The sequence below is a fragment of the Setaria viridis genome, chromosome 1 (genome assembly GCF_005286985.2).
Source record: "Setaria viridis chromosome 1, Setaria_viridis_v4.0, whole genome shotgun sequence".
Classification (NCBI taxonomy): Eukaryota; Viridiplantae; Streptophyta; class Magnoliopsida; order Poales; family Poaceae; genus Setaria; species Setaria viridis.
The window spans coordinates 2,535,825-2,678,718 of record NC_048263.2 but is presented as its reverse complement, the minus strand read 5'-3'; the positions used below and the strand labels follow the sequence as shown (position 1 = coordinate 2,678,718).

The following is a 142,894-nucleotide window of genomic DNA, read 5'->3' as shown; positions in this document are numbered from 1 at the left end:
TTACAAATCGGCCGGAGATCGTGTCAATGCAGTCCTGCCAACCCGTACGAACTCGTGAAAAGAAAAGGTTTTTGGCGAAGTCGCCGACTTGAAAGTAAAGTGCGAGGAATAAGTAGATTTGTTGTATTGATTGATGTGTGTCTTACAAATCCTCAAGAGGTGGCTATTTATAGCCTGTTACAACTGATTTCCTAACCGACTAGGATCTATCTCTAATTTTGAATAACAATAAAGATTTACAAACACAACTCGTATCGGAGTTGGTTATCATATCTCACGGGCCAACTTTCGTTTTTAGCTACTCTTTTCTCTGGCCCACTCTAGGCCCATACTGGCCAAGCTGCCCCAGCTCCCAATCGGCCAATCCTTGCTGACTCCTTTTGCCAATCAGCCGAAACACTGTAGCTCTAGTCGGTCGAATCCCAACTGTAGCTTTTAGCTCGCCGTATCGGCCAATCTTCTCCTTCCTTAACGCCGATTAAAAATACGTGTCAAAATCCGATGTCAACACGTGTCATGGCTTAGATGCCGGAGGTGCTATAGTGGTGCAACGATTGTAATCCTTCATGGTTATTAAACTAGGATCCTTTCCTTCCTTTGCAATTGTTCTTGGATATCGAGAAGAGCTGAGGAAATGAAGCTATTGTTCTTATATAAGTTTGTTTTAGTTGTAGAGTGGGTACAGTTCTTGTAGTGGCATCTCGCTGCTACTATCCCATGAAGTACTTTGAGATTTGTAGTTGAATTCGGTTTTGGAAAAGTGTGAAGGAAGTTTGATCATTCAGCCATTTTTCCAAAAAGTCAAGATTTGAGTTTTGAAGACAATCTCCCTAGAGCTTGGTTCATGTAGTGATTGGTGTGTTTTGGAGATGTTTTGCACTCATGCTTTATTATAGTGTAGTTTTGATCTCTTTGTGGTGGTTGGTCTTTTGCGATCAAGGTTATGAGTGGTGAATTATCTTATAGAAGATGTTACCAAAGTTTGGCAATAATGTGTTCAAGGCCTACCAAACTAGTTACAAGTGGAGGTTCTGTGTGACCAAGAATTACATTAGAAACTATAGAATCGAGTTCTTCACCTTTTTCAATAGTACTTGGCATAGCATTTTCAACTCGTGCCCAGCCATGGATATATTAGTATAATAAGGATGTTCCTCTTAAGTGGATGATCACGAGTCAAATTTTCACACTCTAAAGTTGAATGTGATTAGTGCCTATATTTTTATTTTTCCTCGTAGTGGTAAGTGCTTTTGTTGCGTATGTAGATACTTCCCGTTTGGTCTTTATTGTGAGCTCATCCAAGTTGGAAAAAGCAATGGCTTATGCATTATGATATTTGAAGAAATAGGAAAGAAATTTATCCTACCCAAGAGCTAGAGTCTGTTGTACTTGATTTTGGCATTGGAGATTTAGAGGCATTATCTATATGGCAAATCGTGTGACATCTTTGTGGATCATCGAACCAAAGTGTATTCTCATTCAGAATTAGTTAACTTGGGATAGAGAAAATGGCTTGAGTTGATTAAGGATTATGATTTGACTATTCAGTATCACCCTGGCAAGGTGAATGTTGTTGCAGATGCGTTTAGCAAGAGAACTGGTGTTCCTAAGATTTGTATGCCTTTGATTGGTGAATCGGACAACATTGATATTTCTCTGTGCTATGTTGGTGTTGCCGTGAGGAGACTCAGTTGTTGATTCAGTCGCCGTTGCATGAGCGGGTACGTGTGACACAATTGCAAGATCGCCTGCTTCATGCTGTTCGTAAGCATATTGAGCTAGGGAAACCCTACAAGTTTAGTATAGAGGAGGATGGTACTCTTTATTTCAGAGGTCATCTTTGTGTGCCATAGAAAGTTGTAGTAAACATGGAGATTTTGAGAGAAGCTCATCGTACTCCATATACGCTACATCCAGGTGAGACTAATATGTACCGAGACTTAAGCAGAGTTTCTGTTGGATCTGGATGAAGGTTGATATTGCTAATTATGTGGCTTCGTGTGGCATTTGTCAGAAGGTGAACGCTGAGCATCAGAGGCCTTCTAGATTACTTAAACCATTGGAGATTCCTATGTGGAAATGGGAGAATATTACCATGGATTTTTTGGTTGGTTTACCTCATTCCCTAAGAGGTAAAGATGTTATTTGAGTGGTAATTGATAGACTGACGAAGGTTGCCCATTTTATTCCCATGAAGACTACTAACTCTGCTTCAGATTTGGTTCCATTATATATCAAGGAAGTGGTGAGGTTGCATGGTGTGCTAAGTCCATTGTTCTTGATTGTGATTCCAAATTTGTATGTAATTTTTGACGAGTTTGTATAGTGCTTTGGGTACTGGATTGGATCTTAGCACTGCTTTTCACCCTCAGATAGACGATGAATCGGAGCGTACCATTCAGACCTTAGAGGACTCGTTGCATTCTTGTGTGCTCTCTTGGAAGGGAAGTTGAGAGGATCACTTGCCGTTGGCAGAGTTTTCTTGTAATAAAGTTATCAAGCTAGCATCAAGATGGCTCCATATGAAGCGTTGTATGACCGCAAGTGTATTTCCCCACTCTGTTGGGACATCGTTGGTGAGAGATCTTTTGTTGGCCTGGACTGGGTACAACAGACTCATGATAAGGTACGTGAGATTTGTTAGAACTTGTTGGCTCCTTAGAGTCGACAGAAGAGCTATGCAGATATCAGACGGAACGATATGGAGTTTGCGGTTGGTGACGGGTTCTTCTCAATGTGTCACCAATGAAAGGCATTGTTCGATTTTGCAGTTGCCAGAGTCGATGAGTGGTGTGCATCCTATTGTGTTTCATGTATCTCTGTTGAGGAAGTATTTGAAAGATCAAGAGCAGAAGATGGAGGCCGAGCTAGTGATTATTGAGTAGGATTTGACTATTGAGTGTCATCAGATTCCTCTCAGCGTGTCATGCGGAATAGGACTATCAAGTATGTGAAGGTCCTATGGACTAATCAATCAGAGCGGGAGGGCACATGAGAATTGGAGGATCCCATGCGATAGAAATATCCGGAGCTATTCAAGTCTAGTAAGTAATGATTTATGTACATGTGGTTCCGGTTCATGTTCATGCGTTAGCAATGGTGAATTCAGGGATGAATTCTTTTAAGGAGGGAAGAATGTAACTCCTAGAATGCGCAAAGGATAAAATACGCTTTGTGTGTCGAATACATAAAATTGATGGCTAAAAGTTGACTTTTAGATCCGTCACTCGGATGGATGAATGGATACCATGGTTGCATAGAGCTCATCGAATCCATTCCATTTGATCACTCATATGTCTTGTCTGGAGTTCCGGTCATGAAGTTATGGATGGTTCAAGATTTCACCATGGCTACTACAGTACGACATAGCTCCAGTACCCTTGCAGCTATGTTGCCAAGTCCTTTTTCTTTCCTTCGTGTTTTTCCCCCGCACCGCCACTCCCTTTTGCCGTGATCCAAAGTCGAGAGGGAGAACAAGAGAAGAGAGAAGGGAAGGGAAATCAGGGTACGTCGCCGTCCATCATCCCTGTTCCTCTCCAAAACTTGGTTGGGCTTCCTTTGCTCTCTCCGTTTCCCCCCAATTGGTTGATATTCCTCTCTGTTCATGGTAGTGCCGCCATGTAGGTTGCAACTTAGGTGCAATCGACGGGGCTGCCGTGATGTTTGTCGTTAGGAAGAGGAAAACGACCGGGAGTAATCGTCCGGATCGCCGCCGTCGCCATTGCCCTTGCTGTTTCCAAGGGGAGACCCTAGGTGACGCATGTCCCTGCTGTAACACATGTTTCCCTAAGGTTTCAAATGTTCTAGCATGTGCGTTAGCGGTACTCGACGCCGTTAAGGGCTAGGGAAATGTTTTGCCCTCATCGCTGTTTTCAGCACATAGTCAATCTGCGCAGTTTCCAGTAACGTCTGTTTTGTGTTAACTAAATGGCTTCAAAAAATATAAAATCTATATATGAGTCATAGAAGATCTGCAGAGCTTTCCATAGCCATAAAGAACACCACAATCGGAGTTAACAGCTGATATATATTGATGTTTGATTCTGTCAGTTTTTCAGACATGTAATTCTGGGCAGAATCTATTCACCTAAACTTTAGGCAACACAAACGATAGAATTGGATATTTGAATGAATAAAGAGTTGTAGGAAATTTTATTAGATTTACAGATTGGTTAAGTTCATCTTCATATGAGTTTTGGAGCTCCAGATATACCTATTTTACTAGGACTCTCCTGCAGTTGCTGTTAGATTTTTCAGTTTGAGGTTCATCTTAAGATTAGCCTATGTTTATGAGTTTTCCTCTATTTAGGGATCGGTAGAAAGTTGTAAGTTATGATTTTATCTTTTAGATGGCACAAGATGGGAATTTTTAGCTGATAGGATTAAAAGGTAAAAAAAGACAAGCAACAGCACTGCTGTCATGTCTAGTTTTGCGTGTGTTTTTTTGAGAACGTCGGATTCGGGCGTATGAATGCTTTGAATTATGTTTGCTTATGCTTGTGTGTTTGTGTTGGTGCTGAGTTATGTTCATTAATAGGTGGTGCACCTTCGGATCGTGCTTAACTCACGTTCTTGATCTTCGGTGAAGGCAAGTAAATGTAGCAATGTGGTCTACATGCTTTAACTTTGTTGTTTGAATTACCTCCATTTGATTTCAGTACCTCATACTAGCAAGATAAACTGAAATGGATTTATATATTGTTCCACTTGAGGCTTTACTTTTGAAGATATGAATTTGAAGTATATGAAGTTCATGCATTGCAATCTTGCATTTGCATTCGCATGTTGTTTATGCATATGAAAAAACCGTAGTCAGATTGATGTGGTATGTACCGGTACAGCAACGCACGTTAAGATATAGCAATGTGGTTGCAGCCCTCACCTCCTTCCTTGGGGATTTTTTGGTAGAGTGGAGTCCTGCATTGCATTGCACCATTTGCATATTTATTATGAAGTATTATTGTGAAATATTTATTTATCTTACTACTCGAAGTTATTTGGTGCTTCCTTTATAATAATGATTATGCAGTTTGCTTGCTGAGGTTTTCCATAGACCTCATACGCTATTTTCCCCTCCGTAGGTTCTTGAGTTTGGAGGGTGCTTGGTTGGATGGGAGTAGCAGCACGTGTGCACACACCTCTTCATATATATATTTTGGACACATGTGTTGTAATAAAATTATTTGGCGGTGAAGTTTTCGCTTAGCTTATAATCTCTTTTTATCTAGTTCGTTAGATGTTTATCTAGATGATTTAAGTTGCTTCCGCGTGCCATGTTCTTTTATCTTTGTTGTTATCTCTTATGTGTGTGCCTGTAATAACTGTAGTGTAGCGTGGTAACACTCCAGAATTTGCTGCTGTTCTGGACTGTTACAAGCATGTTCCAACAATATATAAATTGGTGTAACATATGGAAGAAACCCAGAAGGCCGCAGGGTAAATAACGGCGTCAAAGTAAATAGAAGCAAATGGAATACATCAATATTACATTATTATGGTTAACAAATATGATATGCATGCATACAACTTCAGTATAGAAACCATACACGTGATAACACGAACACACACTTGAACATTTTATTTTGCAGCTATATATAAGCTATGACACCCGACAACAATAACCCTGCCCTCAAGCATACGGCAATGATGACATGCATGCATGCGTGGGAGATGAGGGAAGAACACAATACATCATTATTGCAACATGATGGTCGCCTGAGAACTCAGGCATGGCATTACGGTCAACTTAGCCGTCCGTCTTCTTCTCGGCGCCATGGTCCTTAGGAGGGCACTGGCAGTCGTTCTTTAGGACACAATCGACGAAACAGGTCTTAACATCCACCTCATCCTGCAGGATGCACATGCCAGCACAGGCACAGTTCTTAGAGCAGATGCAGGTGTTGTCGCCTGGAACTTCGTATGTCTTGTCCACGCACACCTCTTGTGCCGGCGTAGCAGAGGCTATCCCGACGAACAGGATGGCCATCATAATACCAATGGCAACCATCTTGGTCTTAGCAGCAGAAGCCATTTCGATGCTATGCTATTACTGTGAATGGAATATGTGCTTGTCAAGCTGCGAGCTGCTTATGTTCGTGCAGGTACAAGCATGCTGTATTTATAGGGAGCGAATGCCCCATTCTTTCTCTTCTCTTCGGTCTCTAAGAAAGAAAAGGCCAAAAAACAGCTCATCATTTTTCTAGGCCTAGAAAAAATACAAAATGAGCGACATGCACAATTTTTTTTTAAGATAAACTGTGGGGGAGTTCCCCGGCCCACAGAGCCACAAGCACATTCCTTGTGCCTTTGCTTGTTGTGCAGTGCATGCATGCACAGTGTGAACTTAGGATGACTGAGGATGCTTAATGTTACAGGTATGAACCTTTGAAGAATAGAACTGCTAGTTTGAGTCAAGAGATGGATTTACAAAGTGAAGAGATCAGTAAAGGAACTTTCATTTATGCGTTTTACTGAGGATGGGGTGTAGCAGCAATTGCTTGCCAACAAAGACTTACGCGTCAAAGCACTATCTCAAGCGGAGTACTGAAAAAAAAAACCTTCTCTGGTCTAATGATGGCCAGGTGTCATCTGCCAATGCTTTAGTTCATTCAAATTAAAATCGGAGAAGATGGCTCGGAGATTAGGTTTCAAGAATAATGTAAATGGCTGCGTGAATCATCTCTCTAGAGCAAATAATCAAGCCTGACCATTATATTGTATGAATTAACCATGATATCATAGGTGAGGCTGCGAGTTGGATCCCTTCAAATTCTTCATTTTGAAGGGATCTAATAGGGGCTAAATAAGCTGCATAAGGCAATTTGCTCTGAAACATTGCTATATTGATCAACTGAACCGTATCGCTAGCCGAATTCAAAGAAAATTTCCATAGTTAATGGGTTTTTAATTATTTTGATGTTGTAACCAGAGTATCCGATCCATTTCGCCCGGCTTGTTAAAGATCCTACACACATATTATATGTATTCATATATGCTGGTCATTGTTTTTGAGCCCTTGTGCGGCTGCTAGGTTACCCAGATGACCCATCGGTAACATCGGGCTTTGAACTAGCATGGATTGGCTGCATAGATGAGTTGTTCTAACCGTAGTGTAGAACATTAGTACATATTTACATGTATGTTGGATGCCGGAAAAAAAAGAACAGGAATTCATGGTGTTCTTTGGCTAGTTAAATCTTATTTAATTGACCCAGCTTCTATGTTTTCGTATAATGTCTTATAATGAGTTCTTCTTCCTATCATAGTGAGATATTCAAAACCTTAATGCATAATATAGTCTTTCTGATAATATGCTGTACAAGGTTTTGCTTAGGGGTCCCTTTAGCTTATGCAGGCTCCACAACAGGCACTTTGTCTTGCTGTCATTAAGCATCCGTCATCCATGCATGCAAGGAATATTGTTTTGCTATAAGAAAAAGGAAATGGCGTGATACATGCATGACGGCTGGAGGGACCAGCAACCAGCAAGGTCCATCCCAGATGGTGAGGTCTTTCAAAGATGAGACAAAGTCGTGATTCACGGCACTTGTTGTCAGGCTCGCGCGAAAGATAGAAAAGAACAACCACAATCTTGCTGTCTTCGTCGTGCATCAACAGTGAGCAGCAATAAGGTCGATCTGCTTGCGAGGGCTTTCAATGACGAGACAAAGTCGCGATTCACGATCCTTAGTGTCTTTGTGCGTCTATGCAAGCTTGACAAGAATACGCAAATGCTCAGAGACAGACATCACGAGCACTGGTAGAAAACTAAGCATTAGTCCCGGTTGGAAGGGTGCAAATCTCTCGAAAAACCATCCGGGATAAAGCAATTTAGACAAAAGGAGGGTGTCTTTTATCCCAGGTCCCTCAACCGGGACTAAACCAATCGGTTGAAAATTCCAGGGGGGGGGTCCCAGGGAGGCCTCCCCACACGTGCGCGGTTCGTGGGATTCGAACCCACGACCTCAAGCCTCGCGCGTAGCTTCCTTGCCATCCCACCCACACACCACATCTGACTATATAGGGGATCCAATCCTTTTATACTAATTCATGGGGACCCTTTTATCCCGGTTTGTAATACCAACCGGGATAAAAGGCCCCCTTTTATCCCGGTTGATGTTTCCAACCTGGATAAAAGGGTCCGAGGGCTTTATTTCTTTTTCAGCCACCCGTGAGGGATCCTTTTATCTCGGTTGGAGTTTCCAACTGGGATAAAAGACCCCATTTTATCCCGGTTGGTGTCGTGAGTTTTAGTTCCAGGTGGTAACATCAACCGAGATTAAAAGGGTGACCTTTAGTCCCGGTTATTCTTACCACCCGGGACAAAAGGGTCCCCCACGGGTAGCTGATTTTTTCACCCGGGACTAAAAGGTTCCTCATGGGTGGCTGATTTTTGAACCGGGACAAAAGGTGACTTTTAGTTCCGGTTGCAAATACCAACCGGGAGTAAAGCTCCGCGCACCCCCTTTTGTACCGGGTCTACTTTAAACCGGATTAAAAGGAGGCGTATCGAAAGCCAGGTCTCTGCTAGTGGACTCTACCCGTCTCATGCGTGCATGAATGATTTGCTCTACCCGTCTCATGCAAGATCATTTTTAGACAGAGTGACAGACAAGTATTAGGATGTTACTCGACATGTCAGGGCTTGTATGTACTCTTAACCAAAGGGAGGTTCCTTGCCACAGCGCAGGCAGCAGCTTGGAGCAACACCAGCCACCAGTACACTATCGACATGGCACACCTCACTCCTCAATAATACAAAACACACACACACGCACGCACATGCCTCACGGCTCCCTTTATAAATAAGAAAACAATATATGCACACAACAACGACAACAATTCAAAGCCATTGGTGGCTGTCCTAGTCTCATCCTCCTCAATGCCGTCCGCTGATGGTCCAGGTATCTTCGTGTTGCTGCTGGCCACCGTGTTCATGGGAGCCGCAGCTGGCCATGGCGGCAAGGACGGGTGCATCCAACGGGTTGACGAGGTGTCGTCGGCGCCGGGCTCGTGCCTCTGCTACGATCGGTGCTCCCACGGAGGCGGGCTCACGACCGCAGAGTCCCTGACCTGCTTCGTCAACTGCGTGCTCAGGTCGGGCTGCGTCTGCCCTGGCGACGACGACCGCGAAGCTCTCGGCCTCCCGGCGCTCCTGGACGGGACTGTCAGGGTGTCCGTGACGAGGCCTAGGGTCTCGAGGAGTCGCATCGAGAAGAACGAAGAAGACGAGGTGCTGGTGGTGGAGGTCACCTTCGAGGACGACACGCCTCCTCCGTTTAGCATCCACGTGAATGCGCCCGTGGGAGGGGAGCGCGACGAGTTCGCCGCCGGAGCTTTCGTCGGTTACGGCCCGGCGCCTACCATGGAGGAGAAGCGCACCGGCAGGACGGTGGTCAGGAACCCGATAGGTGACGTGCTGGAGATGATCGGAGCAGAAGGCGACAAGACGATCGACGTGTCGTTCTGGCCTGTTGATGTTGATGGTACTTGGTACAAGAAACATAGGATTTTTATCACCGCTGTCAGAATTGAATACGAGCGTAAGAATAAATACTTGTTACAAGGAACATAGGCTTTTTATAAGCCGCAGGTAATGCTAGATCTTCACTCTTTGTGTGACCCAACAATAACTCCGGCGTGATAAAGTATTGTATGATGACTTAAATCTTACTTTGAGTAAGTAGATGGGGAAGGACGATGCTACTATTCGGACTTTTAGTTGTAAATAATAGCACTTGATCTTTGAGTTCTACTAGGAATAAACAGGGGTGAAGGCATAGGGATCAATCAAGCCAAGAGAAAATAAATGAACCAATACAATGTCTCATCCTAGACATCTACGAGGCAACTAGCTAGGAACATTGAAGTGGATTACGATAGATATATCTATAGCATTAGATTCTATATATAAGGCAACAGAATCAAAAGGTCCTAGAGAATCGAGTAGTATTGTGAGAGAGTGAAAGTCAGTTATATTCTTTCGGAGATATGCTTAAAAGAATTTGTGATCAGCTTTACTAAAATCTTATTATCACATCATGATTGCCTCTACATCGTCGTTTACGGTTTCCTAAGAGGTTTATTTATATTGCTCTTGATGCGGTAAAAACTTGTGTCATGCTCCTAACATTGTTTCTAGGTTTGATTGAGAACTGTTGTGCCTGATTAGGGTAACACCTGTTGTATTCATGCCTGCCAACGTTATTATATTCTAATGTGTTTAATTATTTGAGTTAAATACACACCGAGGGCATAAACTTATCCAGTTGTGCTGCTTAGTCTAAGAACGCATCTGAGCTCGAGTTTTCATAGCCGCGTTCTCAGCATCACCAACCGTGTGCAGCTGCTCGAGTGCCGCCTTGACGCTGCCGGCTTCGAGAGTTGGCACTTCGGGTCGGCGGCAGATGGCTGAACAGGGAAGCGAGCAAGCAGGCATTACAAGGTGGTAGAGGATGTCCCGGACATCATGTGACCACCGGCGCCACTGCGCCAGCCCATCTCCGCGGCGAGCTCCCCACGCCACCTGCGCTCCTCCAACTGCGCTACACGCCCTCAATTCGCCATTCCACTCGCCCACCTGTCACAAGGAGTCGTACGCTGCCCCAGACCCTCTCCGCAACCTACAGCTTGGGAGGGTCCAAGCCAGGCCTTCCTTTTGGCTCCTCGCGTCCTACTTCGTCTCCAAGTCTCCTGTGGTGCTTTGAAGTTCTATTTTCACTTGCATGTGGGCTTGGCACGTCGGTTGCTTCGGGATGAGATTGATCTTCAATGACTTTCCAAATCTCCGGTTGATCTTCTTTGATTCCTCTTTGATCCCGAAGTGATCCTTGCATATCTTCACAAACTTAGCCCTTAAGTCATCTTGGAGGATTGCTTGCCAAAGATGGGCGTCGAAAGCCTCCAGAAGACCCTAGGCCGATCGGCCTGGGCTCCTTTGGACCGATCAGTCTAGGCCCTTCCTAGGCCCGTTGGCCTCCATCTTCGTTTGGTTCAATGCTCGTTTAGTGCTTTATCCAAAAATATACTTTTAGGTCCAATTCCCTAAAAAATGGAACATCCTCCAAAATATGTTACATATGTGAAAATGACCGGTTTATTAGATGTAATTAATATTTTAGGTATTAAATTCATGTCATTATGGAAGATAAACAGGGGTAAATGTGTGTTAGTAGTGAGCGTCAACAATCCCCCATGCTTAAACCTTGCTCGTTCTCGAGTAAGTCTTCAATAGAAATTAGCATTGCCTTTTAGTGTTCAATCCTAGTCTTGATCACACACATGAAAACATAATGCTCACATAGAATTTTTCAATTAATATTCAAGTTACAACCAGCCATCTCTAATATGGAGGATAAATATCATTTAAGCACATCCCACAATATTTTTATTCTTTTTCTCTCAATTTTAAACAAACCTCAGAAGATTTTCAATAGAACTTTTTCAAAAAGAAGCTAAATGAAGATCAACAATTTAAACTTCAGTGCAATTGCTCATGTTCTCTCAGCTCATCAAGTCTCTCAAACCTATGCTAGAACTTCTCGAACCTGTCATCACTCAAAAAATATATGTAAGGCTTTATCTGAATCTTTGGGAAGGTTAGTCCTAGAAAAAAATATTATAATTAGGATATTATCAAAACAGGAAAGATTTCTGATAGATCTTACTGAGACTTGTCAAAAAGGTCATGCAAAATAATTGCTTATGGAGAGGGAGAGACTGAACACACACATTTATATAGTGGACATGGGCAAGGGCAAAGAGTAATCGCGAGGCACAAATGAAGTCCTCGTAATCGGATTGCACATGGTTGGAATAATGAGTATGGAATAATCCTTAATATTCAAAGCACTTGGGATCTATATGAAGCTCAAAGAATTGAGAAGTATTTTATTTCTTCTTTTTTCCTTTTTCTCATTTTTTCTTTCTTTTTCCTTTTTCTTTCTTTCTTTCTTTATTTTTCCACAATATATTTTTTTTCTTTTTCTCCTCAGAACTCTTTGCAACCTATTACTTACTCAGTAGTAGTCAGAGATAATGCGATGATTCCCCATGCTTAGACGATGCTCATCCTTGAGCATGAAAAGAAAGAAATATAAACTGCTGATGTAAGTACCAAAATTGTTGATCTTCTTGAAAAATTTATTTCATTCCTCTCAAGGGGCTTCCACGACAAATTTTAGGGGCAACAGAGATGAGAGCACCCCAGGACGATCGGCCAGGGGTGGCCAGGCCGATCGGCCTGGCCCCTTCTGGCCTCTGTTTCCTCCACTTTTTATTCCACGCACTGGTGGTTGCCTCCAGGTCTTGATTTTCATGAAAAGGCACTGAATAATCTTCCAAATCTTCGATGAAATATTTTCCATACTCAAATTGGGTTGTGGTCAAGGAGGTAGTCACAAAAATGATATATTTGTATTAAGGTTTGGATGCCTAGTGAAGTTTCTGAAATTTCTAGTGTAGAAACTCAAATGCATCAATAGAAAGACTACCAATAAGAAATTACACAAAGAGGAATGACTAGCTTCTAAGTCTCATACCACTGAAGTAGATCCTGAATCAATTCACCCAAAAATAAATTTTGCAATCTATGGCTCATAAATATTTGGCTTTGGATGGGTAGAGCAATGGCAAAACGTATTATTGACAAAGATCAGCATGAGTTGTAACAAAAATAAAAGAGCCTTCGATTCATTTAAAAGAGAGAGCAATAAACAAATATATGAATCCAAATTATCATAACCTCTACAAAAAGATAAGCTGGTATTTATGTCAATTTCAGTTCGTGTTAGAGAGAGCATTAGTTCAATGGTGTAATAACCAAGTACAAAAATTAAACAAAGCAGCAACGATCATCATCTTTCAACATGACAAGAACTTAAACCATCACAATTAATCACATATCATTATGTTCAGATGATGCATATTTTATGTAAGCATGGCATGGTGAAACACACAAACACAAAATAAAGAGAAAATAAAACAGAAAAGTAAAATAGAAAATACTACGCACACCCAACACACATGCTGAAATAAATAAAGAAAAGAAAAGAAAACTCAAACCAGACGTGTTTTTATTCGTCCGCTTCAGTCTCTAATCCAAGTCAACTTGCGGTGGGTCATAATGTGGCTCTCCTCATGGCGCGTCTCCTTGCTATTGGTACTCATGATACCCCAACTCGTAGTGCTCTTGCACTCCACCTTGGTACTGATCAGGAGGCACAATCCCTAGTATGCCAAACTGATAGGCGATGGTTATGTTGTTGTCCTCAATTATATCAGTGGCTTGCCTCACAGTACTTGCATCTTCTAAAGTTCTTTGTATATACGCGCCAATGACGTGCTCACTTCTCTGTGGTTGTGGCAAGTGGCCATACTGAGCAGACAATGGAGCATGTGGTGGGGGTCCCTGAAAGGAGGTGGTATATAACCGTGAAAAGCATACGGTGCCGGTGGAGGTGGATGCGCCGATTGCTGAAATTCCGGTCGTACTGGATACACCGGCTGTTGGACAAGTGGTGCATATGGGCCTTGTGCCCATGCTTCTGCTGGCACCTCCAGCCACTATTCCTACTGCCATCCTTCATGGAATCCCTCGTAACTTGGCGCATTCTGAAACTCCGTCTGCCAGTAGCTTGAGCTAGGTGGCACTAGTATTTCTAGAGCTGCCTGTGATGATGAGCCTTCTTCTATTCTCTATCCTCTCTTGTCTTTCTTTGTAGGAAATAAAATTCCCTCTTCTCGCCAGTTAGTCCTGCCTACATGGTAAATCCCCAGTCTTCTATCAGGCGACTTGAAATAAGTGACTCCAACTGTACATCCTTTCTTCCCGTCACCACCAATTAAGTGTGCATTTTTAATTGTCCTAGCGTTAATGCTTCCCCCTTTAATAAACAACTCAGGGACCCTTTCAATATCTGGTTTCAAAAAGGATGCAATCATGGTCCGGTAGAAACCTAACCCAACAGTTCTAATCCTTGTCGTGGCTTCAGCAAGCCATCTGTTTATCATCACCAAGGAGGAGTCAGTCGCTTTCTTTCCCACTACTGCACAATAAAGCCAGTTCATCTTGGAGTCAGTAATTTTAGTCTCCTTCAGTCTTCCCAAGATGCGGTGGCTAATCTAGAAATGAAATACTTGCAGTATGGGATTGCAAATATTTTTCCATTGCCTGTTTTCTTCCTTTGCAATTTTCTTCCAGAATTCCATTAAGTCTTCTTCTTCCACTTCTCCATATATTGGGGCTTTTGGATTGAAACCCAGTAGTGTTGTGTTTGCTCCATACATAATAATCTTTACTTCATCCTTTACTCTAAAGGATAGGCATGAAATTTCTTTATTTGTCTCCTCATTCAATTGCGTGACCTTTTTCATGGTCGTGAACATTTCCACGGCCACATCTTTGTGTGCACTGATGGGGCCATTAAGAGCAAATTGTATCCACCCAATATTTCCCAGGAGCTTGTAAATATCATTATCAAATCCAATATCCTGACGAAAGTCATCGTCAAAATCATGGTTGACGTCAATTCTCCCTTCAATATTCTTCAGCCGCTCTTCCTCTTCCTTGCTTCTTATCATGAAACAGTATGCCGACTTCTTTTCGGTGAAGCCCCCACGAGAGCGAGTTGCTCTCCTTGAAGTTTTTGACGCGGCTTCGGGAATTCAACGCGGTTCATCCAACCGCATGGAGGAGCTTCGTGCGGTCACCCCACAAAGCAGCGTACGATTGTTGAGTGGTGGTGCCGCGTCGACGTCCATGCCTCGCGGTGACTCGGAGACCAAGTGCCGCCCCGAAGCACTCGATGTAGATGATGCATTGGCCGACAAGTGTGACTTCTTCAACCTCTCGAAAAGCCTTCCAATACTCCTCATTTCTGCAAACTTCAAGGAAAACACTCCACCAACGTTTCTTGCTGACGAGAAAATGCACAAGAGCAAGAACTAGCAAGAGGTGCTTACTGAAATTTTTTTGTTTGTAGGAATTTTTGTGTATGAGTGGAATTTCAAAATTTTCAGAGGCTATGCAGAGGTGTTCTTGGAGTGTTGGATGAAAAATATGATGCACAAGGAGGTCAAAGAGTTACGTGGCAAAGGGCACTAAGGGGATGGGGGCACTTAAAAAGACCCCAGGCTGATCGGCCTAGCGTGTTCTCACCTCCCCTGGTCTCCATCTTCCTTCATGTGGCCACTTGATCATCATTGACTCAAAAATTCAGCAATCATGTGAAGGGAAGCTCCAAATCAATCTCCCCCACTCCTTTGTGCTGGCACTTTGTTGAAAATCATGCACCTATGTGTCATAGTCTTGTTATTTTCTCAATTTTACTCAATGCCTTGTCCTTTGAGCTGCAACAAACAAGTATGGTAGGTCACTCTTTGTTTCTTTATGCATGTGTAGTAGGTGGGAGTGCCTCCATGATTGTTGTCGTGATCACAAAATCAATCATTAGTGTAAATGAAGCTCATAAACCCTCCAAATCATGTTTAGATGCTTAATCCTCCTCTAATTTTGAAAATTAAAAATTAACTCAGAGCTAGCAGTGAGTTCAAATATATTTTAGAGGAGTTTTGAAGCATCAAAAATATTTTTAAGATGAAAGAATTTCCAACTACATTAATTTTGGTTGCATCGGTATCATTCATTCTCATGAATTGAGATGAATCAATTTCGATTTCAATCGTGGGGTAATGGGTTTAGGCTCTAATTTTAGCCAAAAGTGAGATGTGAATTTTGAATGAAATAAATAAATATGGCTCAAAAAAATTTAAACTCTAAGAAAACTGAAGAGTTTTTCAAGTTTAAGCAAACCAAAATCCTATGGTCACGCGAGTCCTAGCATGCGTCAAAAATTTACAAAGTAAGAACAATGTGGCTCTACTCGTGTGTTTATCATAAATACAAGTCAGCCTAAACGCCATGGTCAAGATGAAAAGTCTGATAGGATAGGGATATATGGTTCTGGTTTTCCAAAAAAAATGAAATAAAAATTGGGATGGCTCATGTCATTTGTTTATGAAATAGAGAGGAATAGAAAATAATTGAGCAAATAAAACTCCAAATATTGTCTTGATTGAAGGTTCCACTTATTAAATATTTACTACATATGATGTAGCAAAAATTGTGACTCACTTACTTGACTCTTCAAATGATTCTAGGGTTGTCCTCCCAGTAGCTTATTCTTGACTGGATGATCGGGTTGCCTCCTACAAAGCGCTTCGTTTATAGTCTCTAGCTAGACTCTTCAATTATTTACTTTGGACCAGCACTCGGTGTTGGCGCTGCAATCTTCAACACTCACTTCTTCATCATCTTTGGCTTTGATGCTGGCGTTCTTCCTTCTTCTTGGTGATAGCAACTTTTTCTGCTGGCTTCTTTTCTTCTACCTTCTTGTTGTTCTCCTCCTGCTTAACACGACGATGTGGTGGTATATACTTGCTAGAAATCATGTTGCATACCTCAAAGCGTGGGTGAAACTTGAACGTGCTCATAGTGCCATTGATGTCAAACTTGATCTCGTCCTTCCCAACATCTATGTTTGCTCTTGCGGTCTTCAGAAATGGCCTTCCCAGGATGAGTTGGGATTTAGCTCCTTCTCCCATCTCGAGTATCATGAAGTCAATAGGGACAACGTGATTCCCGATCTTCATAGGTACATCTTCAGCAATGCCTTTAGGATAGCGAACGGTATTGTTCTCCAACTCTAGGCACATAGCAGTTGGTTCCGGCTCCGGCAGGCGTAGCTTCTCCAACACAGCTTTAGGCATGACGCTCACACTTGCGCCAAGATCACATAATGCCCTTTCGAACATCAGTGCTCCAATTGAACATGGGATGGTTGGACATCAGGATCTCTTTTCTTCTCGGGAGCTTGATTAGCGATTGCAGCACTACACTCTCTTGTCATCTTGATATGATCTATAGTGAACCGCGGAATCTCTCGCTTGTTCGTCAGGATATCCTTGAAGTAGTGAGCGTAGGTTGGAACTTATAGAGCATCCAACAATGGCATATTGATATTCAACCTGCACACAACTTCAACAAACTTTTCAAACTGTTTGTCAGTTTTACCTAGACAATGGCATGGTTTCTTTGGCAGAATCTTTGTATCATCTTGATCGACCATCTCAAACTCTGGCTCTTCTATTTCAATCTCTAGAGCTAGGGTAGGTGTCTTCTCCTTTGAAGTCATCTCTACTTTTGCAGCTAGTTTAGTCTTCCTAGCTCCCGCCGAACATTTTGGATCTTCTGTTTCCTTGCCTGAGTAAGTTTGAATAGCTTTAGCTGACTCCGGATTCAACGGTTGTCCTGGCAACTTCCCTTGAGTGCTTGTAAAATGCCTAGCTAACTGTGTAACTTCAGTCTCCAGCAACTTCATCATGTTCATCACTTGGTGGTTCGAATTTCTGACCTCTGTCATCTTGCTATCAATATTTTCCAGAATCTTGCCCATAGCCTTTAACTTAGTGACAGTGTCTTTGTTAATCTTACCTTGCGCCTTCATGAACTCCTTTAGCTGAATGCATAGAGGCACTATGTTCTAAATAGATGAGCTTGCATTGGATTGAGGTCTATTCTGTCCATACCGATTGTTGGATGGTGGAAACCACTCTCCCTTCTTCATGTAGTCTAGCAACTTCGCTTCCTCTAGACAGTTCTTCCTGACATGACCGTTGTCTCCACACTCTTCACATGGTGATCTTGCTTCTGCTGCCTTCATGTCTATAGCATGAGCTTCCTTTATCTCCATCTTCTCTAGTCTCCTCATCAGTGAGTAGATCTTTTCTTTGAGTAATTGATCACGCTCCACCTGAAACACTCCTTGTGTATTTCCCATTGGTTGAGCTGGGAATAGGCACCCAGATGATGCCCATGCATCGTTGTCTGGAACCTTCTTGAATAACTTGAAAGCTTGAGTTGGGGTGAGGTTTATAATTCATCCTCCAGCCGATGCGTCGATAATTGCCCTTGATGCTTGTGTCAGCCCTTGATAGAACTTTTGGACTAGGTCCTCCTTCGGGTACTTATGGTGTGGAACTGCACGAACGTAGTCATTGAAATACTCATGAGCTTCAGCAATTGTCCTAGAAGCATATTGAGCAAAAGTAGCTATCCTGCTTCTGAGATTCTGAGTCTTGGCTGACGAATAATGTTCAGTTAAGAAAGCCTTCATCAACTCATCCCAATTCTGAATTGTTGCCACCGGTAGAGAGTAAAACCATTGAAGTGCTCTTACAAGAAGAGAGTAAGGGAACAACCTTGCCCTTAGTTGATTCCGAGTAACTCCATCCCCATCAAAGGTATTGCATAGCTAAGTAAACACTTGTAGATGAAGATTAGCATCTTCCTTGCCAATGAAAGGTGAACTCTGCAAGATCCTCAATCTTGAAGTATCAATCCCAAACGGTCGGCTGACACCGCCCAATTCATGGATATAGCTAAGTCATTGATGTTCGGGATGTAAAGTTTCCCGTAGTAGGCTCTCGCTCCGGTTCTTGATCTCCCATTGCAGGTGCTTGTGGTACTTCTGGAGCTACTTTTGCTCCTCCTGGACTTGCTGGTGGTGTCAACTTTGGAGTAGATGATGATGATGATGATGATGTTTCCAACACTTCCAATTCTTCCTTAACAACTGAAGCTTCGATCTCCAGCTTTTTTGCTTGTGCTAAACATCTTCCTTGCTTGTAAAATTTTTTTGGATCATCCACAAATTTTTTTGGTTTGTTGGAGAGGTAGCCATCCATCTCCTGTTAGCATTAGTGAAAGAAAACACATATCTACAAAAACTAGATCTGAAATTTTTATTGAGATTGCACAAAAACAAAACAAAATTAAAAAGAAAAGATTGAAAAATCATGAACAAAAATTTACATCTTCAGATGCATAGTTAAACTAGAACTTGACTATTAGTTCCGTGGTAACAGCACTAGAAAATCTTATTGATGGCTATTAGCACACCAAGTTGTGAACCGCAAGCGTACGATATCAGTTGTAGCTCTTCCCTCAGAGTATTCCCCCAAGATTTATCAATCCGTGGAACTTATAGCACAATATCTATTTAAACTAGCATTGTTAGTATTTACTTGGTGTTTATGAGAGATTCAGATCCAATCTACTAAGCATGTACAGACAGATTACTGATAGAGCAAAGGTAACCAATCTAGAGCAACCTAGACTATGCATATGTTGTAATTCTAAGCATGGGTAGCAAAGCAACATAGATATGATCTTAGTAAAAAGCATCTTTAAATATACACCTTCGGTCCGGATCCCGAAACCCCCCACCTTACATAAGTAAGATCATATCAATTGCACGGCCCTCGGCTCTCCAGAGAGGTGTTCCTCAAGCTCCTTCTACTTCTCTGCTGCTTTAAGTCGAATACGTCGTCTTGGATATGGGGCTCAATGGATTTTTGGGGTATTTATAGTCCAGAGAGCGCGTGGCCAAAATTGGAAGGCGAGGGGGCAAAGAAAACTCGTAGGCCGATCGGCCCGGGCCTTCCTTTTGGCCCCTTGCGTCCTGCTTTGTCTCCAAGTCTCTTCTCGTGCTTTAAAGTCCTATTTGCACTTGCATGTGGCCCTAGCACGTCGGTTGTTTCGGGATGAGATTGATCTTCAATGACTTTCCAAATCTTCACTTGATCTTCCAAGATTCCTCTTTGATTTCAAAGTGATCCTTACCATATCTTCACAAACTTAGCCCTTAAGTCATCTCGGAGGATTGCTTGCCAAAGATGGGCGTCGGAAGCATCTAGAAGACCCTAGGCCGATCAGCCTGAGCTCCTCTAGGCTGATCAGCCTAGGCCATTCCTGAGCCTGTTGGCCTCCGTTTTCATCTGGTTCGATGTGCTTTATCCAAAAATATACTTTTATGTCCAATTACCTACAAAAATAGGACATCCTCCAAAGTATGTTGCATATGTGAAAATAACCGGTTTATTAGGTGTAATTCATGTCATTATTGAAGATAAATAGGGGTAAAAGTGTGTCAATAGTGGGTGTCAATGCTGCCCACGCGACAGCCTCGGCTAGGAGCGACCCTGGGTCAGGCACGGCAGCCACCGGCTGAGGCTCAGCTACGGCACGGCATGAGGGCCGGCATGAGCTGCACGCCATGAGGCTCGACCGGCCACGTGGTGGCGGATCTGGCCGGAGAGGTGCTGACAGATAAGGGAAGGGGTGAGTAGTGGTTGGTTAGGGTTTTAGTTGAACCCTCCTACTTTTTATACTTGCAAAATTCACTCCGGGCCGTCCATCATGATGAACGGTTGAGATCAACCCGAATTAGGGTTTCTCGGGTGGCAAAACTTGCTGGGCCACGATCGGGCCAAACGGCCATTAGATGGGCCTTGCTAGCTGCTGAGCATCACCCGCGCCAGCTGCTGGGCTTTGCCCGCGGCGCCTCCTTAAGCTTTTAGCTACAAATTTTATGGGCCTCCTTAAGTTTTGTTTTGCCTCCATTATTTATTTTATGTCTATTACATGAGTTATTTAATGCAATTCAGATGTTCTGAGTAAAAGAACCAACATGAAATTTATTTAGAATTATATGATGTTATTTTGGGCACCCAATTAAATTTTTGACCAATGTTGTGAGTAATTGCTTGTCCAGAAATGCTTTATTTATGTTTTAAGTTACTTTTGCTTCTGCCCAATGGTGATGCAAAATTAATTCGTGTTATTTTATTGATGTTCATTTATTTTGCTCCTGCCCAACGGTGTTGCAAAGTTATTTATTCTTGTTTGTAATCGAGCTAAAGCAGATTAAATTCATTGTTTATTATTTGTCATCATTACTAATTTAGATTTTGAATTTATTAAGACTTGACTCCCTCCAGCATCATAAGCTATGTCAATGGCATAGAGAAGCTTGGAGGAAACAACTTCACTAATTGGAAGAATCATATTGGCTTGGTCTTATGCATTATGGATTATGACCACTCCATGAGAGAGGACCTTCCTGTCACTCCAACTGCTCAAGGGGCTATGATGCTACCCTTGCTGAGCGCACTGCTACCTATGAGAGAGAAAAGGAGCGGTGGGAGCGTTCTGACAGGGTGGCCCACATGGTAATGGAATAGACCATAAACATGGCTATAAGGGGAGCACTTGATAAGAATCCCAAAAATACCAAAGACTTTATGGAAAAGGTTGAGGATTATTTCAAAGGCTCCTCTAAGACCAATGCTAGTACTCTTCTATCGAGGCTTATGAACACTAAATATGATGGGCAAGGCAATGTAAGGGAGCACATCATGAGCCTTGTTGACCTGAGGGATAAGCTCAAGGACTTGAAGTGCCCCCTAAATGATGAGAACCTGCTTCACCACATTATGCTCTCACTCCCTTCAGTATTTGATCCTTTCAAGATCAACTACAATGGTAGCAATGGGAAGTGGGACATCCCCATATTGATTGCTAAGTGTAGCTAGGAGGAAGAAAGGCTGAGATCTAAGAAGGGTGACTTTGCCAACCTCATGAGGCATTAGGGACATAAGGGCAAAAAATAAGAGGGTCATCCGTTCCAGGAAAATGAAGAAAGATAAGAAGCCTTATCAACCTCCAAAGATAGATGGGTCTTCTTCCTCTAAGGGTCCTAGATGCTATCACTGCAAGCAGACTCGACACATAAGCAAGGACTATGAGGAGTTTAAGAAATGGATCGCAAATAAAGGTAATGATGACTTTATTTCTATAGTCAATGAGTCCCTTTATGCTTATTTTCCATTAAGTACGATTCTGGTGCCACCATTCATGTTACTAATTCATCCTCACAGGGATTGAATGGCGCGTGGACTATAAGAAGGGGAGACCACAGTCTTAGAGTTGCAAATGGAGTTGAAGCTGAAGTCGAGGCCGTTGGGAGTCTCAAATTAGAACTTAGTAGTGGCTTCATGCTTCATTTAAATATGTTTTTTATGTACCATCGCTTAAGAGAAACTTGATTTCTATTTCGTCGTTGGATCACGATAGTTATTCATGCAACTTTGGGAACAACAAGTGTGTAATAAATTTTGATAATGAGATTATTGGTCATGCACCTTTGCGTGACAACTTTACTTGTTGCCTCTAAATAATAATTTCTCTGTGATGAATGTAAGTGATGTCAACCATAAGAGAAAGAGAAGTAATGAGACTTCGTTGAAATTGCGGCACTTCCGCCTAGGCCACATTTCGAAGGGAAGGATGGAGCGTCTCATTAGGGAAGAGATACTTCCAAATTTAGACTTCTCTGACTTAGATCAATGCGTTGATTGTATTAAGGGAAAATTTACAAAACAAATTAAAAAGGATGTAGCTAAACGCAGTTCAGGAATATTAGAAATAATTCACACTGACATCTATGGTCCATTTAATGTAAGATCAATGGATGGCTATAATTATTTCATTACCTTCACTGATGATTTCTCTCGCTATGGATACGTCTACCCCATACGTCAAAAAACTGAGGCCCTTGATAAGTTTAAAATCTTTAAAGCTGAAGTAAAAATGAGCATGATGTAAAGATCAAAGTGGTAAGATCAGATAGGGGAAGAGAGTGTTATGGGAAACACTCTACATATGGACAAATCCCCAGACCGTTTGTCAAATTTCTCCAAGATAATGGCATAGCGTCTCAGTATTCAACTCTTGGTGAGCCTCAGCAAAATGGTGTATCTGAGAGAAGAAATCACTCCCTCATGAACATGGTGCATTGTATGCTATGTAATTCTATGCTACCAGTGAGTTTGGGGATGAAAGCCTTGAATACTGCTGCACATATCAATAATCGTGTTCCTATTAAGTCAGTCCCTAAGATTCCTTATGAACTTTGGAATGGTAGGAAGCCCAATATGAATTATTTGCATGTATGGGGCTGTGCAACTAAAGCAAAAATATTTAATCCACAACTTGGGAAATTAGATTCTAAGACCGAAAGCTGCTATTTTATTGGATATTTGGAAAAATCAAAGGGGTATCGCTTTTATTGTCCTAAACGTACCACTAATTAAGTTTGTAGAGACAACGTATGTTGTCTTCTTAGAGGGAAATGGATGCACTGAGGTTAGAAAAATTGATCTTGAGGAAATACGGACTCATAACTCGTTACCCATGAGTCAGGATTATTATGTTTCTATACCTCATATTACAGTTACATCTCAGGTGGTGGAACCTCTAGAAGAAAATGTGGAAGTAATACCTACCATAAGTGAACATGAAGATGCACCTATAACTAATGAGCATCAAAATGAAGATGTGGTAGATACTACTAACGAATTGCAACGGTAGGCCACTGATGAGCCCAAGGTGGTTCAACAAGAACTTGCTCAAATAGATGAACCACAGCATCTGAGAAGGTCAACACGTGCGAGGAAATATATCTTTTCTGATGAGTATGTGTATATAAGTGAAGAGGGACATGATATGGGAAAGGTGGATGACCCGAGCTCATTTAAGAAAGCTATGAGAAGTGAGCACTCGCACAAGTGGTGCGAGGTCATGGAAGAAGAACTAAAGTCCATGAGCACAAACAAAGTGTGGGGTTTAGTAGAAATTCCTGAAGAAGCTAAGACAATAGGCTGTAAATGGATCTACAAAACTAAATATGACTCTAAAGAGAAGATCAAAAGGTTCAAAGCAAGGCTTGTAGAAAAGGGCTTCACACAAGTAGAAGGGATTGATTATATTGAAACATTCTCGCCTGTCTCAAAGAAAGATTCATTTAGAATCGTTATGGATTTAGTAGCTCACTATGATCTTGAGCTACATCAGATGGATCTTAAAACTGCGTTCCTTAACGATGACTTGCACAAGAATGTGTACATGATGCAACCGGAAGGTTTTGTTGTGGAAGGCAAGGAACAAATGGGATGCAAACTAAGGAAATTCATTTATGGGTTGAAACAAGTGTCGAGACAATGGTACCTTAAGTTTAATGAAGTAATTAAGAAAACTAGCTTCATTGAAAATAAGAAGGACAATTGCGTATATGTTAAGATCAAGGGGAGATCTATAATCATCCTAGTACTTTATGTGGATGACATCCTGTTAGCAAGTAGTGATAAGAATTTTCTACATGAAACAAAGGGATTTCTCTCATTGAATTTTGATATGAAGGACCTTGGTGATGCCGCTTATGTTATAGGCATTGAGATTCACCGAGACAGGTCCAAAGGTGTATTAGAACTCTCTCAAAGAACTTATATCGAGAAGGTCCTTAAAAGATACAACATGCACCAAGTGTGTACATGCCCTGACTTGGCTTTATTACCGAGATGCTTGGCAGATATCAATTTGATCTAGGAATGGGCCACTGGAAAGGAGTTAAGAAAGCCTTGCGTTACATGCAAGGCACTAAGAATTACATGTTTACGTATAAGAGAACTGAGAAATTAGAAGTAATTGGCTAGTCAGATGCTGATTTTACGGGTTGTGTTGACACTAGAAGATCCACATCAGGTTATGTCTTCACATTTGCAAATGGGGCTATATCATGGAAAAGCTCCAAACAAACACTTATAGCTGCATCAACAATACAAGCTGAGTTCGTGGCATGTTATGAAGCCGTGGGGCATGTTGTGTGGCTTAAGAGTTTCATCCCAGGACTAAGAGTGGTAGACAACATGAGTAGACCACTAAAATTATACTGCGATAATAAGTCAGTAGTTTTCTATTCGAATAACAACAAGTCAAGTGATGTTGCCAAGCACATTAACATTAAGTTTCTTATTGTGAAAGATAGAATTCAGGTTCACACTATTGAGTTAGAGCATATAAGTACTAAGAAGATGCTTGCGGATCCATTAACAAAAGGCTTACCTCCCATTATATTTAGCAAACATGTTGCCGGCATGGGATTATTGGATAGCATGTGATCTTGGAATTGAGGGTCATAAGACAACCATTTCCCATTACGGTAGGTGGTTTTATACATTGTGGACAACTATGTTGTAGTGAGATTTTAATCACCATTGCTACACATTGTCTTCCTGGATAATTCTGCTTTAAGAATGGCATGAGTTATAGGCCTTTAGATAAAGGGGAGAATGTTGGAAAAATTAGGAGTGGTCAAAAGGCAAGAATAAAAAGGAACAGGAAAAAGGATAAGCTCGTGACCCCGTCATCCCTACGCCCACCTCCGCGCCTTGATCGGAGGCGCAACCAACTCGCGGTTATGGCCCCAGATTGCCCAACACCAGATAAAAGGGGAGGCTCATGTGCACACACGCAAAACACCCCACGCCCCCTACACCGCTATAACGATCCCGGTGGTGCTGGAGCCATCTGAAGGCCGACGCCATCTCAACCTTGCCGTCCCTAGACAAACGAGGTGGAGGCCAGAAGGACGACGGGATAAACGAGTTGCATAGAAGAGAAGAGAAGAGAAGATATATGGAGTCTAAGAACCATCGTAGCTTTTAGTTATATATATCCAGTTGGAATTTAGAGACAGGATTTTATCCTTCATGGAAAAAGACGGGTCGTAAAAGATGCTTCATCCTCCTCTCCGTTTCTCGTACAAGTCATGGGCTTCATATGATGTGGACTTGTATGGTGGTCGATCAACTCGTTGGAAAGCTTGGCCCATGGGCCCAGCTGTTTTGACATAAAATGATTTTCTCGGCCCTCGCTATGCTCGTACGCGGTCCCGGTGGCAGATACCGAAGTTGGCCTTGTGTAGTGTTGAGAATGGGAAAGATGCCCAGGTTTCGGTGTGCTTAGTGGATCTTTAAAATATTGCTTGGATTGTGTTTTGTCTCATCTCGTGTTATGATTCAGAAAAATTCGAATGTTTTCTCTGACATAATATTTTTATTCAAGTGACCTCAGCTCCACGACTAGACTGCAGTCAGCGGTAGCCGCCGCTTTACTCTCTTGTGAGATATCCGCAGAGGCACATGGGTTTCAATAGCACAATTTGCATGGTCTCCTTAAAATGAAATTAGAGAATGTCACTAGTAATTCTTTATAAACTCATCTACTCGGTTTCTCTCTTCTTTTCTCATTGGCGGATGTATACTTTCTAAACGACATGACTATGATGACAATTTAAAAAGAACAATAAGGAATTGCAAGCTATCTCAAAATTACAAAGGTATTAGATGTATTCACGGGATTCTTACCGATCACTATGTAGATCGAACTGGGCAAAATTTATACCTTTTCTTGTTTTGCTGCGGACTGCCCGGCCCGTGGGGCTATACCATGCCGGCGAGTCGTGACAACGAGGCAGCTGCACAATCGTTTCTAGCACGAAGCCACGCGCGCGCGATGCTGCGATCGGCTCCGTCACGCAGAGCCGCCGTTCGTCGAGTTGTCGACCAACCACCTCCGGCCTGCCCATCTCTCCTGGCCGGGCTCGCGTAATTAAGATGAAAGGCAGAAAAGAAAATTAGGAGACGAGGAGACGTTTCGTTTGCACGGAGTTGGGGTCGGAGCATCGGATACTCGGCCTGGCGCTCTACGAGTTTGGATTCGCTGTAGTTGCATGTATTTTACCAAGTGTTACACCTACTACTGTATGCATACGGCATATACCTGGGGGCCCTTTGGTTTTTGGATCTCCACAACCTGGGATTTGGGATCGGAAACACAGGAACGCACGACGCTGCTGATGGCGAAAGCAAGATAGGAAACGAAGCCTGCTGACGGAGAAAGGAATACGGAAAACGTCGGCATGGCGTGGCGTGGCCGTGGGCCCCACACGTAAGATGACGGGGAAAGCAGTAAGCGCGTGCGCGAGTGCACCGTGCACAAAAGGCCTCTCGCCGTCACTCGCTCTCCCCTTCGCAGCTCGATCCCCAAGACTAGCTAGTAGCATTCGAGGATTCCCAGGAACACGCATGGAGGGTTGCGTGACCCGCGCGTGCGCGCTGGCCATCGCCACCGCGGCGTGCGTCTGCCTCCCCGGCGCGCTCGTCTACGCGATCGTCCGGGTCGCGGCGGCGCGGCGCTTCGGCGCCACCTTCGCGCTCGCCATCGTCCTCGTCTTCTGGTTCACTGTCAGCGCCGCTTACTACCCGCGCGTCTGCGCCGACCTCATCCCCTGGTCCGCGCTGCTGCGCCGCCTCCGTCGCCAGCGCGCGCCGCGCCCCAGGCACCACCCGCCCGGTGGCGGCGCTGGCGCCGTCGTCGCCGCCAGTAGCGCCATGGCGTTGCCGCTGCCTGCAGTGGCGGAAAGACAAGGAGGCCACGGCGGCACGACCACGCTTCCGCAGAATCCGCCGCTTGTGCCGCCGCCGCCGCTGCCGTGCGTCGTCACTAATGGCACCCTGGCGTCGTACGGCCGGCGGCAGCGGGACGACGGCGCCCTGTTGCCGCTGTTCGTGGTGCGGAGACAAGGCTACGGCGGCATGGACGCGCTTCACCGGGAGCCACCGGCCGCGCGGGCGGCGGACGACGGCGAGGCGCCGTGCAAGCGCTGCGCGGTGTGCCTGTGCGACGTGGAGAAGGTGGAGACGGCGGCGTGGCTGCCGGTGTGCCTGCACATGTTCCACCGCCACTGCATCGACCAGTGGCTGCACCAGCACGGCCACTCGACGTGCCCGATCTGCCGGTGCGACGCCTTCGCCGCGCCGCTGCCGGGAGACGGCGGCGATATCTGAGGGGTAATTCTTCCTAGACGGACGGTGACTCTGCTGGATCGAAGAAGATTGTAAGGTGGAGGGAAATTAATGGTGACTTGCAACAGGTGCAAGTCGTGGTGACATTTTGGTGTTGTTAGTTTGGGCTTAAGGCTGTGGACAGACAGGACAGTATAGCCTGCTTCTCTCTTGGTAGTTGGGTATGAGTACCTTGCATTGTCTGCATTTTCTGATCTTCTTGTAAATAGGAGTATTGTTCTTCTTCTTTTTTTATTTTTGAGATTGAAATACTGTTCATATATATATATCTATATATATATATATTTGTAAGAACATTGACATGAGTAATATTTATTTATTTTAACACAATTAAAAACAGGTCAAAGCGAGCTCTCCTGAAGAGACAAATTAAGCAATGAGAGAGTGGGCCAGCGGAGTACAACAGGCAACCAGTGATCGACGAAGATGCCCTGAGCCCCTGACCAATGGCACGATCTATCGGACGTTGCCACTTGTCCCCACGCTGGGTTCTGGTTCTGGTTAGCCTCACAGCAACATGACACATCATGATAGCCATTAGCCAAAGGCCAAAGCGGCAAAGCGTCGACAAGGAAAGTGATCTCCAAAGCTTTATTTAGCGCGTAGCACGTCCCCCTCCAATTACCTCGCTCGTTCATGCATGCACACGTAAGTAACTGCTGGCTGCTGCTTTCGTCATTTTTATACTATACTCGTATACTCCGTAGAAGCTAAGCAAGCTTGCTATGCACAGATATAGCAGGCCAAGTGGACAGAGAGTTAGTGCACACACTCACTCACTCTCTCTCTCTCTCTCTCAGTCAGTTTGTCCACCCCATATTGTTCATACTCATACCCAAAAAAACATTTGAACTTTTCAAAAAAAACATTTCAAGCAGTACTTTTTCAACGTTTTAGAATATAAAATATAAACTTTAATTTATAAATCGAAGCACTGCTGAAGAGACAAAGTAACAATGAGAGTGTGGGGTACGTAGGTAACCGGATCAGATCGTTCAAATAAAGGACACCTGCGCAGTAGTATTTGCTGTAAGCATCTCCAGGACTAGTACTCATAAGCGTCGCAAAGATTTAGCATGATCATTATTCAAGACCTAATTAGACCATGTCTCTCCCACTAGACCGGACGTCTTCCTCTCTTCTCTCTCAATATAGCATCACACCACCAAAAACCTTAGGTAGCCTGCAATTAATTACACGTACACCATTTGGAGCATTAATTGGGACCCATTGGTAGAAAACTCGCCTTTAGTCCCGGTTGGTAGAGAGCAAATATCCCGAAAATCCATCCGGGATAAACCAATCGAGACAAAAGGGAGGTTTTTAGTCCCGGATCTTTCAACCGGGAGTAAAGCCACCCTTTACCAACCGGGAGTAAAGGGTGCCCCTTTAGTCTCGAAGTCCTGCATGAAATTTCAGGCGCGCGCCATGCAGGCGTCTGCATGGCGCCTGTAATTTCATGCATCACGTACGTACCCCGGCCCTTTTTGTTAACCTTTAGTAGTGGAGACTTTTTTATAATAAAATCAAAATATTATTTCAATGAATGAAACTAATAATTATACAATTACTATATATACAATTCTTAGTATGTATATACAATTCTTAGCATACTATACAAATCTTAGCGTATTATATATACAAATCAAACTATACATCTATACTCTTCCCGTCGAGGTGTTGCTCGGAGCATCTAAATTTCATCCATCGTAATAAAATTCTCCTTGTGGATTTACCATCTCGTACATCAGGAATCCAATGAAACCTTCCCGTCGAGGTGTTGCTCGGAGCATCTAAATTTCATCCATCGTAATAAAATTCTCCTTGTAGATTTACCATCTCGTCCATCAGGAATCCAATGAAACCTTCACATATTGCCGCTACTCTTTCCTTCTTCAAGAGTCCATGTTGAATATTTAACATCTATAATTTGGAAATATGTGAATGTTATACGAACAATTAAATATAAGGATCTAGAAAATAATTAACTATTAATAGTTTTATTTTACGTACTTTAAAGTTGTGCGGCGTCATCTTTAGTCCCTTGGGTCCCATAAAACTGTGCCTATGCTTACAGATGTAGTAGCCACATAGATTATTCCCGGGTTCCTGTCTTAAGCACTTCAGTGGGGAAAAAAATAAGTTATGAAATATTCGTGTTATAGAATGTACAAAATGTGCAGACTTCATACGTACCGGGAAGTCTGCGTTCCATGTAAGTTTTTCTTTGAATGGACCTTTGTGTGTCCTGATGAATTGTCTCCATGTAAGTTTTTGGAAACTACCATTTGCCTATGCTGCTCGATATACAGAGCCACAAAGGATGACTATTGCAAAACAGTGTAGTGTGCCTTGTTGAACAAATCAGTATCATTGCTCAAACATGATTTCCTTCCAAGGGTGCCCATTCCCCATAGCCTCCCCTCGTGGCGTGAAGTTGGAACCCCAATCGAGTCAATTGAGTCAATAAAATCAACACAAAACTCGATCACCTCCTCTGTTCCATATCCCTTGGCGATGCTTCCTTCTGGACGGGCACGATTAAAAACATAGTTTTTTAGGATTGACATGAACCTCTCGAAAGGCCACATATTGTGCCGGTATACAGGTCCGAGAATACCAATCTCTTTTACTAGGTGAACCAGGAGTTGCATCATAATATTGAAGAAGGATGGTGGAAATACCAACTCAAAACTGACAAGACATTGCACCACATCGTTCTGTAGCTTTGCTAGCTTGGATGGATCGATTGCCTTCCGCGAAATCGCATTGACAAACGTGCATAGCTTTACGAGCGGCAATCAAAAATTCTCTGGTAGAACACCCCTCAGTGCAACCGGAAGCAACTGGGTCATCAACATGTGGTAGTCATGTGCCTTGAGATTTGTGAACTTCTTTTCTTTCATATTTATTATTCCCTTTATATTCGAGGAGTACCCAGATGGGACCTTCATACTATTCAAGCATTCAAACATGCTATCTTTCTCTTCCTTGCTGAGAGTGTAACTGGCAGGACGTAAGTAGTGCTGTCCATTATCTCTCTTTTTCGGATGTAGGTCATCTCGTTGCCCCATGGCTTTCAGATCCTATCATGCTTCCAATGTATCTTTTGAGGTCCCATAAACACCCATGAAGCCTAGCACGTTCACGCAAAGATTCTTTGTTAGGTGCATCATGTCTATTGCGTTGCGGACCTCTAGAATTTCCCAATAAGGTAGCTTCCAAAATATTGACTTCTTCTTCCACATGGGTGCACGTCCGTTATCGTCGTTCAGAACAAGTTGGCTACCATGACCCTTTCCAAACACTACCATTACATCTTTTACCATCTCAAAAACACGCTTTCCATTATGGTGTACATGTTTTTTACGATCGTCTGGCACCCCTTTGAAATGCATCCTGCTCTTTCTCAGCTGGTGGTGAGTAGGGAGAAATTGATGATGACCCATATAGAGGACCTTCTTACAGTGCTTCAAATACATGCTGTCTGTGTCGTCTAAACAGTGGGTGCAGGGCCGATATCCCTTGTTTGTCAGTCCCAAAAGGTTACTCAGTGCAGGCCAATCATTGATGGTTACAAACAACAATGCTCGTAGATTAAAGATCTCTTGTTTATCCTCATCCCACCCACATACACCTTCTTCCTTCCAAAGCTGTAAAAGTTCATCAACCAACGGTCTTAGGTACACGTCAATGTCGTTGACGGGTTGTTTTGGGCCTTGGATAAGCACCGGCATCATAATGAACTTCCGCTTCATGAACAACCAAGGAGGAAGGTTGAACATACATAGGGTCACAGGTCAAGTACTATGGCCACTACTCAACTCACCAAATGGATTGAATCCATTAGTACTTAAACCAAACCTTATGTTCCTTGCATCACTTTCAAAGTCCAGAAATGCTCTATCAATTGATCTCCACTGGGCCCCATCTGCGGGGTGTCTCAGCATCTCATCTTCCTTACGTTCTTGTGCCATCGCATAAACTTAGCATTCGCCTTGTTCCTGAACAAGCGCTTCAAGCGTGATATTATAGGGAAATACCACATCACCTTTGCGGGAACTCTCTTCTTGGGAGGCTTCCCCTCGACATCACCAGGATCATCTCGCCTGATCTTGTACCGCAGCGCTTCACATGGGACAAGCATCCATTTTCTCGTATTGAGCACCACGATAGAGGATACAGTCATTAGGGCATGCGTGTATCTTCTGAACCTCCAATCCTAGAGGGCAAATAATCTATTTAGCTTCATATGTTGTAGATGGCAATTCATTATTCTTGGGAAGAATTTTCTTAACAATTTTCAACATCCCCTGAAATGCCTTATCGGACACACCATTTTTGGCCTTGCATTGCACAAATTCTAGTGTGGTACCCAGTGTTTTATGGCCCTGCTAGCAATCTGGGTACAATAATTTTTGGTAATCATCTATCATGCACTGCAACTTTGTTGCTTCCTTCTCAGTTTTACAATCATTGCGTGCATCTCGTAGCACCAGACCAAGGTCATCAGTAGGGCCATCTTCTGCAAACTCATCTTCATCAGCCTCGCCCATTGTAGGTCCTATTTGGCATGACTCCAACTCCGAGTAGTGCTGCTCCACTCCAGAACTCCAGGTGGAGCCAGCTCCACTCTAGAACTCCAGAACAAAATGGGGTGTTTGGCTAGATAGGTGCTCTCAACTCCAAAAAAAGATCGATTTCAGTGTGGATTGCCATTGTTGCCCCCAATTCAGGCCCCACTTGTCATCCTCTCTATCTCATCTTCTTCTCCTGCCATGTTTTGCCACGGGTGGCGGGGAGGCGGCCACGGGGCTGGCGACGAGGGCGACGGGGGCGGGGTGGCGACGGGCGGTGGGGCGAAGCGGCGACGGGGCCGGCCGGCGGCGGGCTGGGTGGCCACGGGGCCGGGGCGGTGACGGACGGCGGGGAGGTGGTAGGCAGGGCTTGGCGATGGCAGCGACGGGCGGCGGGTTGGCGACGGGCGGGGCGGAGCGGCGACGGGCGGCGGGGAGGCGGCCACGGGGCCGGCGACGGTGGCGACAGGGGTGGGGCGGCGACGGGCAGCGGGGAAGCGGCAGGCGAGGCAGCAACAGGTGGCGGGGAGGCAGTAGGCGACAGGTGACGAGGGTGAGGAAATAGAATGAAACATTTTTTTTTGTGTAACCAGTGGCATTGGTGGGTAATTACCCACCAACTCCACGAGGAGGTTCGAAATAGAGAGTTTTGGAGCAGCAAAAGAGGTGCTTCAAAACTCCACCTCCATTTGCACTACAACTCCATGGAGTTGGCTGCTCCATGTAGTTTTGGAGTTGAGGTGTTTGGCTGGATTTTTTGGTGGAGTTGCTCGAGTTTTGAAGTGGAGCCATACCAAACAGGCCTGTAGTATCTGCAAAAGCTTGGCCTGCAGCCCAGTCCGAAATGTTATCATCATCATCCTCCTCTTTGCCGTCTTCCATTACAACCCCTCTTTCGCCGTACTTGGTCCAAACCAAATAGTTAGGCATGAAACCGTATCTAAACAAGTGGTTGTGAATAGTCCCCCAGGAATCTTTTGAATAGTCCTGGTTACTACATTGGAAGCATGGACAACATACGAACTCATTCTCTGGCTTGTTCGCTTTGGCCACTTTGAGAAAATAATGCAAGCCATCAATAAACACCTTGCTCCGTCTGTCTGCATTATACATCCATTGCCGGTCCATCTACATCGTATTACGCATGAAAATGGATTACACTTGAAAATGGATTACGCATGAAAATGGATTACAATTTTTTTCCTTTTTTTATACGCTTTACAACTTATCTACATGCTATTCACGATTGAAAGTATGTCAAACTTTGTAGTGCAAATAATGCTAAAAGTTTAGATATAGATAGAAATACACATATTTAAATTTCAGATCCAAACAACATGATACACTACGACAAGCCATCCACTGAGTATTATCTAGGAGGACTTTAAGCATCCTTGGGCGGCGAAGACGAAGGTTCTGCTGACCTAGCCTCATCTTGTGATTTATTTGTGCCTCCTGCAACGGTAGTACTAATGGACCTGAAACACCTAGGACTGACGGTGGAGCATAATGACCACCAAAAGGAGGTTCCTGACCCGCCACAACAGCATTTTCATGATGTCTTTGCGAAACTGAAGCATTGCTTTCTCCCACGTGCTCATTTTCTTCGGCTTATCATGAGGGCCAACTATGGTTTTCCCCTTGCCGCGAGAGGAATGACAATCGCCCCCACCATCGCCACTACCTCCAGCAGCAGAAGCCATCTCTATGTACAAAAATTCATACCTTAGCACTGCAGAACTTGTTGAACTTGAAGACCATGATCATCTCGGCGAGCATGTTCTCCACTAGGCAGCACCGTACTTCGCAATGGAAGAGCTTCGATTCTACGAGAAAGGTTACACTGTCTTCCATGATGTCTGTTGCCGCTCTTCCTCGTAGAATCGGAGCTCCTCGTTGATGTCCGTTGCTACTCGGCGGAGAACATGCTTACCGAGATGAACACGGTATGCAAGTTCAACAAGTACGGATTTGAAAAATCATATTGAATTTGACAAGATAAATTGTCTAGACAAGGGTAACATCATTCTTAAACCGCTGCAAGGATACATACTATATATGACACATATGACATACTAATTTTGTCCTTATAACTAATATTGAAATCCTCTCAATTCTACCTCACATTTACACTCCAATCTCCCTCACATTCTAGCTCAAAATCCTCTCCATTTTCTACTTCACATTCTAGTAAATAAACTATCCATCTCCATTCTACACATCAAGTTGTTTTAACTAATACGAATCGTATATAACAAGCAAACTATCCATCACATTCTAGCTCAAAAACATGTATAAATACAAATCCTCTTCATTCTCCCTCTTTCTAACAATCAAACTAATTTTTCTCCCTCTCTAAAGCATAAATCAAAGCATAACAAGAGGATAAAGTAGCTAACCTTTACAACACTTTGGATGAGTGAAATTCCCACGGAAATGAGGGAAAAAAATTCGGGCAGCACCTCCCTTGCTTCGGCACCACCGGAGAGTAGGTGAAGCTATCTGTCTTTATGGAGTGGACTGGCTCGGGTTGGAGAAGGATGAAAGGCCTCTGTCTTGGAATTTAATGGGGGATGAGTTTTTATCCCGGTTAAAAACTCCAACCGGGACAAAAGGAATATCTTTTGTCCCGGTTGAAATTTACTCCCGGTTGGTAATTCCAATTAGGCCACCCTTTTGTCCCGATTGGAATTACCAACCGGGACTAAACTTTTATCCCGGTTGGTAACACCAACCGGGACAAAAGGGCCACCCACCCTTTTGTCCTGGTTGGAGGCTCCAACCAGGATAAAAGGGGCACACAACCGACGCCTGGACTCTAGCCGTTACAACTGGGACTAAGGGGGGCCTTTAGTCCCGGTTGTAAATACCAACCGGGAGCAAAGCTCCGCTCCATTCTAGCCTACCGTGGCGCGCCCCCTTTTGTCCCGGGCTAACTTTACACTGGGACAAAATGGGGTGCATGGAAGGTCAGTTCTCTACTTAGTGTACCGCACTTATCACTCTTTGCTCGTACTCTCTCCGTTCTCTCTTGATAGCCATATTTCATACTGACACAATGATCAAGAAAATATTATTGCTTATCATCTAATTAATACAAACAAGCCGTCTACCGGATAACAATCTTCATAACAGTACTAGTCCTTTAACACATACGTCTACACATGCTAGTGATATTTTTAGGAATTGCATAGATAATAGAAGTTCGTGAGATAAATATTCAGTTAATCAGTGCTTTGCTTCATCATTTTCTTCAATCTCTCTTGTTTGATTGACTCAATGATGTGTACTTGTTATCGTTCAGTTTTCTTTCAATATAATGAATGGATCTCTTGTTTGTTTGTTTGACACTCTTGTTTCAAGTAGTGCTTCGACAAAGCTAAACGTTCAAAAGTGGTCAATTCAGCTAGCTCGCCCTGTCTCGATGCCATGGATCTCCAGAACCTGGGATATGGGATCGGATAGAAAGCAAAACGCGCACCTGCTGACATGGAAAGGAGGAAAGGAAACGGAGCCAGCTGACGGGGAAAGGAAAACAGTGAACGAGGCATGGCGTGGGCCGTGGCCCCACACGCAAACGCGAGGAGGGAAAGTAAGCGCACCGGTGAGTGCACAAAAAGACTGCCCCTCGCCGTCACTCGCTCTCTCTTCCCCCTTCGCCGCCGGCCCCGGCCACTTCCCCAACACCAGAGGGGGAACCTAGCGTTCCTTCGAGACTTCCCGGGAGTCCACATCCATGGCGGCGGATTGCATGACCCGCGCGTGGGCCCTGGCCATCGCCACCGCGGCGTGCGTCATCCTCCCGGGCGCGATCGTCTACGAGATCGTCCGGATCGCGGCGGCCCGTCACTTGGGCGCCACCATCGCGCTCTCCTTCTTCCTCGTCATCTGGGCCACCGCCAGCGCCGCCTACTACCCGCGCGTCTGCACTGACATCGTCCGGTGGTCCCCGCTGGTGCGGTCCCTGCGGGGCCAGCGCGCGCCCGCCCGCCGCCAACCGGGCGGCAGCGGCGGCGGCGCCTTGTTGCCGCGGTTCGTGGCGCAAAGCCGGCAAGAAGACCGCGGCAACATGTCCGTGGTTCCCCGAGAGCTGCCGAACGTTCGCGACGGCGCGCGGGTCGTCGGCGATGGCACCCTGGCGCCGTACGGGCGGTGGCAGCGCAACGGCGCATTGTTGGTGCCGCTGCTGTTCGTGGCGCGGAGGCGACAAGAAGACCACGGCGGCATGAACGCGCTTCCCCGGGAGCCACCGGCGGCCGCACGCCGCGGCGCGCGAGTCGTCGACGGTGACACCCTGGCGTCGCACGAGCAGCGGCGGGACGGCGAGCCGCCGTTGGAGCGCTGCGCGGTGTGCCTGTGCGACGTGGAGAAGGTGGAGACGGCGGCGCGGCTTTCGGCGTGCCTGCACATGTTCCACCGCCACTGCATCGACCAGTGGCTGCACCAGCACGGCCACTCGACGTGCCCGCTCTGCCGGCGCGATGCCTTCGCCGCGCCGCTGCCGCGGGAGCAATCGACGTGACGTTTTCCGGTTTCTGTGCTCTTGATCTGACGCACGAACGGCGAGGGACACTGATGGATCAAGGTTATGGTGACCTTTTGCTCAGCCAGTTTAAATGTAACCTTAATTTTGTTTCAGGTGTTGTCATTTTGGGCTCAGGGACAGTATATATAGTCATCTTCTCTTAGTTGGCACCTTGCATTATCTGCCCCATCTCTTCGTGTAAATGGAAGTATTGTTCATTACTTGTAATAATTTTAAAGATATTGAAATGACTACTGTTTAATTTGTTTCAACATTGTAAACCTGCGAAGTTGAGCTCTCCCAGAGAGACAAATTAATCAAAATGAGAGATTGGGCCAGTGGAGTGGAGAGGTACGTGTAGTAGTAGTAGTAGTAGTAACCAGTGCTTGATGAAGATGCCCAAGGCCCATGGCAGACCCTATCGGACGTGGACACATGTCCCCACGGTGTAGTCTGGCTAGCCAGCCAAAGTGACAGTGTCCACAAGGACAATGCTCTCGAAAGCGTCTGCTCCAATTACCTCCTTCATGCATCGTACTCTACATATATACAATGCTTAGAGGGAAAAAATACAAAGCTAGCTTGCTGCACATATATAAAGCAGGGCAAGTGGTCAGGTTGGTCCTATCTCTCTCTCTAGCGTCACGGGGGTGCATTGGCGACATGCGGTGGGGCGTCGGGCCGACGGCGGCTGGGCTGCCTGCGGCCGGATTTTTTTTCAAAAATAGCATCACCGCCGGTTCCTCACCCAACAATGACGAGGGGTCCTATCAGCGCCAAACCGGCTATGATGCCCAGTTTGGGGCCAGTGGTGATAGAGTGATCTGTAGTAGTGAGCTGAACTGGGGAACATGCCAAGGATGTGACGGTGAACTGGAGTATACAAACAAGCAGGTGGTGGACTGGAGCAGGATACTAGGAGAACGAGTTTCCATCACCACATAGATACCGGTTAAATTTGGACCCGGTACTAATGTTACGTAGCCTCAGGAGGCCTTTTAGGCATTAGGATCGATTGATGTCGTCTTTCCACTGCTAACTACGCCTCTGCCCCAGGCAACATCGTGATTTCCACCCGGTGCTGCTTGCACATCCATCAAGCGCCACGTCAACCCTACCCTGAAGCCACATGTCAACCAGCACCCCATCCATCTTCCCCAGTGATATATGGTACCCTGACCAATACCCTAGCACCCGACATGGCCAAACCCTATGCCACAATCTCAGTTTCCCGTTGTCCTAGGCATGGAGAACCCGAACTACAACAAGGTGGCGGCTTTTTTCAAATCATTCCGATTAGCTTTAGGGTCTACATTTATCTAAACATGCATGTGTAATACTATGTCTATGCTGTTGTGTTGTTATGGGCGAAATAAATTCCATCTATGAGCATCAAACTTCATCATATGATATATTTGTAACGACTTCTAGCAATGGAAGCATACCCTTTTGCCTTTGTGTACTGATAATGGATTGTAAAGGAGCCAGCACTGATAATGGATTATCCGTACTGTCTCTTAAGACATGTCAGCATGTGTACCTCAGGATTTTACGCGCCGACTGTAATTTAGACCATTGAGCTGGCTTGGATAATTTTTTGCCTTTGTAATTTGTATTTAGGTTATCTGGATGAAGAAAAACTTTATATTAACATTGTAGGTTTCGATGAGATCACAACTTTGTAAATGAATTTTTTTGTTTGAAGTCACTTAAGATGCCCAAATAATGGATCAAAGTTTCAGAAAACAAGAGTCAAAAGCAATATAACTGCCTATTACGTGTTGCAACGATGTATAGGTGCGAAGGTAAGGAAATGACTTCCCTGATTTGTTTATTTTTTTATACTCTTTGAGTAATGATGAGACGAGAGATGAAATTTATGAGTAGCCTTGTTGTTGCCTCATCGCCAAGAAAACAAACTTTAGTTATCTACCTTTGAGTGCTTTTATCTGTGGCATGATACAATAGCAAGACTGCTGGTATCATTATCACCTCTCTCCTCTGATGCGTACTGTCCCCTTGTTGCTTTTATTTCCCAATGGTGCTTTGCCAGTGACGAGTACCAAAAGTTCTATGTATGAAATTCTTCCAAAGCATTATCAATTGACTTCAAGCACGCCTTTCCCAATGAACTAAAAGCTTTTAAGTCGATTGACTCTGCATGGAAGGACTTAAAGCTAGCACACATGTACACGTACGTGCCTCTCCCTTAGTGCTGTAGTGTTTCTTATGCCCACGTAACATCCCACTTTTTTAGAACATTTAAAAATACGGACCTTTTAAAAAAAATTCTCTAAACTAAACATCTTTTATTTTCCCAAGCATTCAAAACCTTTCTACAAATAAATCTTGCATAAATATTAGCATGAGTGTTGCACTTGATTGCTCCTAGGAATCCTATTTCGAATCTAAACCTCCAAAAATCCTAGGATTAATATTCAAATCTAGTTTGAATATTAACTCCCAAATCAAACCCCTATGGATACCCTATTCAACCCTAGTCGTACCCTAACATTTCTACATTTCAAATTCCTCCAAAATGTCCCATTTCTATGTCTATTCCAAGCCTCACCTCAAACTTCATTTAGATTTGAAATCCAAATCAAAACCCAACTGAAAAACCATCTCAAACAATTATAAAACCTATTCTAAGCTCTAATGGGCCACAACCTCCTATTCAGCCTGCTTCCCCTTTTGACCCGACTCCTCCTGCCTCTTTTCGCCTGTGGCCCAGTGCCGATTCCGGCCCGGCTTACCTCCTTGGCCCACCTCACTCACCTGCTGGCCCAACTTTGGTCCAACTCCCCCTCTTGGCCCACCATCACGCACCGGCCCAACTGGCCTGGCCCACGGCCATGCGCTAGCAGCGCCGCTACCACCGGTGGTCCGTTCCCCCGGCTCTACCACGCGCATCTTCACCGTGCCGCTGCCGGATTTACCACAACGCCACACCCAGCACCACCACGTGGGGCCACTTCGCGCCACTCAGCCCCGTCCACCGTGCCAGAGCATCCCCCTTCCCTCTCTTCCCCTCTCCCTCCCGACCATCCACATCCTCTGCCACCGCCCTCCATTAATGCCACCGCTGGCCACGTGAACGCACCACCCCCTCCTCCCCTCATCTATGCTCTGACTGGCGCACGTGCGCTTGCCAGAACAGCCTCTGCCCTTCCTTACCCACAAAGGCACCCGCCAGGGTACATCGCCCCTGACTAACCTCACCCGTCCGTCACCGGCAGCTATGCTCCCCTACCCTTTCTTCATGGCCAAGCAACGCCGTCCAAGCTCATCCATTCCCAGCGATGTGGAAGCCTCCTCTCCTCTCCTGACAGCTATAAATAGCCGCCTCTCCACTCCTAGCGCCACACACTAGGCCGAGCCACGCTCAAATCTTTCTTCCTGCGCCCGTGCCCTTTTCTCCTTCTCCCTCACCTTCCCAGCCCCCTAGCCAAGCTCCCCTCACCATCCTCACTATTTTGGGGCTAGCCGCGCGCCCGGAGTTGGCCGAGAATGCCATAACGGTGGTCCTCGGTGAGCTTTTACGGAGGCAGCCATGGCCGCCTAGCCCCGGCGCAAGCCGTCACCACGCCGTCTCCCTTCCGCCCCCTCCTCTCTTCCACTGGATCTGCAAGGCGGGCCCGCCCAACTAGCAGCGTCGCCTGCCCAACCCAGTCCACATATACCACCCACCCAATCCTCGCCTCGGCCCACGGCCATTGGACCACGGGCGCACCGCACAGTACACCACGAACCTCGCCCCTGCGTCAAGCCATTCCAAATCACTATGCGCACCCTACCAGATGCACACCAAATTTTAGTTCAAGCCCGTCCACACCTCCAAAAATTCTCAAAAATTCACCAAAAATCCCATAAATCCCAAAGCCTATCCATACTTTTCTTTTCTCTAGTTCACCTCATATGAGTCCCTTTTCCATCTTTTACTAAGATATTAGAGCCCAACCTCATTAGGAAAGACGTCGCACCGCCACCCATCGTAAGGCCGAAGGCCTCGAGTCAAAGCCGAGTGCGTCATGCGACCTCTAGACACGCACTGCTAACAGCACCCAGCCGGTTGTTCCTCGCTATCGTATCATCATCGCTAACCCCTATCGCTGTCGCGCATCTGCCTGATCTTGTACCAGCCCATTTGTTGCCATGCGTGCTATCCCCTCGCACCGAGACAAAGTGGTGTCCGTCATACAAGCTCTCTAGTTTCTATCCTACTTGATCTTGCCCGACTGCATCTGCCGCCATATGTGCTATCCCCCAGTGCCGGGACAGACCAACTGTCGCACAAGCTCTCAAGTTATACTCTTTAGGATCATTCCACAATTCCCTAATGACCCCAACCCCTTAAGGATCTGTCTAAGCATCTGGCCCATTCCACCACACAACCGTTGTGCTGCCCAAACCAAACCCTGAACATCGTCCAAGCATAGCCGTTATGCCACTCGCCCAAAACCTCAAGTCCCATCTAAACCTAGCCGTTGTGCTACCCAACTAAAACCTTAAGTTCAACCAAACCTAAGCCATGATGTTGTCTGACCCAAATCTCAATATTTGTTCAAACCCAGCCGTTATGCTGCCCAACCAAAACCCTAAACAACCCTAAGGAATTAATCATTAAATTCCCTACAATTTCCTGAAAATCCAACCACCTAACCATTAATTATTTGGAAACCTATTTCTAAATAATTAATGAATTTTCATCGAATACCTGGGAATTCACCTTTAATTATCAGGTAATTCCTAGAATAGTCATCATTTTCCTTTCTTTTCATTTCTTAGGAATTGATTGGTGTATTATTTTATTAATTGTTATTTTATACACCTTTGCCAGCCGGTGGATGACTAGGCTCCGCCGTGAAGCCAAGGATCCAGAAGGGCTCGAAGCTAAGAACCCTAGTCACCCTAGGAGATGTTAAGGATTTTTGATGAAGGCAAGTCCCGACTCCTAGTTCATGTTTTATCCCATTGAGTGTGAGTGGCATTATTTTATCTTAAGAACTATTTCTTTAGAAATACGTGCTTGCGAGATTTTTGCTAGATTTTTCCCCTTTTGCTATTGAAGTGCCACAGGCCAAACGACCCTAGGAAAACTACCTTTCCCTCCAACCTTCCATATAATAGATACGCTAGGCAAGTTGAGTCATGCCCCGTAAATAGGGATAAAACATGGTTGGATCCTCTATGGGGAGGATCTAACACCCCACCATAACTATTATGTTTCTATAAAAATACTTAGGAAGAGTTTTTCTTTTGGGAATGCGTGAGTTAGTGAGTTAATAACAAGATGATAGTAATACAAACCCTAGGGTGTATTTTGGACCTGCGGGTAAGGGGACAACCTTTGTGGAGGACATACAGCCCTAACACTTACCTTGGTCATGTAAGGATGAGTTCATTGGGAGAGTCTTTCTTGTGACACGTATTGCCATACGTGCTAAAAAGGTACAGCCTTCAGGAGTACCTGTTCATGTGAGCTCTTGACTCGAACCCCGCTAGCTGAACCTAGTCATCCATCCTAAGGGGCCAAGGTAGGCAACAAATATGCTGGAGCAGGACCTTTGCATAGTCCCAGGTCCGGTCGGCACGAGTTGATTATTTAGAGGGTCGGAGACCTTGAGCGCCGAAGGCCCTATTTTATATATTTGTGCACATTTCCCGGGATAGGATCTACAAGGAGGATGTTAGTGGGCCCTATTTAGACCCCAGTATATCCGTGGATGGACCTAGGGAATGCTGTTTAGAGATAGACGTGTGCAAGCATGGATCTCATAGATTAGTACCGCCTAGGAACAAGGTATGGGCTGGTCAAACATATGGATATGTACACCTCTGTGCAGAGTTTTGATCTATCGATAGCCAAGGCTCTCGATTATGAGCCTACTAAGTCAAAGCCCCATGATTAGTCTTTGGGTGGGGAATTAGTGTGTTGAAACTGTTGGATGAAGGTCGTGGACCCGATTTTAGAATTAAAAGCTAGGGACTAGTAGGGGAGGTAGTTTCCCCATCCAGGACCACAACTTTCATATTTAATATAATAGTAAGAAGAGTCTTTACATAACTTACCTTTAAATCCACTTTGCATATGTGAGATGTTTTAGGCATAGGTTTTGCCCCTCAACCATACTCCTTGACCACCTTCCATAATTCATATAATATATTAGTTAAGGTTGGGATTTGCTGAGTATTAACCATAAGTGTACTCAACCTTACTTTTATCATGCAGGTCTCCAGGTATTTTAGACCATCTTGTTAGTGGATGGGCACCTATGCTTCCCTTCGCTACGCTAAGCTGAAAACCTTTCCTTTATTAAATTATACGTCTTTTATTGCTTAAAATAATGAACTGTGATGGTAGTTGTATTAGCCTAAATCAGCGGGACTCCCTGAGAGAGGTCCCCACTGTAACGACCCCGGTTAATCCTTCAAGTTACCCTTAATCTGAGTCCCCAAATCCCTCTGTCTCAACCCTCCCCTGAGCTTAAGCGCTCCGCCTTCGGTCAGGGTCCCGACCCCTGAGACCCCGACCCACCCCGTCGGTTCTTTCCGAGTTCCCCAAGGCAGTGTCCCTTCGATCCTAAGCAGAGGAGAAACCAAGAATGACCGGTGGAATGACAGGTGGACCCGCAAATCTTTTTCCCCAGATCTCCCGAGGCAGACGCACTCGAGCGGCCTGCATCGCTTCAGAGCTCTCCCGCCGCGTGGCTCAACTTCTCTGACGCCCGCCGCTCCGCCCAGTCGCCGGCCGCGACTGAATGGATCCTCGCGCCCTTCTCCCCAATCGCCACGGAAGCCCCTCTGCACCCCTTTCTGCAGCGCCTCGTCTCGCTCGCGCTCTCGCCAGCCGCGCCTTGGTGCTCCGACGCCGCTATGGCAGAGCTTTGTCGCCTGCTGCGTCCAAACTGCCTCGCTGCTCGCGCCCATCATCACCTCGCCGGATCCCCTGCTGCAAGGCCCGATACCTTCCGGCTTTTCCGCCGCCTCTCCACAGTCGCGCCACCCCGAACTCGCTACGCGACGATTCCTCCATCGCCAACCCCGACTCCGGCCGCGACAGTTCTTTTCCGCCTTGCCAGAACTGTGCTCGGCAAAACTGCTGCTTCGCGCTCGCTCGCTCGCACAGCCGCAGCCCGCCTGTCTTTTCATCTGTGCAACCTCGCTTGCAGCGCCGTTCCCCCTGTCACACCCATCAGATCCGCCGCACGATGACGCGCACCTCCGCCAAATCTCAACAACCGGCAAAACCGCGCCTGCGCCGCCTTGTCTCCAGTGCCCAATAGCTGAGGACGCTATCTTCGAAGTCCTGTTCCGCCGCCCATCGCCGCTCAATCGCCGCCATGGGAGCGCACTCCATCCTTTTCTTCCGGTCTTCGTGCTACTCCAACTCCCTCTCTCTCCGCGCAGCTATAAAAGGGAATACCAGAGTCCTACTGGAGTTCCCTTCGCCATCGTTGCCTCGCCGCCTTGTTACCCTTTTTTGTGCTTGAGCGCCGCCACCTAAGTTCTTGAGAAACTCTCATTCCCGCTCAACACCCGCACCTCCCCAATCCACCCAGCCGCCTGCTCCTCCGCGCTGTGCTAGAGCTTCCTTGTTGCTCACAAGAAGCTCCGCCGCCACCGGAGCACCGCCGGACATCGCCTCCACCCAAGCCTTGGTGCTTAAGTGCTTAAGCCCTTCTGCGCAAGTCTACTCCTCCCCGACCCTAAAGCTTCACCTATAAACCGAAGGTAAGCTGCCGACCCCTAACCGGTTCGCCCGACCTTATCTGTTCGCCCGACCCCTTTTCCGTCTCGCCCGACCCTGTCTGTTGGCCGACCTTTAGTTGCTTCGCCCGAGGACTCAGCTGTATCTTTTTCCTTGACCCGAGGGTATCTGTGTAAGATTTCGAGGACTTCTCTGTAATAGATCTAAGGACCCCAACCACAGTTATGCCCTAAGGTTTAAGAGTCAGATCGTAAGTTTCTTCCAATCCGACCCTTGGTCTTGTTCTCTATCCACTAAAGCTTGAACCCCATACTCTTTTCGTAGCTTTGCTACAAGTTTTTGGGCTAAGACTTGCAAGTGTTGCTGTTGAAATAACCGTCTAAACACTAATCCCTGCATTGCATGGGTGTAGAGTTTCGTCTTGCTGACGACGTCTACGAGCTACACCCGGTGCCAGAAGACGGAGCCGTAGCTGAGCTACCAGTTCTAGAAGCTGAAGTCGCCCCAGCTGAAGACCAACTTCCCTCCCCTCCGCTTGAAGGCAAGCCCCGGAGCATGAATCCCAAAGTTTCCCCAAACTTGCGCATGACTTCTTTCTTGTGTTTGTGCATTTACGTATAGGAGTTGTTTGCAACCTTAGATGCATGACATAGTTCCTTGATCTGAACACTAGTTGTTGGACCGAGTAGTTGCTATGCTTAAATAGGAAAGCGGTACAAGTCGAGTGATTTCCTGTCACTCGCGAGTTATAGGAATTGGTTGTTTCCCTTCTGTTACAACTATAAGGACGATGGACGGGGTAGGGTTTTGGTTAACTCTTTGGTGGTCGGCTGATCGTCCCGTCTGTCTATGGAACTTCTTAAGGCCCGACAGTGGTGGTGTTCGTGATCAAGTGTTTGAAAGTACTAATCTCATACCTATTATGGGATGGGGAAGCCTAGTACCTGATTGAACTAGGGCGTGGCTTATACCCCTGCTGTCCCTGGAACGAGGTTCCCATGGTGCATCATGTGGGTGCAAGTGCGGTCACAGTACAGTAGAGGCCGGGACTGTGGAGCATTGCATGCCAAGGGAAGTTTGGACCTGACATGTGCCTGGGAATTGATGGGGACGGTCGACACAGGAAGCGACCCTTGTGGTGCGCGGATGTCGTGAGGCTAGGTTCACCATGCATGGTTAAGAAACCCGAATCGATTCGTCTGCCTCTCACAGTTTGAGACTGCTTGATCGCTATGCTACACTGAGTAATGAAAGAGTCTGATGATGACATGGTTTTGATGATGAGTTTATATACATAAAGCTAGATCCATGTTTGCTTAGAGTAAGATGCCAATGTAGACTGGTTAATGAACTTAGAATTGGAGCTAAAAACTTGAAAGTAAGGACCTAAATTAGTCGCTTTTGGCAAACAAACCCTCAGCCAAAGAGTCTTGCATGTCTAGACGTGGTGGAGTAGTTTTACCACCGGCTGGTTAAGTCTTGTTGAGCTTAGCAGCTCAGCCTTGTTTGTGGCTTTCTTTTCAGGTGAAGTCGCAGCTCCTGAGTTTGCTTCTGTTGGCACTTGGCCGCCCCAGTTCCCTCCGGGTTGGACGGTTGAGTGGGATCCCTCCTCGGACGGTGAGGAAAGGGATCACTGATGTCCTGATCGGCCTCATCAGGGATATCCGACCCCCGGCGCTAGCTTCCGTTGTATTACCCTTTCCGCTGCTTGAACCCTGTAAAAACCCTGATTTTCGTTTGGATGTTGAACTAAATGATCAAATTTGGTTAACTCAGTGGATCTGTTGTATTCTCTGGAACCACTCACCTTCGTGTGAGTTTGCTAAACTCGGTCCTGTTGAGTGGTTTAATCGGATGAAATCCGACGGCACTTCGAGTTAACTTGACTAAGGCATGAGTGTCGCGGGTCAGGCGACTTAACTATGCTTTAATCAAGGTAATCCGAGGTGAATCCGCCACACCCACATGCCATCCATCTAAACATATTGAATCTCCATATTGGGGGAGTTAAATATTTAGTTCTATTTTTATGCAAATATATAAATTGCTTAAAACATTTGAGCCATCATAATATACCATTGGTCTACCTGCAGATTTCTCTTATTTATGTGGGTTTCCTAGAAGTTTGTGATTTGTATAGGTACAGTTATATATACTATAAATTTATAAGAAGTACACTCTGCAAATCCTAATGCGCCTTATATATATACAAATGAAGAGAGTATACTCCATTGAATGAAAGCTGGCTAATTTCTTATCCCTGAAATAAAAATCATGTCCAAAAATCAGACTTATATATATAACAACCCATGAGACTTCTACTGATCGAACTTATTGTCAGTCAGATAAGACGCAAGCAAACAATTCCAGCCCGATATACGAGACACTCCTGACTGTGATCAACTTCTCAAATATGAAATCTTACCACACATATTGTTTACATTCTAGATCGAGCAATGTTCAGAAGCAGCAATCATACAATATAATTAACACATCATACATTGTGCAAATGAGACTTATTTAACTGCCTGTTTAAATGGTTTGTTCTTGCAATCCGAAATCAAACAATGCAAATGCGATTTAACCACATGTAAAATGGTTTTTGTGGTTGTGATCAGGAAATCAAACAAATGCATAGGATATATGGCCATATGCCACCATTATTTGCTGAGTTCATATGTTTCTGGCCGACCGCACAGCTTCCTCAGGCGAACAATTTCCTATAAATTGGAAAGAACAATTCAGTACCATATGCAAAGAAAAACAATACACATGCTTGATGTGGCTGTATGGATTGTACTAAATGTAAAAGCCGGCAAATTAAATTTAGTAAAACAGTAGACTGTGTGCAGTACTTTATACATTATTAGGTCTGTAACGTGGGTATTGCCATGAAACACACATGTTAATTAAATTGGTTTTTCTAGTGCATGATTTAAATTCATATTCCCAAATGAGACACCGGTAATACTTTGAGGACAGACGGGTGGTTCCTTAATAGGTCAATGTTTCTAGGGCATCAAATAATCAAATGAAAAGGCTGGGCAACTGGACATACATACACTACAAGAATCAGTCAATAATGGGTTTTTAGAGAATGGAGAACGAAGTATCAGGCTATATGTCATAAGTAACAAAGTAAAGTACACAAATTACTACAATTGTTGAAAATCAGTTAGTCTGGACAATGTTAGAAGTGGAGAGAAGTACCTCGGATTGATCATGCTCATAGCGAACAAGGAATGTGCAATCACATTCTTCTGGACCATGCGCTTTTACTTTCCTACCATGCACTTGAGCATCAAAATAGAGGCCACTCTGTTCAGTTTCCTGAACGTTTCAGACAGAAGTACATATTCATGAGAAACCACTCTACCAATGCAAACGATAAGACTGGGGAACAAAATCTGTTCATGTCAGTATGACTTTCGAAATGTTGCACAAACATGACAAAAAATTAAACAAAAAACCATAGTCAAAGCAGAAGTAACTAGAGGCAGTGACAAAAAAAATTAACAAAAAACCATAGTCCAAGCATGTCACTAGATGCAGAGGCACCTCTCAACTGTTTACCAGTGACGTCTGTAATGTTACTTCACGGACGTGTTTTGTTGTTGCATCTGTAATATGGATGTCTTTTTTTTGCAATTTGGTGGTAGTGGTGAGATCTTCCGAAATCAATATAAGTATGCAGTTACAAGCAGGAAGATATATAGAAAAGCCTAATTGTTATGTCCCTAGATGAAATTATTTTAGGATGGTGAGGGAGTAATGAAATTACATAGCTAAGCTGATCTCAAATTCTTTTACATACATCGTCAACCGCAAGTTGTTGTATGCATGTTAAGATATATATACCAGCTAAAAGGGGTTTAAGATTACAATACCTTGTAACAAAGTACATGGTGCCAAAGTTTCACGAGTTCACATTCTGAGGCCCTGAATGGAAAAGAACGACGTCGCACACAAGTACGAGCATTGACCCATTCGGCTTCCTCTACTCCAAATCCGGAGAATTTGACCATTACTTCCTGAAACCGTAAACAGGAGCAGAAAACAGAAAACAAACAGTTAGGAAATGATACAAGAACAACATAAAATGGCACAAGACACAGGCACTGTTTGTTTACATTTCAAAGCATAGTTGATAACATATGTTCATTTATGCAATATAATAACATCAATTACAATAAATAATACTGAACTGCAAACTAATAAGGATCAAGGGTGGAATGCACAAAGTATATATGGCCGTCCTCCAGAACATAGATGTGTTACGTGATAGGTGCTAGGGGCTTGCATGTGGCTCACAATCAGACAAGATAGTGTTTTTTGGATGCGGCTCATACAAGGTCGAACTTCATTTCCATTGAAATGTAGTAAATACATCATGTAGTTTGTGTTACAGACAAAAACAATGAGACTACATGACATGAAGTTACTTGAGGACAGCCCTCTCATGTCCTCTAATTATCCGTTAGAAATTATTAGCAGGCTGACTGAACTTGCTTCAGGAAGCCAGTTTGCTAAACTGGCAACCTGATCAAAACAGTCCTATTACAATTCCCAAAATGTTCTGAGCACATAACAGGATCGGAGCAAACAAGACAATTTCTGACGAGTTAGTACCATGGCTGGAAAGCTAAATACTGAGACTGGACCCAAATTAGATAATCTAAAGGCTAGGGATTAGCCAATGTGATGTAGTTTTTGCCATTTCTTGAAATAGCATACTGGATAATAAATTAATAATACTATCATGACTTTTTTTTCTAAAACTTTGCTCCTATCAAAAGTTGAACTCAATGGTCCCTTCCAGCTTAGATTCTTGATTGCTAATTACACAGTTGAATTCTCCTTTATCCGGTCCCAAATTTCATTGGCTCTAACATGTGCTGTCAATCTACAGTCCAGAAATTTGTAATGCAGTAGAAGTATCGAAATATCTGCACTCCCAGTAACACATATATGGAATCATATTCAGTGTACTAGCATGCTGCTTTCACAAAGAACTAACATAATTTTTTCTACCCGTTGGCAAAATTCAATGAAATTTAGTGGTATCTTGTTGATGTCCTTACCTGTTCACCTGATTCAGACATCCTAGAAGAAACGAAGGCATCAGCATCATACCTGCAATGCAAAATGGTGTCAGATATTGAAAATTCTAAGTTGAAAAGAACATTGAAAGGTAAAAGCACAAAAGTTATTATGTAATAGTTAATGAATCCTAAATTTTTTTGTCCTTTTATCATCTTGCCACTAACAGAAGTACGTAATGAACAAATCTTTTATCCTTATAATGTAATAGTTAATGAATCCTAGAATTTTTTTATCCTTTTATCATCTGCAAGTTAACAAATTATCTTGTTGTCATCCCTTCCATTCCATGTCTTAACATTTTTTTTTTGCTAAGAACATAAGTTCTTACAATGTTTTTTACGTCGTTAGACAACAGACATTGTGTCAGCCAATTATGTACCATTTCATATAGCTCTTTCCATACTATTACGTTAAATGATCGCAAGGATGGTCAGTTAATAATAACCTCATAATTCTGATCGGCATCTGATAAGTAACAACCTATAACTGTTTATCCAGTGATATAGGAAAACAGAATGAAGTGAAATATCTTCGTACCATGCGCCATCTCTAGCTGACTTAGCTTCATATTGGACCTGACTTCCATCCATGGAAATGCTCCCTGGTTTTCATTAAATTAGCGTGAAGAAATAGACAAAAAGAGATAAGATAAACATAGTAGTGAATTCGTAATGCTTATATTCATATAGATATAAGGGAAATGGTAAAAAAAAACTACTACCTCCGTATCAAAATATTTGTCATTGTTGACTTTCGATCACAACGTTTCACCATTCATCTTATTCAAAAAGATATGTATGTATCATTTATTTTGTTTGTGGCCCACTTTGTCATCAAAGGTATTTTAACAATAACTTAATTTTTTCATATGTTTGCAATAAATTTTTAAATAAGAAGAATGATCAAACATTGCGAAAAAAAGTCAATAGCAACAGATATTTCCATATAGAGGGAGTACATTAGATGGAGAGACGTCCCCTTGAGATAGCTCTAAACAAGGGGAGCGGCCACGGGCAGCAAGGAAATACACTGAAACTACCTTCACTATAACCACTTTACACAGCAAGATGGGCACATGATCTGGGGCACCCTTTGCGTTCCACCTGCATGATCCAACACTATGGGCAAAATATCCGATTTCGTCCTTTAACTTTCGGCAGAGGGCCAAGTTCGTCCATGTACTTCTGAACAGGCCAAATGATCCTCAAACTTCACTTCTCCGATTCAATTTCATCCTTAATCCTAGTTGGACATCCACGTAGACATGCCATGTCATCCAGGCCCACATTTGGGTTTTGCTGCGCATGTAAAAAGTCCAAAATCGCATCGAGGGCATGCAGAGATGGAGGCAAGGCATCTGTTTTCCCCCAAATTGGATTTTTTGCCATTTGGTGTTCAAAGTTGGTCCTTTCTATAGCCTGATTTCACTTGTTTTTGGCAGCTTGAACGGTTGCTCGAGGAACAAACAGAAGCATGGTGGTTTGGACGGGGATTACATGCCGCCATACGTGGCACGCAGTGGCGGAGCTAGGAAAAAATATATCTTGGGCGGCTTCTAATGACATATTAAACCAAAACAAAAAAAAACACCAATTCACACCGCATTAACGCATCCATATATTGCAATTGCATAAAAGTTCATGCAAGTTAAGATGTTACCTCAAATTTGTAGAATAAATTGCTAGTTCTTGCGCCAGATACAGAAATAGAAAGAAATAGGTGAGTACACAAGAACATTACCATTTTTTTTGGTCTTGTTGTTGCCAATATTGTTCTTGGGTGTGGACCTGGTGGCACCTTGGTCTCTCCCTCGCCTTCGGACGACTCCAGCCAGAGCCGCCCCTGATTCCGCCGCCGCCGGAGCCACCCCTGTTGTGCGGCCTTCGCCAGAGCCATGGCCATGCCCAGCACCGGCAAGCCCTTCCTCCTTCTCTTCCTCCGTGAGGCTGATCTGCCCAGCACTAGCAAGCCCTTCCTCCTTCTCTTCCTCCATGAGGCTGAGCTGCCCAACACCGGTAAGCCCTTCCTCCTTCTCTTCCTCCATGAGGCTGAGCTGCCCAGCACCAGCAAGCCCTTCCTCCTTCTCTCCCTCCATGAGGCTGACCTGCCCAGCACCGGCAAGCCCTTCCTCTTTCTCTCCCTCCATGAGAAACAGCTACCGCCCGGGGCCGCTGCCGCAAGCGTGCTCTGCGTTGTGCGTCGGAGACGCCGCCGCCGCCGCTTTGCTGATCCTGAGCGGCTAGCGCTAGGGTTGGTGGCTGGTCTGAGAGGACGGAGGGGATCGATTGGAGTGGTGGGCCTTTCACTTGGCTATTATACTTTGTTTAGGCTCCTGCTGCCTAGTGGGCTGGATGCCTAACCATAGGCCCAGTTGGGTGCTGCCTATTTTACCCATTTCACGCAAGAGGTGACTAGCAAGGGGTCAGAGCTCGGCAGGATCACCAAAGAAGGCGGGTGGGAGGGGTACTGGAGCAAGCTCAGCGCTAGCTGAGGTGGCTGCCCCACCCCACCTCCACGTGGCTCTGCCCATGCTACCATGGTCTACATGCATTGGGCAGTGAGAAAAGAAAAAAAGGAAATCAATAGATTTTTTTTGAGTTAAGAGGAAATCAATAAATCATTGTTGATAAAATCACATATATTATCATTATTGAAGGGCCTCACCTTTTAGTTTTGACCCGGGCCACCGAAATCTCAGGACCGGACCTGCTAGTATGGATATAGGAAGAAGGTTCTTGCAATGACATGGCACGTCTACATGGATGTCTAACTAGGATCAAGGACGAAATTGAATCGGAGAAGTGAAGTTCGAGGACTAATTTGGCCCGGCTCGTTCAAAAGTATAGTGACGAACTTGACCCTTTGTCGAAAGTTAAAGGACAAAATCGGCTATTTTGCCAACACTATGCTATTAATTCATGCATCCGCTTAGAAAGAAATTATGATGTAGCAAAATAACAGATGAGATGAAAAGATAAGTTGCCCAGAAATTGTGATGCAATGAACTAATTCAACCTAACAGTTTTCCATGAAATGGGATGATTTTTTTCTTCAAATTATAATACAAGAATGGGTGTGGCTTCCCGTTGTGTCGTCTCATAAGAAAAACGGCCGCTAAAAGCACACATCCCAAACCCTTACGCAGAAAATTGAAGAAGAAGAATAAACAATCAGCAACCATATACGAATAACTCCTTGAGAAAAGGCGCACCTACAGATACAGACCAAGGCATGGTTAAAGCCCTAGTGAACATAATCACTGTCTACCTGCGATGTACAGACACTGGGTAAGCAAGGAGAAGTGAACACCTGAGGAAGATCCGGCCTGCACAGCAGCCGAGGAACCAGCAGCAAGGTGATAGTAGGCCCCAACCCCACGGGCAGAAGATTTCTCCTGTGCCTGTGCTGCCCTGGCGGCCTTGCGCTCACGCGAATAGTAGCGGCGGTTGCAGAACCAAGTTTTAACCTGCGCGAGTAGCCAGATCTGAGTGAATAGGGTTCCTGAATTCTGATTGAAATCGAGATGATGAGGAATTCGATCCGAATCTTCAGATCACCTGAACCACTGCACGTACCTGCTTCGGATCGATAACAACCTTGCCGATGCGTTCAGCGGAGGCGCTGAATTTCCTCGCGAGCTCCTCCACGGCGACGTGGTTGGGGCTAGGGTTTTGGAGTGGCTGCAGGCGCGCTTCCATCTCCTCCACCTCGGCCGGTAGGAAGCGGAACGGCGCCGCCGCCAGCATCCCGTCGCTGCTCCTTGCGCTTGGTGGCCGACCCATGCCTCTTCCGTTCATCATCGATGGAGATGATGACTGCAACTGATGCTACTCCTGCAAACGCTGCTGGATGAGAGAGAGAGAGAGAGAGAGAGAGAGAGAGAGAGAGAGAGAGAGTGGTTACTAGTGTCTGAGGGAAGAAGGGAAAAACTGCTGCGTGCTGTGCCCTGTGGGCATCGTTGTCCTTTTCTCTTCTCTCATCACGACGTAAGCGAGGACTCACTGATCATTGCACATTGCCGTGATGCGCTCTGACTGTCTTTCAGCCACGGAGACTACCATCCGAATAAAAATGTCCCACCGTAGAAAAGAAATGTTCCAGGTGTATCGCCAAATTCATATGTCAAATCCGATCCGATTGCTTTGAATGTTGAATCGAAACACATGGTCCTTTGTAAGATTAAGAAAAGTACACCAAGTCTCACTTAATGTATTTACACGTTTCATTGGAACAAAAATATTTGACACTCTAAATGTAAACCTGTTTTGGCACTTTGTTCATGTACACAACTCTAATTTCTAACGCAGAGACAATGGCTTATTACTAGTTTGATGAGCATTTCGTTGATAAACGCGTGGCTTATTAAGTTTGCAATTGCTTCTTGCTAAAATTTTTGAGATGGTTGCTTGACATTTGCCTATGAGCAGCCACCTCATTGCTGCTCATCCGCTGATCTATTAATCCAGCTCACCAAAACTAAATTTGTATTACTGCCTAAGGTAAAAGACTTCAATTTTCAGTAATCTTCTTTTTTCATGGTGTATAGAGTGGCTTTATTTCAAAACCAATTGCCTGAAACTAGCAAATATGCCCGTGCGTTGCTACGGGTAAATGCTATATCTATATATTATCACGCTATAATGCAAAACATGATTTGTATCATGGCCAATGCCGTGTCTATATTGGAAGGCTAGCGCACGGCGTGTGTTGGGCACGGGGCAGCTGACGACACGATCCTAACCTTGCGCTTATCCTCACAATGCTTGGCACCTCTAACGTGGACGCCCCATGCACGTCCTTAAATGGTGATGGGTATGAATAGGGAATGGTAGGTATCACGGCTATCTTGCGGTAGCAGCGGCCTTGAAGCTCAGACATAGTATAGACGGAGATGCGGTCTTTTTGGTCGGCATCTAACTCTTTTTTGCATCATGTATCGAAATTTTTTTATGTTTCTTTTATCCGGCAGCACTTGTTGGTTTTTCTTCTCATTTCTCCGATCCCTAAAGTAGCATTTACATGTTGAAAAAGTTTATAAAGTGCGCTCTAGAAATGGTTTCAAACAGACCTACTAGAAAGCGTTTCTGGAATAACGAACAACATCAGCAGAAATCTATTACATCTGAGTATGTGACAGATGAGGTTACAACTCAATATATCTAACACTCCTCAATCACTAAGAAATATCGTCTCCTCCGGTGCAGAGTCGGCAGAAGGATCTAGTCTAGGATTTGTGCCATGAATGACCTGCATAAATCATTAAGAAATACCTCCTCCGGTGCAGAGTTTTCAGTGGAGTAGTTTTGATCTAAAGTAAACTATTAATCATAGTAGAACGATGCAATAATGTGCATGCCCCCCAGTATAGAAAGAGGGATTATAAGGAGATGAGTAGGAAGGAAGTTAACTAGACTTTTGGTTCATTGGCGTGACCCTGCATTGGCGGTCATTTTGAGGGAAAATGTCATAAAAATGACATCCTGTGAAATATATATAAACACGGCTGGTGGATATTTCAGGACACTTAAAATCATTGTGCAGGGTTAGTGTAGCTAAGGCAAGCACGTCATTTTGAGCAAAACTCGGGCTTTTGAGAGTTATATAGGAGCCAATATTTTGCCAAGATGCACAACAGCACAACAAAAGACTCGCATAGAGTAATAATTTGGTTTCTAATGAAATAAACATTCTAAAGGAGTGGAGTATTTAACGACTTCGTTGAACGTGCGGTTTATATATGAGATGGGAAGGGGCAAGGAATGCACATCATCCCAAAGCTTTGGAGGAACAGATGCATGAGCCAAAAGTGAGAGACCGACTTCTACTACTACGGGTGTGCATGTGTTCAGCAGCTTCATTTTGTTGGTGTGCATGAGGCCACGAGACGTACAGGTTGTGAGATGCCGACTTCCTTGGAAAACAAAAAAAGGAGTTGAGCTTTTCATACTTACCACCCAATCTGTTTGCATGCATGGAAATGATTTTGCGATTGAACTGGCACTCAACAAGACTTTGGAATTCATGGATCAACTTCTTAGACCACTCTAGAGGATGTTGGTCCAATATTTTCAACGAAATGTTGGGCCAATATTTTCAACCAAAAATATTGGATCAACATCTTAGAGGAGAATCGTATCAACATTTTCAAGAAAATATATTGGATCAACTTTTAGAAAAATGTTGGATCATTTCAGTGGAAAAATGCCGGACCATCTTTATTTGAGGAAACTGGTTGATAACCTTTTCCTAGGAAAATGATGGATCAACATATTAGACAAAAGAAAAATATTATTGTTGAAAATGTTGGGTCAACTTTGCAAATGTGGAGCGCCACACATTTAGAAATATGTTGAACTGGTAAGACATTATTGTTGATTCAATCAAAAGGTTTGAAAGTAGAAGACATAATAGAGGGACACATCTTCCAAATTTGTTTAGTCATCAAGTCGATAAAACTTGGAATCAACACTTTACAAATGTGGAGTCGGACGAAAATGTTAAATCAGCAAAGGGAAAAAACAAATAAATATTGAACGGTGAAGTCTAAAAAAATATTGAATCAGGAAGCCTCAATTTGTTTTTTAAGTAAAATACACAGGCGGTTCCTGATCTTGTCATGGGGTGTCATCTAAGTCCCTAAACTCTGAAAATGCATTTTCAGGTCCATGAACTTGTCTCAAGATGCTATCCGGATATCTAAACTCTAAATCGGAGGATAAGTTTGGAGGCCTAAATATGCACTTTAAGAGTTTAGGGACCCAGATGATACCTTGAGATAAGTTTGAGGACCTGAAAATGCATTTTGAAAGTTTAGAGATCCGGATGACACCACAAGATAAGTTCGGGAACCGCCGGTGTACTTTATTCTTTTTTTTTGGAAAAACAACATTGTTTAAGGTCATCGACTATCAAAAGAACAAATAAACTAAAAAAGAGCGTACATGCCACCATATCATGGCTTGCTCCACATGAACTTGTTATTAGTATAGCTTCTATTAATCACATGGTGCAATGGCTCAAGGTGGGAGAAGAAAGTAGACGAGCCATGTCAGAAGAAAAGGAACATGCATGCCCCAGGTCAGATGGGCCGCCATCCTTCGCGCTTGCGCGGCTGCAACAGCCAGCCGTCGCCAAAACCTCGCCGACATGTCTGCCGTTGTGAAAAAACGAAGAACCATCAGACGCGCTGCCTGCATATGAAGCTCAGTTCAACGAAAGCGGGCCTCCTGGATTGTGGGCTTGGAAAGGAATGGACCGGAGCCAGCATTTGATCAAAGGATTCCTTTCTTGTGATTGAAGTCTGACAGTATTAGTGTTAAGAAGCAGCAGCAGCGGTCAGCTGCCGTACTATTCACCGTGTCTCTGTGACTGTCACCAGAGTACCAGACGCGTGCAGCAGGTCCTATGGAACGCCGACACGTACGTACGGTCTTGCAAGATGATGATGGATAGAATGGATCCAAAAGTGAAAGTGCTGCGGCGTTGTCCATAGCGTGTCCGTCCCCTCTCAGTCCTATTTCTTTGGGGCTGCTAAAGTTTAGGACTGAAATTTAGTCATTTTAGTCTCTAAACGACTAAACATGGTGACTAAAAGGGGTTGAACTTTAGTCCCTAAACTTTAGCCCTTTAGTCCCAAGAGGTTGCTAAAAGGGATTAAAGGAGACTATTGACAAGATCTGCCCCTTATTAATGCCGCGTCCCAACCCTCCCCCCGCACCCCTCCGATCTAATCCTCTACCCTCGCTCTCTCCTGATCCATTCCCCATCTCGCTCGCACCCTGCCCTCCCCGCCGCCACCCCCACTGCTCCCTACGCCGCCACCCCCCCCTCCCCACGCCTCCGCCGCCGCGCCCGCTCCTACCTAAGCTGGATCCACCATGGATGGCCACGGGAACATCTACCGGGACTACTTCTCTCAGGGTGGTTCTTCTTCGGCGGCTCACACCTTCCCTGCTTCCGCTGCCACCCCCGACGACGACAACTTGGATCTTTTCTCCTAGGTGCCGTCATATGTACCGGCGACCCCCAGCCTCTCGGTTGGGAGGGTGCACATGGAGAACCTGGATCTCAACTCCTAGGGTGAGGGTTTCCTTGACGAATACTCGGGTTACCTGCAGCGGGATGGAGGTTGTGGCGACCAAGGGCTACCTCATCTTGGACCAAGCGGAGATGGCGGCAGATCCGGCGCATTCCAGCCTCCTCAACCAAGCGGAGGTGGGGGCGGATCCGACCGTGGAAGATCCCAGGCTACGCGTGGTCTCCGCAACAGGTCCCTCAACACTAGAGCGGGATTCGGCCCCCAGCCAGCGGGATCCGGCACCCAGCCACTGGGATCTGACCCCCCAGGTTCAGGTTCATGCTCCTCTCCTCCACGTTTGCTGTTTTGACACTATTTTGTTGTTTATAAAATTTTAAAATCATGCAAAACATTGTTACGAACATCATAAAATTGTTCCTCATGCAATCATGCATTTAGTTTGCCCTCAGGGCGGTAGAGCCAGCCCTCTGTGCTGATCAATATGGACTATTTTTCGCTTTGGCAGAACTACTATCAGCATCAGATCTAGCGTAGGGCTTTTTGTTGGGAGGGGGAGCGGGGGGAGGAAGAGAAAAAATGAGTAGAAGGGAGAAGAAGTGAAGGTGAGGGAGGAATGGGAAGAGTAGAGTCTGCAACCGCCCCAAACCACTATGGGTACGGTGAATGTATTAATGGCTTCTGCAAAGAGCATCCGCTTCTTCTGTGACCTTGCTTCTCTGGTGGTCTACCCACCAGCACCAGTTGACCAGGAGGCAAGTAACATTACTGTCACCATCTACTTAATAAACTTCTCTTATCTTCGTTGATTGCATAGTGATACTAGTAGATTATAATTTAGCTTGTTTGCAGTTTCTAAAAGGGATTCATATTTTCTAATACAATTTGTCTTGGATAGTCCGCACTCGAGTGCTTTGTGTCAATGATGTTCCTGTTCGCCCTCTAGATAGAGAACCCAGTGCCCCATAGGCACCTTCAGGTTTGTTCTGTAGTCATATATACCCAGAATGGATATGCCAACCTTTTTTCCCTATACACCTCCAGGCTCCAGTACACCCCGGCACAATCTGTCAAAATGACTTGTTTGTTGTTTTTCGAATTTGCAGCTAATTGCTTTGCGAGCCATGGGCATTGGTTCTCCTACTATTTTTTTTTTTTACGGTCACTGAACAACATACTCGCCAGGTGTGTCGTGGTTATTGCACATCCAGTCCACCTCTCGTAGCTACGTCATTCCAGTATCACCCTCCATCTGAGAGTCAGGCCAATGGAATGGGGAGTTGGGGACTAAAGGTGGCAAGAGGTGCGCAAACCAAAACTCATCGGATGTGCAAACCAAAACTCATCGGACACGATGATCTCCCTTGAAGCTGATGGTAACACCATTCACCGCACATCTGGACTCCACGTACCGCCATCCAACACCATACAAGGGAAGGTAGCCTCAAGGGGAATGGCAATAGAGGTGGAAACACCACCCGGTATAAGATTTGATGGCACCATCAACAAGGAGACAGCTGACGGAGTAGAGGCGTCAGATGGGGAACACTTACGGAACCACGACGGAGGTCAACAACCATTAGCCGCTAGATCAAAGAAGTGTATGGGTGATGTAGAACGAGAAGCACTAAAACCATTAGCGGTCGTGAGTGGTGGCACGAGGGGATCTCCAAAACGATGCCTTCACCAAAGTGGTGCACATGGCCCCAATGGGGACTGGTCTCTCGTCATCACCTCCAAGAAGGATAATGGCGCCTGAGGGCACCATCGATGACGGCACTGGTGCAAAACAAGGCTAGGATTTCTCCTAACCGAAACCTCTCAGACCAGCGCAAATGCATCCAAAACATGTGGACGGGGATGCCTCGAAACAGCGCCTCCAAGGAGGAAGAACGGCACCTGAGGGTGTCGCCGTTGTCGACATGGCACAAAGCCAAGCTTGGATTTCTCCTGGCAATTCCTGGACCACCAGCTGCAGTGCACGTGCTATGGAATACGGCCAACCACATGCTAAGAGTGCCGAGTGGAGTCCCTAACTGGCCGCCGCAGCCGCCGCGGCAGTGGAGGGGACACGAGGACCGAGGACAGGTCACCCTCGGACACCGTTGTCGCAAGACATTGAAGCCCAGAGACACAGGGGCCTCCACTACGGCAGCCCCGGCCATCGCCACATCGGGGGAATCGGAGCTGGACATGAGGTCCACGAGCTCCGTGCCCTAAGCTCCCCTGCAGGGTTACGGCTGGAAGTCAGCAAGGCCCCCGAGCTCCCCCACCAAAGGAACCGGATTAGGACTCAGCAAGGCCCCCAAGCTCCCCCACCAAAGGAACCAGATTAGGACTGGAGGAAGTTGCATTTGACGAAGTGTAGTCGAGTTGGCTGCCGTCGTCGTCGGGCAACGAAGCCCGAAGGCACCAGAGCCCCGCCCCGCTCACTGCCACTCCAGGGGAGCAGTAGCTGGTGAGGTCCAGGAGCTCCGTGCCTCGAGCTCCCCCACCGGAGGGACCAGATCAGGGTTGCAGGAGGCCGGATCCGGCAAGGAGAAGTCAAGCTCCAGCCTCTAGAGCTCACGAACGGATCAAATCTTGCTAGGTTTTGTGGCTGCTCACGTTTGAAATTGGAGAGGAATAGGTGAAGAGGAGGTGGACAGAGAGGGAGGCGGATGGTCGGCTTTGGCGCCACCAGCTGCCGCCGCTGCACGCCGTCCCGTGGTGGCGGCGGCGGCCAGCGAGGCCCGCAGGTGGAGTTTTTGGGCGAGCAGCCGAGTACATTACACCCTTTGGCAGCAGTGATTAGCAGTGGAGAGAGCAACCCCAGCCATATAAATTTCCACTAAAGAATTCAAATTTGATTAACATTTGGAAATTTTTACACCATGGCCCCCCACCCCCACACACACCAAGGTAAAGTTTGAATTTCTCGCTCCGTCACAGGCAGTGATCATCGACTCACTGTGTCCTGGTGCTACAAGATGCTGGTAAAGATCAAGGCCGTCTGACCTGGTGATTTTTCGGACTATGAAACAGAGGCAGTGTGATAATGATAATTGTCTCTACAATGCTGATGAAGCTTTTTTTAAAAAAAATCTACGACGATATAACATTAATTTCCTAAACACAGGTTCTAGTGAAGATCAAATATATTACCATGGCGACACTAATATTAATGGTCAAATAATGCACAATAACTTATTCCAACCGTGAATGTACTCTGGTTTTCCTGCTGCAAGATGCTGGCGTGGAATTGCAGCTCAAAGGTACTGCGTGCATCTTTTTTTTAAGGTACTCTGAGTGCTGTACTAGGTTGCTCTCAATTTGCTGCAGCTGCTGCGCGTCAAGTTCCCGCAACGGTATGGCTTTTCTGGACCGCACACAGCTCGTCATTCAGTTCGGACTGGGCCACCCGTAGAGAACGACGGGACGAAACTGCTGCTGCTAAGGCTGAAATCAACAAAAATCCATGCCCCTCCCCTGCAGAGCCCAGGACGGCCTTAAAACGTCAGCCCACTCGAAACCTGGCTGAATTGATCACGAACATTCCATCCCCGTGGCCAGCACCGTCGTCTGCATTTTTTTGTACGGTCCAGCACACGGAGGCCCATCTGTGATGGGCCCAAACCAACGAAACCATTTCCCCTGCAGAGCCCATAACGGCCTAAAAACGTTAGTCCACTGTTTGGTCCATTAATTGCCCATTCGTGTGTGGTTAGATTTTTGGAAAAACTCCTATTTACCTGGACACTGGGCCGAGTCCGTGCTTTCACCCAGGACTCGAAAACCGTCCATCCTAGGTCCTCGTGCTATCTAAACCGGACACGTCACCCCCTCCACCAAATTCCAACCCCGATTTTGTCCGAGCTGGCGCCAGACCGTCGCCATTTTAACTTGCCATCGTGTCATGGAACCCTCTGGTCAGTCTTACCAGGCACACGAGGGAATAAGAGGGAATAAAATAGATGCCGCCGCCATCTTCTCCCTATCGGCCTCTATTCACCATCCATCCCAAACCACGGCCACAGCAGTGGCGGCCACGATTTCTACGGTGAGGACCTACCGATGGAGAGGGCCAGCAGCCTCAAGCCATGGCACACGCACGCCATGACTTCTGGGGCCGCGGAGGCTGCGCGGGCAAATCTATGGGATGACCGATGCGACGGGGACGGATTGCGCGGCAGGGACAACGCAATGGCGTAGCAAGGGGACGGGCTTGGTTTCCGTTGCCATGGACCTCGTTGCCGCCCGCTCTCCAATGGCCGAGCTCGTCCTCGAGGCTCTCTGTTCATCTCCACCAATCTCCACCTCACTCCTCCGTTCATCTCCGGGAACAAGGCAATGCTCGATTTGGGCAAGGGGCAGCTCGGGTGATGTTGGATTTGGTGTGCTGGTGGACGCCGCACCTCCCCTTTCCCTCGCACAGGAGGCAAACCAGAGCCCCATCCTCCAAACCCAAGCAATAGAGGAAAGTCAATTAGCTCTACCACTCACCATAATCGGCAAATCTCCTTCTTATGTCGGTAGGATGCTTATTCCTTGATCAATTCCGCCAAGGACAGAACGACTATGCGGGCATAGAAGCTATTGTGATATATGAGGAACTGCTCCAGTGGCTTCGGCTCAAGGTGGAGAATCAATGGAGCGACCTCGGCTCCAACATCGCCATTGCTGGCCCAACTCAAAGTGGCGTCCGCGGCAACAACCCCGCGAGGGCGTCCCGGCTGACCTGGTCCCCCATTAACGACGGTAGGAGGGAGCTCGTTGTCCATCGCTCACCGTAGAAGGACGGCCGGCGAGATAGGCGAGGCACCTAACACGTTGGCAAGTCTACGTGGCGATGACGTGGCACCAACCGGGATAAAACCAGGATAGCATCGGATTGAGGGGGTCGTGTGTCCGGATTTGATAGCCGAGGAGCCAGCACAGACGGTTTTCGAGTCCAGCGTGGAAACGTGGACTCGGCCTGATATCTAGGAGGTAAATAGGACTTTTTTTTCTAGATTTTTGCTGTCGCTGGATTTCCCCATAGCCCAGGAGGTCCCGGGCTACATTTAGAATCCAGCCCAAGGGTCCAAACCAACCAGACCATTTTCCCTGCAGAGCCCATGACGGCCTTAAAATTGTCAGACCAGTCGACCCTAATCTCTTTACTCGTGCACAGGCGCCTGTGACGCCCTCTGCTGCACTAGTGGTACGACGAGCAGGTCAAGGAAACAGAACGGAGGGAATTTGGTTCATCGGCCGAATCAAACCATTGGAACAATTTGCCGAAATCCATGTAAGTTGCGCATGGACTTGAACTTGATGGGGCGACCCAGGGGCTAAGCTCCAGAATTTGCATAAACAATCCAGGTGTCAGCACCATTGGGAATTTCACATGAACCTAATTAAGCAGCTAAACATTGGGAAAGGACGACACAAGCATGATCAAGTCAGGGTGAACATGACTAGGAGTAGAACAGATTAGTCCTATCAGTACTGCAACTGCGAGTGGTAGGCCATGTTGACGAGGTTGAGGAAGGAGGAGGTCGCCAGGGCAACAAAGCTAGCAAACCCCAGCGCCACCAGGGTCTTGAACGCCGACGCCGCGCTCGCGAGGCCCAGCGACCACGACGCCGCGGTGAACACAACTGCCGTCGTGATCTGCAAGCATTGGCAACGAGGTAACCAAAAAGCCATTAGCAGCTGCCAGTTAGCACGACTAATCTGTAATTGCTACTGTAGTTTTCTACACAGGTGACAGGTCACCACAGTTAGCTACGCATATGGTGATATGGAGAAGAAGAGGGACTGGACAATTCGACACGTATGCTTACCCCGTCAGCAAGAGTGACAAGGAGAGAACTCCGGCGGTGGCAGTAGCGGTGGTACTGCCGCCGCCGGCTCGCGAGAACCGCCTGCGCGTCGAGGAGGGCCATCGGTAGACTCCACATGAACTGGCAGAGGAAGACAGGAGCCAAGTACCATGGCCTGCAGAGAAATGAATCAAGAAGAGTGCGATCAGGAGAAGAAGGAACACATCGTAACGGTAACGGAGCCTGCAGTCGCGAAAGGAACCAACTAACCTTAGGTGGGAGGTGAGCTCGCCGGCGTTGGGGGCCATGACGGCGAGCGCGGCGACGGCGAGGACGAACTGCAGCGTGCGGAGGCAGAGGCACCCTGCCGTGCCTGCAGGCCTCCAGAGGAACGACCCCTTCTGCAGCATCCCTGCACAAGGAGTCAAGAACACATGGAGAGAGGAAGAAATTGTAATTCCCCAGTACATGGAATCAAGACCCATTTGTTTCTTTCTTGCAGAATAAAGCAGGAGCACTGCTATATCACATCCTTTCGTTTCGTGATCCAAGGATATAATTGAACAAAAAGAAGAAGAAGAAAGCATGCATCCTTCGTAATCACTTCGTTGCGAGCACAACGCCAGTCTCCCAGGCCCCTCCCGTTGCAAGTCAAGACGGCAATTTCAAATCCACATTATTCTAGCCTTCTACATTTCCATCTTTTTTGGGGTAACAATAAAACTAGATGCATCCCCAATCCTTGCAAATGCACTAATTTTGTAATTAACGTCGAGAACTTTGAGAGAATTCTGCCAATACCCCAGATCCGGGAGCTAAAACCGTGTGGATCATCTGGATGCTAGAAATCTAGCAAGGTCGGCCGGCAGTTCACAAGTCTAGCGTCCGCCCCCGGCCCGCCAAAACCCCAGCCGTTTCTGCAGATCCACCGCGCGGGGCTCATGGGGTGTGGAAGGATTGGGGGGAGGAAGTACGCACCTTGCAGGGGACGAGTTGGCTTGGTCTTGTTGGTCATCTACGCAACTGCTGCTTCCCCCATCCCGATCTCTCCGAGCTTGTCGAGGTGAAGCTCTGCTGCCTGCTTCAGACGGAATCAGAGAACAGAAACATGTCGAGATTAGTCGCTGGATTAGCATTTAGCAGCAGAAAAGACTCGCGCGAAGAGGTTCTTAGCTCAGGACCAGCAGGACGATCAAACTGAAGGAGAAGAAGAGAGCATCAGCTGGGCTAGAGAGTGGGGAGAGCCGAGAGCAGCGGGCTCAGTAGTAACCAGCGCTGGCCGGCCGTGTTGTTACCTTGGTCCTTGGCGGACACGTGTCAAAACGCCCGTGGACTGTACAGTGGAGTGGAGTGGAGACAGTGGTGGTTGGTACCGGATGGCATGATGATTTTCCTTCCTCGTTCACGCGTGCGCGATGGAACACAAAGCTTGCCGCGTACAAATGTGAAAAAAAGCAATTGCAATTTGCAGTGGATCGATCCGGTGGATGCAACTGCTCGATATATATATCGCTAATGGAGTGCACGAATTGGGTAAAGTGTGTTGCATGCTCTTGTGTAGCTTCTCATGAAGGGGTTAATCTGAATCATATATTGAAGATAATCTTTTCTCTCGTGAAGAGGAAAATAACAGGAACGAGTCCGTTTTACTATCTGAATAGTTTTGCCTCCTGAACAAAAACTTGGACTCAATTTAGTCCCTCCAATAATTCATACTTGTTTAAATAACCCCTTGATCTAGTTTTAGACCATGGTTTGTCTATGTAGACGTGATTTGACCAATTCAACCTAATTTCAGGTAGTTAGAGGGGGGAGGGTGGCAATTGACATTAATGGTGAAAGAGGTGAGTTTTTTAGGAGTTAGTACAAAGGCTTGAGGCAAGAGAACCCGCTGTCCCCTCTACTTTTCAACCTAGTGGGAGATGCTTTTGTCGATAATGTTAAGCTAAGCATGTAGAGTAAGAGATATTCATGGACTTGTGCCACACTTGGTCGACAGAGGTCTATCACACTTGCATTATACGGATGATACGATCATAATTGTGAAGAATGATGACAGATCACTGAGGAACCTGAAATTCATCTTATATAGCTTTGAGAATGTATCTGGTATGAAGATCAACTACAATAAGAGCGAGGTTTTTGAGATTGGGGTGAGTTCGAGGACCAACAAGAGGACCAACACTATCTGCCTGCCAGTTAGTGATCTCAAATTAACTAAGGCGCAGTTGAGCTATGTTGCAGAAAAAGCAAAGAGGGGACTTGGTACCTGGAAATGTGACATACTTTCCTCACGAGGGAAAACTGCACTAATTAACTCCTGCCTTTCCAGTACCCCTATGTACACAATGGGTGTTTATTTGCTGTATGAAGGTTATTACAGACCTTGGACACTATACGCTCCAAGTTCTTCTGGCAGGGGACTGGCAAGAAAAGGAAATATCACATGATCAAATGGGAAGCGCTAATCAGACTCAAAGATTTTGGAGGGCTGGGCTTCATGGATGTTAGAGCTATGAACGTTTGCCTGCTATCCAAATGGATAGATAGATTGAGAGGGATGACGATAGCATGTGTATAGAACTACTCAGATGAAAATACCTAGGTCAGAGAAGCATTTTCCAACTTCGCAGAGCTTGTAAATCCCAGCTTTGGAGGGGGCTGATGGAGATAAAATAATGGTTCCAAAGAGGTAGAGTTATGAAAGTCAAAAGCGGAAGGCAAACTAGATTCTGGGAAGATGTATGGGTGGGAGAATGTCCCCTAAAAATAGAATTTGACTCGTACAAGTTTCGCTCAAACCCTGAAGTTATAGTGGAAGAAGCTAGAGGTGAGGGGGTGGCTGATCCGATTTAATTAGAAGAGCATGTTCCAGCACGGAGTTGCAGGAATGGTGCAGACTTGTGGAACAACTAAATAATACTGAGCTCACAGAGAATAGGGATGAAATGTTCTGGGCCCTAGAGAAATCTAGCAAATACACAACACAATCCCTATACAGAGCAATGACCTTTGATGGAGTGATAGATAGTCTGTTGACGGACATTTGGAAATGTAGAGTGCCGCTGAAAATCCAAATCTTTCTACGGATGGTTTTTCATGATAAAATCCAATCGGCGGTGCAGCTAAAAAAGAAGAATTGGTCCGGCCCAGAACAATGTAAACTGTGCGAGGAGTTAGAATCGACTGACCATATAATCTTCGGATGCCCCATTGCTGACTTCCTTTAGACTTTTATCAAAGAAACTTTGTCTCTAAGCAAGACCTCACAATCTTGTTTGAATTTAACTGGAGAGATAATGAGAGATATGAGAAACAAATCTAGACAACTCTTTATCTATGTTTGTGCATGAGCCATGTGGGCGCTGTGGAAGACAAGGAACGACCTAGTGTTCAACAACAGGATCGCTATGGCACCTATGGTGGTGGTGCATAGGATGGTGGCGTTCCTAACACAATGGAAACCTCTTGCTAAAGACAAAGATCTGGAGAAGGTGGAGGAGGTGATCGGCAAGCTGGCTGAAGCCTGCCTGGGCTTGCCTTAGAAGAAATGGGCGAAGAGTAGAGACTGAGTGCCTCATTGTCTTTTGCTTTTTCTATTTCACCTTAACTTGTTGTGAAGGTGATTACTCCTAGGGTGTTTTGTCTTTTGGGTGAGTAGAGCTAGTGAGTGGAAGAGGTGTGCTGTTTTTCTTTTTGTTCTTGCGCTAGGTGAACTTAGCACCTGTCGAACTTTTAAGCTGGTAACCCCAGCGGTGGACCGGTTGTCAAAATCCTGTTTGATATACTTTGAATAAAGCTGGGTGAGATTTGCTTTTGGTCTAAAAAATTTGGTTAAAAAATTCAACCTAACTTCACCGTGATGTATCGCTAACTTGGGGGCTTGTACATGGTCACTCGTCATCCTCTTGGGTAGGCTGCAGGTAATAGACTGAAGCTAGGTAGGACTTTTTGTATGGGAGAACGGCCCACCTCCACAGCCTTAGCTACCCTCCTTATCCAGCTAGCAGACTTCCTTTGCTTGCATGCGCTAGCCCTTCTGTAAATAGGCTCAAACTGATCCAACCCATTCCTCTGCACCGCCCAAAACGGCTCGATAAATATAGGAAACTGTCCATTTGACTCCCTCAACTATCATCATAATCTGATTTTTTACCTTCAACCAAATAATCGTGTTTTCGTCCCCTCAACTGTTGAAACTATAGATAGGTGGTTTTTTAAGACGATGAGCATCACTGACTTATTTGGTCCACTAAATACTCGGCCCAAACTAAAAGGTGTTGTTCAGCGGTTCCATTTAATCGGATACGAACAGATATATACAGCTACGAAAACATATAGTTATTTTTTCAAATTTGAATTCGGATACGAATGGTGTTAGATAATACCATTGATATCTACCTTGTTTGCATATATAGGTGGTTTGCAATACCCTATGTCATGTGGGTTGGTTGGATTGTATTGATTGAACTTGTTTGGAGGGGGTCCCTGCCTCGCCTTATATTGCCGGGGGTAGAGTTACAGGTCGGTTGTTTACAAGAATACTAGTCGGATTCGACCAGAGAGTTCTACTCTAATTGCTACGAGTAGTTTTCTTATCCTTGACTAGTTTTTATCTTCCACGTAGACCACGCCGTCCTGCACCATAGCCTCCATGCATGACACGTCTCAGTGTACAACCCCTTATTTAGGACTGTCCAAACCTTCCAGTGAGCTCCACAGACAGATATATACAACTACAATACATATAGTTATTTTTTCAAATTCAAATTCGGATACGAATGGTGTTAGATAATACTGTTGATATCTATCTTGTTTGCATATCAATGTTCAACTTTGCGTACCCAGACATGGATTATCCATTTAGTCTCTGCAAACTTCTGATCGGACGGAAAACCGGATAATATCCATACCATTTTCATCCCTAATTCCATTAGCACCTCTGGATTCATGAAACAAGATATCAAATTCAAATGTACCCATATTTCCTATGAAGCAATGGAAGTATATAAGACGTGTACAACTAGAGAGAGAGGGCGGGTGATCCTGGCACCGAAGCTCGTAGACTCGTATTAGGCCGGACCACATCGCTCGGAATGATGTGACCCCACGCAAGAAGGAATAGCAAATGTCTTGGACTCGGTTGATAGCAAGAAGAAACGGAAGAGCCATTGCCCATTTGGGATACACATTTGCCGTCTAAGACTATTTTCCTGGCGCTTGGCACCAATGGATTGTGGATTCCCACGGCGGGGCGAGTGTTCTCAAGCAAATATATGGCCAGGCCTGATGCGTACACCACATGTGAAAGCAGATACGGATTCTTGGGACAAAAGCATGCCTCTATGAAAACTGTACAAAGTCAAGCTGTACGGAGGTTGTAGGGGCATACCCGCATAGGGCATGCTCGATGAATTTTCTCGAAGATATGTCAGTGAAATATTTGCATCGCTCATAAGAATAACCGACCAACACACAGTCGGTGTTTTAAACATATGTTCAGCAATGTATCGAAATTAAAGCAGACAGAAACGAGAATTTTTCAGGGAAGTAATATATTTCAGCAAGGCGGGTTTCAGAATCCCGATCCAACAAGGAGGCTCGCAATAGCAGGTAGTCTACCGATTTGTTGCAAAATAAGCAGGCCACAACGGGCGGCCCGCTACCTACTTTTGCAAAAACTAAAAGTCAATAAAAAAACCTACTACAGATGCTTTAGAGCAAAAGCTGTTTTTCTCAAGTATAAAACTAAAAGCACATTCTCCTACTTTCAGCTGCTTTTGGGGCAAAAAATTACTCACCTGCCACTAATTATGAAAGATACCGGTTCGTTTTTTTCTTCCTTTTCTATTTGCATCTCCATACCCACAGACCCGACAGCGAGCAGCACCGGCTCCGGTCGCGCCACCTCCATCCTCATCGACTTCGGCGGTGGGTGAGTGACACCAGCCCCAGCGGCGCGGCCCCTCTTCCCACTCCGACGAGCCCCCATCCCCTCTTCGGCGAGACCCTATCCCTCCATATATGCTATTGTCTCGCTGGCGCCGCCTCCCCTCCCCTTTCCGACCCTACAGCAGTGAGACAGGCGACCTTTGGTGGCCAGCCTCCACATATCCAGCGAGCGAGACCTCCGGCAGTCGGCCTCCACACATCCGGCAAGCCTCTCTCCCTCCTAGACGCGAGCAGCAGCAGAGGAAGCCGGCGAGTGCGAGCCAACAGAGGAAGCTCCGTCGCATGTGGGTTCCGCCGTGGGCGCGACTGCCGCCACAGCCACGGGCTCCACCGTGGGGTGGACTGGCCAGCGGGAAGAAGAAGAAGGGACTGACAAGCGGGACCCGCTTGTCAGTGAGAGGAAGTTAAGTGGGGTGGACTGTGGATGACATGTAGGATCCACTCGACAGTTTATTCAAAAGCCACAACTGCTCTAACCAAACGGCCTTCTGCTTTTCCCACAGCTACTTTTCTACAACCAACAACTACTTTTCTACAACCCACAGCTACTTTTCTACGACCCACAGCTCACAGCAGTTTTTACAAAAGCTACAGTCCAACCAAACAAAACCTAAAGCCGAGAAGTTGCTGAAGAGCGACATCCCTGCCCTCCTGATAGTGTTTGGTCTTGTTCCTGCAGTGCACAAGGAATATCGAAGAACAGCAGAAATGTCGAACTTGTGGGGCAACAAACAACATATAGCATTTTACTGAACAGCCTTACAACCACTGACTACAGATGCAAGCCTCATATTCCACATTACACAGGCATATACCCGTAGCCCCATTTTTATTCAAAATTAAAATGGGATAAAACTGCATACACAGGTTGAGTCCATCAGGCAAGCAGATCTTTACAGCACAAATTGGCTTGTGTAGCTGAACACTGAAATCGGTCAACCGTCACAGCTACAGATCTGCATCAAGTTGACTTGTCAAGCTTCCCGATGGTGTTTTGTCTTGCGTTCCGTAGAATGGTTTTGTCAGCAGTGATGAAGAAGCCAGCGATGCAGGCTGCCAAATAAATCAGTAAAAGTTTCAGAACGTTCTGGATGACCTTCTGTCCAATAAGCATGTTAAATTATACACCGAGCTTGTATAAGGTAATGTGCCAAAAACAAAGCAACTACATGTTGCTTGATCAGTTTTACTGTGTTGTCAATCAAAATATGGTAGAACTGTAACACCACTTCAGATAATCAACAGTCCATTATAGTCACTTCATGAAAATTAGACAAGTGAACTTGTTAATTTCAACTACAATAGCACTTTCTGTTGTCTAAGTCCACTATGAAAACAAGATAGAAACCTCATTCAGACCGCTGTGGTCATCCGACTCACAAGAACTTGAAAGGAATAAAACAAGAAAAGAAAAAAGAAAGAAAGCTCAGGCTGTAGCAATTCAAAATGTGTACCTTAGAAATTAGGAAAGAGTAAACAAAAATTAAAAGATGTGACAAGTGGGCAATCTGTACTTGTTCAAATACTTCACTTACACAGCATAATTTGATTACATTAAGAGAAGACTTGTAATAAACCAATAACCTCCAGACAGACAGAACTAACAATCCAATATATTTGATTTATTGTCAATGTTATGCACAAAGCCCTGCTTTGTATCTTAATTATGACTAAAGACTGGTGTCGTGACTTCTATGTCTTCTATGCCACAAAATGTAAGTTGATGTTGGACAAAACAAATCAAAATTTGTTTTTTTTTGACAAAACAAATTTTGATTATAGACAGAACTTGAAAGATACATCACTAAGAAGTTGAACAAAAAAAGGCCTTGTGAATCATAGAGGATTGGATCCTTATAAGTAACAAATTCTAGGAATGTTTTTTGAAACAGGGGCCAAGTAAGAATGCAAACATCTGATGAATGCCCAAAATAGGAGAGAGTAAGATATTGTTATTATGCAAACCCTAAATAGAGGGAAAGCATCCAAGGACTGAGTTTACGAATCTCTCAGCATGAGAACTTGAAAGCCTGAACCGACAGGATACAGATTTCAAAAGTCGAAGTGTCTTTCAGCACCAAGTTCGATTTGGTTACCTATGTATCTTCATATGGTTAATTTATATCGTAAAACGGTGTGAGTATTTATCCATCAAACAGGAGTTGTAACACAGCGACTCACTAAAATGTTTAAGTTACCATAAAAACAAATTCAATATTGTGTTGCAACTTTATGACAATTGTCTTCAGTCATTACAGCCACATTAGATCAATAAATATTTTTCAGTAGAACGGTACCTGCAGATATGATGAGTGCTTGTGCGGTGTAGTTGAGATTAGCCTTAGCCCAAGGAAGGACACGGCAGCCGATCAACTGCAGCAGACAAAATTTTCATGTAGATCAGAACCATATGCAAGATTTCAATCCAAATCATTTCATAGTCAAAAATATGGGAAGCTATAGAAGGTTGCTAGTTATTTTCTTTTAAGTCGTCAGAATTTAATTTTTCGTATCAAATTATACGAAAAGATATAACAGGTTGATGGAATGTTTGCTGGAAAAAGCAAGGATACCAAATCATGACATATATTTTCGTATAGAAAAACCAAAATGAACTATACCCTCTCTCAAGCATGGGCAAGAAATTTCTTGGGAGGAGGTGCACATAAACTACAAACTGCTAATAATGGTTAAACAATCACGCACCGTGGGAACCGCTACCACAGAACCAGCTATTGCAGCATTCCTCGCTCCCAGAAATACAGCCTCTGTAACAGGAACGCTTCAGAAATTAACATCACAGTAGGAAAAAAAATGCATAACCGCAAACTCAGCTCACAAGGCCAATAACCCCACCCCACCCCATCCTCTCTCTACCACTTTATTCATTCGCCTAGCATCTTCATCAACAGGTCTGCTGAGACATAAGAAAACAATGCTTCTGCCTCTAGGCAAGAGAACACTAAAAATAGATTAATTCACAAGGAACTGCAGGTCAAGAGATGTACCATGTGAATTCAAATATACTAATAATAATCATCGAAGCCATCTCTAGATACCCGCTACGCTAACTTAGGTCGTCGAGACAAAGGGGACAACAAAGGTATCCCCTCGGGGGAGAATGGGGATCGAAACCGAACTAAAAACCTAGTATCGTCGGCTCCGCAACGATCCCCAGAGCCGCCCAACCTGGGGCACCTAGATTTGCACGGCCCTAGTTGCCGGCTCCTCGCGCTGCCGGGCAAGCAAAACAAAATCCTATAATTGAAGTGGATTTTGGATGGATCGGGAATCGGATGTCTGACAGGGTGGGGATTGGGAGACGGGAGCGGAGCGGGAGAGGGGGTTTCGATGGATGCTACCTCTGACGGCGGCGTCGGACTCCTCCTCCTTGGGGGACCGGATCAAGAAGCTCCTGCCGGCCATGGCTTCTCCCCCTGGGCTCTTCTAGTGCTAGCTCCTCCCTCCCTCCGCTGGCCGCTCCTGGAGTTCTGGACGTCTTCCCTGCGTCGTCGCCTGGCAGCAGAAATAAAATGGCGAGCGAGCTAGCGAAGAAGAATTTCGGCTTGTGCTTGCTGTTTGGTGGGCGGCGGCCCGTGGCGAGTCCGCGGGTGCGAGGAAGGTCGGGCACGGCGGATCGGACCGAACAAACTAGCACGACGGCACGTGGGGATGAAATGCGGCCCACGCAGGTTTTAGCCGCCTACGACTTGTCTTTGAGTGCCATGGCCCACCGTTAGTAGCTTAGCCTTAGCCGACCCACATGTCAGTTGCTGTAGAGACTTTTAAGAAAACCAAGTTACGGTAGGTAATTGCACCTGCGTGACTGCGTCATATCGTAGTGACTTCTCGGATTCCATTGGATTTTGCGATTAAAGCACAATCCAAACAAAAAAATATTGATAGCATTCGAAGATTAGGAAGAATTTTCAGAGTTTCGCCCAAATTCTAAATACCTGAGTTGGGACGAGCTACAAATGAGACCTCAAGCTGATGAAAAGGGCGTGCAAATAGGACCCACTGACCGAGGGTATTAATTGGAATATTGTTCCTTATTAAGCTTCTACGGAGGATGTAGCTACCTTTCTCATATATTAATTGGAATATTTTCATGTTTCCCAAAGTTGTATTACAAGGTATTCATTGTTAACCAATTTTAAATAATAAGCAAATATGTGTTGACGTAAAAATCTGGACTTCAGCCATCTGCGTTGAACAATACAGAGGACTTGGAAGATCTGCTTAACTCCAGTGCAGACTCCAAATTGGCTCGCGAAGGTGCAAGGCATGCCTGTCAATTTGATCTGTAATTGATAAGGAAAATATTAAATTCCTGAGCCGATCGGCGGATAAGCCTTCGAGCTCATTAACAGACATTACTTTAAATAAACAATAAACACTATAGCAGTTAGATTTTTAATATAATCATGTGGTATAAATAAATAGAGATTTTTAATATAATCATGCAGTATAAATAAATAGAAATATTAATGGTAAGTGTCATCGGCTATATGAACGGATGGATTAAGATAGAAATAATGTAAATTAACAGCCGGAGCCTTTGCTCACTATGAGCATGTAAAATAAACTAACAGATATAATCAATGTCATGAGACGTGTATTGAACTTAAACGAGGTAACACGATCTTAATATGTTAATCTAAAAGATTAGAACATAACAGTAAAGATCTCTTACCTATCACGTATGAGCTAATTAAGCCAACAGATCTAATTAATGTCATGAGTCGTGTACTGTACACGATTGAGAGGGTATTAACTTCAACCCACTAACTTAATAGACTAATTCGTGGTAGCAAGGCCTTGCACGCCCCGCCATCGGCTTAATGACGGCATCCCACTACAAAGATATGTGGATAAGACCCAACCGATGTATCGGCTCTTGTAGGAAGCGTTTTAACGTTAAGGATACAACGGATAGCAATGCGAGGGGTAGGATTAATGATCTATCGGACCTAGCATATAAAGCAAGTAAATCATGCCAGATCTAACCAACCGATACGATCAGATAACTGAGAAATGCTTAAACAAGATCTATGAGCCAATAAAGACAACCTAATCAAATCTAAGCTGTTCGATAACTGTGAGCGCTTTATAAAACTAAGAGATCGATACGATGCAACTTAATAAACCAAACAACTTGATAACTATGAGCAACATCAAAGATAAATAGAATATTGGACAAAGTCTAGAAAGTACTATTTACAATCTAAGTTAACTCGATAACTAACCACATGATAAGAGATCAGAATATTGGACGAGGCCTAGAAAGTTCTGATACATATAACATAATGATCGGGTGACGGTACTTACAAACTCGCCTGAGATCGAAACCAATGCAGCCCTACGGGCAAGAAGAAACTCGCCGGTTTCTACTCTACTCCTACTCCTAGGGTTTTGACGGCGTGACGTGAAAGATTGTATTGATTGATTGATGATTATTCGATATAAGGCTCATGGGTTTATATTTATACTCTGGAGCAAGCTGAAATCTTAATCGGTTACGACATGAACAAGTACAAACGAATCTAAAACTACTAAAGATAAATCTCCACATTTTTCCTATTTAGTAGAGTCGGTTTTGCTTCGGATTGGATCCCCTTAGTCTTCTATCGGCTTCTGAAATCTGGTCACCCGTGGTTGTTTTTGGGCAACGCAGGGTCATCAGTATCTTCTTCTGCAAGTCCATCTGACGTGAGAACCTTATCTTTATCGGTTGATTCTGGCAAAAACTCGGTGTTAACAATATGCACACGCTACTTTTGTGCTGTGTAGCACTGTTGCTTAACAACTAAAATACATGTGCTTTACCTGGTTGAGTACTCCACTGGAATGGATTATCCTAAATCAATTTCATGTTCCATCGTTTGCCAATTCTATTGGAAATTCGTCCATCCAAGAAAGTAAGCCCACATATGGAAACAATTCGTAAAGTGGCATGGCCGACCTGCCAGCCGCGGAACCCACGCGCCCTGGACGTCTGGACTCGTAGCCACAGCCGGCGAAGCTTCCCCCTCCCACACGGCTTCTGTCACGCGCCGCCTCCTCCCCTCCGCCGCAAACACGCACGCTGCCCACGCCACCTGTGCGCACAAACCAATCTCTCCTGCATCCAGTCCGCCTCCTCTTCCATTCCTCGCGATCCTCCTCCTCAGCCACCGCCCGCCGCCGCCGCCCCGGGTAGCGCTGCCCTGCATTTCTGGGAGGGCTCCGCCTCGCCTGCACCGCCGGGGAACTTTGCGGGCGGAATTTGGCAGGCTAGTGTCCCGCCAGGAGGCGCGGATTCTGGTTGGTTTTGAATCCAGGGGGCACCGGTTGATTGGGTGAGAGGGCAGGCTCGATTTAGCGGATAATTTTGGGGTTCGTGGCGCGGATTACTGGTCTCTAGGGATTTGCTAGCTAGCTTGCTTGGGTCGTGCGGCGCGCGGAGGCGGCTGGGCTGTGTTAATGGCGGGATCTGTCGGCGTGGGCAGGGCGGCGGCGCGGTCGTCGCCGAAGCGGTACGCCGGCACGGACCCGCCGTTGTCCCTAGCCGGGCCGACGGTGGCGGATCTCCAGAGGACGGCCGAGCTAGAGAAGGTTATCCTTCGTTGCTGCTTACGGTTCTCGTCGTGAACTGCATTGTGATGATGTTCCTTTTTGTTTTGCTGATGGAAAACTTTGTTTCAGTTTTTGGTTGAAGCTGGCCTTTATGAGGGGAAGGAGGAGTCTGCGAAGCGGGAAGAGGTGCTGTCGGAGATTGGTCAGGTAATTCCTTACTTCCTGTTTTGCCCGCTATCTACATGCTGCTTGTTTACCCAGGAACTGACAGGCTGACAATCTCAGACATAATTGAAGTTGAGTGTGAACTTAGAAGGGAATATGCAAATATGTGCTATCTAGTTGAGCTCTGTATGGTGCGTACTGCCGTTTTGCGTTTTGCTGCGGCAGCATTGCACACGTGTACTTGTATGGTTTTGGTTTCAACCTTTTTGAAAAGGAAAGATTGCCTAATGGGTAACCAACATGATTATGTCCATTGATAGTATTTTCTGCAGCACTTATATGCTTTGCTATGGAGCATTTCAGTTCATTAACTGCAAAGTAGAATGTCGATAAACATAGTTTCTTTTCCATTGCTACTTTGTAGAAATACCAGACCTTGTTTTGCTGCCTTTTTTCCCCTTCTTAATTTATATTTGCTTAAAGTGTTTATTTTTCACGAACAATCTTTGCTTGAAGTGTTCTTTTTTTTCCTCGAACAATCTTTGCTTGAAGTGTTGCATCATACATTAACCTGTACATATACTTTCTATTGAATTTACAGATAGTCAAGGAATGGGTGAAGCAGTTGACCAGTAAGAAGGGATATGCTGAGCAATTGGTTGAACGAGCAAATGCAGTCCTTTTCACTTTTGGGTCTTACAGATTGGGGGTATCTGCCTCTTTAATTCTTTTGCCAGCAACAACTTTTCCTGCCATTCCGTTATTGAAAAAAGCTCAACTCCTTGCATCTGAATAGTCTTATTAAATGGAATTGAAGTCCCAATAATTGTATGTACCTAGATTGCTACCTTTTACTTTCCATACATGTATTTTAGCTCCTCCCCTTCTCCTTTTGTTCTATAATAGAAACCATTTTATTGCTTAGGCCTTTTCTAATAGCTCTTCAGCATTCAGAACTTCAGACTTTGTTTTATGTGTTGCATAAGCAGAAGAGCTTGCAACTTATGAACTAGTAGGTGCTTTCAAGTTTGGTACTCCACTTTTCATTAAATTGACATAATGGCATTAAGCAAGTACTGTGAATTGCCGTTGAGATAAATAGTTGATTAGAAGGTATATAACCTATTACTAGCTACACTCCAGAGAACATAGAGAATGCTACGAAGTAGACAAATAAAGGAATGTTACAGTAGACTGTAATTTTATACTGGAACATAAAGTGCTGGTTTTGATTTTTTGCTAGTTGTTATTTTGATATAAGGAAAGGTGACAGATTGCACTTCTTGTTTTGTAGACAAGATCAGTACTGCTTATGGGGTTTAAAATTTTCTTTCTTCAACGAAATAATATTTATACGTGTTCAAGAGCAATGGTACTCCCAGATTTGCTGAGAGTGGTTATCTATTGTGTGTACCTCTGATAAACAGTCCAATCACATACTTGTTACTGGGATACTGCAAAATTTTGGACAGGTTGCATTTCTGCTTATTAGCATTAACTTGCAGGAATAATGGGTTCTAGAATGTAGAGGTTCATTGATAGCTATTATATTATGTAACCAGTTTTCCTCTGCATCACAGAAATTAACTTGGTGAAAAATTTATGTAAGGCATAAAAAACATCCTTCCCTAGGTTTTCTGTCCCCTTTTACTTGATTTCGTGAAGTACTGATACAATATGCTCTCCTTTTGTATGAAACATTTTATAAGGTAAATTTTCTTTTAACTTTAATAGGTTCATGGACCTGGAGCTGATATTGATACCCTTTGTGTTGGACCTTCATATGTGAACCGAGAGGTAAATTTGCTTGTGCTATTTATTGTATAGATTCCATAACGATTTATGATGGATACTAATAATAATATTCTACAGGAGGATTTCTTTGTCACACTGCATGGCATATTAGCAGAAAAGGAAGAAGTGACTGAGTTGCAACCTGTACCTGATGCTCATGTACCTGTTTTGAAATTTAAGTTTCGTGGGATATCAATTGACCTTCTCTATGCTAGCCTCTCTCCTTCAGAAATACCAGCAGTAAGTCATTCATTTGAATATTTGTATGTATTGATGTGTCCTTGTTCTGTCACACTTGTTGAATAAATTCCTGCTCATGACATATACCTTCTGCCTGAGATGGTGTTTTAGCCACTTAGGTTATCTTCTATAGTTCCTGCTTTTCAAGAGTGTAACGGGAGTGGAAGTTGTAATATATTTTTGGCGTTTTTTTTTAAAATCCCCGTTTTCTTAAAATGATACACCTGAATTGTTCAGCATGTACATTTGTTAATGTGAAAGCGCCGTTGAATAGCATTCACAATGCTTTCCTTAACCTTGATGCAATCCATTTGGGTAACCGTTTGCCTTTTAAGATGATGGGAGAGGCAAAATGTATACCTTTAACTGTTTATTTAGCCTTCCTAAAGTCTTTATACCCATGTTTGTAAAGAGTGGAGATTTGATACAATTTACCGTGCGATCTCTCTCTCTCTCTCAAACTGTCAAACACATATGCACGTGCTAAATTTTGTTAAATGGATGTATTATTTTCTTGCTCTACTGCTGCAGGATTTTGATATTTCTCAAGGATCTGTTCTTTGTGATGTTGATGAAGCAACTGTTCGAAGCCTTAATGGATGCAGAGTGGCAGATCAGATTCTTCGACTTGTTCCAAATGCTGAGGTTATATGAAACATCCCCCTCCCACCTTTATTCCTGTAGGGTCTGGTTCCAATGTGTCAGTATACCAAAATTTATGCTTTGCAGAACTTCCGGACAACACTCAGATGCTTGAAGTACTGGGCAAAGAGAAGGGGTGTTTATTCTAATGTAAGCATGAGTTTATCATCAATTAGCTGCAAAGTTTCTTTTGTAGTTGGAAACCACCACTAATTAAAAGAAGATTGTCCATGCAAACAAACTGTTCTGATGTTAAAGTATTTTCCTTGTCAGATTACTGGTTTCCTTGGGGGTGTCAACTGGGCTCTTCTGGTTGCTCGTGTCTGCCAACTCTATCCTAATGCTGTGCCAAGTATGCTGGTTTCTAGATTCTTCAGAGTTTTTACCCAGTGGCAATGGCCAAATCCAGTGATGCTATGTGCGATTAAGAATGATGATCTTGGTTTTTCTATATGGGATCCACGCAAAAATCCTCGTGATAGAAACCATCTAATGCCTATCATCACTCCAGCCTACCCATGCATGAACTCTAGCTACAATGTTTCAACCAGCACACTGAGGGTTATAATGGAGCAGTTTCAGTTTGGCAACAAAATTTGTCAGGTATGCATTAATTTGTACCTGATAATTTACATGAGAGCTAATATTTTTGGTATGGTCTCACTACCTACCTTTCATGCAGGAAATCGACGTTAATAAGGCCAATTGGGATGCTTTATTTGAGCCTTTCCATTTCTTTGAAGCATATAGAAAGTTTCTAGTGGTTGACATAGTTGCAGAGGATGATGATGATCTTCGGCTTTGGAAGGGATGGATTGAGTCTCGTTTGAGACAACTTACTTTGAAGGTACCTTTTGAGTTTCTTACTTCTGTACACCATATCTTTAAATGCTCTTACTTTTCTTCGTTAGATACATGGAGTCCACATAAACAGCATGGTTATTTTCGATAATTTACTGCAAAGAATAATTTCCTTAATATTTCTTCTTCTAAAATGCAGATTGAGCGGGATACTAAAGGAATTCTGCAGTGCCATCCTTACCCATGTGAGTATTCAGATCCAGCAATAGAGTGTGCACATTGTGCCTTCTACATGGGCTTATCAAGGAAAGTGGGTTTGAAAAAATGTGGTCAACAATTTGATATCCGTGGGACAGTAGATGAATTTATGCGTGAAATTGGCATGTATTCATTGTGGAAGCCTGGGATGGATCTGGCTGTCACCCATGTCCGTAGGGAGCAGGTCCCATCTTATGTATTTGAGCAAGGGTACAAGAAACCCTCCCCTACGATGCATGCAAACCAACAAGAGCAGTCTGATGGAGATGGCACATTGAGTCCAGATCTGGGGGTTCAGCTTAAGAGAAAGTACGATTCTGATGGAGATGGCCATGTGGAACTTCGCAAATCTGTAAAAAGGGCTTTAGTAAGCCCACCTGGTGAGGAAACCCCACCTCATCATGGAAATAGTGTTAGTAAGGTCCTATGTGACAGTCCGGTGAAATTAGTTTCCAGTGCCCTTTTCAGCGGAGCTCAGACTTCTCCATCACATGATGATATAACTTTTGAACAAACACAATTAACTAGTTCATCACATGGATCCGAGGACACCTCAGCATCAGGCACAAGCTGTGCAGCAATGGGAGCAGTTGTTTTGGCTGATGAATCTAGCAAGCCTGGTAACTTGACATCTGATGTTGTAATTGACACAGTTGAGACAATGGAAGTGCACACAACTTCAGAATGTGTGGCTCAGAAGGATGAAACAAAGCTTGAGGGAATCAGAAGCTTGACGAGCAGCAATTGTGCTGAGTTTCTAGAGGGGGAAGTTCTTGCTGAGAACGTGCACTTGAGTGGAGATGAAGTGATTTGAAATGGCATTTCAGATAGAGGTTTTGCTTTCTATACATTCGCCCTGTCTAATTAAATCCCTGTTTTGATATGATCCAAATTATGTGTGTTCTTTTGTTTTATCATTTTTTAACTGTCCTGATCTGCAAAGTTGATGAAATATGTGACTCAATTTGGTTTTGAAAGGTGATGCAGGCCTAAAACTGAATAGAGCTCAAAGAGGCTAGAAAGTGGAGAGGCATGTATAGAATCTGAACTCTTCTGCCTTAAGCATAAAAAATGCTCTATTATGTTTATGCTGTGCTTTTCTGTTCCTGTTTCTTTGTGACAGGACTTCATTCAGATGCTGTTAACGGTACAAGAAGGGACCAATGGCTGCTGGTTGCTGGATGGAAGTTGAGTTTGATGTATGTGGTCGGTAAGTTTGGTGGTGGTGATGATTGTTTTTGCACGTTGAAGGTGGCATTAATCTTGCAGCGGCTATAACTGGGAAAAACGATCAAGTTTCGAGAAGGATGAAGGTGAGGCACCACAGCTGAGAACCATGGAGGACATGCATGTGCATCACTCGCATTAAGGAACCATTTAGGTGGAACTGAGAGGGCTCAATATTTGCAGAAAAAATATGAGTCTAGTGCTCTAGGCAGTACAGTTATTTGTGCATTATTTATTCATGTACGCCAAGTACCTACAAAATTCAAAGGAATGCATCAAGTTTTGGCCTACTTCATTGTCCCTGCAGTATCATGTTGACAGTAATTTCTCCGTCGGTATTCAGGTGGCAAATGCATGATGTTTCTCTGCTTGTACTTCATCTCCACTACCATGCCATCGTCTTGCACTCAATGGGTTGGTGACTTTGGCGGACAGCCATGCGTGTAGGAAGATCTGCATGACCATGCGCAAACTACTCAACGACGGAGAATGTGTCGGTGTCTATCTATGTGCCGTGGTTTCCATATCCAGCGTCAATCTGCTCCTGTCTTCCTGATAATCGCTCACACGGAAGTGAATGGATCTTGCTTAGGCGTACGTGTACAGGCATGCATCAAGAAGTAAACGACGATGACGGGACCAGAAGACACGGATGAGGTAACTATGTAAGCTGTCGCGCTTCTTTACACGTTGGGCTTGAAATTAAAATGGCATGAGATGGACAAGTGTGATGTTAGATACTCCACATATTCTACTGTCGAGGAGCATGTCACCTACTATTAAAAGAATAACGCGGTTAAATTCTGGTGGGCAGGTTCCATCACAAGGAACCTTACCAAATGAGCTACGCTCAGTTCGCGATAGATTCTGAATTGAGGTCGAAATAGCATTTAACAATCCACTCCCTTGTAAGTTGTTTTAGTTTGTGCTAATTCAAACTTCTCCAATTGTAACTAAGTTTATATAAAATATTCTAAGATCTACAAACCAAATAAGTACACTTCCAAAACATATCTCATGGTGGATTTAAAGAAACTAATTGTTGTATAATTCAACAAATTGTTACCCAACCTGGAGACGGCCAATCAACTGCTGCTGAAGCAGTGGCTGAAGTTGTCCAATTTAGGACATTTCGAGAGGTTTCATCCACCCTCGAAGAAAAGAACTAGGGTTGGTACTGCTCTACAGGTAGAAGAAATCCAAGCTGATCTTGAGAACGAGAAACAAGGGGCGCACAACTTCGGCAAAAGATTGCTAAACAGGAGTCTAGGTGCACTGAGATTGAGGGCTGAAACACAAGAAATAACATTGAAGACTAAGGCAGAAGAGCTCGAAGCTTTGAAGAACACCACAAAGCAGTTGCATTATCTGATTTCTAGCCTGATAAACTTCAGCACTAGTCAGAGCCAGGTGAATCCTTCTCTCAACTGAAGTGTGTTGCTCGTGAACTTGTTGTTTGTTGCTGATGAACTTTTATTGTATGTTGTATTGTTGATGGTTAACTTGTTATATGTTGCATTATTGTTGCTGGTGAACTATTCATTGATTGTGATATGAATAATATGGGAGTTGGAAATGAATTGTTTTTATGTCTGTGATTGTGATGGTGATCAGCAGGCAACATTGAATATATGGCAGTGCGAAATACAATAATGGGCTAGGCAAAAAAAGTCCAATATGGTACTGTAAAAATGTAATAATGACTCTTCGTTAGATGGCTAGGACCTAGAAAAAACGGACCAATATAGCATGCAACAAACATTTTTCAGCCAAAAAAATAGCGCGGAAACCTAAAATGGCTAAAAAATGGCCCAACAAAATTGGGCTCATAAAGGCTCTTACATGAACCGGGCTTCAATTTGTGATGAATTAACATCGTCATAACACACCTGCCACGTCGAAACTATGTTGGATTCTTGTCCGATGTGGCGCAACCTCCAAAATAGTTTTATGATGACACGTGGGATGAATTTTCATTCGTCATTATCTAGCGACGTACTAAAATGGAACGTCACTATTCGCAGTTTACGACGCTCGATTTATAAGAAAAAACGTGTTTATATCGTCGTAAACCGGTAGATTTATTGTAGTGCTGGTACCTCCGCATCAACATTGAAACATGTGCGATGGAGCACTGCACTCAGTTCCAAAGCGCCATGACAAGATCCTTCGTTAGCTTCGCTGCCATTGTCCCATCCTTAATAGTCAACTATATTGTCCGCTGATCGATGTGTGAGCAGTGTGATTCTGCAGTGGCTTGATTTGATCGTCCATACTAATTGGGCAAAAATTGGACTGTCCTATACATATGCTCTGATACGCTGAGTGAAGCCGAGTCTAATAATTGTTCTGTCAAAAACTCAAATTTTTTTTACTGATTTTACTATGCGTTCTTTGACCTAAGGAATGTTTAGATGATTGTACTTATTGCAATTTCATTGACCTTGACACTGCATTTCATAGATACCTACGCTTACATTATCTGGCAAAAAGCATTAAACATTTTGTAGCTAACTACTGATTAGGGTTCAGGAAGGTTCAAGTGAATTTCAATGTTCATTACAGTAAACGAAAAGAATATGGAAAACCGCACCTTGGCTAAGTATATGTTGAATAGAATGAAATAAAATTGAAAAATGATGCACCCGTGTATGCAAGTAATACACGGAGAATACTTGTGACATTTAAATATACATGTTAAATCAATCTATGAGCATAACTACAAAGCATATATCAGCTTAAGAAACAATAATGTGCATCCGTAGTATATATTCTCCTATTCTCCTTTGTATTGTCCAGCCTGTAAGCAGGCATCATTTCATATCTGACCTGCAGCAAAGTTCCAAGAAAAGATGGACGCATATGCTTGCTAAATTAGACATGATGTTGCACATCGCAAAGTAATAAAATCACGCAGATCATATAATCGAGAAAACAGGGAATTGTATGAAAGTTAAGCTAAGCAATATAACGATATATAATAACCGACGAAACATGAATACTTTCTCTTAGATTCTTATGACACATAAAAATTAAAGCAATTGAGACTGGTAAGCAACCGGGACTAAAGCAGCTGTTTCCTTCAGGTGGACCAAATTAGTATCCTAATTCTTATTAGGAAGCAAAGGCACATGCTTTAAATGAGCTATTTAAATGAGAGTAACATTTAAATGAATAGGCAGTGCCCATATTCTGGTTGAAAAGGAACAAAGTAAGCAAAGAGTAACATTTAAATGAGCTAAACTAATCGGGATGAAATTCAGAAGAAGAATCGTAGAACGACAGAATGATTTTTCACTTTAGATAGATAGGGAGCTGATGTTCCCAGTGTCAAACATCGTCATAACAGCTGGTCTTTGTTCGTCTAAGGTGAAAATGAAATCAAAACCATAACCATGTTCGAATTAAATAATCAATTATGACCTGGTCTTGGGTACGAATTCAATAATCGTGAGAAGAAAATTGTACATTCCCTCGATCAGCCTGCTATAATCAAGAGGAAATTCCTTAGTGTCACTGGAAGATGGGTTAATTCCTTTCTTAATCCTGAAAAGTTTCCCCTTCACACCAACTTCTAACTTTCATTCCTTATTTGACGCTTCCTTCAGTTATGTTAGTTAAGTCAGGTGAACCAATCTCTAAAAATCATGAAATTTTTTGTAGTGATACAAAAATGAATATTAATCCATTTTTATTAAAGGGACACATATACCTTTATGGTTTTCAAATTAAAATTCACCAAATTAGGCTAATTTGAATTATCTAAATTTTTATGGCACTAATACACTTTAAAAAATAACTAATATTTCTCACATAAGATGCTCGAACTTATTAAATTATTTTCTAGCAAAACTTAATCATAGAGAATTGTGAAGAACCCTAAATTTGGGAAAATTTAAAAGAACCTTGTAATTATTTATGTAACTTATGATAGAAAATAATTTTATAAATGAATACATCTCTTGCAAGGAATATTAGTTATTTTCCATAATTTTTGGAAAGTATTTTGGTACCATAAAAGTTCAAATATGCTTCAAAAGTAGTTAGATTTGGTGAATTTTAATTTGAAAACGGTAGAAGGTACATGTGTGTTTTTAAGCAAAATGGATTCATCTTCATTTGTTCTATTATAAAAAAAATCATAAATTTTATGATTGTTTGTTTCGACTTAAGTGACAAAAGTGACGAAAATTTTAAATAAGGAATAAAAGATAGAACTCAGTGCCATATGATAGAAAATTTGTCAGTGTCAAAAAAGAAATTAAGTCATGTTCTAGTGTCAAATAAGAAATTTTTTCTATAATTAATGAATGCGCTAAAAGGAACGGCAACACCTAAAGTGGTACTAACTTAGCTGACCATTGCATATTGTACCAAGCTGATAGTTGAATTATATTGTACCAAGCTTTGAAGGAATGTGCTAAATTTAACATACAGAAATTGATTCTTCATTGCTTAGGATTCTCTGCTTTTTTTTTTGCTTTCTTTCATACAAATCGCAAAAGTACTATACATGCTAGATCAATATATATGTACCTGTACTTGCCTAATACTCCTTCCGTCCCAAATTACTATTCGTTTTGGCTTTCTTGATTCATAGCTTTTGATATGCATTTAGATATATACTATATCTAGATACATAGTAAAAGTCATGTATCTAGAAAAGTCAAAACGAATAGTAATTTGGGACAGAGGGAGTAGAAGGGCAGACTTGGACAGGTAAGAGCTCAATGGTAAACCATGCTGCTTCAAGTAAATTGCACAACAAAGTTTTCCGGTGGCTGCAAAAACATGAGGTGCTAATGCATACATGTACGAAGGTATTTCTGAGAGAAGATTGGGAGGTGAAGACGACCTATGCAGGTTAACTATAAAGAAGGCAATTGATAAAAAGGAAAACTACTATACTAGTCAATTCATCTGGGAGAACACATTAAAGAATTAATTGGTAGACCCTCCAATAAAACGAACAATTTATGATGATGTGCCAATATAATACTAGGGCAATTTCTCTATAGAAATAAAAGGTATTATAACTAATTAGATGGAAAAATAGAATTATGTGTGTTACAGTTTTGTATTTCGGTTAGTTTGCCTATGATGATGAACCTAAAAACAGTGTTATATGTGAAGAACAAATATTGAGCATACAATGCTTAAGATTCGTGAGGCATTGCAGATGAATAACGAGGTATTGATCATCAGAATATAACACTCAAGTTCTCTCCATGAAAACCAGAAGCACATAACTCAGCCTTCGAACAAATGCACACCAATGTCTTGCTGCATTCCCACACTTAGCAAAGCTGACAGCACTGCTGAAACATATGTTCATACATAGGTAAGCGTAAATCTTCAGTCCTAGACACAGAGCAATCACCGACACTTAAAAAAAGAGCATTTAAATACCATGTCTTCGATAACCAACACCAAACAATATACTTCTATGCAGCAAAAGAAATTGGTTTTCATGTATGGGCAGAGGTAAAATCTTCGAAATAGCTAATACATGTATAGAAAGCTAGTCATATAATCTTGCACAAGTCAGAAATTTGTTAGCATCAGCTTCCAATTACTATTGGTTGAAAGATTCTCTTTGAACAAGATGCTAATTCTTTCAAATGCCTGGCCGCTGCTAGTAGATAAGGTGCAACTACTGAACACCAAAGGCAGTCAGCAACATATATTGAAAGGTAATTTGTCATCTTGAACTAACGTTTCATCAATCAAATATTCTAATAAGCGTTGCCGGGTTTACAGTCGGCAAGCATGTGCCGCGGTGGTCAGCACCTAGGCGGCGGATGTCCTCGGACGTGGCGAATCACCAATCTCTCGCCACTGCCGCGAGCCACGCCGATGCGCTCAGGAACCCGCCGCCTCATTCCCCGATGGCTCCTCCAAGAATATCCGCCGCCTCCGACTCAACGGAGATGGCGCCGCGCGCGTGCCCTGTCAACGGACAACGGCATCGCCAGAAGGCCAGCCGCAACGCCTTCTTTCTCATGGATACGTACTGTGCTCGACTGTTGCGTGCACATTTCAACTCGCAACTCATCGTGTTTACTCTTGTGTCTTGTGGAATGTAGACACATCATTAATGACCAATCCATTATTCCATTGGATATCCTCCTTATCTCAAATACAAGCCCACTTTGTTCTAGGACAGGAAAAAAAAAGTTTTGACCATCCATAGCGAAAAAACATATTATTGGAGACGATATAGCTACAAGCTTTAAAGATATATCATGGGGCGCGTGATATCACAATGATATCTAGCCCTCATGTTGTGATCCTTGGGGCAGCCGCAACGGGCCGTTACATGCTCTCTACATGATGTCCAGGTCAGCTTTTTGTCCTAGGTGGACGAAAGAGAAGAAGCAGCTGTTGCTGAGACTAGCGAGAGCTGATAGCGTGCCTTTCCACGTGTCTTCTCTCTCCCTCTCGCATCTCTGCGTCTCTCCCTCCAGCTCCAGGCTCTAGTCTCGACAGCTCCACCTCCGACGCGTTGCCCAGGCTGCAGCGGGCTAGTCCGGCATGCGAAGCTCGACCTTGGCGCGGCACCTCCGCCCGGGCCGCCGTCGCGGGATGAGGTAGGGCAAGCCGTGGTCAGGGGCGAAGCCATGTTGTCTCTTCCTGGTGCACATGCACTAGGTAAATATTACCACTAATTAGACTCAAAATTACCATATAATCCTAGTAAAATTTACAACTCTCTTAGGCAGTGCACAACGGTAAATTCAGCGCTAGCTTCGCCCCTGGCCATGGCTCGGCCAGCATGGGGTGCACACGTTGGGGGACGATAGTAGGCTCAGCAGCGTGGCCGGCTACGGCCGGCGCAGGAGCAGGGACCAGCCACGACGCGGCGAGTGAGGAAGCCGGGGCGGTAGCTGGAGGAGGCGCAAGGGCGGGGCCAGCCACTGCACGGTGAGCGCGGAAGCCGAGGCGACGGTTTGCAGTCGGCGCGGGCGCAGGGTCTAGGCTGCCATGGCCGCGGCCCACAGGTGATGAGCACGAGCTCCAGTACCCGCTCGGCAAATAGGGCGACGGGAGGTAGCGCGCGGCGGCCCGTACGGGCAGGAAAGCGCCGATTGGCGTGGGGCGATGAGGAGGCGGATGCTGGAGCATGGGGAATGGGAGGCGGCGGCTGTGCAGCAGAGGGAGCTGGCCTGCTGGCTTGGGGAGCGGCTGGGCGAAGGCACATGTGTGGGCTGGCTCTTGGCTACCGACGTGGGGAAGAGGGGAAGAAAGAATGAGGAGGGGGAGGAGGATGATTAAAAAAATCCTGACACGTGGGCCACAATACAATAAAATGTTATAGTGAGTCTATTGTGTTGCTAGGCTATAAGTAATGTCTATAATTGACGTCTCTATAACTATTGTGGGTGCCCTAACTCAAGAGTCATGATACCGCCTCCCCAGTCCCCTCGTTCCAACCACATGACACACGACGCTTGTTGGAGGTGATGAGTCCTCCATCAGTACTGCATGCACGAGGTGATTGGCGATGAGTGCCCTCTGCAAGTGGTGGGTGCAGCATCAGATCCATGTACTGAACGCACAAGGTGACTAGTGTTCGGTGCAGGATGATGCGAGCTGGCCGTTGACTTGTTCAGCTTTGGGATGTAATACCAACAACTAATCCAATATTATCTTATGTGGTTTGGTTTGACGCTTGTCACATTTACATTATTTGGTCCACCGAGGGTCAGAGTCGACACAAGCATACTATGTACAAATGGTCAGCACTAATTATTTGGAGTGGCAAGCTCAGTTGTTGTTAGTCGTAGTTCGATTCTCTTTGTTCCCCATCATATGTGAATCGAAAAGCTAAGTTTTGTTTTGGGCTCCAAGACCAACCCCTTAATTAGATAATTGCCCCCTATCCATGCTTTGAAAACATATACATTATAGGTAGAAGTGTTTGGAAAGGTTCAGATTCCAAAGCATTATATGGCTACTAGCCACAAATACAGTCCAATAATTATTCATCATGTAGCTATATATGTAACGCCTACTCCTGAGCTTGACGGCAACGAGCCTTGGCAATCTCTGAGTTTCAAATGGCCGAGACAACACCGGATGCCCCTGCCACCAACGACAGCAAACAGTGGATCATCGCTCTTACGTTGACGGACCTGACGAAGACATCGTTGGAGATGAAGAATGTCAGGACCCCAAGGGAAGCGCACGCTGTGCCCACGGTGAATAATGCCAACAACTGCGTGAACATGAATACGTATAAATATCAGCAAATTGTGCGTAGTATATTTAATTTATTTGTGGACCCCAGAGGGAGCAACTTATCCAGTCTCCAAGGATCAGTACCAGGCACAGTAACAGATGTTTGGGCACCTGGGCTATCAACCCAAAGCAGAACATGCCTATCAAGGATCAACTGACCCAGCAACTCAAGCGCGCACACTGAGATCTGTGTCATCAAGGCCAGATACGTACATGTAGCTGCACGGATGATATGACACCCAATCAAATGTAATAAATAGTTATAAGTAAATTCATACGTGAGAACAACAGGTGGTGTTCAAGACACCAAAAAAAGCTAAAAATCAGAGAAAACAGAAAAGATAATTTTTAAAAATAAAAGGAAAACATGTAGGCATCTAAGAGTTAACAGTATAATGATCTCCTTAATTAATTCCATATTAGTACGTCATCTGCCATAGATCATGTGATTCTATTTATTACATTAAATAATTTGTGAATACTATTTTGATTTTCCCTTTCTATTTTCCCTCAGTGCAATGGTGCCGATATATATAGGTACAGCCGTCCTTGAACTGTGTCATAGGTGGATCCTGACGCCACGTGGCATTGCCATGACGTGCTCGCCGTTATCGCCGTCGGCCAATGAGGAGGACGCCGACTCTCGGCAGAGTCCAACTTTGGCCTTTCACTCGGCTCTAGCGTCGTCTTGCTGCACCCGGCCTCCTGGCAGGCCGTACCTGGAAGAGCACGCTGGGCTAATTAAGTGGCGTTTGGATCCTTTGCTATAGTTTAGCTCAGGTCACATTGGATTTCTGGATGCTAATTAGAAGTATTAAACATAGGTTAATAACAAAAATAATTACATAAATGAGGCTAATTCGTGAGACGAATCAATTAAGTCCAAACATCGATGTGACCCGAGCTAAACTTTAGTCAAGGATCCAACACCCTCTAAAATGACATGCTGAACATCTTCAACATCCACTAGTGGAAAAGTGAGCATTAGTCCCGGTTGGTAAGACACATAGGTCTCGAAAATCCAACCAGAACTAATTATCCCCTCTGTGTGTGTTTTCCACCAACGGTCACTTGCAATTATTTCTCCATCTGGTTTCTGCCTAATCCTGATTCACCCAAGGTCCATTTGTGAAAAGTATATAGTGTCTTGCATTGTGTCCATCTGTTTCTAAATTGTTTGACTTGATGGTTGAGGTTAGTCCTTTCTTTGAATTTTTGTGCTATATTCTTGTAACCTCTACTAGTCATAGTCCCACCACGGCAATTCCCTGCCCGAATTTATTCAACAGCAAGTTCACAAAAAATATATGTGTTCTCTTCGTTCCAATTTGCCTTGTCAAACTTGTTCTATTACACAAAATATTTAAGAGATTTCAGTTTAAACATCTAACAGATCAAGTAAAGCATAACAACTAGCTCAAACATTTCAGATCATCTAGTTCAAACATTTCAGATCTTCTAATTCAAACATTTCAGATCTTCTAATTCAAACATTTCACATAACTAAACCAACCAAAACAATAGGAAGATGAACCTGAACATGACAAAGATACAAAGCAGGAAACTTACGAAATATCTTCATCATCCACCTTTTCATGACTGCCAACATCCTCTGCGTTGATCCCGGCAGAGGTTGCTCCTTGGACAGAACCCAAAGGCGGGTCGCCAACGCGGAGGGGAGGACCTCCAACATGGGGGCCGGAACCTAGAGGCCGCGGACCGGATGCAGTGTTGACGGTGTGGCTGCAGTGACCACGCGCAGCCAGGCTTCTTCCATGGCCAGATCCAGCACCACCACTGCTCGGTCGAGGAGGTTGGAACGCGCCAAATTTGCCGCCATCACCATGACGTCTTCCCCGCTGTAGGTAACCTGAGTACTCATCGAGGAAGGGGAAACCGTCACCCTAGGAGTTGAGATCAAGGTTCTCCATGTGCACCCTCTCAGTCGAGAGGCTTGGGGCCGCCGGTGCATAGGACGACGCTTGTGACAGAAGGTCCAAGTTGTCGGGGTCAGGGACGGCGGCGGAAAGAGGAAAGGCGGGAGCCGCTAAAGAAGAAGCACCCTGCGAGAAGTCCCGGTAGCCGTTGCAGTGGCCATCCATGGTGGATCCGCCAGAGGCGTGGGGAGGAGCGGGGGCAGTGGCGGCATAGGGAAACAGAGGGAGCGGATCCGGCGTAGGGAAGAGAGGGAGTGGATCCAATGGAGCAGGGGCGGTGGCGGCATGGGGGGTAGTAGGGGCGGATCCGGGGGAGGAGCGGGCTCGCAGCGGCGGAGGCGTGAGGAGGAGCAGGGGAGGTGGCGACGTATGGAGCGGATCCGGCGGAGGCATGGGCCAGAGCGGGGCAGTGGCGGCGTAGGGAGCGGTGGGGGCGGAGGCGTGGGGAGGAGCGGGGGCATGACGGCGGAGGCCTGGGGAGGAGCGGGGGCATGCCGGCGGAGGCCTTGGGAGGAGTGGGGGCGCGGTGGGAGCAGTGGGTGCGGCGACGAGGAGGGCAGTGGGTGCGGTGGCGGCGAGGAATGGAATGGGAGAGAGGCAGAAACGGATCAGGATGGGTGGGGTGGGTGGGGTGCAGGGGGGGTAGTCAGTGTCAGGGTATTAATGAGGAGTATTCCGGGTACCTTTTAATCCCTATAAGCAATCTCTTGAAGACTAAAGGGCTAAACTTTAGGATTAAAGTTTAGCAACTTTTAGTCACCCTGTTTATCAATTTAGAGACCAAAAGGACTAAACTTTAACAGGGGCAAACAAAAAGGCAACTCGCCGCCCGCCCATCGTGTGCACTTGGACCGAACCGTAGGGCGACTACGTGCATGGTCCAATCTAGGCTGTTCGGGCCATGCATGACTGCTCGCTGGGCCAGTCGTGAAATCTTCTCCACCCAAATTGAGGTAACCCCGGAGTAGATTTTTCTCATCAATTTTCAGGCAGATATTTCTTTAGCTATATAGGCTGCCAGGCATCCAACTGGAGTTGCTCGCACTGATCCAAGTGGGCATTTTTATGGGCCAGATTCTCATGATCATACTGGATTTTGGTGAAGGACAGATCATCACGAACTTGGCAAAATATCTCTGCCGATGATCTACGAAAGTTGCTAATTCGTCGTGAATCTGTCGATTCAATCTTGGACAATGAGAACATCATGCCTTGCTGATCTTGGCATGCATATGCCAACATGATAGTACAGACCTTGGTGTCGTTAGATTATTTCGTAGGATCGAAACTGACTTGTGTCCGTCTTCATGCTAACCAATTAAAAATGGAAGTGTGCGTAGCAATAACTTTTTTTTTCCAAAATGAACCAGGTAGGAGAGCTGTCGATTATATTAAAAAGAAGATGAAGTCCAGACTGGATGAAAACAACAAAAAAAAAACAATTCAAACACCGACTGGTTGGATTGGGTCATCCACGCATGCCGCACCACGGCCTCACACGCAACTCAACCTACAATACATCGTCCGGTTGGATTGAAACATCAACATGCGCCGAACTCAACTCATCTCAACACCTCGGTGACAGAACTGAAGCCTTACCGCAGCCCCTACCACCATACACACAGTCAAGAAGTCATCGAAACCTCCCAGCATAACCTAGCGTCGACGTTGAACCGAGAAGTAGACTGCACTGCACCGAGAAGGCCACAGCCATGCAGGACCTTCCGCCGTAGTACCGCTGTAACATCACTCTCCACCTGACAGGGTGATAGCACCGAATTCAGATCTCTCGCAAGCTGTCTCGCAGTCACCGTCACGATAACACAACGTGCAGGGGCCTCGCCACATCCGCCGTTGGACTTTACCTCTCTCTCGTCGCCTCTTAGAGACATCATGTGTGGGGATCTCGCCACGCCCGCCACAGTACTCCATCGTCACGGATCCGTTTCTTTTGTCGCTGTCAGAGTGTTGAGTGATATTGCCCTGCTCCCCAAGATCTCCATTGATCAACCAAGCCGTCGCAGTGTGTCGACCTCGCCTCGTTGCTTCACCCTCACACATAGCCTTTTCCGCCGTGTCAGCAAGCCAGAGAAGTCACTTGCGCCGCCTTCCGATAATGTACCGCACCGGATAGCCCAGCCAAGCTGAGCAACCCGCCGCAGTCCGCTGCAAGCCTAGTCGTCCCACGTTGCCGTTGCCGCAAGTGCTATCCTTTGACGTAGTCCCACACCGCACTGACTACTGCCAAGCAATGTCAGCCGCCATGATCCGCTCAAGTAGCTAAATCCGACAACCATGCAACAACCCCAGGCCACCACCATAACTTCGATCACCTGCACATGGGCTCGGCAACACCCATTCAGCTCACCACGCGATGGAGTTGCCGCCATCGACTGTGGCCTCACCAATGGTTCATCAATGCTACGAACCAAGTTAGGTCTCTAGAGACGACGCCTCCAAGGAGGGCACGACACCAATGATGCTCCCATCGCTCGTCCAGGATCCGGATAGAGTTTTCACCTAGAGAACCCTGTGCAGCAGGGTTGTTATTCCTACATGACGCTCCCAATAGTGAAGACGACGTTCTAGGGTGCCCCCGTCATGTCCACCAGCATGGAGGCCGGTGAGAGCTTTTGTCTAGAGCAATACAACCCCTCGTTGCACGTACTTGGTTCGGCACTCCCGGACCACAGCTACGGCAACAAAGCCGAAGCGACGCCGCCGCCACGCCTCCCCTCGCCATGCCGCTGTACCTCCACCTTCGTTTCTGTCGCCGCCCTCCACCGCTGCCCACGCGCAGCGCCCTCCAACGCCTACACCTCCTTGCCGACACCATGCGTCCGCTTGCCGTTCCACCACCACGTGGCTTGCAGCGCGCTCCACCTGGTCGCGCGCACTTCCCGGCTGCGCTCCTCCCGGCCACCGTACGCTCTCCCGGACGCATGCTCCTCCCGGCCACCGCGCGCTCCACATGGCTGTCGCGCTCCTCCTAGCCGCTGCGCTTCTCTCCCAGCCGGCGCTCCTCCGTTGCCCGCGCCAGCTGTCCGGCCTACATCCGCATGCGACCGACACCCTGTGCCTGGAGGATGAGCTCGTTGGCGACGCGCGCGAGGAAGAAGTCCGCAGCGAGCTGCCGCTCATCGACAGCCATGGCCGTGAGCCGCCGTCGCCGCCTACTCGCGCCGCACTGGAAAGGGCTGGGGGCGGCGGATCCGGGGGCAGGGAGGCCGGATTCGCCCACGGCAGGGCCAGATCCGGGCCGCCACCGCTCCGGCGCGCCAACGAGACTTTGGTATACAGAGCATGCACCAACGAGACTGTTTCCAGCTGCATGCTAAAGACAACTGTGCAGAATGACATAAGTATTATGTAAAACCAAATAATATAGATCCAAGACAGGGTTCAAAGTGAAACCCTTGAGATGAGTCCCGTTTAGCTTTGCTGATGAACTATGAAGGACAAAGAGTATGGCACCATATATATAACGACCTGCTTGATTTCCAGGATCATCTTTACCTCTTCTTTACAAGCTAGCATGCATGCATGTGAGCAGCAAGAAAAGATGAAGAGAATCCCTATCTCAAAACTCCTACCATACCTCTATACTACACCTATGCTATCCCTATACATTTACATGTATATATATTATCTAGCATATGTTTTGCTTATGCTTATTCCAAAAAAGTACCCTGCACTTTGTAAGCAGGAGATTGATGACCTTGCAACTTTGATATCTGAACGATCCCGGCTACTACTATAGATCTCTGCCCTCTGGTATGCTCTCCAGCGCAGGCCGCCACCCTCCGCAGCACTCTTGTTCACGGTCATCCTTTGCTTGTTCTTTTCGCATGAGAGACACCATGTCGTCCAGCGACATGCCCTCCTTGTCGAGCATCTTCTTGAGCTCCTGCTTGCTGATCACTAGCTTCACCCTGACGGCGGCGCCTGGGTCGACGACAGCCGCCGGCGCCTTCACCGGAAGCACGTCCGGCAGGGATTCCGGGACCTTCAAGCTGCTGGTGGAGGATGGCATCTTGAGGACTTCGCTGCCGTCCACGCTCATGATCTTGATCTCCTTCCTGACTTTAATCACAAGGCAATTCCCCATGATGGTGGCTAGCTAGCTGTTAGACGATAGGTGCAAGGAGCTAGAATTTGTGATGAGTTCTGAAGCTCCGTTGGACCAAGATCACAGTAATTCACAATTTTGTGGCAGTGGCGTGTCTGAGTAAGTGAGAGGGGGTTTGTACTTTGGAGGTAGTAGTGCAGTGTCGTATTTAAAGGAAATGCTTTGCGAGTTTGGACACATGATTAAGAGTATATTTCGAGAATACCACTGGCCGACCAATGGAAGTTGCTTCACGTATGCCAAAGCTACTTATATAATGATGACTAGCGCACTCACAAGAAGTGACAAGGAACCAACCAGCTTTTTGTTCCGTTCTTGTCTTGGGTTCGCCACGCAGTGGTAAAACTCTCCACACTTGTAGTTTGAAGGTCATAGGTTTGAACCAGTCTCTTTACAGAATTTTAAATTTTTTTTGTAAGGGTAAGGTTATTTAGAATTTTTTTTCCAGACCCCACCTTGTATGACAGTTTTCGCACTGGACACGTCTCTTTTGTTCTTGACTTGATTTGACATGCTTTGATTTGTGTCATGTCTATAAAAGATTTGGGGTGGCGCGTGCCCAATTAATGCACTAGGTTACAATTCAAACATATAATAATTATCTTTCGTGAACACTCGCAAAGATTACTCCATCTCATAATTATGAGTCCGTGACTACTTTTTATTCTCTACTGGGAAAATGTTATTTCTTTATTAAAAAACAATGTTAATATGGTAGTTGTAGAAAGGCTTGCTCGGAGGGCAAAGTCGGTAGTATGAGTCGAACAAGCAAAGGTAAGGATGATGTCACGAAACATTACGATGCATGTGGGGCCCAACACTTGGAGCAGGCCAAATCCATGTTGTGTGCCTGCTAGCTTTTGGAAAGTGGTGGAGGTAAGAATCATTCGCGTGTTGTCAATTTTACAACTGAAAATGAAATGAATAATGAATCCAACAATGCGCGTGCTAGCCTGCTGAAGTGCTCTCGTATGTGTGGGGGACATTCCGAAAAGGCGAAAACGATCTTACTCCATTAATCAGTAGCAACAGATTGATCAGTAGCACCACAAATCAATTGTTTTGCTTGTACGTAGTTCCCTGCAAGCCCCGGCGCACACACATATGCATTTTGTACAGCAAATGCAAAGACCTCCCACCCTACGTACCGCACGCCAATTAATTCATGCGTCTAGAAAAATCCACTCTTCTGCATTTAAAACTAAATGGAGACAATGACGCCACCTCACAGCTTAACCCACCCACCAGGAAGGATGCATGCAGAGAATATTTACTTGATTCGAAATGAAAAAAATATGATTTCTTCTAAACCGCAGATCCGATTTTAAATCCATTTGCAGCAGGTTGTTGGAAAAAATGCGCTTAACACAACGAGATCTATGAAGGCTATATTTGATGAAGTTTATTTTTTAAGTATGTCATTGCAACTAAGTTGTACTTTGAGTTGCAAGAACGTCTCCAACTCAATTGCAACTTGATTGTAGCCTATTTAGCACTTGTTACTTATGGTTGCAATTATTTAATACTCAGTTGCAACATAGTTACTACTCTAATTGCACCTAGATATGCTTAGAATTGCAACCAATTACTACCCAATTGCAACCAGTTACTACTGATTGTAACTAGTTACTACTCGGTTGCAACATGGTTGGTACTCTAATTGCAACAACGTATGATTGTAACTCAGAATTACAACTTGATATGATTATTGTGACCAGATGCAAACAATACATAGAGTTATAACTAGTTGTAACTCTGTAGTAGTCCGAGTTGCAATCGATAGTACATAGATATGCAACTCATTTAAACGATAAAAAAATATATCCATATTGGATCTAGTTTTGTTAAGAATATTTTTTTGAAACAGATGAAACAAAAGGTTTGTCAATCGGGGTTACGGTTTAGGAGAAAATTTGTTTTAAAGATTCGAACCAATAAAAGATTCCATCCATGCATGCATGCAGTCTAGTGGGATTTGTATGCTAGGTGGCTTTACGTGGTAGGTGGAAAATACAAATTAACTTAGGAAGCACTCACTGCATGTTTGGTTGGGTGCGCTGGTTGCTCCAACCTGGTGCGCCCACTAGCCTAGGTGCATTCTATGTACAAGATGTACCCAGGTGTATTATAGCAAAACAACACTTTTCGGTTAGATTCATGCGTGCGTGTGATATACATGCATTGTTAATTTTTTTAAGTATATATGACTATATCCACTAATGAATGAATTTGTTCACAATCGAAGTTGAATTTTGTAAATTTCTTTTGGGGCCATTTGTGGATCTTGATGTCCAAGCAGCACTTTCTATATAAGTATGTACTTCTATACATGTATATACCAAATTTATTGTGCTCTGTTTTTTGTGGTCACTACCCATTTGCACCCTTTCTTCTTGGCCTATCAATTCCTACCTAGCTCCAAAATGAAACTTAGGATAATGAAATGCATTGATATTACATTGGGGATTGCACAAAAATAATATAAAAATTTAGTTCAAGTTTTAGATTCTTAAATTAATTATGTGTGTTTTAGGATTTTTTTTAGGAGTAGCTGAGTATGTTTTACATTGGCACGACATACGTAAGCATACATCAAAGCACGAGAGAAGGACAAAGCGCGTCATGGTCAGTCTCCATCATCGAAGGAATTCAAGTGGCCTTTCGGACATTCTGTAAGCCCCACTATGATCCTAGCTCCTTTTTGTGTCGTATCTCTCTTTCGGTAGCTTCTCTTTGTTTATATACACGCTCTCTAGTGCGCACTATGGAAAAGCACTTCGTGCAGCAACATATTGACTTCGCTACCATGACCGACAATAAAGTGATCGATACGCAGTGAACCTTGGTCAGTCAAATTACCTACTAGAAGACTCGAGCCTCTTATGCTTTGAATCCAAGACTACCCCATTTGCATAATACCTACGTGCCATCGCACTCACCTATACCTTTTTATTACTTGTACAATATATGGAGTTTGATTCCTCCTGACTCTTGCCGTTTCATAAAACTTCAGTAAACCATTTGAACATCTAAATGGATTGAAGTTTTAAAAAATTCAACTAGATCAACTTGAGATCTTGTTGTACCAGGTAGTGCGAATACAAGGTGACTTTTTTCTGGAACGGAACAATACAAGGCTACTTTATTAGAGATTATATAAGGGGTACAAAAATCCTTTGCATGCATGGAAAATAAATTGAAGCTAGCATTTACGAGTCCACGGTAACATAGATGGTACATGTATGGAGTACTAAATGTAGACGAAATTAAAAACTAATTGCACAGTTTTGTTGTACTTTGCGAGACGAATCTTTTGAGCTTAATTAGTCAATGTTTGGACAATAATTCACAAATACAAACGAAATGCTACAGTTGCGCATTTATAGCAAAATACAAACTTTACCACTCCCAATTTAGGAACTAAAACCCGACTCTTTTTTGCCTACCCCTCTGCGGATTCTTGGCACGCAAGGGAACGAAATTATTCTATTGCTTGTGGGCCCGGTGGACGGACGTGGCGGCTCAGGAGTGATGGGCTCGCCGCCGCGCGCTAGCTAGTGGGTCGGCACCGCCGCAAATACCCCGCGCGGCTCGTGGACGTCGCCGTCGAGACCGATCCACGCACGCCGGAGATGGTACGCGCTCGTGCCCATACGGCGGCCGTGTATCTTGTTGCGTGCGTGCATGCACGCGTGCGTTGAAATAGAGACGCAGTTGCTGCAAAAGCCCTCGCCTTCGTTGTTCTTCGTTCGTCTACGCGTGAGACAACGTAACGATGCGCTATAGCTAGGGAATCTCCAGCGCATGAAGGCTGGCCGGTCGTCGTGTTCTTAGCACGCGCGTGGCTAGTCAATTTTCCGCTTTCCTGATCGGGACTGGTTACCTACGTAGACAGAATTTCTGAATATGCATGCATCCGATCTGGTGAGTGGTGACAGGATCGGATGTAATGTACCACAAGTTTCTGGGCGGATACCGCCGATAATCAATCTCTCTAGCAACGATGCTTCTGTCGGGGCTTGGACGACGACCGATCGGGAGTGTCGATTTCCTTATTTCTTATATGAACGTCCTTATACATAATTAAAAAAAAGCAGTAATAATATCTGCCACCAGCTCGACAATAATTAGAAATCAGAATGATCTTTTTTTCTGAGAAGAGATGGACAGCAAAGCTATATACTACACACACACACACACACAATTTCTCCACTCCAACAAGATTCTAGCTAGCTCGGGCGAGCAATTAGAACGAGGGTAGGGTAGGATTTTGGAGGGAAAGGATGATAGAGTTTTGAGGAAGAAGACGGTACGTGGGGTTATTCCTTACTAGCAGAGCTGGTGCTCGCTGGCAGTGCCCATTTGTGTCAAGAACTCAAGATGGTGCTGCCGAGTGATGAGTATGAGTAGTAGCAAAGTGAGTGCAGGGTAGAATGATCACAGACGGACCCACCAGATTGCACCCGAAAATAGCTCGACCCTGCCTGACTGGTGGGTGGGCAAGTGAATTGGGCTGGCCCATCCCTATATTTTCGGCCTGTCACACACGTCTAACTGACCAATCTTGGGCCTATACTTTTGGTCCGGACCCCGAGAAAACGAAAAATACAGGCCAAACCCAACCCTACAAATTATCGGGCCAGACTCGGGCTAAAAATTTTCAGCCCGACAGCCTGTAGAAAAATGATGTTGTGTCAAAAGCGATTCTCAGTAGCATAATTAAGTGGGTAAGGATTAGTCCTTTTGGGCCTGGAGCCCTGGACCACATCCAGCCTTTTCGTTTGGAATTTTTTTTATTTTTCCTTACGAATTTGTAGAAATAAATAGTCGATCCAAAAATTTGTAGAAATGGACCCCTACCACCGGATCAAACGGCGGAAGGAACCTACCAACCGGCGGTAGTTTCCCTCCTCCGGACAGTACACTTTCAAAAGAAATCATAACTAATTCATATGAACTCGGATGGAGATAAACTTTATATGAAAATTGTAGATCTTGACAAGATCTACAACTTTCAAACTTTTTTCATTTGGTGTCATGTTGGTGCTCAAATAATCGACAAAAGTTTTAGATCTAAAATTCAAATTTTAGATCTGAAACTGGGCATCACACCTTCAAAAAATTATAACTAATTCATATGAACTCGGATATTCATATGAACTTGGATAGAGATAAATTTTATATAAAAATTAGATTTACAATTTTATAGTTCAAACTATTTTTCATTTGATGCCATCTTTGTGCTCAAATAATCGATACAAGTTTCAGATCTAAAATGATCTAAACTTGTATCGATTATTTGAGTATCAAGATGATACCAAATGAAAAAAGTTTGAACAATAAAGTTGTACATCTTATCGAGATCTACAATTTTTTATATAAATTTTATCTTCATCCGAGTATTAAATTCCAAGGGTTTCGATCAGCTAAGGTTCCAATCTGTCTTGAAAAGCGTATCAGCGAATCGGCCGATTTACTGTAGAGATGATTGGCTATAAAACAGCTGATAATCACGTAGCAATTGTAAGGAAAAACTATCAGAGCAACCTAAACAACACTAAAAAAAGCAACACTTGGAATAGATCTAATCGGCTATGTGATGATAAAGGATAAAAGTAATAAAAGCCGACAGTTCGTACCTCAAGCTGGATAATTGGTGATAAAAACTAAAATAATAGGAAAAACCTATGATTCTAGTTGATATCGATAATTGGTGAATAAATCTAAACGAAACAATAGCGATGCGCCCGAAGTTAAAGCTTAGATATTACTCGTTAAACGGAACTTACAGAATCGGCCGGTGATCGTGTCGATGCAGTCCTGCCAACCCGTATGAACTCATGAAATAAAAAGGTTTTGGCGAAGTCGCCGACTTGAAAATAAAGTACGAAGAAAAAAAGTAGATTTGTTGTATTGATTGATGTGTTATGTTACAAGCCTTTCGAGACAGCTATTTATACCCTGCTACAACTGATTTTCTAACCGACTAGGATCTATCTCTAATTTTAAACAATAACAAATATTTACAAACACGACTCGTATCCGAGTTGGTTATTATTCCCCCCGGCTCATCCCCTTCATATCTTTATTCTGGACCACCTTAGGCCCAAACTTGGCTAAGCCACTCCGGCTCCCAATCGGCCAGCCTCCATTGAATCCTTCCGCCAGTCGGCTCAAACACTGTAACTTTAATCAGCCGATTACCAATTGTAGCTTCTAGTTCGTCACATCAACCCCACTTCTCCTTTTTTGATGCCGATTCCAAACACGTGTCAAAATCCGACGTCACTCCTTGCGAGAGGCCGCATGAGCACCCATTGTGCGAGAGCACAACAATGAGAGGCCTTGAGGACCATCCGGTGCTATGTGATACCATTTCATGATGAACTGGTTGCGGAACTTCGGGCCTGTTACTCCGTACACGGCTGGTAGTTGCCGCGTGGATCGACTGCACGGGAACCATGGCCACAGAGGGAAAACCGCACCCTCAGTCCCCGCCTCTCCTTGTAGCGTCAAATGAGTGGGAGTCGGATGTGCCGGAGTTGCAGGAAAAGCTGTGGTACCCAGCTTTTTCCCTCCCTCTCTTTGCGGCACTCGACCAGCGGTTGATAAACTCCCCTCCCCTGCGCTCCCCACACGACCTCTCCATCTTCCTCTTGCGTTCTGTCTCATGCCTGTTAGAACCATATTGTGTTAAGATGGGCACGGAGTGGTTTTCTGTAATACAAAAAATTAGAGAAAGACATCCGTTAACTATGAACAAAATACATTTGTGCCTTGTTCTGAATATGCAACCATTTTCTTGTTCCTACGTATCATACATTCTTGCAGCAATGCAAGACAAATAGCAGGGTACTTTTGGATAAAAAAAACATGTAAATATATTGGAACTAGCCAACAATGCGAGTCTGATTCCAGGCTGCCCGTTTCAACCTTGCAGAGTATTCAACTTGATCAATACTATTGGACCATGGTGTCCTTAATTTTAATAGACACCTTAGATTTAAGTTTACGAAAAAGTGTATTTTTTCAACCCTTAAGTAGTGCAAATGCAGAGTGGAAAAACATAAAGCTCACTGAAAATTTTTAGGGAATTGAATTCTAAATTTGCTATCGTGTAAAATTTAAGCTTCATTACAAAATCCTAGAAAATTTAAACTGATAGCTGTTTCTCATTTCGCACAACCCGAGGAGCTACCAGTATTAGAACCAGCTCTTTTAACAAGCATATTAGGAGGATTATTTCAAGGGAGAAGGATAGAAGAATAATTGACCATGCTTCTGGTTGTTGGGTACCATTTCCAGCTTGCGTAGTTTTCTATCATCATGTCGAAAGATAATTTGGATCTTCCAAGGTACAAATATTACAACCAGCCCATTTATCCAGCATTTTGGGAGAATTGTCTACAGAGAGAAGGAAATTAACTCAATAATGAGTTAATGACTATCTACCATGGGATATACGAATTTTGAAAGGATATATGTTGAGAAATCTAGAAGTAATGGACTCCTGCTAAAATGTGAATCTATTCTAGCGTCACAACGAATTAATAGGTGCCAAACATAATTGGAAGCAAGCAACTAATTCATATATGTGATCAATGCAATTAATTTGCTAACTTTGCACTCAATTTCAAATAGTAGGAAATTAATCACTACTAACTTTGAAAAGTGCATTGGCATCAGTAGTCTAGGGGTGATCAATTCCAGCTAATTATATATCTTGCATATGTTTCCTATTTGTCCTATATATACAAGCAATGTATCATCTATGGGTCACTGTATATCACTCGAGCAGAACATATATATTCTCCCAAGAACAAAAAGCATTTCGTTGTCTACAGTATGGAGAGGCAGTCAAGGAACATTGGGGCACTAGTGTTGATTTCGTTGCTGCTTCTCGGATGCATTGCCATTCATGGTGAAAGTAAGTCAAATCAATAATAATGCTGCTTCCATTGTAACCAAAAGTTAACGAGTATCTGATAATATTTCTACCTTGTCGGTTCAGAAAGCCATATGGTTACAATATATCTCTGTTTCTTGTAATTAAGTCCACACCGTATTAGTTGATGAGACGGACACTAATGAGTGCAGTCGTTTCATGACATTGTCTTATAATGCTTATTCTATATCATCATTTCTATCTAAACCTTAACCGGATTAACTTTCATGCTTGAAAATTAGGCCGATCAACTATGGATGTTACGAGAATTGGTGCATTCTGCTACAAAACCATTGACTGCGCAGGACCGCGTGGAGATCATTGTTATTGTTGTAGCGTTGGAAACAGCGCTTGCTATGTGAGCGAGGGTGAGTGTAACACAAACTGCCACAAAGATTGAATTACTATTAGTTCAAATATTGTAACAGCTTTGGGTGAACTTGTGAATGGATTTTCACAATTAATAATTAAATGAATAAAAAATTGTGTGTTCATCCTTTCGTGGCTCAGTGCTCGTGTATCTACCTTCTACGTGCATGAATCCACCTTTTTAATGCAAGCCTGCATAATCCCATTGTTTTCATCATTTTTATAAACTGGTGTTCAACTAATCATTTTGGTAGTACCGCATAAGGCACTTAGAATGAAAGTTCTCTCTCCTTGCCAAGTAATATCAAGGGGGAGTTAGAGTAGTTGTTCGCGTAGAACCACTGCTGATGCCACCCCTTGTGGGACGCCGCGGTCTTCATTGTCATGTACTCCTTGGCGCGGGTATGGCGGAGGTGGATTCCGGTGCACCCTATCGGCACCGGGGTTGCCCGCTGCTGGCTCCCTCTCTTCTCGGCCTTCTGGTACAGGCTGACCGCAAAGAAATACTTCCAAAGCGAGAAGTTGGGCTCGATGCTCAGGAACCCCTCACACAGCGCGACGAACGCCGCGATATGTTGGATCCCGTTGGGATTAAGGTGCTGCAGCTTGAGCCCGTAGTAGTGCAGCAGCCCGCGGAAGAAAAGGCTCGGCGGGGTCGCGAACCCTCTCTCGTGGAAGTGGGCGAACGACACAACGTAGCCGGCGGGCGGACTCGGCACCTCCTCCATCTCGGGGAACTGCCATTCGCCCTCTCGGTCCTCTCACAGAGGAGGCCCTTCCTCGTGAGGCCGTCGGTGCGCGAGGTGCCAAAGCTTGTGCGCGCCCAGGATCCCATCGCAAAGGGGAGAAAAGCTCAACGGCGGAAGGCAGGGAAGGTTGCAGCGCTGGGCGGAGGAAGACGAACGGCGCGCAAGAAAGCCAAGGGCGCGCAAGGAGGTGAAAAGACTTGGGGGTAGATTGTGGATGGAACCGGCGAGGCGAACTCCCCGTCTTATAGGAGAGCGCGTGCGAAGCAGAACAGACGCCCCCATCGCAATAAATGCGGCGCCAGGTACGCCCCGTCATGCCCGCCCCTTTTTCGAAAATCATGCGCACGACCTGCTGCAGGAAACATCCTCTTCTCCCTCGTTTCGCGGGTCGGCATCTTCCGCCTCTTCGCCTCCCAGAGAGTACACGCGCACAAACTCCTCCGCATCCGGCCCAAGGCCCACCAAAAAGGTAAAAAAGGGATACGGGGCTGAAAACGCCTCTATGGCCCGCTACGATCCACGGGTTCGAAGGCTGGCCCACTATGGGTTCGACAGCCGCCCCAGGATAACCTCGAGCAAGGGGTGAGAAGGGACGGGTCCGCTAGCAGCCATCACCCGGGCACACGACCGCCTAGGGCGTCCCGGCCTCACATTCGAGTCCGGACCGGCACCGGAGTTCATGGTTTTTCCCCGAAGAAAGGCAACGAGCCACCGGATCCGATCGAATGGACTCAGGAACTGTATGAACGGGCCGGCTGGAATTTGGGGTACGCCACCAGCTTGGCCCGAGCCGGATCCCCCCGAACGGGGACCGGGACCCCACTCGGATCGACCCGTTTGCAACTCAACGAGCACCACGGTTCGTCCGGCAAGGATAGCGTGGCACAGCTCACCCCCTCTGTCTCAGCGAACGGACGCTTGAGGGGTAACGTTCAAAAGTCGACCTGACCTCCCGATCGGTCTCCTGCAACACGCGGGAGCTCGGGGGCTGGCTTCGCAACCAATGACCACACGAATGGTCACAACCTAAGGTCTCCGGACAGAAGGCGTCCCACGGAACAACGAGAGTCTTCTTACGCCAAGACATCCACAGGGCTCTCCGTCTGGTCAACTTCCCCGACCAAGCCGAACAAACAGCACTTCCCGTCCCTGATTAACTGCAGCATTGCACGATGAGCAGAGATTCCCGACGAACGACAATAACATCCTCTGGAGGAGCGTCCCCGCTCCACCACAGGCTCGGGGGCTACTGTTGGGGGGGGGAAATATTAACGACTTCCTAATGACCATTAAAACAACAATCATGAAGGCCTAGGCCCACCTGCGGCAATGGTGGCCGTCGTCGGCCCAACATGGGAGGGGAGCGCCCCGCTCCGCCTCGCCCGACCCAGTACCCCGGGGTCGGATGCTCCCGACCCCTCGACGGCCAGACTCTGCCTCGCCCGACTCGTAGTCCCAGTTTGAGGTGAACCGGTGATGATATAGTATCACCATCGGTTCGCAGATGAATGGGCGTAGTGGATGTTAGAACCGACGGTGAAAATAAGTATCACCGCTGGTTCCAAAGACAAACAAGCGGTGATACTTATCACCGCCGGCTGCTATCATGAGCTGTCGGTGATGGCATTGTCGGACCCGAAATTTTTATCATCGCTGATTTTGATCAAACTTACGCCCACTCCTCTCTCCTCTCAACCTTATCTTTTCGCTCCCCTGCTGTACGTCTCCCTGTCTACTTCCAAAACTTCTGTAGTTTATCTTTCAGAACACCCAGGTCCAAGTTGCTGACATAAGATGTCATCAGCATAGATTGATGGTAAAATGTCACCTTTTCTATTGTCTCGTTTGATTCCTTCTAGATCAATGAATTTGGCACGGTGTCGTGCCCGCTTCGTTAAAAATTTTTTTGTCTCGTTTAAATGATGAATACTATAGAATGGAAATTTTGTAGCATGGCCAAATTGTTGTGCCACAGTAATATTTTATTTGCATACCTTGCCACAGTAATAATAAGTTTGTATTTTATCTTGCATACTTTCCTTTTCACCGTCCTTCTTTTCCCTGACTGCTGATACTTGTCCTTCACCCATTTCGTGTGTGTGTGGACAAAGCTGTGGATTTGTAATAAAACAATATTTACATTTCTTACCATAAGTAATAATTGGCCAAGGTCTAACCGCACTATTTACACGGACCATCTTGCTTAGTTTTCCTTTCTTAGTTTTTTTAAAAAAAGACGCCTTAAACGGGATGTGCTACGAAGCCGCTGCTCATCTCCACATCACCATCCCAAAACTCTCCTCCACTATCCAACGCTCCCTTGACACCTCGGTCGCCCTTCTTCCCCTTGCCTAATTGCGCCCGCGCAGCGTTGTCGTCGTCATCGTCGCGGGCGTCCCAGCACGCGCCGGCGACGCTGGCCGTGCGGTCGTACTGGATGAGCTGCTGCAGCACCTGCTTCATGGTCGGCCGGGACGCCGCGTCCTCCCCGGTGCACATCACCCCGAGCAAGAACACGGCCACGGCGTCCCTCACGTGCACGGCCCTGTCCCGGATGCCCCCGTCCACGGCGTCGTGCAGGGGTCCCCCCGCCTTGTAGCGCCGCCACGCCCATTCCACCAGGCACCACTCGGCGGCGCCGTCGTTCGCCGCCAGGCCAGTGACGAGCTCCAGTAGCACCACGCCGAAGCTGTACACGTCCACTTTCTCGTTCACCTTCGCGCCGCGTCCACACTCTGCAACCACACCAGAGCAGAGTGACCACGTATCAGTATTTAGTAATCTCCATTTATGTCTGAGATCAGAGGAGTTGGTGTCGATCTTGCCATTAGTTTACCTGGGGCCATGTAGCCGAAGGTGCCGCCCGCGATGGACACGGACTCGGGCTCGCCGGACTTGACGAGGATCCGGGCGAGCCCGAAGTCGGCGATCTTGGCGCGGAAGCCCGGGTCGAGGAGGATGTTGCTGGACTTGACGTCGCGGTGCATGATGGGCTGCGCGGACTCGTGGTGCATGTAGCTGAGCCCCCTCGCCGCGTCGATCGCGATTCCCAGCCGCGTCGGCCAGTCCAGCGGCGCCGGGGCCATGGCAACGCCGCCGCCGCCGCCGGCAGGGCGCAGCCACCGGTCGAGGCTGCCGTTCTCCATGTACTCGTACACCAGCAGCTTGGTGTCGTCGCTCGAGATGTAGCAGAGGAGGCTCACGATGTTGGTGTGGCGGATGTCGCCGAGGATCCTCACCTCCGAGTCGAACTCCTTGCCAGCCTTCTCCTCGGTCTTGCCCCTGCTCCAGAGCTTCTTCACCGCCACCACGGCGCCGCCGCGGAGCGGGACGCGGTACACCTTGCCGGAGCCGCCGCTGCCGATGACGTTCTCCTCGCCGAGCTTGGTGAGGATGTCGCTCTCGGTGAAGTCGACCTTGCGGAACGGCGTCACCTTCCACGTCATCAGGTCCCTCTCGCGCGTCTTCCGCCGGATGACGAAGCACCCGACGGCGCCGATGAGCAGGACGCCGGTGACCACCGAGAACAAGATGATCAGGCCGGTTGTCATCTGGTTGCGGTCGTGGTAAGGGCACGCCGGAATGTCCATGTTCAGGCTCGCCGTGGCGCAGAGGCCACGATTCCCCAGGAACGCCTTGTCGAATGCAGTGCTCTGCAGCGACTGGGGGATCTCGCCGGTGAGTTGGTTGGAAGAGAGGTTGAGGAAAGTGAGACGGAGGTTGTTGAACTCCTGTGGTATGTCGCCGGAGAGCTTGTTGTTGGAGAGATCAAGCATGTTGAGCACCGCCAGCGACCCAATCGCCGCCGGGATGTCGCCGGATATCTGATTGCTGCTAAGGTTCAGGTAATTCAGACTTTTCAACGATTGGATGGAAGGTGGAATCGAGCCAGATATCCGGTTGCCGGCGAGGTTCAGATCGGTGAGGTTGGCGAACCCCGACATGTTCGCCGGTAGCGCGCCGAAGAATTGGTTGTTCTCCGCCTTGAAGACATTCAGCCCCGGTGCGGATGACGGCACGGCACCGGAGAACAGATTGTTCCCCATCTCAATCCGTGTGATGTTGGGGGATATCACACTGGGCAGAGTGCCGGTGAAGCCGTTGTTCTGTATCATGACAGTGGTCAGCTTAGGGAACGCCCACCATACCTTCTCTGGGAACTCCCCGGTGAAGTTGTTGCTGTACGCCATGATGTTGTCCAGTGTTTGGCAATCCCCAATGTTCGCCGGCAACACGCCGGAGAAGTTGTTGTTGAACACCACGAGGTCGTACAGATTCTTGTTGTAGCAGAGGGTGTCTGGGAGCTTGCCGGAGAGCAAGTTGTTGCTCACTTCCAGGTTGCCGAGTGGCGAGTGCTTCCCGAGCTCCGGCGGGAGGAGTCCGGAGAGCTTGTTATTGAATAGCCGGATGTCAACGAGGTTGGGGAGCAGCCCGATGCTCGGAGGAATCGACCCGGTGAGGTTGTTGTAGTATAAATTGAGCGTTGTCAAGTTCTTCATCTTGCCGATCGCCTCCGGTATCGTTCCGGTGAACAAGTTCGCCGACAGGTCGAGCTCCTGCAAGTTGAAGAACGTGACCTCGGGCCCAATCCCACCGGTGAAGCTGTTCGCGTAAAGGTACAGGCGCTCAAGCTTCGGAAGCTTCCAAACCCACGCCGGGATTTCACCGTGAAGCTTGTTGCTATACAGAGCCAACGTGGTCAGCTCAGTGAGCGACGAGAGTTTGTCGGGGATGCCACCGGTAAGGTTCATCCCTGACAGCCACAGCATCTTCAGATTGGTAAGCTTGCTGAACTCGTCAGGGATCAGGCCTGGCGCGAAAGGATTATCTGCTAGAGTTAGCGTCTCGAGCTCGTTGAGCTTTGCAATGGCCGAGGCCGGGTATGTCCCGTTGAAGCTATTAGTGTCAAGAACAAGGGACTTGAGCTTGGGGAAGACAGCAATTGCTGATGGCACGCTTCCTGTGAAGCCATTGGACGACAAGTTGAGGTGCTCCATCTCCGACGACAATTTATCGATGTCGGCCGGGAGGGCACCGGAGAAGAGATTGTTGGACAGATCGAGGTAGCTCAGAGCCGAGCAGCCATAGATCACTATCGGGAAGTGGTCGGTGAGGTTGTTGTAGGAAAGGTCTAGGTAGGACAGGTTCTTGAGGCTACAAATGGAAGCTGGGATCGGATTGGTTATGTTGAAATTTGGAAAGGAGAGCTTGGTCACTCGCCCATTGTTGCAGCTTACCCCTGCCCAGCTGCAGTAGGAAGAGTTCTGGGAAGTCCATGAGCTGAGAGCAGAAGGGCTGCCCCAGGCTTTCTTGACAGTTAGGAGTGTCTCATAGTCGCTGGAGTTGATCTGCGCCATGGATGGCGAGCTGGAGATGAAAGAGAGGAACACTAGGAGGAGGAGATAGGAGTGAACCATTTCTGTGAGTGTTAGTGTTAGTGTGTGAGCTTGAGGCTCGGATATGGTGTGGTTCCTCAACATGTATACTCTTATAAGATGTGGCCAGTGGGCTCTTAGGCGTGAGATGATTGGGACAAGGATTAACGACCCGTTAGTCAAGTCTTCGCGCATGAGCCACCAATAAATTATGAGTGAAAGGTACTCTGACTGAAAAATTTGTTATCAAGCACTAATTTATGCTTCTAGATCCGATTTGGGGCCCAGATCATCAATTACAACGTCCGCACTGATGACCAAGACTAGTAGTATGAGGCAGGGCAGTCAATGAAAAAAATTTCGCTTTATTTTTTGCTAGCCAGATGCTGCTCACAAGAACAGAGATCATGGCCTGATCTACTGTCTTCGCCTTTCTCCAAACGTTTTGGATTCTGTTCCATCTAATTTTTGTGTGCTCTACATATATGTCGCCTCTTTCCAGCAGAAAGCAGCAAGCAGGGTATATATGCAGCACCGTCCTGTCGATCGACCATGAGCGCCGCCGAGTCCCCCGGCGTGATTTCGCGTGTGAAAAACTCTGACGAATATAATGATTCGCACTGCGCTGTATAGTCCTCTGCTAGCTTCACCCGAAGGCAAGATCTCTCCAAGTCTACAGCCTGTTCGCTTCAGCTTATTCAGCTGGCTTATCAGCCATCAAACAGTCTTTTCCTCTCACAATAAATCAGCCGTTTCGACTTTTCAACCGGCTTATAAGCTGAAGCGAACAGGCTGCTAATCTGCGTCTCCATCAGATTCAGAGACGAAAGGATGAGGCGTGTGTGTTTGTGTTATTCCGGCGTCAGCATCGGCAGCAAGCAGCGGAGGAGTAACTGTTGAATGGCCAAGCCGTTGTCATGAGTGAACGGTTGAGCTGGCAGTGCAAGAAATTTGCAAGGCGAGATTCTACAGTGGTGCAAGACTGAAATCAGTCTCTACTCTCTAGACAGTAGGAAAAGGCTGAAAAACTGAACCAGAAATGACTGCAATTCGTATTCTCATTTAACTTGTTTGGCTAGGATTGTAAATTGTTTATTAACACGCAAGTTCAGCTAAAGCCTAGAGCAAGCCTAGGTACCAGATTGTCAAATTACTTTAGACCCCGTTCGAAATTTCACCATGATTTCTATAGGAGTATCTCAACAAAAACAGAGGAACCCATAAGGATAAGCTGATTTTATGGCACGTGTCTCAGTCCCACCTGTCGGTGTTTGTGTATAACTAGAGGAGTGGCCCGTGCAATTGCGAAGCTAGTAGCAATATAAGTGTGCATGTACCACTGTATCATCCTAGTTTAAGCAGGGGCATAGACAACTCATGACATCATGAGGATGGTTCAAACGTGTGGGCATGTGTGGAGGAAAAAAGGTTTGTCAGGGCCAAGTAGTTGGACTCATATGTCGAGTGCTTGATGAACCCCCCCCCCCCCCCCACACACACACACACCCACACCCACCCTAACAAAAAAAAAAGGCTGCAAGGTTTGGTAAATCAATTCGAATTGTTGTGCACTCAGCTATGAGCACCACTTGATCACCAACAATTACTCATGATAAAACAATGGAACTTGTGAAATATGGGTAATGGATATGATTACAACTTCTTATACTTAATTTGGACACTATATAGATTTGGGTTTAGCTTACATGTTCAATTACATGGTTGTAGTTGCATGCTTAAACTGTGACTTATATGTTCAAAAATTGAGGTTGTACAAATTTGTAAGATTTTTTCATGCAAAATTGCCAACAAGTTGTGACTTTTATTACTTGCTACTTGAGCCAAATGCATGATCCATGGCGTCAAGATAAATATATACCCACATGGGAGTATGTCTTGCGAGTACCTCTGTACTCACCATTCCTTTGTTGTTGTTTTGCAGGTCCTAATGGATTATGTTATGATATAATATCATTTGGTCATGCCTTTGGCAAAGGCATTACCAGCTGACTTCCAAACTTGTTTCATAAGTTGTTAGCTTGTCTAGTTGATGTGAAAGTCAACCATTCATGCATCCAATTTTGTGTTCTCGCATATATATTTCAAATTTATTCATCAAGTTTTGTAATAATTTTAGGTGCTACCTTTACAACTTTTATGTGTTTATATGCAATGTGATGATGTCGATGTCGTGAACCAATATGCAAGTGATCTTGGGTAACCTTTGAGATACATATAAGAGGAATACCAGAATCGATTACTTTTGCTTCAAATGAATTGCATGCCCTACTGTTCAGATTTGAGTTGTGCTTTGATATTTCAATAACCTCCGGTTATAAAATATTAAGTCTCAACTTAAATCGACAGTGGTGAATTCATTGAATCAAAGGAGACTGGTGCGGCTCTTTTTTTTTCATTTCATTAACATAATACCAATCTAAAATATTTATGTTTCTTAAAAATAAACCATGCATGTAGATATATTAAAAATATTTTACTTAAAATGTGATAAACTTATATATTGTCATGGGTTATTAATATAACGTAACGTGGATTATTGTTGGAACTGGTATAGGACTTACGCAGGCTGACAAAAAAACCCAAGACGTTTCGGGTCCAAAATACCAGTGGAAAATACCTATGGGTATATGATCTCTAGGTACCATTCGGACGGGCAAACGGTAACATACGGAGTAAGCCAGGCATGTCGTGCAAAAAGATAGAGATAGAGTTGTTCAAATGTGTAAAAAATAACTTGTGTTAAGATCATACGTGTTTCCTTATAACCAACTAGTATTAGATATGGAATAGATTTGTAACCTTGCCTCCCGGTATGGGCAGATACTCTCTCAGAAAATCCAAACCATATTCAATACACCATATTCAATACGCTATACGCTGAGAATATAAATCCCAAGCACAAGTCTACGTATTACAGATATTTGGTAGTTCGAACTGTGTCTCGTGTTCAACCATCTAGCTCTAGATTTAATAATCCCCTCCAAATAATATAGGCAAAATTTGCTACAAGACATGCGAAATGATGTTGGTTTGCTGGAAGACACCATTGACCACTTAGGGCGCCTTTGGTACAGCTCCAAAAACGGCTCCCGAAGCTGTTTTCGCCGGAGCCGAACCAAACACCAAAAAACGGAAACGGCTTCACCGAGAAGCACTCCGGAGCCGGAGCACCTTTTGCACTGCACGCACGGAGCCGGAAAAATGGGCTCCGACGGCTCCTTCCCACTTGCGCCAGGAGATGGCCCACAAGTTTCTCAAAATTACGTCAATTGCCACCGCAAATAACAGAAGCGCTAGGCCTTCAGACCTCCGCACGCGCTTTCTCCCCCCGTGCTGCTTTCTCGCCTCGCGCAACAGCAGCACCGGCGGCGCCATGTCCCAGGGCCGGCGCCCAACGGCGGCGCGCAGGGAAGGTCCTCCGGGCAGTGAAACCGGCGGATCGAGCCTTGCTGACCTCAATCTCGGCCGGATGCGGCCCTTCCCGGACCGGCGGCGGCCGGCCAGCGGCGAGGGCAGCAGGCGGCTGGCCAGTCCGGGGGTGAGACGGCTCACCAAGCATCGACGGCGGGCGGAGGAGTGTGGCCCGGCGGCGGCCCCCCTGTGCTGTCGGCGCCCCCCCCCCCCCCCCCCCCCCCCCCCCGTGCTGTCGGCGGTGGGCTGCTTGCTGGTTCGATGGCGGGCGGCGGAATGGGGCCGGATTGGTGGAGCAGCGCAGCGGCGGCCGCAGCTCTCGGGCCGGAGTGGCTGTCTAACATATTGGCGGCGGCGCTGGCGGCGGCGGCAAACGAGTTCGAAGAGGCAATGTCGGTGCTAGTTCGAGGAGCCTTTGCTCGCCGTGGAGGAGGACGCGGTGGCCGAGCACCTAGAACACCAGCGCCGATTCCTGCTGCCCCAGTAACCGTCGATGATGGAAGGTAAAAGTTATTGAGCTGTTTTTGATCCCAGACAACCCACAAAGGGAAGTCTCATCGAGCTGGGTTTAGAAATTTGAAGGAATTACAATCAAAAGTAGCTCGGCGATGCTCATATAGATGAAAGAAAATTATACTTTATCGCCGAACAGATTAGCTCATAATTTTTGAAAGCATATCTGCCGCGACAAGAATAAGAAATTTTCAATTGATAAACTGCTACATGACATCATTCAGACAACGCATTCGATAAATTATGCTGCATTTGGCATTGTAAAGGTTTATTATATTGGAACCAGAAAATGGTATTGTGTGACATACCTATGTGTGAAAATGGTACCGTCGAAATAATGGCATTCTGTCCTGGCATACAATGACATAAATATCTATCAGAACCAAAAATAATGGTTGAAGACAAACATGCGTATATATAGATTATAGAGTATAAATATCACAGAAGTGCAAAATGTACACTAATAAAATAAGATATTGAGGAAACAATGAATACCAGATTTGTCCATCACAATTTGCATATCTAGCAGGACACACAGTGCAAATCCTTTAGAACGTTGTTATTATCACAATAACGAAATATAGCTTCCAGAACTCGTCGTACAGTTGTTCCTTCCCTGGATATTCTAGCAAGATTGTGTAGACAAATCCCTGACCAAAAGTTTGGACTTCCTGATTCTTCTCTGTTTTGAAAAATAATTTAAAAGAGATAAGATATTAGATAAACTTAGCACAACATAAACTTCTAAGTAGTCTATATGCCTGAACTTGTTTACATTGTCAAACTTAATTCACCGTGGGCAGCTCTAATATCTTTCCATGAAGAAATCCTTGTCAAAATGGAAACAGCAGGAGGTTCATGACCTCAGAAATCCTTGTCATACATCTCTAGGTGAAAATTGTATGTCTTGTTATTTGGTGCTTACCGTACTGATTTGCAACAGAGACGCCGCTTGGTGTGATGAGAACACTAGAATAGTCTGTGAGATTTTTGCAGACGAAGTTCAAAAAGGAAATCGGTCAAGCACTCATTTGAATAAGACAGGTTATAAGAATGTCATCCAAAGGTTTCATGAGAGGACTGGTACTCTGTATACTAGAAAACAATTCAAGAATAAATGGGATAAATTGAAAATTGATTATGGAATTTGGAAGCAACTGACCAATAAGGAGACTGGCATAGGATGGGATGAATCAGGAAAAAATATAGTTATGCCAGAGAGTTGGTGGAAGGAAACAGCAAGAGTAAGTGCAAGTTATTTTTCATGCTTAACAATGTTCCATTGTTTTGGTGAATGATTTATTTCCGTACTGACCATTATTCTTGCATTACAGAAAGTAAAGGGATGTACTAGATTTAAGCATAGAGGGCTCCAAAATGAGGAAAGCTTGGGAATTATGTTCGAAGATCTTCGTAACACCGGGGATGATCATTGGTGTGCTTCTAGTGGTGCAAGACCTTCTCAAACAAATTTGGATTGTGATACTTCTCCCATTAACCTTGATGATGAGGATGAAGCTGACAATGACGATGAAAGTGAACTAGAGGAGGTGACACCTACTACTGTGAGAGGGAAGAGAGGTAGAGTGGCTGATAACAAGAAGGGAAAGAAACCTAAGACAAGTGGAGGTCTTTGGTTTCAAGAACAAATGGGCAAGATTGTGGAGATGAATGAGCGAACAACTGCATCCTGTGAGTCCATTGCGAGGAGGGAGGACAAATCTGGTTGTTCAATGCAGGATGTCATGGCATTGGTGAAGGAATGTGGTGCTGTTCCAGGAACAAATGAACATTTCATTGCATCACTTGTTTTTACCAAAAAAGCTGAAAGAGAGATGTTCATGACATTGGACACACCTGAAGAGAGATTTGATTGGTTGACTAGAAAGCATGACTAGATGACTAGAAATGATGTGCCTAAGTAGAGCAACCACTGTATCCTTGCAATTAGTGCTATTTATTTATTGTTCTAGTTTAATGGTTTGTAATATGTAGGTTTTGTATGACTTTCCATTGCTACTATTTGGAGTTGTAATAATGATATTGTTTTAATGATTATTCTTTGTGTAATGAACAGATCTGATTATTCTTCTCATGAGACTGATGAAAGTGATTCAGATGATGATGAATGGACTGTAAAAACTCTTGCATTGTTGAGGGGTGCTCAAAATATTCAATTTATGACTGCTATGCTTGCTTCCAAATATTTCTTGACATATCATGACAAAAATGAGAATAGAACTCCATCAAAGAGTGGCTTTGGTTGGACTATGGAAAAACTTTAGACTCCAGGACAGAGCCTTAAGATGTTCAGGATGGACCCACACCTATTCTACCAGCTGCATGATTTGCTAGCGAGTTCATATGGTCTTGAGTCATCTATGCACATAAATTCTATGGAATCACTTGCTATGTTCCTCCTTGTGTGTGGCCAAGGTATGTCGAATAGTGCTATCGATGGTATATTCAACCATTCTTCAGAGACCATCAGTAGAAAATTTGAGGTTTTGAATTGTGTGGTGGGTATGTGTAAGGACTACATAAGACCTATTGATCCTAACTTCAGTACTACACAATCAAGGATCAGTAATGATCAGAGGATGATGCCACATTTCAAAGATTGCATTCGTGCACTAGATGGTACTCACATTTTGGCAACACCACCTCCTCATGACCTCATAAGATATATTGGCCGAAGTGGCAAAGCGACACTAAATGTTCTTGTTGTTGTTGATTTTGACTTGCGATTTACATATGCATCTATTGGATAGCTTGGATCTATGCATGACACCAATGTGTTGTTCCATGTACTAATATATGATTATGACAAATTCCCTCACCCTCCTGCAGGTAGGTTCATATTCTCTTATAGTTGTTATAAGTGTGCACATGGACATATTTAGAATGTAACTCATATAATTTTACATATGTGCTTAGGAAAATATTACAATGTTGATGCTGGGTACCCGAATAGACCTGGCTACTTGACTCCATACAAGGGCGCAAGGTACCATGTGCCAGAATGGAGGAGGGGTCCTGCTCCAAGCGGTGAGCATGAGCTCTTTAATCATTTGCATTCAAGTCTTCGTAATGTGGTAGAGCGTGCTTTTGGAGTGTTGAAAATGAAATGGAGAATACTTCTCAAGATGCCGACTTTTCCATTGGAGAAGCAAATGATGATCATTGCTGCAACCATGTGCCTTCATAACTTCATTCGTGAGAACAATGCACAAGATAAACATTTTCGCAAATGTGATCGGAATCTTGATTATGTGCCTACTATACCATCAAGATATGCACGACATCTTCCTTCCCAAAATGCAAGGGATACATCAACTTCTGAATCGAATGATCGAGCAATGGATAGATTCCGTGATGACCTTGCAAGGGCGATATTTCTGTCTAGATCATCATGAGCATTATGTTGGCTTCTATGGTTGATGCGAGGATTATGCCTCATCTTTTGTAAAAACCACTACTATTAATGCTGAGGACTATGCCTCATCTTTTGTAAAATCCAGTAGCTAGTTATTGCAAATGAGCAAAGACGTGACCATCACAAAGACACAAACCATCTAAAAGATGAGATCTAGAAAATATTTCTATTTATTTTTTTAATTTATATGAACTAAAATTATAAATGGAAGGAAAACATACAATTCAGCTAAACAATCAACTCATATATCAAGGGGCATATTCGACATTTGACACCTCCAATCCATTCATGAAAAATAGGATGGAGCTATTTTGCCAAACGTTTTCCAAAACGGCTTCAGCTCCACCAGAGAAGCCACTCCACCAGAGGAGCCAGAGCCGGAGCCATTTTTAGAGGAGCCGGAGCCCTGCCAAGCTAGCCCTTAATATGCTGGGTGACACTAGTTGTGTACCAATTTGCTGAAAGATATTGCCGTCGTGATTAAAATAATATTTTGGACTGAGTAGGAGAGAGAAATTTAGTGGAATGTCTATTTTGCCATGGCCCCACTGGTTAGACCATTTCTTTTTTCCTCCCTCCCCTTCTGTTCTTTCTTCTTCCTTCCTCCCGTACCAACCAAAGTAGCTGCCGCTGCATCTTCAAGCCGCAGCCCCAAGAAGCTCCATTCCCTGCTACAGCCTACAGCACACCAGCAACAGATCCACCACCTCCTCCCTTTAATCACGGGTCCACCAGATCCATGCTGTGAGCTGGGTGGAGCCAATCCACGCCGTCGTCGGCTTCTTTGATGCAGGGAATGGAGGGGTGGCGGCACCACCTCCTCCCTCTAATCACGGGTCTGCTTGCAATTCGAACCATTGGAGCTCCAAAACCAACATAGGCGAGCATCGCCCCGCTTGAGCTCTGCAACCGTTGTGACAACGGAGCACTGCTCGAGCTTTGCGGCCGGCAACGCGAACTCCGGCCCCCTCGAGCTCCATGGCCGGTGCGAGCAAGCTCCATGGCCAGCGCGGAAAGCCCTGCCCACTCAAGCTCCACGACCAGCGCGATGAGGTGTGCCCCACTGGAGCTCCACTGGTGGGCAAGATCTGGCAATCCTTTGGACAGAGTGGGAAAAAAAGGAGGGAGAAGAAATAATAGAAGGGGATGGGGAAGAAGAATCTGACTTGTGGGGTCAGGGGGTAAAAATGACATTTCATCATGTTCCTCTCTCCTTTCCAGGTTAAACATAATATTTTAATAAAAGCGGTGTCTTCCAGCAAATTATAATGCGTTTTGAACAATGTCCACCAACAAATGAACACCAATTTGCTTTTGCATGTTCTGTAGCAAATTTTGCCAATAATATACCACCATGAGGTAGGTTCGAATAGCTTTTGGTAGGTTTCGTTCTAGACCATGCTCGCCCATGATTTTCACATATATTAAATGAATTGAAATAAATAGTCGGCCTGGCTCAGCGCGATCCAATTGTTGTTATGGAAAAATCTTTCACCAGTGCTATACTATGGAAAACGATATGCTCATCGCCACCATGTATACGTGATCTGCACCGTGGTACATTATACTTTGCGTTATTTTTTATATAATACTTTCTCTGTTCCAAAATATAGATCGCTTTGATTTTTCTAGATATGATGTATATCTAGACACAACCTATATCTAGGTGCATAAAAGACCATATACATATATCTAGAAAAATCAAAACAACTTGTACAATTCAAAATAGAGGGAGTACTATTTCTCAAAGAAGCATTCCCATATATTATGTCCTGGTATCTTTAGAATCTTTAATCTTAGGATTCCTTATATCCTCCCGCGTCCATATCCTCCCGCGTCCATAGTAAGTGTGGTCTTATCGAATTGCGCCCTATATTTCTTTTTATCTCCCACAGGTATATTTTTGAAATTGAAAGAGTATATATAATAATAAAATGCATAGACTTGTCAACCTTGAAGGTCGTCGGCCGGTGTCTGGCGCCTATCAGGGTGACAGTGCAGGTGGGTCCCGAAAGGATATGCACGACTTCCACCTCCAAAATGGACATATCGTTGACGCGAAGTCATGCCTTTGTTTCTAGCCTTGCAATTATTTTGGCTGAAGTGGCAATGTAAAGCGAAGTCGCCTCTGTCAGCCTGTCGTCACGAAGGAACCCGATGACCACCCGCCTTCTCTTCTTCCTCCAGCGGTCACCACCGCCTATTCCAGACCTTGTGTCCTTCCTAATCTTGCTAGTGCCACACCTTCACCCTCACTCTTGCCCTCCTCGTCCTCACCCTGGCACCACCCATCGGCTTTAGACCACCGCATGGTAAGTGTCGCCCTATCACCTCACCTTGTTGTCCTCGACGCGCTGCTGCTGCCAGTCCAGCCTCCGCCAATTTTAGGTTTGTTGGAGCTCCCGAACCCTAAATCCCAAGCTCAACGAACAGCAACAAGAGGGAGCGAGGATGAGCTAAAGAGGAGTGGGGCTCACTTGTCATCAAGAGTTGTTTCATCCATGTGGGCTATTTTCGTGTAAGGGGCTACATAGATAGTAGGTCACTATATACTGCGATACGTCCTTATTAGAAACTTGACATAAAAAATTAGAACATCTCTTACAAAGTTACAATAGTTTAGTTGTCACATATTTTTGAGAGAAAATTATGAGCTTGTGTGCTTAAAGGACCTGTTTGGTAGGACTCTTCCAGTTAATCCAGAACGAGCTATGTTAAATGATTTTTTTAGCATAGAAATGATATGATTCTAGCTAGGCTGATTCTCTAAAATAGACCGAGGGATTGGGTGCTAAAAAAATTAATTTCTCCTTATTTACTTCCCGCTCAAAATTACTCGATACTTAAAATTTAACTTGGAGAACTAGTCTCAGACACAAAATCACTACCCACGATAGATCTATAGAATGAGGAGCATCATTAAACTAGCCCGATATATGTGCTCTGAATTTACTCCCGTCCTTTAGGTTCTATTTAATTCTTTTCTCGTGACAAGTTTAATATATTTATCAAAATATAGTGATGGTTTCATAGATCTACAAGCTCGATCAACACCTATATAGTAATTTGTAATAATGGTATTGATTACACGTAGCCCACAACATTAGCTATTCTATGATTGAAAGGTGGTTTACTTTTATATATTGAAATTGAATATTCATAAAAAAACATGAGTAATTTATCATAAAAGGTAGTTTCACAACCATATACTTTTATTATATATTAGAAAGGTTATAATAAAAGGTATGTAATAGTCGCAAACTAAGCGTAGCTCAGCTGGTAAAATTTCTTGTGGTGGAACCTACACACTTACCAGGGTTCGAGTATTCGACTCGGCACTGGTGCTAGCATTTTTCTAAATTTATTTCAGAAATTAACCGGTGCTATTCTTTCAGTGGTAGGCGGCGTGCCTGTCGATAGCGAGACGCCTGTAGTGACTTCGTCAATCTCGAGGATCTGTCGGTTCAATGCTCATAAGGGTAGAATTACGTTCGTGTATTCGTAGAATTGAGTGTGTGCGTGTTTGTGAATGCGTAGGTTTAAGTTACCCTCTCTTGTATAAGTCACTGCCACTGCCTGTGTGTCAATCACAGGTGGGTCTTGGCCACACATGTCATTGACAGAAGCGGTGGCATCATGTAGGAATTTAATGATTACTCCCTCGGTTCATGTCATAGACACACATACGTGTGTGCGCATTTGTTGCTATGAATACATGGACACAAAATGAGCGGATCTTGAGATTAAGGAATTAGCTATCACATACACCTTACTGTCAACATGCACATCATCTACATCTGAAAAAATTGCCCAAATAATTTTCTGAACTAAATCCTAGAAAATACGAGTACTTGTGTCAGGTCGAGAATTTGAACGGATAGATTTATCATAAGAAACGTTATTAGTTGAGCTATGTTTAGCAAATCTAATGATTATTCGATACCACGGGTATATTTTTGAAATTGAAAGAGTATATATAACAATAAAATGCATGGACTTGTTAACTTTGAAGGTCTTCGGCTGGTGTCCGGTGCCTATCGGGGTGACAGTGCAGTGGGTCCTGAAAGGATATGCACAACTTCCACCTCCAAAATGGACATATCATTGACGTGAAGTCGTACCTTTGTTTCTAGCCTTGCAATTATTTTGGCTGCACGGTGGCCACGTAAAGCGAAGTTGCCTCTGTTAGCTTGTCGTCACGAAGAAACCCGATGACCACCCGCCTTCTCTTCTTCCTCCAGCGGTCACCACCATTTTCTCTTCAACCTATTTTCTCTTTCCTTCTCCTCTCCCTCACAAACCGGCAAGGAGCTTGTGGAGCCACAAATTTTGGCTCCACCAGCTTCAGCTCCTCTGACACCCCTACCACGCACAGTGCAGGAGCCGGAGCTGGATGGAGCGGCACCAAACGAGCCCTTAGACGCAGGTTGTCCCTGACCATGATATCGATCTCCTTCATCCATGATTGCATTGTATGTGGTCGTCTGCAGGGAGCTAGCTAGCCAGGCCAGCAGAGACGAATCGAACTTGCAAGACGGGGTTCATGGGCCATGCCATGCATTGATGCATGCCAAACAAAAGCAAACAATGGCACGTCGTAGGACCCTGCCGGTTTGAACAAGCTAGCTGCCTGATTGCTGGCACTGGGCACGGCGATTCCATTCGTCCTATGCTTCCTGTTTGAACAATGGTGACTCAGGACGCCGCTGCAGCGCTGTATGTGTCCCAACAACCCAACATGCATGAATACATGCCTCAAGCTAAGAGACCCAACCAAGTAGACTGTAGTAGTGTCATATATACTTTATATGCATATATGTGCCAACCTACGGAACATTCAGTAGGGTTTGGCAGCTTTTCTTGGTTGGATACACGACTGCACGGCCACGGAGCAGACTGATATCTTGAGATAACAGGTGTGGTGGTAGGTTTAGGCTACGGATGAGCTTTTGTGTACCTTGGTATGCAGAGGCCATGACTTTAATTTCTTCCATTGTCTAGACGACAAAATATGGAAATGGGCTAATAACAAAAGATGAATGTAAATTCATCAGAACTAATATGAGAATTGTAAAAAGGAGTGACACCAAATTATACTCTCCTAGATATGGGATCATCTCTCTTCTTTTCAGACAGTGACATCATCTATCTCTGAAGAAAATAACAGGTATGTAGTGTTCATTCAGGACAACCCGCAAAGCACGCTTATATTGTTATGACAAAACTAAGGGGCAAAATTCGAAAGAAAACTAGTGAATTAATATGATGTGCAATGCAATACAATTAAGTGGCCACGCATCCTCGTGGTGTGGCTTTTTATCCGCCAGTACAACTAAGAGACTGACTTGACGACTGTGATGCCCTCAGTGGGCCAATGTGCCTGGACTAGAGTGATCATATGCGCCCCGAACCGCACGGCAATCAGACTCCATCAAGTTGGCCCGCATGCGCGCGAAAGATTTGTTCTCTTTCAGCACCATGGATTGGGATATTTCTTGGAAAATAAAGGAGAATATGTGCTTCCTTCGAATCATTTGACCTCGATCCTAACCACCAATCTTCAGACAACAAACAGGCAATCAGTAAGAAATGAGAATGAAGTGGTGTGCATTATTGTCCAGCTACTCCTTTTTCACGGCATTTGAGTTTAGCTACTTGATGTGCATCTCTGCCTAACGCATCAACTGCTTCTCCAATTAATGATATTGCATCAATACACAACACATAAGAACAGTTTTTTTTTACTCGTATGTATAACATGCACGGTAACCACAATAGCCAGACTAGTGATTTCCTTCCCTACATATTCTTTTGGGCTGCTATTGTTGGTGGCTTGGATACATGCACGGTGCAAATCTGCACGAGACAGACAGACGACATTGGTTTCCACACAGACAAAGTCTTCGGTATCTTTTTCCATCAGAGACAAATAATCTGTGCGTGAGAAGATGGCACACAAAGACAATCGATATGATGGAACCAAATTCCTTTTGGCATCAGGCACCATAGTCCATAGATCCCTCCCCACCCTAGCTAAACTACTGAGTAGGAGTATAGCCTAATAAGTATTTTTAAAGATAAGTGCGTGAGTTTGATTTTTAACAGACTAATAAGTACTCCTATATAGACTCTACTCTATGAGATGGAAGGAGTCCAAGAATGAATGAAGAACTTTGAATTATAAGGGCCAACTCTAGATCTGGAATATTCATCAGATGAGCGGTACAATAGTAATGAACTTTATTTGAAATGCTTAAAAGTAGATAAAATCTACATCTAGAGTAATATAAAGGATCCATCATCAGGGGAAACATACAAACTACATTTTCCAAAGAGTTGTCAAGAATTATGTAACACAATCACATTAAAGAACGCTGTGTACGTCTTCTGTTATTTTTTTAGTTTGTAGCTAATTTACGGTTCAGTTATGGGATAAAGCTGTAAATGTAGACTGTGGTGTACTATGAAATGTTGTCAGATGATTCGATTTTCCTGCATATCTAGCACCCAATACATACTCACATCTCGATCATAGGATCCTAACTTGGGTATATATAAGTACTTGAAGAAGCTTAATTTGCTAAATTTCAGTCGTGAAAAATTTTCAATCTCTCAATCACCTAAAACTACAATTTCATAGCTTGCCTGGTATTAAACTGTGTAGGGCAGGATACTACAACATAAATGTAATGCTCTTAATAGAAAATATTGATTTACGATAAGAAAAGAAAACGAAAAGTCTAGCCATGCTTGTGTGATGACAAATTAAGAAACTTTGAATTTCGCTCTTTGGATAAGGCAATTCTCTTTTGAATAAAGGTTCATTTCCAGTCTTCGACATGATTGGTTGCACTTGGGTTAAGACCATAGTTTTTCTTGTAAAATTTTGCTTTGTGTCACAGATCGAAAGTGTTATGCACCGAGAGGAGTCCCTATCTCTCTGTGGACAAAACTATATCCCAGCACGGCTGAAACAAAGGGGCAGTCATACTAAATAACTACTCCCTCCGTTCCAAATTATAGGTCGTTTTGACTTTATTAGATTCATAAACTTTGTTATGCACTTAGATATACCCTATGTCTAGATGCATAATAATATCTATGCATCTAGAAAAGCCAAAACGACCTATAATTTGGAACGGAGGGAGTAGTAGACTTCCAGTATTTCTCTTCTGTATTTTTGTGCACAGATGACACGTGGCAGGTGATAAACTACGAAGCTTATGAATGCAGATGTTTTGTGAGTTTGCTGTCAGTTGAATGAAAAGAAAGGAATTTCAATCACTTGGTCCTTGTAAGTTCTATATCTACCCCTGGAGCAACTGTACCAGGGGCACCTGCCAAGCAACCCCGGCCCGTACGTCAAGAAGTGCTGCATTGGTAGAACCCTATACTTACGTTATAACGACGCAAAGCAACTCACTGCCGCTGCCGGTTCCTTTCCATGTTCCATCACCTTTCTGTCTTCTGCTTGGCCACTTTTTGCAGTGGATTGTGGATATGTTCATCATGTGAGCATAGTGCTTGGCCACTTTCTGTCTAATGATGTTCATCATGTGAGCATAGTACCAAATTTCTGCTTGGCCACTCCATGTTCCATCAACTACTGATGTACAAGCCACTACTAGAAAACTCAGCATTCATCCCGAGACTCAGTACCAGTTGTATTTTAGCCTGTACTAATGTGAGCATTAGTATCGGGCCTAACGGCCAATCCCCGAGGAGCCCCCGTGACCCCTTTAGTACCGGGTAAAGCCTCCACCCAGTACTAAATGGGTACCTCCCCTCCCCACACGTACTTATCCGCTCGTCCCCCTCATTCGGCCTCTCACCCGCGCCTCTCTCACTTCTTCTCCCCACCGAATCCCCTCTCTCCCCCACACAGATCGATCACCTCGCCGCCCCTCTCCTCCCCCCTCCGCTCGCCCCTCACCTCTTACTTGTGGCGAGGAGCGGCGGAGGCAAGAAGGGAGGGCGTGGCGAGGTGGCAGAGCGTCGGCAGGGCATGGTGGAGCAAGGAGCGGTGGAGCTCCAGCAGGAGGGCGTGGCAGCGGAGTGTCGGCAGGCGTGGTGGAGCAAGGAGTGGTGGTGGGGCAAGGAGCGGCAGAGCTCTAGCGGGAGGGTGTGGGGCAAGGAGCGGCGGACGACGGCGGGGTGCGGCTCAGGCAGTCGGCGGATTTCTTTTTTATTTTTTAATACCCTTTAGTACCGGTTATTTGATCCGGTACTAAAGGTCTCCATTAGTACCGAAGTAGTAATACCGGTTGCACAACCGATACTAAAGGGGTTAGTGAGCATCAGACAAAGACTTGGTGGGGCGCAAACATTGTCGTCTTCGTTTGTTTATTTTGTTTTGTTTGTTTGTTTTTTTTGCCTCATCCAATACGTGTGACCAATGAGATTAAATTGTATCGCACGTCAGTCAATCACTCACGATAGAATCCTGACCAACCAAGTGGCGGCGTCAGTACGTAATTTAAAGAGAAGATAAGGTGTTGCGATGTAACCTATGAGAAAAAACTAATGGACTTGCATGCTTTGGTGGATGGATGAGTCCAAGAATGAACTTTGAACGTTGAATGCACAACAGAACACAAGCAGTGAGAGAGAGAGAGAGAGAGAAAAGAAGATGAAAGCTATGGTCAGCACTCAGCAGCGATGCCTGTGTCTGGCATTCTTGGTGGAGCTCGTGGCACTGGGGTCCGGGGACCATGTCGAAGTTGGTAGTTTGTTACGAAAGCATGTTTATGACGAATGTAGGTAACAGTTCAAAGCATAAACTAGTTAAATGATGGGTGCAAACCTACATCAATAAGCTCATAGCATAGGAATTAGGAAATGATTTCGATGATCTCTGTTTTTTTATAATAAGAAAAACAAAGGGCCATCGTGTCTCAACTAAACGATGAAAATCAGCTGCGGGTCCATGGGCCATGTGGCAAAGCGTTTTATCTGTTTGTTGGTCTCAAAAAAACAAAGAGCTTTATCTGTGCCGGCCCAAATTTGTTTGGATGCCAGCGCAGCCCAACGGATCGGAAAAACTGGCCCAGATCAAACTCTTTCATGTTCTCCCCATTTTGGGCTGCCAAGTTTCTGAATGCTCAAGTCTGATGACCAGCTGCTGTGATGTTTCTTTCCTCTCGTAGTGCTGTCTTGTTTTGGTTTTTTTCTGGGAAAGAGGGAACTGGTTATTATCTCTTTTGTTACTAGTATGCATACAAATACAAGAAGATATTAACTTTTTTTTGTTAATGTACAGTCTGTTTGGTCACGAACTTTGCAATACTTGGGTTAAATAACGTGTGGCTCTTGCAAGCCACAAAAACAAATTCTTAACCAAAATCGTGGCAAAGTTATTAGTAAAGAAAAAACCCAAGTGTCTAAGATAAGTGCCTGGGTATGAGAAAGTGTAGCTTGCCACAGCTATTATTGCAGGGTTGCAACCGACAAAAACAACCATTGAAGTATTTAACAAGTTATGGCATGACAATGTTAGGCTCAAAAGAACATGCCCTGGACAATCTATGTTCAGATCGAGGTCACAGATTATGTTCACTAGAATTGAATAGTCCCAGGCATGAACAATCTATGCATGCACACGTGGTTTTGAGTAGGTTCAGAGGTGAAAATGCATGACAGTCCTTTTCTCTTGTTTGAATTCAGTCTTTTTGTCAGCCGAAATTAAACTCTTCCAATGATCCAATCTGAGATGGAGATTTTTGTTTTCTTGGTAGTGTTTGGTTGGCTCAAATGTAACGTAATATGATTATTGAACGTAACGAATCCCATTACATATGTTTAGTTGCGGTGGTTTGTAATCAATTAACACTGTAATCGAATCCCTTACCTAAATAATATCTATACAAGCTTGTTACCCCTCCTCCCCCACCGTAATCACCCCTCCTCCCCCACCGTAATCAGATGTAGCACCCACACAGTAATCTGATTACGTTACCAGAGTGCAACCAAACAAAGAGGGCAATCACCAATTTCACCGTCAAATACACTGTAATCTGATTCCCTTTGCGTTTACATTACCTCAGCACGAACCAAATATCTTGAAGAGAGAGACGAGAGCAGGCCTGCACGAACGGATCGCGAGCTACGTCTACGTACGAGATACGAGTCGAGTTTGTTGGGTTCCTGCGCGCGCCCGACCCGACTCCAACTCGTGCGTGCGAGCCCACGACCAAAAGCTATAACAACTCGCGCGATCGCCTCCGTATCCGATCCAAACCCGATCACGATCAATCCATCCACAACCAACTCGGCGATCGAGAGGCAGGCGCGCCGGCCCTAAACCCTCATCGATCCCGACGACGGCCATGGAAGACGACACTGCACCGGCGGCGGCGAACACGAACGGCCCGCCTCCGATGACGACCGTGCCGTCGGCGCAGCGCGGCCACAAGCGCGGCCGGGGCGCTGAGGAAGACGGCGACGAGGCCGCGGGCGCGGGCACGGCGCGCGGCTGGCCCCGGCGCCCGGCCGCCGGCGCCGACGCCCTCTTGGAAATAAAGTCAGTGTGGTCGTTCGCGACGGAGGAGGAGGTCCAGGCGGTGCCGCGGTGGAGCAGCAGCCTGATGGACTTCCTAGACGTCGTCCAGGACGACGGCGGCGGCGCGAAGATGGGTTCGGATCAAGACCCCGTCGACGCGGCACCGGGGATGGGCGAGGTCATGACCGCGCTGTCGCGCTCCGCGGCTCCGGATGCTCCCGCGCTTGTCGAAGACGGCGTCGTCCGTACTATCTGCGGGTGGGACCCACCGTACCTGTTCCCGCTCCTGCCGCCGTCGTATATCCATTACGACGTCGAGTTCGCGCACGCCGCGGCCGCCGACCCCTCCCACGGTCCCGCGTCGCCGGAGGACGACGCGATCGTAGATGGTTTCTCGGCGACGGCGGGCGGCGACACCTCCGCCGAGTTCGCGGGCGGCGGCGCACCCGATACCTACTCCAGCGGGCCGTTCGGCTTCGACCTCAACCAGCCTCCGTCTTCCAACGTGTCGGATGACGAAGGCTTCCCCGTGGTCCCGGAAAACGCGGTCGTCGTCGATGGCTCCGCCGCCGCGACGGGCGCCGACGATGGCGGCTCCGTCGAGCTCGCGGCGGACGGCGCGACCGCTCGCCCCTCCTCCCGTGGGTTCGTCTTCGACCTGAACCAGCCATGCCCCGCCGAGTTTCCGGACGGTGAACCTGACCCCTCCGACGTGCTGGACCCTTCACCAGCCCCGGCGGAGGGCAGCCTTGCAGCGCCGGAAGCCGACGAGCCGCCCGAGCTTCCGAACGGTGGCGCACCTGTGTCATCGACTCGTCGGCGACGCTCACTTACTACTAGGCTGTGGGACTGGGCTTTCCAGTGGACTTTGGCCTGGCCCTAGGCCCCGGCTTGAAGAGAAGCCGAAGGTGAAACACACGAAGGAATGCATCGACGAACACAGATGGTTTGCCATGGCGGCTCTCCTCTTCCTCCAGTTAGCTAGGTGTCTCCATTCTCCATGCACACTGTCATCCTATATATCTTTATCGTGTCAAATAGCAGCATTCCTTCCGTGGTGTTTGATTTTTCTTCTTTATCGTGGTTGACATTGTCATCAGCAGCGTTGTGCTCCAGTGGATCAGTATTTTGCTGATCCTAAGAATTGCACATTTATTTTTTTTTATTTTTTTGTGGTTGGAACTTGCAAACATGACATTAATCACTAGAGATTGCATGCTGTTTTGTCGAAGACGACAATGGATATCTTTGAGGAGCATGGGTGGAGGTTTAGCATGCGTTTAGTGATGACATTTTTATTTGTTTAGAAGTCTATGTTGGTCACATGTTCTATCGCTACTAAGGTCCTATTCGACATGACTTCAACTCCAAACTCCATACCGGAGCTGGGTGGAGCCAGTCAAACACCCCAACTTCACCATTTTTTGGAGCAGCCTAACTCCATGGAGTTGGTGGAGCTCTAGTTCATTTTCTTGGAGCACCTCTTTCCCAACTCCAAACTACTTTGAAATGAACCTAGACGTGGAGTTGAAGGGTAATTGCTCACCACTGCCAGTGATTACATAAAAAACGGTTTGCTTCTATTTCCTCCACATCCCGGTGCCTCCCAACTTTGGCCCTGTTTGGCATGGCTCCAACTCCGGGTGGAGCTGCTCCATTCCAGAACTCCACGTGGAGTCAGCTCCACTCCAAAACTCCAGAACTAAAATGGGGTGTTTGGCTAGATGGGTGCTCTCAGCTCCAAAAAATATCAATTTCAGTGTGAATTGCCATTGTTGCCCCCCAATTAAGACCCCACTTGTCATCCTCTCTATCCCATCTTCTTCTTCCCCTGGATAGTTTTTCCAGTCGGGGCAAGACGGGCGGCGGGGTGGGTGGCGGCCTGGGTGGCGGGGCTGGGCGGCGACGGGCGGCGGGGCGGCTTGGGCGGCGACGGGCGGCGGGCGCGACGGCGGGCGACGGGCGGCGACAGGCAGCAACGGGCGACGGGCGGCGACAGGCAGCAACGGGCGACGGGCGGGGCTAGGGCTGGGCGGCGACGGGCGGGGCTGGGGCGGCGACAGGCGACGGGTCTGGGTGGTGGGGCGGCGACTGGCGGCGAGTCTGGGCGGCGGGGCGGCGACGGGCAGCGGGGCCGGCCGGCCACGGGGGCAGCGACGGGCGGGGCTCTGGCGGCGACAGGCGGCGGGTCTGGGCGGCGGGGCGGCGACGGGCGGGGCTCTGGCGGCGAGTGGGGCTCGGGAGAATAGAATGAAACGTTTTTTTGTGTAACCAGTGGCATTGGTGGGTAATTACCCATCAACTCCACGAGGAGGTTCAAAAGAGAGGTTTCTGGAGCAGCAAAAGAGGTGCTCCAAAACTCCACCTCCATTTGCACTACAGCTCCATGGAGTTGACAACTCCATAAAGTTTTGGAGTTGGGATGTTTGGCTAAATTTTTTGATGGAGTTACTGGAGTTTAGGAGTGGAGCCGTGCCAAACAGGGCCTTTATCTCCCTGACACCTCCCACATCCGCCGCCGCCGCCGCCGGGTGCACTCCTGGCCGCCGCCGCCGGTGGCGGCCGGGAGGCCCTTCACTGCCGCCATCCCTCCCTCCCCTCTTCCTTAAATTATCGCCGCCGCACCTCTTCCCAACACTGCTCGCCTCTTGCAGGGGTCGCCGTGCCATGGAGAGGCCACCTCGCCTCGATGAGGCCCTTGCCAGGCCGCCGTTGGCGCTTTCCCACCAAGCCCCCGCTCCCTCCAGGTTGTTGCCCCCTGTCCCCTCTCCTTCTTGCCCTCAACGGCCAAGCACGGGCCTCTCTCCTTCCTCTCTGCCCCGCCGCATCCCACCACGCCACCGTGCCTATCCCACCGCGCTGCCACCCCAACCGCGCCACTGACCCCCATCCAGCGACACCGGCAGACCCGTCCCACGGGCCGCGCCCCTGTGCTAGCTCGATCGGGGCCTAGTGGCGGTGCAAGGAGGTCCTGTCCTGCGCGAGCTACTTGGCTACCTAAGGAAGAAGAAGAAGGGAATAAGAGGATGACAGGTGGGACTATGAGTTGGGGGTAAGAATGACAATTCACCTTCAAAACCCTCTTTTCCAGAGCTAGGGACATCCTGCTAGCCAAACACCCCTCCCACACAGCTCCAACTCCACATGAAGCATGCTTCAACTGAAGTTGTGGAGTGGAGCAGAAATTTGTGGAGCTGGAACCATGCCAAACAGGGCCTAAGTGGTAGGTTGAGCCTCCTGTTAAGCAGCGGCCACCCTATTCTAGTGATAAATGAATCTTTTTCTACCATCCAACCAGAAAAATCATGAGAGTAGAGAAAGAAAAGTTCGAGAAGCCCGGTCCAACATCGTGGCGTCAGGTGTAATCGATGTTGTCATACATGGCTGCCCAATCAGTACCACAACAACAAGAGCAGACTGTACACGGTATGTATTGTAAAACAATCACTATTGAAAACTGAGCATTCTTCCCGAGGCTCAGTACCGGTTGTATTTAGACCCGATACTAATATGAGCATTAGTACTGAACCTAACGAATAATCCCCGAGGACCCCCCCCCCCCCCCGACCCCTTTAGTACCGGATGGGGACTCCACCCAGTACTAAAGGTCACCCATTAGTACCTGGTGAAGCCTCCACCTGGTGCTAAAAGGGGTTCCCACCCGGTACTAAAACTCCCGTCCCCCCGTGTGCTACCCACTCCTCTTAATTATCCCGTCTCTCGACGCTTCCACAACTAAGGCCATCCGTAGGAATTAGTCTCAATGTGTCGCAATGTTTTTTATTACTCATGTTTCTTATTGAATCACTCTTCCAAAAGGAGATGATTTTTAACAAGCATGATTTAATTTTAAATTTCTACTCCCACAATTCCAAAATGTAACCATTTATTTCTATATCTGTCCAAATTAAATCAATTGTCTTAAGTTTGATCAAGTTCACGAGAAAAAGGTATTAGCATATACCCTATCGAAGAAGTAAAGGATGAAAATACTTTATAGTGTACCTAATAGTGCTCCCTTACTTATCACATAGGCTTAGGGCTTGATTTGCTAGTTTAGGCCAATTAATTAATGCATCTCGCTAGATGTTAGCCTAGAGGTAAGCCAAGATTTGTGCACCTCCTTAATCCCAATGCTTTTATGCACCCAGAGTAAATATTGCGAGGCTTTCGAACCACTTTGTAGAGTGGTCACCGATGCTTGCGCAACCTTTGGCAATTTGCAGGAGTTCTACCTAATAAATACGGCGAGGAGTATTTAGGAAAGGGTAACATGAAAATCCACTTGCGTGAGAAAGATGGAGGCCCATCGTCTATCTACGGACTTACGTATCCTTGTTGAGTTGGGTTCCGCACGCGCCCAGCCCGACTGCAACTCCAACTCGTGCAAGCCTACCATAACTTTGAGACCTGCCTACCCTCCAATCTGCGGAGAACACAGGCATCACATACGTACGATCGCTGCCGCATCTCCCAACCAAATCCTCCTATATCGTTCCAGCCGTCGCCAACTCGGCGTCGACGACGACGGCCATGCACTACTAGAGAACTGATCTTCCATCCAACTATTTTTATTTCGGTTGACTTTGGACCTGGGACTAAAGTGCCATTAATCCTGGGTTAAAACTGAGGCACCGAAAGGATACCGATGGGAGGGGCTTTAGTCCCGGTTGTAAAGATTTGGCAGCGACGGCCCCCTTGTCCCGGTTGGATACCCCCCGGGAGGCATGCGGCCCTCGAGGCAGCGCTCTCCACCTTATCTCCCTCCCACAGCCAGCGCTCTCCACCTTATCTTCCTCCCACAGCCAGCGCTCTCCACACTTGTCTTCTTCACAGGTGTTTCCTCTCCTCTTCTCCTCCTCCCTTTCCTCTTATCCACCGGCGCAGTGAGGAGCGGCAACGGGGCGAGGGTGGGCGGCGGCGCACGGGCGGGCGGGCCGGCGGAGCGGGATGGGCACGGGCGGGCGGGGAGGCGGAGGCGGCACGTGGGGATGGGGTGCGGAGGCGGAGGCGGGACGAGCGGTCGGCGGGCACGGGGCTTTTTTGTTTTTTTGAAACTTTTTAGTTCCGGTTGGTAACACCAACCAGGACTAAATGGGGTAATGATTCGGGACTAAACCCTTTTTGTCTCGAAAAATTAATCCAGGTTAGACATTAGAAAGATATGGCCTTGCTAATTGGGATTGATGCTCAATTTTCTAGTAGTGATGGAAGACACTGCTGGCGTGGTGGGGAGCAGCAGCAGCCTGCCTCCGGAGGTAACCGTGGCGTCGTCGTTGCAGCGCGGGCAGAAGCGGGGCGCTCCGGACGATGAGGAGGAGGAGGATGAGCTGGACGAGGCGGACGACGGCGCGCCTCCCGCGCGGCAACTGTTCGAGTTCTTGCGAGTCCACCCGGGCGGCGCCGCCGACGCCGGCGGCGCGGCGGCGGGTGCATCCGCGGCGGGCCAAGAGCCCGTCGACGTGACGCTGAGGCTGGGCGTGGGGCCTCTCGCGGGCGACTACCGTGGAGGGACCGTCGACACGACGCTGAGACTGAGGCTGGGCTCCGCGGCGACGCCGGGTGAAGACGACGGCCGCCGCTTCCAGTCGCACGGCAAGCCTGCCACCGGCGCCACGCTGGGTGCGGCGTCCAATGCCGAGCCGGACTTCGATGAAGGCCTTGTGCGTGATGCTATGGTCGCGGCCTTATTCCACGAGCCGACGTCGGAGGATGAAGAAGAAGGCTTCTTTCCAGACGATGACTTCGCGATGGCTTGTGTCGCCGCCACGGCGGGCGACGGCTCCGTCGGGTCCGGCTCGGACGACGACGCAGCCGGTCGTCCATCCAGCGTGCTGGGCCTGAACGAGCCCTGCCCCTCCGAGTTACCCGACGGCGCACCTGATCCATCCGACTTGCCGGTGCCGGACCCGGCGGCGGTGGACGACGACGACCTTGCAGCGCACGTCGACGAGCGCGGCGTGGCGACGGAGACGGTGGAGCAGCGCCGCCGGTCCTCGACACCGTTCGACTTGTTCTGCAGCCCTGTACATGTTGTCCGAGCACCGGGCGTCCTGATCGCTCTCTCCAGCTAACTGTCTGCCCCGTCTCCAACCTCCACGCACAGCGCCGGTACATTCAGGTCCGGCCGTCACGCACGTTTGGCCAAGAATCCGCCTCCCTGCGTCGCCGGCCGGTGATCGGAGACAATGGATGGGTGCAATGAGACAGCAGCGTCTTCTTTTTCCACTGGGTCAGTGCTTTGCTGGTCCTACTAGAGTAGTAGTATCCTTTTTGTGTTCTTTTCTGTTGCAGCCATGATACATTAATCACTGCGATTACTCAATAGTTTCTGCAAATCATGTGAGAAACTGATGATTGGCAGTATTCTACCGAGGCTGGTATACTAGCCGTATAAAAGCAACTGCAAATTTTGGTGGAATACAGAGCATGAATCTTTACTCAAGAAAGGGGGCATATAATGAACTGAACCGAAGAACAGCACGAGTAATTAGTAGGTTCCAGGCAACAGATAGAATTAGACAGGTGCTGATTCGTCTGAACATTTACATACGGCCATGTCAAATTGCGCCAAACACATCACTTCTCGGAATCTCCATAGGCAGAAACAGAATAATAAGAACATAAAACCCAAAAGGTTGGCGCACCGATGATCCCAGTTCGCCACGCCGATGAACCCTTGGCGAAAGAAAGGCACCCAGGAAGAAAGATGATACAAGCTCAGAAGATGTTTTCTTCTTCACGGCACATCACGGGAGGTGTCAACACTCAGCCACCGCTCTTTTCCGGCCTGATGGTGTTAGCTGCAAGGATAATGAGATGTCAGCAATCTGAAGCCAGGGTCAAGGTAAGCAGCGAGTTGGGAAGAGTTACTCACAGATGAAGAGAGGTCAGATGTCTTGAGAACTCGCAGCCTCTTCACTGAAGAAACAAACATCCTGCAGGAATCCAAGTATAACATACTGTAAGCTTTTCCTGCAGTAAACAAACCTATAAACTGAAGGTGACAGAATTCAACTTTGGGCAGCATTTCTTGGGAGAAGTTTGACAAAAATCTGTGTATGAATAATGGAATATGCAGTCTAGGCCAATCAGATGGCATTTTAAATCTTATCAAGTATATATTTTGCGATCTAACTAAGAGAATAAAGTATTGAGTCTGAAAGCCTGAATAATAGCTTATAGGCGCCACTATCAGATACAACTTTTATATCCGTATAGGTACGTATTTTAAAATATCATTCAAATGCTAAACTTACCCCCAGGGAACATCGCCAACCAGCACCCTATCACCTTCATAATCCTCATAAACTAGAGTGTACTCGCCAGTTCCATCTAGTAAACCTGATATGGCCACCTCTCCCTGTGAACACTCCCTTGTACCGGCAGCTAGAGGGTCTTGTTGTGCTGCATGAAGAAATAAAAGAATTGAACAATTTGAATGAGACACTGACCAAGCAACTCAAACATTCAAAATATTGAAAGCTAGATAGCATGGAAAAGGGAAAATAGCTTTTCATCATAATGTTGTAATTAAGCAAATGGAGCCGACACTCGTATAAGGCAAAGTTAACACATGTTTGTAATAACCTTATATCGAGCAAAGGTAAAAGATACACGAAGACAAGTAGGATTGATCATGTACCTGCAAGGAGTCCACGAAATAGCTTGTCAACAGCCAGAGACAGATTCTCATAGCTATCAAGGGCATTCAGGTCGATTTTTCTACCAATAGGAATACCATCCATGTTAATCTTTACAAATGGAGCTCTTTTTGTGGTCTCTTCAGGTTTGGCAGCCTTCTTCCCATTCTGATGATCAAGGGATGCTTTGCTAGAGGTAGCCAGATTTCTTCTGAATGTACGAACTGGAGGCCACCCGATAACTGGGGCATTAGGAGATCTGAAGTTCGAAAATGAAACAGTGAGATGTGAGAAAGAAGCATAAATAATGGTTACTGGATAAGAACTACAGTTAACAAACAAAGAAGTTCCTGCTAGTGAATGCACAGAGATTAAGATAGATGTACTGTTAACTGAAATATCTTAGGCTTTTTGTTTCTTGGAAATGCTTCATGTTTAAACAGTTTTGACTAACAACTTCAGAAGACTGGTATTAAGATTCTTGAAATTTTGGCTTATGTCGCTTGGCAACAGAAATTTGCAGCAGAAGCAAAGAAAGCTTCATGTATATAGTTTTTCAAACTCCTCAGTACTACTAACAAATGATTGGAAATTAAACATCCTCCCACTAAAAAAAAGTAAAACTAGACTATGCTAGTATTTAGTAGTAGCACAGTTTATTTTTATTCAAAAGAAAAGTAAACACACAACTCATACTCATATTCATACTATGGCATCGTTAATTTTAAGGGTTGTAAACTGTAAACAGAGGCAAAATGGCATGTTCAAATCCAAGCACTGGCCACTAACTAGGGACAAAACAAAGAACAGTGCACAGGCCAAAAATGAATGCACAGAGATTAAGGTAGACGTACTGTAAACTGATACATCTTAGGCTTTTTGTTTATTGGAAACGATTCATGTTCAAAACAGTTTTGAAGTAACAACTTTTGTGGGCTGATATTAAGAATCTTGAAATTTTAAGGCTTGTAGCACTTTCCAGCAGAAATTTGCAGTGGAAGTGGAACAAAAGGAAACTTCAATGTCTATAGTTATTCACACACCTCAGTTCTAACAATGATTGGAAACTTCAAACATCCTTCCCAATAAAAAACATTAAATCTAGACTAAGCTAGTAGTTAGCAGTAGCACAGTTTATTTTTATTCTAAAAAAAGTAAATACAGACCTCGTCGTCTCATACTATGGCTTGGTAATTCTAAGGGGTGTAAAGTGTAGAGAGGCAACATGGCGTGTTCCAATCCAAGCACTGGCCACTAGGGACTAGGGACAAAACAAAGAGCAGTGAACAGAGCCAAAAACAACTGCATCCCTCATAAATGGGAGGAGCTACATCTCCACATCCAGCTCCATGCCTCCATGCATGGCAGCAGGCAGATGCAAACAAGACAACCGGCCCCCGAATCCTGGATGGTTTCGCCATGAATGAGCTGCAGTCCAGTGCAGGAAATGGAACCACCTCCCTCTTAAACTCATGCCGGGGCAGACGGGAAGAATAAAGAAATCACTCTGGGGCATAAACACTTGAACAGGGCTAGCTGCCAACTCTTGCTACTAAAAAGCTGGTAAGAATTCCTCGGTGGAATTTGGCATGTGAGGGGTTATGATTGATCCACACCTTGTCTGGGAGGCATTGTTGGTGGACGCAAGAGCATGCCCTGTAGCTGGAGCCGCTGCTGGGGACCCCTTTGCCTTGCCTGCACGAGAACAAGGAGAAAGAAACAAGATGAGTTCATGCCGAGAACTTTTCACTTTCATTGCTACTGAGTACCGAGTCGAGAACAAATGAAGAAACAAACAAACACCAGGAACAAATGGAAGTGCTGGAGCAGAAAACGAAGATGAAACAGAACGAATTTTGGTTCTCAAAGTTGTGAAGTCTCGACTGCTTGACTCATACTACTTTGGAATAAATGAATTTTATTTTTATTCAATTGCTGAGTTTTATGCAAGAACAGTGTGGTTGGCCACAAACTTAAGCTAGGACAAAATTACCAATCTGTAGACATCTCTTTAGGTGTATCTGAATAACAAAACCCCTCCGAAATCAGACTGTATGCAGAATCTTTTAGGCCTTGATCATGTTCTCTGTAGACTTAGTTTCTGAGGAAGGAAAAAACAGCCATTCTACTCATGTCTGAAACAGCAAATTTTCAAGATATGCAACCTTCACACTTTTCATTTGCTCATATTCATATATGTTATCAAAGACTAGAACTCTGCAACTCTGCTACGGCATCATGCAATGCAACCAGCCAACCAGACGAAGAACAACATTTGGACTTGAATACTACTGCAGAGAAGTGAGAACTGTGGTGCTGTGATTCAGAGAGGAGTGCGTCCAACTCCTACGACATACCTTGTGAGCAGGGGGAGAAAGCTGCTGCGTTGGAGTAGCCGAGGGAGAGCATGGAGGTGTCGGCAGCAGAGTGGTGGTGGTGGTGGTGGTTCCCCTTCTCTCTGCCCGCCGCTCCCCAGGCTCCTCCTCCCCCACCTCCGGGGAGCCCGAGGCTGAGCTGCAGCGTCTTCTCCTCGTCGTCCTGGTCTCTCGGCCTCGGCTCGCCCATCCAGTTGCGAAGAGCCTTGTTGCCCTCTGCTGCCTCCCCCATCTCTCCTCCTCCCTTCCCTTGAAGGTGCCAAGCACGACTGGACGGGACGGCGTGCTCTGAAGGTGCTGTGCTGTGGTGGGCTCTCTTATACCCTGCAGAGAGGAGGAGAGGGATCAAGGGAACAACGTAGGGTGAGTAGAAACAAAACAACAGCTCATCTCGGCAACAAGGGAGAGGAAATCGTGTTAAAGAAATGCAGATGTGAAATCAACAGTGACCTCTGCTCCCCCCGTCTCGCCTCCTTCGTGTTCTATGTCGGGATCGGCTGCTACCTCTGCTCGCCCAAAGGGAAGCGAACAAATGAGCAGACGCAGCAGCTTGCGGCTACAGGAGGAGGAGGAAGAGCAGGAGGAGGAGGAGGAAGCAAGCGATTGCCGTGCGGGAGTCAAATGTCCCCGGGGCGGTCGCCTCTTGTGGACTCGCTCGTGAGCCGCTGGAGCGCAAGCAAAATGGGCAGCGAGCTGTTGGCTGCTAGCGATGGTGAGGGTCAGAGATAGGAAAGGAGAGGAGAGGAGACGGGTTTGGGTTGGGGGTGATTCCACGGGTCTAGGGGCAAGCAGAAACGGGAATGGAGCACGGCACACGCCAACGTGCTCAGGATCATATGGCATCTATAGCTGCTGCTGCTGCCCATGTACTACCATCATGCAGGCCTGCTGCAGCCTCCTGCTTGTCACATCACACAGAGCCTCTGAAAAGGTGGCAGGCGTTTAGTTAACCGGTTAACCCCTCAGCATTAGCGAAGCGAGGTCGGTTAAGAGAGTTGGTACGGTACTTGACAGAGAGAGGACGAGGAGCAGGGGGTGATCAGTCAGCAATGGCGATGGGGACCGGTGCTTGGCTGTTGGCTGCTCGCAGAAGCAGGGAAGAGGAGGGGGCAAGCAAAGCAAGCGACAGGAGACGACAAGGGTGGGTGGGTGAAGGGGATAATTAGGCGTGCAGGCGGGGGAAGATTTGCACGATCCCAGCTTTTGGCCGGCCCCGTGCTACCAGACACTCCCCTTCCTAGCTCTAGCTGCCTAGCTGCTAGTAGCTACCATGTAGTAGCATCATCTTTTTTCTGCTTCATCAGTGCCCCCCTCCTCTGTCCTCCTCTCCCATGGCCATCAGTCCATCACCTCTGTCTCTCTCTCTCTCCCTCTCCCTCTCCCTCTCAGCAAGCATCCCAGCCAGCAACGCGTTGGGCTGCGAGCGCATTGCTGTTGCTGTTCCCCTGCCAGGGCTCGTCAGGAACAGGGCTCTCTTGCAGTTTGAGCAGCCAGCCAGCAGCAGGACTGAAAACTGAAAAGGTTACAGTGCGCAGGCAAAAGGTGACAACAAACAAAAATATGCCGTGCTTTTCCCCTGTTGCCGCTCAGCAAGCAGCTCTCGTGCCCATGGGTCGAAAACGGTTGGGTGCTTGGCTCAAGAAAGCTGCGCTTTTTCTCCTCACTTGAGCTGGCCGGGTCAGCCTCAGCTAGAGCTAGCGCTTTGCCGTTGCAGGCTGGCTCAGCTAGCACTGCCACGCTACGCTCGCCGTACCATCGTGGTAGTAGCTTTGGCAGCTAATAATGGGTGTGAGGATATCAGAAACAAGGAAACTCTACTCAAAATTGATGGTGGCTGAGTAGCAATGTAGTACTACTTGCAAGCTGTACTACAAAGGTTAGACGTCTGTGCTTGTACACAAAGTACTTGTTTCACCTTTCAAATACAAATATGCAAAGAAAAATTTTTCTAAAAGATTATGGTTTATGAAGAGAAAATCTAGTTGATGTCGTGAGGTCAATGATTTGAGAGTGGACCAGGGGTCAGGTGGAGATATATTGCTGAGATACAGTACGTGCGTATATGCCACCACAGCAGAGAAAAAGTGAGGTAGCGTCTCTGAAGACTGAAGATGCTCTGCCAGCCACGAATATCGACTGTGCGCTACTGTCTGTATAGCAAGCAGCAAAATCAGCAGCAGCATATGCTACTCTACAGTGACATACATACCCTCGCTTCGCTTTATAGGGGTCCGAACTTCGATTTTTTTTCTTTCGAAGTGTGGTAAAGGTCTCCCGTGGCGTACGGACGGGATATATTTCCGGTGGTTCTAGCACCTAGCAAATCGCCACAAAAACCAAGGATATATTTATACATTCGTTCGTAAATTTATTGTGTGTGAAAAAGAAATGTGCTTCCTTTTTTTTTTAAGCCACATACGTAACCACGAGAGTACACTTGTGGTAATTCTTGAATTAACTCGGTTTTCTCGAATATGCAGAAGAGCTGCATATCATTGGAATGAAATCTGAGAAAATTATTTACATCAACGCGGAGCAGGATGCTCACACCACAAGCATTAGGCACTACAAAGTGCACTAAGAAAAGGCCACCCACTACTGGTACCCTACTTGCCATAGTCATGTATGCGAGTGTTTGGTAGAGTGGTAAAAGTTTTTTTTTTGCCGGCGGGTATAGTGGTAAAAGTTGCAAGATGGGATTTGGATTGATAGAAAAAGACTTTTAGTAGTGATGCGTCAGTATGCCAAGTGGGCCTGAATTGACAACTTATGCCGCAACAGCTCGATCACGAAATGGCCAAAACATTATATAAGTTTCTTTTTCAAGTGGCTCGGGTTACAATCAGGTTGGTTCCGCACATTAAAAAAAAAACTATCTTACCAGCCTGATGGTTAAGATGTACATCTATATTTTCGAATATATGACGTAGTACTAGCCTGTAGATTAAAATAAAATAATTAACTTTTCTATTTCTAAACAGTACTATATGTTTAAAACCCGAGTATATATTCAAGTCGCAGTTAAGGTTATGGATAAGGTAACAGCCTCGCAACAGGAAAAATTAGGAGGGAAAGGAGAATATGAAATAGGAGGAGAGATAGCAAGGCTTAGGCCTTAGGGTGTGTTTGGTTGCATGCACCACATGATGCATGCACGGATGATCCTTGATTGGGTGGTTCAACCAATTTGCTTGTATCGTATAGTTCTAATTAGAAATAATATATCAAGTGGGATGGCTCCATCCTAGATGAGTTGGTACAATTCACACAACCAAACAAAAGATCATTTTTATTTTAAATCATTTTATATATGAATCAAATGACCTTAAGGTTACGAATATGAAACTTTTATAGCCAAAGCAAATGCAGTTCCCTCCCTAACCGCCGATAGGCAAACAAAAGAAAATGGTGATTTCCAAGGCAGTCGTCGGTGGCTGGCGCCGCGCCGCGCCGCATACACAACGTATCAGCATGAAACCAAGGACGAAGCACAGGAGAAACCGGCCATGCATGCATTATGCTCTTCTGTTGAAAAAGGCACGCACACACACCAAGCAAGCATCACTTCACTTTCCGCATCTGGGAAGATAAAGCCATGCATTTTTCTTGCCAATAATTTGCCAATTAGCTAGTAATAATTAAGCTTCTCTACCTGCGCAAGGCAAAGCATGGTGTGCACGGTGGTTGGTTCGGTTCGGAGGAATCATTGCATCTGCCGTCTGCCGGCGATCCGCGCTCGCAACCACCTCGCATCGCATCGCATCATCAGAGAAATCTTGGCCGGTCGCCGCTCGCTCTCTGCAGTGCACTGGTCCCCTACATCTTTGGGGCAAAAGCTAAACCTGAACGTCGAGTTTTTGCTTGACATCTCGGACCAACTATGGATAAATTGACACCTGCTCTGAAGCAGGCATTGTTGGTAGACGCTAGTTAACTATAAACTTGACATTTCGAACCAACTAAGGATGAATTGACACCTGCTCTTTGACGGGCATTGTTGGTAGACGCTAGTTAACTATAACTGTAACAGGTATCAGGGGGTGTGTAACAGTAATACAGGAGGTGCGTTTTAAGATCAACCTGGATCCAGAGGTAGCAGTGTTTTCTTTCTTAATTTCGCTCATTAACTTTGTGTTTTGATGTTGTTTGGCCTGATCGATCCAGCTCTAACTTTTTGGGTGTGGTCCAATATTCCCCCACAGGCGGCAGCCTGCTAGCTAGGTGGCGCCAACTTTTGGCCGCCCATCCGCATCCTCTTCACATGATTGCAAATTCAATCCTGCTACTATTCCTCTGTACTTGTGCGATGGATGGATGTGCGGTGCACGCTAGGCAACCTGGTGTAGACGCGTACGTATGTACATGCGTCAAGTGCACGGTCGGTACATGGTAGCTATAGCTAGCATGAGGCCGGTCCCGAGTGTCTGCAGACGTACGTACGTACGTACGTGGCAAGAACTACAGATGAACCGTTCTCTGGGTCTTCTTGTCGATGGTCGTTACGTTCATGTTTATGGTAATATCGTATATGCCAAGGGACCAGCAGGTTGCTAGCAGGAAACTCTCAAAAGCAATATCGTAGTACCATGGGAAATCACCGGCAGTAGTAAGCGACTAAGCGTGCAAAAGAAAAGAAAAAGGCCAAATGCAATCAGGAGATCAGCTGATGTGTACAACTTTTGATAGAAATGTTTCAGTTTTAGCTATAATCCGTGCATGGACAACCCTTTTTTTTTTCTTGAAACGAAGCATGGACAACCCATCGATCGCGTGTAGGCGACATGCATGAAAAGAAGCCCATATGCACGCATGCTCTATTGTCTTGATTGCCCTTGACCATCTTTAACTGATCGTTAATCACCAGCAGCAGCCGATTAAGGCAGGCCAGATTAGTAGTATAGGCCAATGCGCCCCATGATTAAGCTAGCTATTAGCCTCTTACATTGCATTGTGCTGTGCGCGTGTGATCTTTGATTGGACACGCGACAGGGGCATGCGTAAGGCCGTCACCTTCCGAGGAATCCTAATCATTGGACACGCACGTCTAGTTTGGGAGAAAATCGATTGATTCAGTTCGAGCTAGGTACTGTAGTTCTTGCTCTTCCTGTGCTCAAATCAACGGCCCAGCTAATTTTTTTATTTGAGCGGCCCAGCTAATTGAGATATCGTAACAAAGCTGCAAGCCCAAATCCGCCTTCCCCTATATAGAGAGACGGCCCAGCCGTTGGATAAAAACAATAGGAAAATGTCTATTCAACACCCCTCAACTATCGAC

The 142,894-nt window shown here is 45.6% G+C and overlaps 9 protein-coding genes and 1 pseudogene across 17 annotated transcripts; 4 read left to right on the top strand and 6 right to left on the bottom strand.

The window, feature by feature from the left end:
• The first annotated feature begins 26,444 nt into the window (after positions 1 to 26,444).
• On the top strand, positions 26,445 to 27,829 carry LOC117867123 (uncharacterized). Its single transcript, XM_034751468.2, has one exon. The coding sequence runs from the start codon at positions 26,692 to 26,694 to the stop codon at positions 27,583 to 27,585; it is 894 nt and encodes a 297-aa protein (XP_034607359.2). The 5' UTR covers positions 26,445 to 26,691; the 3' UTR covers positions 27,586 to 27,829.
• Positions 27,830 to 28,749: 920 nt separating this feature from the next.
• Positions 28,750 to 33,308, bottom strand: LOC140221299 (uncharacterized; annotated as a pseudogene).
• A 2,508-nt stretch (positions 33,309 to 35,816) lies between these two features.
• LOC117865137 (uncharacterized RING finger protein P4H10.07) lies at positions 35,817 to 36,970 on the top strand. The gene has a single exon (XM_034749259.2). The coding sequence runs from the start codon at positions 35,917 to 35,919 to the stop codon at positions 36,700 to 36,702; it is 786 nt and encodes a 261-aa protein (XP_034605150.1). The 5' UTR covers positions 35,817 to 35,916; the 3' UTR covers positions 36,703 to 36,970.
• A 25,870-nt stretch (positions 36,971 to 62,840) lies between these two features.
• On the bottom strand, positions 62,841 to 64,652 carry LOC117846134 (CASP-like protein 5A1). The gene is made up of 5 exons (XM_034727253.2): positions 64,522 to 64,652; positions 64,319 to 64,418; positions 63,611 to 63,752; positions 63,362 to 63,515; positions 62,841 to 63,188 (listed from the first exon to the last, which is right to left on the bottom strand). The coding sequence occupies exons 2-5, from the start codon at positions 64,353 to 64,355 to the stop codon at positions 63,018 to 63,020; spliced, it is 504 nt and encodes a 167-aa protein (XP_034583144.1). The 5' UTR covers positions 64,356 to 64,418; positions 64,522 to 64,652; the 3' UTR covers positions 62,841 to 63,017.
• Positions 64,653 to 70,009: 5,357 nt separating this feature from the next.
• LOC117837792 (early nodulin-93) lies at positions 70,010 to 72,912 on the bottom strand. Its single transcript, XM_034717557.2, has 4 exons — positions 72,655 to 72,912; positions 71,999 to 72,060; positions 71,590 to 71,665; positions 70,010 to 70,345 (listed from the first exon to the last, which is right to left on the bottom strand). The coding sequence occupies exons 1-4, from the start codon at positions 72,716 to 72,718 to the stop codon at positions 70,254 to 70,256; spliced, it is 294 nt and encodes a 97-aa protein (XP_034573448.1). The 5' UTR covers positions 72,719 to 72,912; the 3' UTR covers positions 70,010 to 70,253.
• A 2,385-nt stretch (positions 72,913 to 75,297) lies between these two features.
• LOC117848245 (nuclear poly(A) polymerase 4) lies at positions 75,298 to 82,570 on the top strand. Of its 9 annotated transcripts, none has more exons than XR_011898621.1 (12): positions 75,298 to 75,889; positions 75,980 to 76,057; positions 76,617 to 76,724; positions 77,750 to 77,812; positions 77,888 to 78,049; positions 78,581 to 78,694; positions 78,779 to 78,841; positions 78,965 to 79,294; positions 79,374 to 79,538; positions 79,692 to 81,063; positions 81,321 to 81,634; positions 82,055 to 82,570. XR_011898621.1 is itself a non-coding variant. In XM_034729584.2 (10 exons), exons 1-10 carry the CDS (start codon positions 75,758 to 75,760, stop codon positions 80,562 to 80,564), a joined length of 2,088 nt encoding a protein of 695 aa, XP_034585475.1. In that variant the 5' UTR covers positions 75,298 to 75,757; the 3' UTR covers positions 80,565 to 81,267. The 9 variants fall into 9 exon arrangements, 1 of the variants encoding a protein (XP_034585475.1); XR_004638852.2 differs by lacking the exons at positions 81,321 to 81,634; positions 82,055 to 82,570 and having other exon boundaries at positions 79,692 to 80,583; positions 80,738 to 80,780; positions 80,874 to 81,267; XR_004638853.2 differs by lacking the exons at positions 81,321 to 81,634; positions 82,055 to 82,570 and having other exon boundaries at positions 79,692 to 80,583; positions 80,738 to 80,784; positions 80,874 to 81,267.
• A 12,037-nt stretch (positions 82,571 to 94,607) lies between these two features.
• On the bottom strand, positions 94,608 to 95,413 carry LOC117843290 (uncharacterized). The gene has a single exon (XM_034723860.2). The coding sequence runs from the start codon at positions 95,261 to 95,263 to the stop codon at positions 94,910 to 94,912; it is 354 nt and encodes a 117-aa protein (XP_034579751.1). The 5' UTR covers positions 95,264 to 95,413; the 3' UTR covers positions 94,608 to 94,909.
• Positions 95,414 to 106,447: 11,034 nt separating this feature from the next.
• Positions 106,448 to 109,819, bottom strand: LOC117851535 (uncharacterized). Its single transcript, XM_034733363.2, has 2 exons — positions 107,184 to 109,819; positions 106,448 to 107,082 (listed from the first exon to the last, which is right to left on the bottom strand). The coding sequence occupies exons 1-2, from the start codon at positions 109,762 to 109,764 to the stop codon at positions 106,589 to 106,591; spliced, it is 3,075 nt and encodes a 1,024-aa protein (XP_034589254.1). The 5' UTR covers positions 109,765 to 109,819; the 3' UTR covers positions 106,448 to 106,588.
• A 22,677-nt stretch (positions 109,820 to 132,496) lies between these two features.
• On the top strand, positions 132,497 to 134,024 carry LOC117836855 (uncharacterized). The gene is made up of 2 exons (XM_072294714.1): positions 132,497 to 132,700; positions 132,804 to 134,024. The coding sequence occupies exon 2, from the start codon at positions 132,809 to 132,811 to the stop codon at positions 133,673 to 133,675; it is 867 nt and encodes a 288-aa protein (XP_072150815.1). The 5' UTR covers positions 132,497 to 132,700; positions 132,804 to 132,808; the 3' UTR covers positions 133,676 to 134,024.
• Positions 134,025 to 134,091: 67 nt separating this feature from the next.
• LOC117836863 (auxin-responsive protein IAA7) lies at positions 134,092 to 138,553 on the bottom strand. The gene is made up of 7 exons (XM_034716384.2): positions 138,070 to 138,553; positions 137,602 to 137,943; positions 136,861 to 136,939; positions 135,247 to 135,503; positions 134,861 to 135,008; positions 134,479 to 134,539; positions 134,092 to 134,404 (listed from the first exon to the last, which is right to left on the bottom strand). Exons 2-7 carry the CDS (start codon positions 137,849 to 137,851, stop codon positions 134,363 to 134,365), a joined length of 837 nt encoding a protein of 278 aa, XP_034572275.1. The 5' UTR covers positions 137,852 to 137,943; positions 138,070 to 138,553; the 3' UTR covers positions 134,092 to 134,362.
• Positions 138,554 to 142,894: the final 4,341 nt, after the last annotated feature.

Excerpts from the sequence above, each read along its gene's own strand:
- LOC117867123 (XM_034751468.2), top strand. The coding sequence starts at position 26,692 with ATGACGGGGAAAGCAGTAAGCGCGTGCGCGAGTGCACCGTGCACAAAA.
- LOC117865137 (XM_034749259.2), top strand. The coding sequence starts at position 35,917 with ATGGCGGCGGATTGCATGACCCGCGCGTGGGCCCTGGCCATCGCCACC.
- LOC117846134 (XM_034727253.2), bottom strand. The coding sequence starts at position 64,355 with ATGACCAACAAGACCAAGCCAACTCGTCCCCTGCAAG. Across the intron at positions 63,753-64,318 it reads GCCAACTCGTCCCCTGCAAG|GGATGCTGCAGAAGGGGTCG; the intron begins GTGCGTACTTCC and ends CTCCTTGTGCAG. Across the intron at positions 63,189-63,361 it reads TTGTCACTCTTGCTGACGGG|ATCACGACGGCAGTTGTGTT; the intron begins GTAAGCATACGT and ends CAATGCTTGCAG.
- LOC117837792 (XM_034717557.2), bottom strand. The coding sequence starts at position 72,718 with ATGGCCGGCAGGAGCTTCTTGATCCGGTCCCCCAAGGAGGAGGAGTCC. Across the intron at positions 71,666-71,998 it reads CTGTGGTAGCGGTTCCCACG|TTGATCGGCTGCCGTGTCCT; the intron begins GTGCGTGATTGT and ends TGTCTGCTGCAG. Across the intron at positions 70,346-71,589 it reads AGCACTCATCATATCTGCAG|CCTGCATCGCTGGCTTCTTC; the intron begins GTACCGTTCTAC and ends TTTATTTGGCAG.
- LOC117848245 (XM_034729584.2), top strand. The coding sequence starts at position 75,758 with ATGGCGGGATCTGTCGGCGTGGGCAGGGCGGCGGCGCGGTCGTCGCCG. Across the intron at positions 76,058-76,616 it reads TGCTGTCGGAGATTGGTCAG|ATAGTCAAGGAATGGGTGAA; the intron begins GTAATTCCTTAC and ends TTGAATTTACAG. Across the intron at positions 78,842-78,964 it reads GAAGGGGTGTTTATTCTAAT|ATTACTGGTTTCCTTGGGGG; the intron begins GTAAGCATGAGT and ends TTTCCTTGTCAG.
- LOC117843290 (XM_034723860.2), bottom strand. The coding sequence starts at position 95,263 with ATGGGGAATTGCCTTGTGATTAAAGTCAGGAAGGAGATCAAGATCATG.
- LOC117851535 (XM_034733363.2), bottom strand. The coding sequence starts at position 109,764 with ATGGTTCACTCCTATCTCCTCCTCCTAGTGTTCCTCTCTTTCATCTCC. Across the intron at positions 107,083-107,183 it reads CTTCGGCTACATGGCCCCAG|AGTGTGGACGCGGCGCGAAG; the intron begins GTAAACTAATGG and ends GTGTGGTTGCAG.
- LOC117836855 (XM_072294714.1), top strand. The coding sequence starts at position 132,809 with ATGGAAGACACTGCTGGCGTGGTGGGGAGCAGCAGCAGCCTGCCTCCG.
- LOC117836863 (XM_034716384.2), bottom strand. The coding sequence starts at position 137,851 with ATGGGGGAGGCAGCAGAGGGCAACAAGGCTCTTCGCAACTGGATGGGC. Across the intron at positions 136,940-137,601 it reads TTTCTCCCCCTGCTCACAAG|GCAAGGCAAAGGGGTCCCCA; the intron begins GTATGTCGTAGG and ends GTTCTCGTGCAG. Across the intron at positions 134,405-134,478 it reads CATCTGACCTCTCTTCATCT|CTAACACCATCAGGCCGGAA; the intron begins GTGAGTAACTCT and ends TTATCCTTGCAG.